The 144,179-nt window shown below is 42.2% G+C and overlaps 1 non-coding gene across 1 annotated transcript; it reads left to right on the forward strand.

Moving 5' to 3' along the window:
• The first annotated feature begins 11,800 nt into the window (after positions 1-11,800).
• Trnas-cga (transfer RNA serine (anticodon CGA)) lies at positions 11,801-11,875 on the forward strand. Its single transcript has one exon. It is a non-coding gene; the product is annotated as a tRNA-Ser (tRNA).
• Positions 11,876-144,179: the final 132,304 nt, after the last annotated feature.

Raw genomic sequence — 144,179 nt, forward strand, 5'->3', positions numbered from 1 at the left:
TCATGCGGAGTCGATGGGCGGCGTTCGTCAACCTCTGCAGATACCGTAAGTGTGTTGGTCAACCCAGGACCGGCGACAGGTGCGCATTCTAACGCTTCCTGTCTTCCGGGGGGGGTTGTCGTCTGTCATGACGGTCGATCGTGTCACCTCTGCGTAATTGAGGGGGAGGGCCGTGAGCGTAGGAGGTGGTGTCGTGTCATGTAATGGAAGTTGTGTAACCCGACGTTGAATACACGCCGAGCGCACGTGACCCTCCTGGCCGCAACCAGAGCAAGTACGAGGTTGTCCGTCGTACATTACTATTGCTCGACAGCCACCTATGACTTGTCGGACGCCGTTGAGGACCTGGTACGTATCGAAGGTGTTCCATTTTTCGGCCACGTGGCTAATTACCGTCCCATAAGGGCGAAAAGCTGAGGTAACGACGTCCGGTGGTGCTTCGAAAGGGAGTTCGAAGACTCTTAGTGTGCGTAATCCCAGTCCAGCATAGTCAACAGTAACGTCTCCGATGTCACCATCGTGCCGGCCGAAGTGGCCGTGCGGTTAAAGGCGCTGCAGTCTGGAACCGCAAGACCGCTACGGTCGCAGGTTCGAATCCTGCCTCGGGCATGGATGTTTGTGATGTCCTTAGGTTTAACTAGTTCTAAGTTCTAGGGGACTAATGACCTCAGAAGTTGAGTCCCATAGTGCTCAGAGCCATTTGAACCATTTGATGTCACCATCGGAGTGTTTGAACTTCAGAGTGTTCGCGCATCTGTTCACAACTGCGTGACATAACTCCTCATCGACCATCTTGACGTAAACGACGCTACTTGTGATGGATAGGTGGATACCGATGATGTGCTGTGTTGGTATTTGAACTTCGTCACGGATGAATCGTTCGACTTCAAAGGCTCGTGGTCGTGCGTAGTCGGGCTGGAAGCTGATGTTGATGGTAGCTTTTCTGTACGAATGAGCCATGGCGACTCAGTGTTAACGGACGCGAGTATTAGCTGCGGCGAGGAAGTAAACAAACTACCCGCGCTTGCGACTCTGCGGGCGGGACGTAAACAAAACGTCCTCGCCGCTCACCGGCCGAAAGCAGACTGTCCCATCTGAGCCACCGACGACATACAGCATAGCGCGATTGCAGGGACTTATCTCTGGCACGCCTCCCTTGAGACCCATATTCCTAACTTATTGTCCCGCGCTATATTCATAGTGCCCCTGCCCATTATACTTATCACTTGCGGCTTTTTGCCGAAAGAACAGATACCATCTTTATATATATATAAGGCTCTCCGGCCATTTCACCATATCCTTCTGTGCGGATGAAACTATGCACAAACATTGCCTGAACTCTTACGGGAATCAGCAAAAAGCCGCGAGTGATAAGTATAAAGGGCAGGGGCACTATGAATATAGTGTGGGAGAATACGCTGGGAATTTGGGTCTCACGGGAGGCGTGACAGAGATACGTCCCTGCAGTCACACTCTGCTGTGTGTCCTCGGTGGCTCAGTTGGATTGAGCGTCTGCCATATAAGCAAGAGATCCCGGGGTCGAGTCCCGGTCGGGTCACATACTTTTAACTTTCATCGTTGACTTACAAAAAAAAAAAATGGCTCTGAGCACTATGCGACTTAACATCTATGGTCATCAGTCCCCTACAACTTAGAACTACTTAAACCTAACTAACCTAAGGACATCACACAACACCCAGTCATCACGAGGCAGAGAAAATCCCTGACCCTGCCGGGAATCAAACCAGGGAACCCGAGCGTGGTGGGCAGCGAGAACGCTTCCGCACGACCACGAGCTGCGGACCGTTGACTTACATCAGCGCCTGTATGCAGCTGGGGGTATTCGTTTCATGGTAAAAGCATGAAGTCCCTTTTCTACTTCGTATCACCTTTCAGATTTTGCCGAATGGTTTTAAGCGGTCCTTAGTCGCTGAAAAGTGTATTTGGAAGCAAAAATTGCGGTCGCACCGTGCTCGAAACCGGTGCGTTTATGTTCGATGGCAATGCAGCCCCTAGAATGTCTTAGAGAAGGGCTGAAATGTATCATGGTTTCAACATTGTCAAAGACGGTGAAGCACGCCTTGCTGTTGCTCAACACAGTCCAAACTGTCGTTATCGACCGTGAAATGTATGCTTTCATTGACGTCCTTTATGCCACTCCCTGTGGCCTTTCTGTGCCGATTCTGAGCAGTGATGTGTGGAATGTTTTCCTCAGCCATCCATTGAAGAACTGCATGATTTCTAAGCTGGGCAACGCGGTTCGTACCTCCATTGCAGAGGCGGTAAAAGAAGGTGAGAAATGTGGGTAAGAGAGGGTGACACGTCCATGATGGCGTTGCAGAACTGTGTTAAAATTTGGTCCTAACGTCACATCATTAAGCTTAAATACGGATGACGTGGACGTCTGACCTGTGGCCTTCTTTTCCGCTTGTGTCGACTCTTTGCTGTCTGAAACGCGTTTGAGCGCTAGGGTGGCGTCGCAGAACGCCATGCTTTTGCACAATTACAGGGGAGATTTGTACGCTCCTTTGAACCAAATTTCAAACTGATGCTTCCAAATAGGTGGGAATTACGGCGTTTCGAAACAATGAACATTTGATTCTGTTGGGCACTGAACATAAGCCAACTTTCGGAGTGTGTGGGGGGAAAATGATGTTCATTTCCCGCGCTGTTCCCTTCGGTGCTGTTATGCAGCCACTGACCAGCAATCTCATTTGTAGAGCGGGAGCGAATGCCTACAGTTAGAACATAATGCGCGGTATTTTAAATCTACTGTTCGACTGCTGCAGGCGCTGACGCAAGGTTGCAATCAGGTGGCGTCAGCACGATTAGGAACGGGCCGCTACCTTCTACTATATGACCATTTTTTATTTCTTGAAGGTCCGTCAGGGATGTTCGGTAGTGACGAAACAGTTTTGGGCCACCGTATTTTAGACTAGTATACCTTGTACCCGAAATAGAACAGCCCTTGGCTTAACAAGTTCCTGGCCGTGTAATTTAGTTTTTGTGCGCCGTATAGCCTCCCTCAGAAGATGCTTTTCTGACTATACTAATTCTAGTTTTAAGTGCGACCTTTACATCTACGTTTTCGTAGGAATCGATTGAAGATGTAGGACTTCCCCATTAAATTCTGGGTGGCAGTAATTAAAGAGCAACACTGCCGCAGTTGCAGGGTGAACTGTAATTATCATGTGGCAGCGAAACTTGGTAGATAAGCTGATGGGTTAACGCGAAAGCGATTTACAACAGAGAAAAATTACTCCTGATTGTGACCAGTAGGTGCAAATCTGGCGCTGTGCCCTATTTATAAGGCAGTGCGACACCCACGCTGTCAGCTGACAAGCCATAACGTGAGTGAATAATGTCCTGTTGAGAAAAGAGACCGTGTGCTGTTAGTGAAACGTTTTTTTTTTTTTTTTTTTTTTTTTTGGTGAACTGCAGCAATTGAACTGCTGCATTGAGAGAGTGCTGCCGGCGAAAGGTCTGAGGAGAGGCTCGATGTCATTAAATGCTCAGAAGAAGACGATTACGAAATTGGGAAACACGGATGACCTTGGTGTGGCACCTGGAAGACGAAGGTGTCCTATCTCGGTGGAAGTTATTGTCTAGGTCGCTTTTGCTGTTACTGACAGTGCAGCAGGTGCCGCGGGCAAAACTAATGCTCGTGCAGTGTCACGAGAATTGGCCATCCCGTGGTCTATTTTACACTTGTACCGATACAAGATCCAGACGGCGCTGAATTTGGTCTCGGTTTCTGGCATGGATCGGCATTGATGACATATGGCCGACAATATGGAGTGACAAGGCACACTTTACACTACAGCCTGCAGTGAATATACAGAGTTGCAGAATCTGAGGCATTTTTAAATGGCGTGTTGTTCATGAAGAGCCATTTCACTATGCCGTATGTCACTGTGCAGTATAAATTCATCAGCACCTTTATTCTAGGTCCGTTCTCCTACTAATCGAGTGCACTCTGAAGACCAGTCAGAGGTACCACGACATCTGTACCTTGCCGACAGCTCTCTCTATTGCATTTGTTTCCTGCTTTGGTAGAGAGCAAATGTGGGGAACCCACTGCTCTCATGCAAATGGGACAGCCGGCCGGGGTGGCCAAGCGGTTAAAGGCGCTACAGTACGGAACCGCGTGACCGCTACGGTCGCAGATTCAAATCCTGCCTCGGGCATGGATGTGTGTGATGTCCTTAATTAGTTAGGTTTAAGTAGTTCTAAGTTCTAGGGGACTGATGACCTTAGAAGTTAAGTCCTATAGTGCTCAGAGCCAAATGGGACAAAACCTCATGTCGCAGGCCCAGTAAAATATCTGCTTGATACAACCTTCCATGAACGTATTATCTCCAGGGGTTTTCCAGTTGCATTGCCTGTTAGATCATTTGCTCTGAATCCACGTGAATTTTGGCTCTGGGGATATGTAAAAAATGGCTGTACCAGGGACACGTTCGTTCTCTACGTAATCTGAAAGCTCGTACATCAACATTTTACGGATGCAACGTCTTGTCGACGTCTCTGTTGCTCATACTGAACAAATTGTGTAAGCGGCGGTTAGTAATAAAATCAGCATTATACACTTCTGGCCATTAAAATTGCTACACCAAGAAGAAATGCAGATGACAAACGGGTATTCATTGGACAAATATATTGTACTAGAACTGACATGTGATTACATTTTCACGCAATTTGGGTGCATAGATCCCGAGAAATCAGTAGCCAGAACAACCACCTCTGGCCGTAATAACGGCTTTGATACGCCTGGGCATTGAGTCAAACAGAGCTTGGATGACGTGTACAGGTACAGCTGCCCATGCACCTTCAACACGATACCACAGTTCATCAAGAGTAGTGACTGGCATATTGTGACGAGCCAGTTGCTCGATCACCATTGAGCAGACGTTTTCAATTGGTGAGAGACCTGGAGAACAGGCTGTCCAGGGCAGCAGTCGAACATTTTCTGTATTCAGAAAGGCCCGTACAGGACCTGCAACATGCGGTCGTGCATTATCCTGCTGAAATGTAGGGTTTGGTAGAGATTGAATGAAGGGTAGAGCCACGGGTCGTAACACATCTGAAATGTAACGTCCACTGTTCGAAGTGCCGTCAGTGCCAACAAGATGTGACCGAGACGTGTAACCAATGGCACCCTACACCATCACGCCGGGTGATACGCCAGTATGGCGATGACGAATATACATTTCCAATGTGCATTCACCGCGATGTCGCCGAACAAGGATGCGACAATCATGATGCTGTAAACAAAGCCTGGATTCATCCGAAAAAAAATGACGTTTTGCCATTCGTGCACCCAGGTTCGTCGTTGAGTACACCATCGCAGGCGCTCCTGTCTGTGATGCAGTGTCAAGGGTAACCGCAGTCATGGTCTCCGAGCAGATGGTTTGTCTTGCAAACGTCCCCAACTGTTGACTCAGGGATCGAGATAGCCATGCGGATAAGATGCATGTCATTTCGACTGCTAGTGATACGAGGCCGTTGGGATCCAGCAGGGCGTTCCGTATTTCCCTCCTGAACTCATCGATTCCATATTTTGCTAACAGTCATTGTATCTCGATCAATGCGAGCAGCAGTGTCGCGATACGATAAACTGCAATCGCGGTAGGCTACTATCCGGCCTTTATGAAAGTCGGAAATGTGATGGTACGCATTTCTCCTCCTTACACGAGGCATTACAACAGCGTTTCACCAAGCAACGCCGGTCAACTGCTGTTTGTGTATGATAAATCGGTTGGAAACTTTCCTCATGTCAGCACGTTGTAGGTGTCGCCACCGGCACCAACCATGTGTGAATTCTCTGAAAAGCTAATCATTTGCATATGACAGCATCTTCTTCCTGTGGGTTAAATTTCGCGTCTGCAGCACGTCATCTTCGTGGTGTAGCAATTTTAATGCCCAGTAGTGTACCTTTCTTACTTGTTTGACCTTTTCTGGCCTCGTCGCTTTCCTAAACCGTTACATATCGAAACATCAGTGTGGATCGGTTCAGCATTAATGCTTTAGAATATGCCTCATGTTTGTTTGCAGTACGACTGTAGAATTCAAGATAGGACCTCTGTGAGTAGCTACCGTTTAATCACTACCACCGGATACTATATCAATTTCTTAGTGAAACTATGACCTGAATTTATGTTTTTAGTTAATTTAACAGTTTATGATACCCAGGTGCCATAAATTTGTCAACATACATCTATAAGATCTCCCTAGCAACGGATTCTCGTTCAAAAAGAGCCTTACACTAAGACAAGTGTCAAATAACATAACTTGCAAGGAAAGGTCTAAAGTTCGAGCCATCATTTTAAATGTATGGACATAGACAACAGTCCATCACCCTGTGCAAGTGTACATGAATAAGTTTTCTTTTTTTACACGCCTGTCAGTAGACTAAGAGATCTTCACATGTCTTTTTTCAAACATTAAAGAGCGGCAGTGTATATCTACTTGATTCTTTCTGTTTTGTCTCATCACGTTCAGTCAGAATGACGTACATAGTTTTCCGCTGCGTTAGCTTTCGTTTAGCACAGTTGTAACAAAAGATAAACAAGTGTACGCTCACGTCTGTTTAGTATGCAGCGAGTGCCTATCTACGAAATTTGTTTTCACAAATATGGAACCTTTATCCCCTCACCGTTATTTTGAACAGTATTCATACGAATAGTAATGAAAACACGTTCACGGAAATTGCAGTTTCCACATCGCTTAGTATGTATGAAGGCGAAGCACATAATAGTTATCTGGCGGCGAAACCTTTGTTACAGTAAATTTAACGGACAAATCATCTCCGAGTGGTTCTTAATAGTCAATCTATACAAAAGTTTAAAATACTAGGGGCTCTGTACGAAACGTTATAGTGAAGAGGAGTCATAGACATGAAATATTGTTCTGCCAGTGGGGCGTATTATTAGGAGATAAATGTCACTAATGGCCATGCGCAAGCTATTCACAGCGCTTTGTATGATAATTCACAGAGTCATCGTTCTTAAATGAACTGCCAGCGCATAAACTTACAAAGTCGTATCTGTTAGGAATGTCTGTTAATAAAGAACTCGACAGAAATAACAAATGAGCTTCAAAACTTCATTGAACTCACAAATTAATAACTTCTTGTTAACTAGGCAGAGATTTTAGTCTTTATACTTCTGGCTGCCTACACAAGATTACTATGTGAGATTACGTGAAACTACCTTATTTGGACTTCCAGTGTGTATAGTTGTGCACGCTTTACACTCTTTCTGTGAACCCTACAAACCTGATCTTAATGGATTACTGTATAACTGCAGTAAATTTATGAGCAAACTCGATATATGAGCTAACACAGTACATGTACATAGATTAATTGTACATCATCGGTATCTGTGTTAAACTAACCGACGTTTACATAGGCAGCTGTACATGATTCTTGCACCATGACAGAACTAATCACTGAATGTAAAATGTACCTATCCATGGCTATAAGTATTGAATAATAGAATAATTTCATAACTCAGTGCAGTAACTCATAGAAATACAGTGCAAACAGATAGTGAAGATGAAGGTAGTCTCAAATTGTTCAAAATCAATGAACCCTCACTGTTCCTTAAACGCCGTAAACAATGAATCTGGTCCTACAATTGATGTTGCTTAACTGTGTAAGAACGGAAATGTACCTCTACTCTGCAGTAGATGTCTACCTTTTCAGTCATCTACAACACGACGATGTGGGAGAAATCTCTCTGCTCTTGATATTACGTAAATGAGTCTCGCTAAGTGCAACGTGATTAAGGCAAGCGCCATTAAACTATTACCTAATACTCGGATCACGCGAGCTGCAATGCATGTCCAGGTAACTGTATTTAAAAACTTTTGAATAGGCTAGTAGGGTATCAAGGCCCAGCAAGAAATCACTTGAAAACTATTGTCATATTCTTGTGTATTAACCATGAACGACTAACAGGAACAGAATTAGAAAGTCTGTACACGTCCGCATTGATGATCAATATTAGTAACAACTAGCTGACAAATTTGGCTTTGCCCATTTTCTATTATGAGCAAGAACAGGAAATAAACTGTGTCTTTAGTGTAATATCGAAAAAATTCATTTACATTCATTAGTAGAAATACCTTCCAAATTATGAGTTGTTCATACAAAATATATGCATAATGTACAAAGGTATAAATGCAGCATCAAAATTAAGAAACGTATGGTAGTTTCTGTACTCTGGGTGTCTCTATGGCGGCGCCTTTTCATACCTCTCTAGACGGCTAATGCTTTCGCTTAAGGCCGCTCGTGATTCGCCGCTGAAAGCTGTCAAAAGTGAAGCAAGATATCAGGTGTTTCCTTAAGCTGACACGAGGAGTTTGTTAGCGCTAAAGAATAATCGTATGAAAACTTCATTTTTGATACGGCATTTTTACACGCGTCTCACAAGGGTAACGCCCCATCTTTCCACCCCCCCCCCTTTCCCTCAGATTTACTGGTAAATAAATGGGTAATGGGTAGTCCGTCAAAAACTGAACACAGATCAAGCATAAAAACAGGAAGAAGGTGTACTGATCGGTGGAAAGAAGAAGAAAAACCGTTTATGCGGCATCTCCCCTGCTCTCACTAGTCATCACATCTACTTGCGCCGGTAACACAATCTTACAAGACTCGTATTCTGTGGTGAATCACATTTACTTGTGAATCTCATTTACTGGAATGTTATTTATTTGCGACATCAGTTCATTCTTACCACATGTCTCATATTCTGTGATGAATAGCGAGAGCAGGGGAGATGCTGATAGACTTCTCACAGAAATGAAAACAACGAATATACGGGTATGAACTATATTACAACGAAGATATTCAAGAGTCATAACTTCCAGAACGGATCTCAAGAGTTATACCATGTGGTACCTTTGTGGAACAAATGGGTGGTACGTACATCTGGATTTCCCTTCGTTACACGTCGCTGTTGCAAACGGATATTACATCACGACAAATACATAAATTTGAATACAGCGAATACAGACATCAATGAAAGGATGGACAGTTCGTAATTTTGCGAAAGGATATTTTTGGTCCGAGAGAGAATTCACCCTAGACCTCGCTCTTATCAGTCCAACACCGTGATCATACGACCACAACACGCAGCATGTTACTATCGCTCGATATTGGGCATGTTACATTCTGGCCATTCAGTGATTCTATTTTGCTTTCTTTTACCACTGTTCAGTACATATTCTTCCTGAATGAGATTTTCACTGTGCAGCAGAGTGTGCACTGTTATGAAACTTTCCTGGCAAATTAAAACTGTGTGCCGGAAAGAGGCTCGAACTCGGAACCTTTTCCTTTCGCGGGCAAGTGAGCACTTCGAGTCTCGGTCCTGCACACAGTTTTATTCTGCCAAGAAAGTTTCATATTCTTCCTGGTTTCATGCTTGATGAGTGTTCAGATTTGACAAGCCTTCCAATGGTCCAACTTACCACTAAATCTGATGGGTAGGAGGGGGGGGGGGGGGGTGGAGGGGAGGAGGGTGCGATGGATTTCCCTTGTAGTGTATATACGTCATATCTCTTGAAGGACAATGACATATTTGTGTAGGTGCATTCAACGGCATATGTGGATACTGCCTTCAAAATATGTTGCGAATGGAGGTTTTAGCATAGGAGTAATAAATTTAAACGTCATGTACAATGCGGCAGTGTTTCACCCATCTCAGTGTTTATGAGGCCACACTTCCAGAAATATGCTTGGTACCATGACATGATTTTGTAGGTGCATTTAGCAGTACATGTGGATACTTTACGTCAAATCTATTGCAAATATATTCAGTGGCACAGAAATAATAAATTTTTAACGTGATGCATGACTTGACAGTTTTTTACGTATCTCATTATTTATGACTTCACAGTTTCTTAACTATAATAGGTAGGTGGTGTTTACTCCCAAAGCGATTTTTGCCTGACAGTAAGGGATACTTGTATCAATATTAGCTGAAATCAGTCCAGCTATTTAGGAGGAGAAGCAGAACATATGTAATTTGGATACAGAACGGGAAGCTCACGAAATGAACAGCTCCTAGAAAACTTTTTCTCCTACTTTCTGTGCTTTAAAAAGAAAATGGTACAGTGAGACATTATGCTCCATGAGTTCATGTAATTATAAAGTGCTTAAAGCGACATTATTCTAATAATCACAGCATAAGTTAAAATATTAAAAAGCTTTAAACCGAAAACATTCCCTAAACGTTCCTGCAATATCAGCGCACGGGAATGCATAGACAGATATTACCTCATTTGATATGTTCCACGTTGATACAACTGCATTCCTAAATGAAACCTCCACACTAGCAGCGTTAGACAAATTGAGGAAGCGGAAACAATATAAACACCGCTAAACGAAGAGTCTCCTCTACACATGTACCCAGGATCTAGGATTAATAAGACTGTGACATTACGGCTCACTAGGACAACCGTTTTCTCATTGAGTGCGGCAACTGCACATTGCACACTGCGAGGAATAACACACAGACATAGGGTTCTTCAGCGCTGTGTTTGCACTCTTCCTCCTTCAAGTGGGTTTTAAGTTATTTCGGATTTATCCTGTTTTCCCGCTCTACTTATATGCACACTTCGAATTTGTTACTCTTTCTAACAGTCTGTTGCAATGTACGGACATAAATGTAGATGTACACGATACTGTAAGGAACAGAAACTATTTTATTGCGTTCACAGCCACACAAACAGTTTAATTATCGATTTAAAATATGTAGCAAGTCATTATTAGACAATTTGCACAAAAACAGAAAAGAGGATAATAAAATGAAATGATACTAAAGAAAAATTCGAACTAAATTATAAATAAAAATAACTTTAGTTCGAGTTGCACAACAGTATAAGAGTTAGTATTTTTCGTGAACAGGTCAGTCTTTGCAGAACCTAAATGAAGGACATATTTCGACCTCGAGAAAATAAATATTTTGTGGCGAGATGTTGCCTCCAGGAAGCGTTATTAAAGAATCACCTGAAATAAGGTTCCCACACAGTCTTGTCAACAGAGCGACGAGTTTCCAGTTGCGTTCGGAGTGGGACCCTGCCCTAGCAGCTATAAGCATGAGTCTGGGCAACACTAACTGCGCAGGGAGTCGAAAGACGGTCTGCCCTCCCCCCTCCCCTCTCACCACCCTCTTCCCTATCCGCCTTCCACTCGAAACTGATGCACCCGCAAGGGAAAGGGGTGAGGAGAGGCGGCTGCCGCTTGAGTATATGTACAGTGATAATGAAAACACTCTGCAGCTTGAAGGGTGGTAGTACAGACGAAAACAAGGCGAAAATGTCGAGTGAACATGGGCTGTATGATTGATACCTTAAACGTTATGAACAGTGAAACTTCCTGGCAGATTAAAACTGTGTGTCCGACAGAGACTCGAACTCGGGACCTTTGCCTTTCGCGGGCAAGTGCTCTACCAACTGAGCTACCGAAGCACGACTCACGCCCGGTACTCACAGCTTTACTTCTGCCAGTACCTCGTCTCCTACCTTCCAAACTTTACAGAAGCTCTCCTGCGAAACTTGCAGAACTAGCACTCCTGAAAGAAAGGATATTGCGGAGACATGGCTTAGCCAGAGCCTGGGGGATGTTTCCAATGTTCTGGAAACATCCCCCAGGCTGTGGCTAAGCCATGTCTCCGCAATATCCTTTCTTTCAGGAGTGCTAGTTCTGCAAGTTTCGCAGGAGAGCTTCTGTAAAGTTTGGAAGGTAGGAGACGAGGTACTGGCAGAAGTAAAGCTGTGAGTACCGGGCGTGAGTCGTGCTTCGGTAGCTCAGTTGGTAGAGCATTTGCCCGCGAAAGGCAAAGGTCCCGAGTTCGAGTCTCGGTCGGACACACAGTTTTAATCTGCCAGGAAGTTTCATATCAGCGCACACTCCGCTGCAGAGTGAAAATCTCATTCTGGAAACATCCCCCAGGCTGTGGCTAAGCCATGTCTCCGCAATATCCTTTCTTTCAGGAGTGCTAGTTCTGCAAGTTTCGCAGGAGAGCTTCTGTAAAGTTTGGAAGGTAGGAGACGAAGTACTGGCAGAAGTAAAGCTGTGAGTACCGGGCGTGAGTCGTGCTTCGGTAGCTCAGTTGGTAGAGCACTTGCCCGCGAAAGGCAAAGGTCCCGAGTCTCGGTGGGGCACACAGCTTTTAATCTGCCAGGAAGTTTCATATCAGCGCACACTCCGCTGCAGAGTGAAAATCTCATTCTGGTTATGAACAGTTATTCATCTTCGGTACTCACACTTCTTCTGTGGCAAGCTCGAAGCTAATAGGTGCCAGTTACAGAGTGTAATTAAAGAGTTAGGACACATTCCTCCGTTATTGCCCTTGGTTACCCTATGCGGTAAACATCTGTTAGTGTTGTTATTGTAAATCGGATTCCCAGCTCTGTGCATGTGCAGTGCAAGCACTAGTTGAAAAGGAACCAGTTTATGTTTCGATATGTTAGTAGAATACTTTTACATAGTAGTTTTATCTTTGCACTTACCAACATAATGCAAGCGTATTATTCCACACAGGAAATCAGGAAATGGCTGACATGATTTTCTTTTTTTTTTAGTTTTTAAAACGATTACTAGCAAATCTGTCACTGTTGCAGTGCATCTGTTTGGCGACTAGTTTCGAAACAACTGGGTCATCCGTAAGCTGCCGTTTCGAGGCCGCACTGGAAGTGCCTTATCTTAATAAAAAATATCACAGTGGCAATGTGTATTAGGATATCATCCTTGTCGCTAAATCTGTTTTCATATGTGGTACTCTAGTGATAAGTTGGTGGTTATCCTGATTGAGATATTTGCTAGCTTTCTTTTAATGGGGGATCCCACTGTCATGGCCTTTGATGTCCTTAATGGTTCGTAATGACTAAGTGCGCTTTCATTACCCTTACTCAGGCAGCAGCAGATAAGTAATATTTTTCTCGACATTAGACAAACTGTTGTAGTAGCTGTTCCACACCCACATACTCATACATTAGACTCCTTTCTCCCCTCGTCGCAACCTGTCCGTCCGCCCTTTTTTCTACCCGTTCATCAGATTCACCTGTTAGTCCACAGAGCAGTAATCAGTGACACTACACACTTATGCGAATTTTTTGACTTATACCTTCCTATTCCTTTAATCTTTGCATATAAGGTAATGTAAGATTTATTTGTTCAGAGATCATTTTGAATTTCACTATGCATGTTGTTTTGTATTAAAACGTAATCGTAAAATGTCACATATCCTTCAGAAGGAGTCTTTGTACAGATATGAACTGTCGTTGATGCTGTGTGGACTATCTGTCAGCATTAAGCTGTCTGAGAGAGGCCTAGAGAGCTGAAAACTGCTTCTTATTACACTACCAGGTAAGTAATTACGTGGAACGTCAATGATATGTCTTCAAATCAAAGAAGAGGGCATCCGAAATGTCAAGACATTATACACTAAATGGCGAGATGGCAGTAAACGAATAGAAAATAAAAACTACATGTATTTCGTGCCAGTGAAAGTGAATTGTAAAAAAAAATCTAACATATATGTGCAGAAGAACGTTAAGAATGACGCAAGAAACAGAAAAACCAGTGAGTAATGCTAATGATTTGATACTTTTTATAGTAACATGGTGAAACGTGAGAAGTGTTCGTGATACTAAGAAACCAAATTGTAAGTAAAAACATATTGTTAGCGCGACCACTGAAAAACTTTAAAATAAAGTGTAGCGCGCTTGATCTTAACAACACTTTTATTAAAGTCGCAAAAGACATGTTCGACCTATATATGCGTAAAATGTGTAATAGCGACTGTAGAGGAAGCGGGTGCACAAAAATAAGACCAAATAAACTTTGATTCATTTAACGCAGCAGATAACAAGATCTGAAAGTAAACTGTACGACCTTTTTTCCCCCAATGTACTTATTTTCGTGGGAAATACATGTTTTCTAACTCTATTGTAGACTCAAGTTGCGCACCAAGGGTGTCAAGTGACACCCAGTATAGTGAATTTTCTCCACGGGTCACTACGCGAGATGTATTAGGGGGGAAAGGGGGGGGGGTAATATGTTGTGCGATTCCTCCTGAAAATTGCTGCTCCGTGATGCACAACGCCTCTCTTGTAACGTCTGCCAGTCACTCGCCAGCTAAACGATCCCGTGACGAAAAGCGCCGATCTTCCTCTATCAGTCCTATCTAATAGGGATCCCACATACATGAACAGCACTCAAGAATAGGGCGAACAAGCGCCTTGTAAGCCACTTCTTTCGTGGATGAGCTACATTTCCTTAAGATTGTTCAGCTGAATGTGAGTCTGGTATCTGCTTTTCCCACTATTTGTTTTAAGTGTTCATTCCACTTCTGGTCGCTCTGGATGGTTACATCTAGATATTTTACGGCGGACACAGTCTCCAGCTGTTTGGCATCAACAGTGTAGCTATACAGTAGTGGATTTCTTTTCCTATGTATGCGCAATATGTTAAATTTATTTACCTTTGGGGTCAACTGTCAGAACCTCCACCATTCATCAATTATCTGCAGGTCGTTCTGCAAATTCTTATTATCTTCTGCCGTTGCTACTTTGATATAGACAACTACATCATCTACGAATAGCCTTAAAGAGCATCCGACGCTTTCTACTATTTACACCCATCAAAAAAATTTTTGCATCACCCCAGTTCCCAGGACTCCTGAAGATAGACGTTGACTGTGGATATTGTATCACAGACACTGTCCCTTTGACTGTACAGAGATGTCACTAAACCCGCCCAAAGATGTAAACAACCACGCGTGAGCAGCGCCTATTAGACGGAGGGGGTCCGACAGCCGACCAGTTCCAGTCATTCCACCAGGAAGGAGGTATACGGTTCCTCGTGTCTATAGTTCAACCATGACTATACGGTCAGTACCGCGGCTGTATCGCGTCCCAATTGTTACTTTGTGCCAGGGAGGGCTCTCAACAAGAGAAGTGTCCAGGCGTCTCGGAGTGAACCAAAACGATGTTGTTTGGACATGGAGGAGATACAGAGAGACAGGGTCGGTGACTTGCCTCGCTCAGGCCGAGTAAGGGCAACTACTGCAGTGGATGACCGCTACCTACGGATTATTGCTCGGAGGAACCCTAATAGCAATGCCACTATGTTGAATAATGCTTTTTGTGCAGCCACAGGACGTAGTATTATCACTCAAACTGTGCGCAATAGGCTGCATGAAGCGCAAAATAACTCCCGACGTCCATGGCGAGGTCAACCTATGCAAACACGACACCATACAGCGCGGTACAGATGGGCCCAACAACATGCCGAATGGACCGCTCATGACTGGCATCACGTTCGCTTCACCGATGAGTGCCGCTTATGCCTTCAAACAGACAATCGATGGAGACGTGTTTGGAGGCAACCCGGTCAAGCTGAGCACCTTAGACACACTGTCCACCGAGTGCATCAAAGGTGGAAGCTCCCTGCTGTTTTGGGGTGGCATTATGTGGGGACGAGTTACGCAGCTGGTGGTTATGGGAGGCTTCGTAACGGCTATACTTTACGTGAGTGCCATCCTCCGACCGAAAGTGTGGCCATATCGGCAGTATACTGGCGAGTAACTCGTCTTCATGGACGACAATTCGCGCCCCCATCGTGAACATCTTGTGAATGACTTCCTTCAGTATAACGACATAGATCCACTAGAGTGGCCAGCGCGTTCTCCAGACATGAATCCTATCGAACAGGCCTGGGTTAGAGTGAAAGGGGCTGTTTATGGACGATGTGACCCACCAACTACTGTGAGGGATCTACGCCGAATCTCCGTTGATGAGTGGGAAAATCTGTACCAACGGGGCCTTGATGCGCTTGAGGATAGTAAGCCACGACGAATATATGCATAGATCAATGCAAGAGGATTTGCTACTGGGAGTTAGAGATACCTGTGTGTGCAACAATCAGGACCACCACCTCTGAAGGTCTCGCCGTGTGGTGGTCCAACATGCAGTGTGTTTCTTTCATGAGTAATAAAAAGGGCGGAAATGATGTTTATGTTGATCTCTATTCCAATTTTCTGTACGGGTTCCGGAACTCTCGGAATCGAGGTGATGCCAACCTATCTTTGATGTGTATATATTATAAGCAGCAACGATACTGTCACACTACCATATGGTAATCCGGTCATTACCTCTACATCTGTCAGTTTTGCTCCGTTAAGAGCGACTTTTTGAGTTCTATGTGCAAGAAAGTCTTGAATCCAATAGAATGTCTGCTTCGATACTTCGTAAGTTCGTATTCTTTCATTAAACAGCAATGCGGGACGGTGTCAAATGCCTTACTGAAATCAAGGAACACGCCATAAACCTGACCGCTGTTGAACTCTGCGCTGTGGATCTCATGGAAGAACAGAGCGAGCTAAGTTACGCTGGATCTCTGTTAGCGTAATTCACGTTCATTTATGTAGAGGAGATTTTAATTTTCCTACAACGTAATAATTCTTGAGCATGAAATATGTTCCATAATTCTGCGACAGACTGACGTGAACTTATCGGTCTATAATTGTGTGGATGTGTCTTATGGCCTTTCTTAAAGACAGGAATGATCTGCGTTCTAGTACTGAGTAATTACTCTACACAGTAATTACCCAGTCTGACACAACACTCAAATATTATTTAACTCTGAACTTCAGTACACTGTTCTGAGTAACGGCTCTATCTCTCTGCTAGAAGAGAACTATGATGAGGCCTCACCCTCGCCCGCATGAAACTGAGGTTTATCTTTTAAATTTTCCACCCATCAGATACATCACTCTCCAGCGCCACTCCGGATTGCAACGACAGTGTGCCTTCCGGCCTGAGTTTCGTAGTTGTTCTGTTTCATAATGCGACCACCAAAGGGCGGCAGATGACTTCAAACTCCGACGAGAAGGCAGAGCCATGCATTCACGTGGTAAATACAGTGTATTTTCCTCCATTTCACATATTTAGGTCAATGTTACATTACTTTCACTGAGAATGTTTCACTTAACGTGTAAAGGTTTTTAAACAAGGTAATGAAGCTCCACTTATATTTTATAAACGGTTATATTTAGATTGGCACAATCGTGCGTGTTAATGATGTCAATGTTTGACGATAAGCACATTTTCGCTTGCAGACAGTACAGTAAATATTCGCACTAAGATCTATGAACAAATAGCACTGCTTCGGTTTTTATACACAAGTAAAATGTCCTTTTGTCTTTTAGCGTTAATAGATGAAGAAATAATACATCTTGTTTTGGAGGATTCCGATTTAAGTGACCTCTGCAGTGACGACAATGACGACGACTTTGAACCAAGTCACGTTGCATCATATGTGACCAATATTTGTGCGTGTCCAAGAGAAAAGCTGTTTTCCTTTATTCCGTATTACAAATTAATGTTTGTGTGTATTTGTGTGAGTGTAGTTTATTTTGCAACATGTGTGTGTTTATATAACTTTTGTCGTACTGTTGTATTCAAAGTCCTTGCAAGAAACATAAATAAAAACACTTCTTGAAGTGCACAGTTCATATTATTTTGACTAACAAACATGATCGTGCCAGTGACATTTAGGAAAAACTATCACCCTGAGAATTTTTTCTACATTTTTACCTGATTTTACAGGTCATAATTCATGGGAATTGGCATATTTCACACAAAGGTTTTAAAAAAGTTTCTCTCAGCATGGGAAGGGATAAGAGTGGGCAAACAGAGCTGCGCTTAGACATGCGTACCGGCATACGGTATTGTTTCAGGACGTGTCTTCGTCGACGTCTCTTAACCGCGGCTACGTCTGGCAGCGACGGTCTTTTGTTTGCAGTTCCGTCGCCACGTACCATCTTTACCCGTGGATAACTATGTTTCATTTACGAACTTCATGTACTGTTTTATTAATTGCATTTGGGATATGTGGATATGCCATGATGCAACTAATCTGGTTACATCAGACTCACATCAGCGGTAATTCGTGAAACAACGTTTAATAATGATGTTCACTGGAACTCAAACTCGATCAGCAGGTATTATAGCCAGGGAAACACTTATGATATCATTCAAGCAGTAACCTCATAAATCTAGGCCATCAGATGACATGTTGTGCCACGAACTAGAATTATTCCTCCGCATAGTGACAGGTGAGCGATTTATCGAAGAAACTAGCTTGAGTAAAACCAAGTTTTTGAATGAAAGTGAACCAAAAAAGTCCAAATAATTATTCCTCCGCATAGTGACAGGTGAGCGATTTATCGAAGAAACTAGCTTGAGTAAAACCAAGTTTTTGAATGAAGGTGAACCAAAAAAGTCCAAATAGACTTTCCGCAGGCTTGTGTCCGTTAGGAAAACAACTTAAGGGGTGGGAGAGGGGGGGGGGGGGGGGTTGGACGTCAAACGGGACGACTTGTAGCAGGAGAGACTCCACAGGAATTTTTAATTTCCACTGTCTACAGTTTTAAAAATAATTTCGTAAAACTTTGTCAGAATGACCAGAAAGGATTCAGGATTTACACCTATAGAGGTGGAAGTTCAAAAATATAAGAAAATAATTTATTTTTTACATTTGTATTTCGCCTTTTTTTTGCTTACCATTGGCTGCATTTGTTGCTATAGGTACACTTTTCTTCATAAGTAAGGGAGATTCTTCGATGAATTTTGCACAGCGTACAAACCATACTTACAGGTGTATGAAACTCTAGAATTTTCAAAATATATTAAAAACTGTGGTAAAAATTGCGATAATTAAATATAAAATTTGAGTTTTTTCTAAACATGAGGTTTAAAATTTAACAGCACATTAATTTTTTCATAAATTAAAGAATTTCTAGAGTTTCATACACCTGTAAGTATGGTTTGTATGCTGTGCAAAATTAATCGAAGAATTTCCTTTACTTATGAAGAAACGTGTACCTACAGGAACAAACGCAGCCAATAGAAGTGAAAAAATGATGAACTTGCACATGTAAAAAAATATTTGGTTATTTTTTTTAACTTCCACTGCTATGAATGTGAATCCTGAATCCTTCCTGGTCATGCGGATAAAGTTTTATGAATTTATTTGTAAAAGTATAGACAGTGGAAATTAAAATGTCCTGTAGTGTCTCTCCTGCTCCAAGACGGCCCGTCTGACGTTCTACCCCCTTAAATTAAACTACACTTGCATTCTCAGTTCCGGTCCGAAACGTGGTATGTTTGCAATTTACATGCTGCTTCTTCTACTGACAGGTTGTGTTTCTGGTTTTTGGACCCAAGACTTGTACGATGCAGCTTTCAATCCAAAGCGAACCTAAGAAGTTCTTCTTCTCTCGTCCTGTAACCACTCTAACCTATAAGTATTTGCGCCTGTTAACAAGAGCAGAGATATAATTTACTTCTACATAGTTACTCTGCAAGCCACTGTACCTATACCAGTCATTTTCTTTCCTTTCCACTCGCGAAGAGAGAAAGGGAAAAACGTCCCTATGCCACCAAGTGCGTCCAGATTTCTCGTTTCTTGTCGTAGTGGTATCTACGCAAAATGTGTGCTAGCGGAAGAAGGATCATTCTGCTGTCAACCTCAAATGTAGGTTCTGTAACTGTTCTCAACAGTGCTCCTCGAAACGAACGTCGCCTTCGTTACTGGTATTCCCATCTGATTTCCCGAAACTTGTCTGTAATACTTGCGTGTTGCTCGAACCTACCGTTAACAAATCTAGCAATCCGCTTTCATGTAATCCTTTAATCCAACCTGGTGCGTATTCCAAACACTCGAGCATTACTCAAGGAGAAGTAGCACAAGCGTTCTATATAGGCGGTCTCCTTTACAGATGATATACGCTTTGCCAAAATTCTTCCAACAAACCAAAGCCGACCATTCGCTTTACCTTCCACAATCCTCACCTACTCATCCCTTCTTCTAATATTTTGCAACGCTACACCAGATATTTCAAAGACGTTGCTGTGGCAAGCAGGAAACTCCTAATGCTGAATCCAAACATTACGGTTTTTTCCATACTCATCCTAGTTAATTTAAAATTTTTATACACTGAAGCACCAAGGAAACTGGTATACGCATGCGTATTGGAATACAGGGATATATAAACAGGCAGAATACGACACTAAGGTCAGCAACGCCTATATAAGACAACACGCGTCTGGCGCGGCGCGGTGGTTATACTGCTGCTACAGTGGCAGATTATCAGCATTTAAGTGAGATTCAACGTGTTGTTATAGACGGCGCACGAGCGATGGAACACGGCATCTCCTTGGTGTTGATGAATTGGGGGTTTCCCGTATGATCATTTCACGAGTGTACCGTGAATATCAGGAATTCGGTAAAACATCAAATCTCCGACACCGCTGCGACCGGAAAAAGATCCCGCATGAAGAGGACCAACGGCGACTGAAGAAAATCGTTCAGAAGTGCAATCCTTCCGCAAACTTCTGCAGATTTCATTGCAGGACTATCAACAACTGTCAGCGTGCGAACTGTTCAACGAAACATCATCGATATGGGCTTTCGGAGCCTAAGGCCCACTCGTGTACGCTTGATGACTGAACGACACAAAGCTTTACGCCTCGCGTCGACCCGTCAACACCGACATTCGACTTTTGATGACTGGAAACATGTTGTATCGTCGAACGAGTCTCGTTTAAGACTGTATCGATTGCATAGACGTGTACAGGTGTGGAGACGACCTCATGAACCCATTGACCCTGCATGTCAGCAGGGGACTGTTCAAGCTGGTGGAGGCTCTGTAATGATGTAGTGTGTGTGCAGTTGGAGTGAAATGGGACCCCTGGTACGCCTAGATACCATTTTGACAGGTGACACATACGCAAGCATCGTGTTCGATCACCTGCATCCATTCATGTCCATTGTGGATTCCGACGGGCTTGTGCAATTCCAGCACGACTGATGGATACACCACACTTTCAGAATTGCTACAGGGTTGCTCCAGAAACACTCTTCTGAGTTTAAACACTTCCACTGGCCACTGAACCCCCAGAGATGAACGTTATTGAGCATATCTCGGATGTCATGCAACGAGCTGTTTAGAAAATATCTCCACCCCTTCCTACTCTTACGGATTTATCGGCAGCCCTGCAGGATTCATGGTGTCAGTGCCATCCAGCACTACTTAAGATGTTAGTGGAGTCGATACACGTCGTGTTGCGCTTCTTCTGCCTGTTCGGCGTGGGGGCTACACTATATTATGGAGGTGTACCAGTTTCTTTGGCTCTTCAGTGCATATTTAAGGGGCTCCGGAACGCCCTATACTTGCAATGTTAAAATAACGCTTATAAATTACATCTTTCCTCACAAAGTATTTGAGGTAGGAAGTTGAACTTTTTACAGATTATTTATTGGAATATGGGCTACAAATTAACACAGGGATTTCACAAAATTTTAGTTCAGTTATTAAAAATGATTTTTTTTTCAATTGTAATGAAAATTCACAACATTTTTTTTGCAATTTTTTATTTATATATTCAAAAATATGCAGTTTTTTGGAAAAAGGCTGTGTTAAATAATGCAGAAGGTACTGTGTAACATTTACTGAAGGTTTGAAACAAATATGTTTGGAAGATCCGTAGAAAACATGTAATTAGTATGAGAAAATAAAAGTTTTGGGAATCGAGCGACAAAGAGTGGATTAACTTTTTAGTGCATTCCAGGTCCATAGGATGGATTATCTTCATCCTCTGCAAACTCCTCCTCCAGCTTCCTCTTGTTCCTCCTCCTGTTTACTCTTGCTTGTATTTCTAGACTCTTTACAGCCCTGTCTGCAGCCCGAAGGCGTTCCTTGTCTAAATCAAGCATCGCTCGTACCATGTTAGAACCTATCTTCATTCCCATATTTCTAAATATCTTTGGCTTTCCAACATTTCTCCTTTTCTTAAAAGCCTTCAGAGGATTTCTAATAACTTTACTTTTACTCATTATTATACTTCAACAAAACAGAGACTCAAGAAACAGAATTAATTATGAATATTTTCGAGATAACGACAGAGTAAATAAACATGAAACAATCGAAAATCACACCAGCGATATATATTGAACCATCACAGGTTAGCCACAACACCTACTTTATCTCACATCACTAAAATGTACCTGATGAACACGGACGTTAATAATAACACCATTTGACAGCAGTTTAACAGCGCCACAGTGCGTCACGCCCATGTAGAACACATTTAAAAAAAAATTTAAAAATAGTTGTAGTCTTCGGAATTGAATAAATTATATATCTATTAAAAGGTAAAAGTCTGCAGATTCAGAAAACGCAAAAAGTAAAAATTGAACTTTTCATGATTTTGAGCCTTTCCGGAGCCCCTTAAAGTTAATTACATCATCTAGAAATTTTGTCTAAGTCTTCTTGAACCCCCCTACAGTAACTCAGCGACGAGAACTTACAATACACCATACCGTCAGCAGCAAACAATCAACCATCCTGTTCGGCAGATCATTTATCTGTGTACGCTTCTGACGACACCCTTGTCTTTGATTAACGTTCGCCATCGAGGACAACATACTGGGTTCTGTTACGAAAGTCGTCTTTGAGCCACTCGCATATCTGGGAACCTATTCGATATCCTCGTACTTTCGCCAACATTTTGCAATGGAGCGCCGTATCAAACGTTTTTCATAAAACTGGATATGTGCAAAGTTTATTAAAACCGTAGTGATTAGTGGAAAGAAGCTTTTGTGTCTCAGCGAAATTTATTATATTCGAACTCAGAATACGTTCATGAATTCTGCCAACCGATATTAAGGATACAGGCCTGTAATTTTGCAGGTCCTTTCTTTTATGCTTCTCAAACGCAGGAGTCACCTGCAGTTTTTTCCAGTCGCTTGGAACTTTGCACTATACCAGACATTGGCGATAAATACAAGCTAAGTAATCGGCCAATGCGGTATTCTTTGGAGAATTAAACTGGGGTTACATACGAACGTGGCAAAATTTTTTTTCCAACTCTTTGAATTTTTTCTCTTCGACCGTATGCTTGTTCGATTCTCCTACATGACCCATTTCTTAAACTGTAAATTTGAAAAGTTGGCTCTCCTCTTGCTCTCTTCTACTGCATCAGACTGGTCAGCGAGTCACTGAATAGGGGCCTTAGACCCCCTTTAACCCGCCCCCTCCTTTCCGCTAACACGTGACTCCATTACCAGGATAAATCCTCTTTGCTCAAACAGAGTGTACCATAATAATCGAATCGTTCTGTTAGTCTGGGAGTGCCATATATTTCTTTTGGCCACATTTCGATTTAGTACCTCCTTACTAGTTATCCGAACCACGTACTAAAGTTCACCGTACTTCCGCAGAACCATACTTCATACGCTTCTATTTGCTTCTTGTTTGATATATTGACAATGTACACTCCGAACAAATACCTTCGGAAAAAATATTAATACTTGAATCTATATTCTGTGTTAAAACATCTTTTACGAAAATTCTTTTCTCCCTATTGGAGGCACCTTTTATATCCTCCAATTTTTGTCGTTTCACCCCCGGAACAGGAATAAATGTAATCTGTTGTCATTGTCTTATTTCTTAATCTAATATCCACAACACCCCTTACTTGCCACTATCCCTTCAATTGAATCGGTCTTCAATGTCCTCTGCGTCTTAGAACTACAATATCATAGGAATATGTGAAAGATTTTATTACTGTAACAGTACCACTTGAGATGCTCCCAATTACGTGACCTAGCGAACCGATGCAGTGGCGAAAACAAATTGTCTCTCATTTGAAAAGACGGACGTCGTGGAAAGCCGGATTTACTAATATCATGTCCCTCGAAAGCAAGAATGGTTCCTTGAAAACGGGCCATATCTGAACTAGTACTCCATCCTTATTCCGTCGTCAATTTGAAAGATCATTTGCAAGCGATATATGCCGAAAGAGCCACTGTCATGGCACCTGATATCCAATTAGTTTGCGGCCTTAATAACTACAAAGGCAAACAGTGTACGATGTAGATTTATAGCGTTCGCAACAACAACAACAAAGTATGAATATCCTCCAATAATAACAATGAATGTAATTTAAGTTATCTGACTCATCTTCACACTGGGCAATTCCGTATGCTGTCTACGCAACCGGGAGCAAACGTTGTTTGCCATAACCGGGGTAGATACGTGTCAAGAAAACTGGAAAAGTCTCGCAAGAAAGTTTTTTATCACGCAGCTGCAAATTGTTGAGGTACACATACTGAGAAACGTATACTTCCTCTCTTCTCCTGGTCACTCATCTCTTTTGGTATACGATTCCACAAGTACTCGATCTCCTTCGTGTGAAATGACGTACCTTCAGAAGATACGAATTCCACTGAATTGTTCTCCAACTCGTGGTCAAATTCTTTTACCTTCAGACTACTGTAAGACTTTTACACTATTACTGCTGGTGTTTATTTATTAATTAGTTTTAGTTCAATACTGGATACTTACAGCCGTAATTTTGACTGATTGTTATTGTCAACTAATTAATTGGGTTTGAAGAAAGGTTAAGTGTTAATAAGAGGCACCAAACTTCGTTTACCCTTAGAACCCAAATCTGTTCAGTTTCATTCCTCAAGAGTCGTTATTTAACCCAGCAAGAAATCAAAATGATTCTCTGCTGTATCGTTGATTTATATGAATCGTACCATGCGTCTTCCTTTATGTAATTCATTTGCGGGGTTTGGGACAATGTAACTGGAATGGGATTTTAAAATCGTCAGTTGTTGTACCCTATGTGACACGCATCTCCCCATTATAATCTACGCAATTCGTAATATCATCAGTCGGCAGCAGATGGTATTCAAAATATAACTGTAAACAGTTCACCACAGTATTCGGTCTTGGAATTAACTCATGCTAGATTAGAATAACACAAGTCGAAACCGTATCGGCTCCAGTCATCTCTACAATACTACAGAAATCAGATGTTCAATTGTCAACAAAGTCCACCAGAAACAATTGAAAAGTTGTCGCTGACGTAATTCATTATATCATTACATCACCTACATCGTATAGGCAGGGTTTCTCCATAACATAACGAAGCTGGGGGGCCTTTCCAATATCGGAGAGCCTTGCCGATCCCGACGATTTATGAAGAGGAAAATAGGCTGAAGTGTGAACCGAAGTACATGTTAGGGAGGGCACGGGACTACGGTAGCGTGCGTAGCTGTGTTACCCACACTGCTACTGTGATGTAATGTATAGCACAGCACAGCTGCCTAGTAAGTGAAAAAACCAGTTTCCATTCACGGCTGTGACATAAATTTTAATTCATTTCTTCAGCTTCTAACACTAACGAAGATTAAATTGAGAATCATAAGTCTCGAGGAAATTGTAATTCATCAGATCAATAGATCACTCTCGCAATTGTTTTGCAACCGCCACTGCAACGCTTCAAAGCAACTGGCTCGTATAAACAAGTACGATATTTGGCTGCGTAACAGTTCCACCTTCGATATATGTCGCTTGCAGGAGATGTTGGAAATTACTTCCCCTTTTATTAACATTTCATTGACTAAGCGGTAAGTTTTAACCTTCAACTAATTTACATGTTTTATCTCCTGTTCCTACCGTTGTGAATTGTTTCTCTGATTATAAATTTCTTCCAGCAACATCACTGTATGAAGTACCTTATATTACTGCTGCAATTTTTTCGGTTGGCTTAGAAATTCGGGTTGTCCCGCTTGTGCATTCAAAGCAAATAATTATGACAAAATCATGACGCGCTTAGTGGAAGTCCCGTTCGTTTTGCCATTTCCTTAATATCTGAAAGCGTCCGCTTAAATCCCGGTACTGACATATCACCTTCAATTTGCGAGAGAAGCCGCGAATTTTCTCGACTCACTGAGATTTATGAGGGTAATTAGGTAGCTAGTCTAATGATTAACGGCGAGATCCTGTTACTGGGGCCAGGGGAATCGCCTAAACCGCACCTCATTCTCTGTCACGCAGTGGTGTACATAGAGTACAGTATTCCGAATAGGAATTTTCAGCGACGATTTATCGTTACCATTCTTCCTTCTGTGTTACTTATTCAATTTTCTTGTGGTGCCACATGAAACGTATTTTCTTGTTACATGTACATCCACAACGGTATCAAAAGCACGCCAAATATAATACCAAGTGCGTTTTTTCACACGTTTGAAGTATTTACAATTACCTTTCTTACCGTTAAAATGACGCGGCTCTTGTCAATGGCAATTGCTGACCATCAGACAGATAATGCTGTCAATTTACAAATTTAAAATACATCGATAGATAATTCAAACTTTATTACCGAATGTAGAGTGCTTCTAAACGAAAATGTGGAGCCAGATTACGACAATATAGGAACATCGATTAACTATGTTAGTACATTTCACTAATGGCTGTATAACGTATTTTACTCTTGACTGCAGTGACACAGGGTGCTTTCTATTTAATTTTGCGCCAGAGGAATAGCGTTGCCAATGACTGTCATAGCGGTTATTGAAAGTGACCTTGGTTTTCAAATTTGCAACTGATATCGGCCACATTTTTAATACAAATATCAGTTAATGAATAGCCCGTTTCTTGCGTCAATGCAATGAGTAAATTCAGGACTCCGACAGTATAACGTGCTTGTACCTTATTTTGAAATTTTGGTAGTAAAATAACAGAAGCTTCTTTGTTTACCGAACTTCTAACATAGTAATAAAATCTTTATAACAATACCTTAGTTACCTAGGTCCACTGATATTCCATGTACGCTGAAATAGGTAGATTCCTTTTGCAACGAACCACCAGATCAAATGTGTATGAAATCTTATGCGACTTAACTGATAAGGTCATCAGTCCCTAAGCTTACACACTACTTATCCTAAATTATCCTAAGGACAAACACACACACCCATGCCCGAGGGAGGACTCGAACCTCCGCCGGGTCCAGCCGCACAGTCCATGACAGCAGCGCCTCAGACCGCTCGGCTAATCCCGCGCGGCCCGAACCACCAGATGAACCATAATAAAGTACAGATCACAAACCATATTATTCATTCAAGTAATAATGGAGCGTAACGTAGTGAATAATGGAGATGATCTTTGTTTGTTTTTTTTTTTTTTTTTGCGTCAGTTCTGATAAATTTGTGGCACTTGTTTGTACCGCATCTTCAGAGGGGAGACATTATTATGAAGACGCAGTGAATATTTAATCCCCTCATCCTAATGAATGCTTCTCCCTATGTGAAACATCTATGGTACTAACATGGGTAGAATCCTTCCTTAGTGGATGCTCGATGCAATGATTCATCGACATGAAGACATAATCGATGTGACTAATAAATGAAGCAAAAGCGCGTGCTTCTTTTCTGTTTATAGGTATATATCTCAGAGGGAAGTGTAACGGAAAAATATGGTGTATTAATGCCAACGCTAAATCATAGGTATTTATTGTATACTAGTACCACTGTAGCGTCTGTCCCTGGTAGCTGAGTGATTGACGGCACGGTAGCTCAGCGTGTTCGGTCAGAGGGTTAGCCGCCTTCTGTAATAAAAAACTGAGTTAGTGGAACGACGATGAACTTAAACAAGTGTCATGGGACGTCCGCCCCGAACAAATAGAACGAACAAAAGAAAAAGAAGAAAAAGTGGTCAGCGCGACGGAATGTCATACCTCACGACCCGGGTTCGATTCCCGGCTGCGTCGGAGATTTTATCCGCTCAGGGACTGGGTGTTATGTTTTCCTTATCATCATCATTTCATCCCCATCGACCTGCAAGTCACCGAAGTGGCATCAACTCGAAAGACTTTCACAAGGCGACCGGTCTACCCAACGGGTGGCCCTAGCCACACGGCATTTCCAATTCCAATATGTATAGCATTAATCTTTGGTCGAAAAACATTGTTCTTATAGCAACAGGTGCGCTGTTGCACTGACCAGCATTGCCTGTATTTTGGCTGTCGATGAGAGGAAAAGGAGAAGCCTGTATTTATTAAAATCCCAGAGATGAGTTATGAAACAACAAAACAATTTTTCTGGCGGAATCACTTTTTGTATACAAAGTTAGTAATGTAAGAAGAAGTTGTGTGTTTCTAAGGGCATGTTCTCCTTTAAGTCCACGAAATTTTATCTGCAAAATACTTGAGATGCAGAAGTAACTTGAAAATGTATGGACACATTCTTTGGATAAGAGAAAATCTCATGTGTTCATGCCGTATGGCTTAATAGGAACTTAGCTTACCAGCAAGTACAAGGAAATGCTTCTCGTTTTTTTGAAAATAACGAGTATAACGTCACACACAAGGAGCTGACGTTTCTTCGGACTGTCTAGTATTTCCGTACAACAGGGAAATTTAATTTTCTAACGTCAGTTAGTTTAGTCTTTCAAGGGGCCCCAAGTAAATTGTTCGATAATCACGACCTTCATGACAATCGTTTTGCTAATGGATTCTACGTAGCACTAAGCTGAATTTAGTTTCATAAATAGTAGAATTGGAAGTCCAACCTTTGGCATGGCGAGGGTTGCAGTGGTAGAGGAACATATATTACAGTACGAAACGGCCATCTAAGTGCAGTGGCGGAATGGAACGTTATATTCTGTATAGGATTACAACCTTGTCAGGATCTGAAATACCAAAACTGCAGTTATAATGCTAAAACCGTTTTCGAGACTCGTGGAAGTAAACGCTATTTGTGACACTACACATTCATAGATATCAAATAGAGTTTAATGCTTGTTTGTGAGACATAGCTCGTCATATTCTCATATTCTTACTAGTCCTAAACTCAAAAGCTAACGTATAGTTAGTAATTCAATTCTGTATTTTCTTTTGAACTTCAAACGTGACCAATGCGCCAAATTTGTCGACATTTAACCCTATAGCCGGCATGTGGAGTGTTTGATCTTTTGACCACTAGACCACAACATCCTGTCGAAGTCAAACTAAATTCATTCCAAATTAAGTGAATGTGTACAGCAGACTCCTTCAACTATCCAACAGATGAACCTCCATTTAGTATTACCACAGACGAATTACTATGCTCAGTCTTGAGGTGCAGATACAAACATGTGCTCTTTGGTTGACACTAACCCGTTAATCCTGCAGCTCATTTTGTGAGACCTCTTGTAACGTGTAGCAAATTATTACGATTTGTCATCTTGCATTGAAAGTATAGCTTGAAGTGGAGCCGGGAGGAGACTAGGTTTTGGTTCTCAGTCTCGCACAGCTGGCGCTGGCTTCTGGACCGGGCGAGCGGTGTACTTGCCCAATGCTGCGTGCAATACCTTACACACACTCTCTATGAATATGGAGAAGTACTATTAAATATTAATTTATCTTTCCCGTACTTAGTGTATCAAATTCTACGGATAATTCAACCATACTGCTAAAATGCCAAATCAATAACTTCAATACTTTTGGAGATACAAATTTTTATCTTAAACACATAATAACCCTGCCAGCATTGAGAAACTTGAGTCAGGCACTATAATATGCTCATCTCTAGTATCAATTGAAGCTAGAACCGGGAGGGTAAGTTCTCATAATCTAATTTTCTGGACTATCCTTTTGTTTCAGTACCACACTTTGTGATGTAATTAAAAATACTTTTAGAAAATTATTATTTCCCTGTGTTTTAGTTGTGTGTGTATGTGTGTTTTGGAGAGACAGAGTGAATGGAAGATGTACATAGGGTGAGAATAAGATATTGTATTAAAACAATGTAAATGTATAAGTGAGAAAGTTGTGCAGACCTGTTGTTTAAGGGTTGCCGGCACGGTAGCTCAGCGTGTTCGGTTAGAGGGTTAGCTACGCTCTTTAATTTAAAAAAAACTGAGTGAACGTATCAACAAAGAACCTGAACGAGGGTCATCGGAATCCACCCCGAACAAGTTCAACGACAATAAAAAGGGGGTAGCGTCGTTGATTATCAAAAGGTTTTTGGCCACGGGTTCGAATCCTGTCACTGCTTACACTTGTTATTAATAATCAGCATTGGCGGCCAAAGACTTCAGGCATAAGAAGTCACCCTCTTTTTACCAATGGCCTTAAAGAGGGCGGAGGAGCGGACTGACGTTCACGGCACTCTCTTCGGGATACCGCCCCTAAAGGCGGAAGAATCTGCAATGATCAACGGCCTGGGAATGCAGATGGCAATGGAAACCACTGCATTAAAGATACGTAACGGTGTATCCACAGGACATATGGTCTGTAATTGAAAATGTATCATGATGCTCTCTCCATTGGCAAAAGATTCCGGAATAGCCCCCCCCCCCCCCAATTCGGATCTCCAGAAGGGGACTGCCAAGGGGAGGTAACCATAGCGAAAAGACTGAATAATCAACAAAAGGATAACGTTCTAAGGTTCCACTAGTAGGGGCGTAGAACGTCCGAAGCTTAAACGTGGTAGGGAAACTAGAAAATCTGAAAAGGGAAATGTAGGGGCTCACTCTTGATACAGTAGGTGGTTGATAACGGAAGCAACACTAAAGAAAAATTAAGACACGTTCATAAAAGTTTTTGACCTGTAAAAAAGAGTTCAACAATGTAAAATGATATAAGATGTTAGAAATTCTGAAAAAACAGGGGTAAACTGTGGGGAAAGACGGGTAATACACAACATGTTCAAGAGCCAAGAGTGGACGACCAAGAACGAAGTACTCGGATTAAAAGGGGTGTAACACAATGATGTAGTCTTTCGCCCCTACTGTTTATCGAAGAAGCACCGATGGAAATAAAAGGAGGGTTCAAGAGTGGCATTAAAGTTGAAAGTGAAAGGATATCAATGATACGATTCGCTGATGACATTGCCATCCTGAGTGAAAGTAGAATTATACGATCTGCTTGATGGAATGAACAATCTAATGAGTACAGAATATTGTTGAGTAAACCGAGAAAAGGCAAAAGTAATGAGAAGTAATAGAGTGAGAACAGCGAGAAACTTTACATAAGGATTGATGGTTACGTAGTAGATTAACGAATACGGATACCTGCACGGTAAAGTAACCAATGATGAACGGAGCAAGAAGGTCATCAAAAGCAGACTATCAATGGGGAAATGGGCGTTCCTGAACAAGAGAAGTTTACTAATATCGAACATAGGCCTTAATTCGAGGAAAGAAATTTGAGAATTTACGTCTGAAAGTACGGTAGTGAAACATGGACAGTGGGACTACCGGAACAGAAGAGAATCGAAGGATTTGAAATGCGGTGCTACAGATGAATGTTGAAAATTAGTTGGACTGATAGGATAAGGAATGAGGAGATTCTGCATATAATCGGTGAAGAAAGGAATACGCGGAGGAAGAGGGAGCAGGATGGTACGGCATCTGTTAAGACATGACACGATAACTTCCGTGCTACTTGAGAGAGCTATAGAGGGTAACAACCGTAGAGGAATACAGAGATTGCAATACATCCAGCAGATAATTGAGGGCATAGGTTGCAAATACTACACTGAGATGAAGGCACAGGAGAGGAATTCGTGGCGGGTCGCATCAAACCAGTTAGAAGACTAATGACCCCAGGAAAAAAAAAGAGCTGCAGATGATCTGATTGGCTGCTTAACATACTAACTATAGGAACTGAGCAATTCCCGTGCGTTTGAGCAGGGCCTATTGCATCGTGTCCATGAGCCGAGAGAGTCGCTCGGGAGCGTCTTCTGGTACAAAAAGCGTTACAGTGTTGAGTATTCTGTGAAGGTTTGACCGTTGTCAATGATTTATTTTAGGAGACACCGCGTGTGAACATTCCAAGACGTACATAAATGCCACATGGCGTGTTTCGTGCAGATTACGAGTCATTATTGTGAGCACTTCATTCCAGGAAGTCTGCTGAACGACTGAATGTGTTAACTCCCAAATAGTCGTGAGGCAGTGACTGTTTAGAACGTACAGAATATCGGTTAGGACCAAATATGTACTGGCTGCTTTTGGATCTGAACAATAAACCCACTAAAAGGGAAATTTTTTACATTTTTTTGCGAACGACTATTGGAAGAATCCCGAACGCTCGATAGGTATCTAACATTCAGCTACTACCCATGGACTGAAAATATGTGGTCTTTGCGTACTGGGTATTTAATCGAATTTTAGTCAACGCTGCTTCTGTCGGCTAAACCAGTATCTACCATGGCAGGGTAGCCTGAAGCCTATCCAGGTAGGTGTTTAATGGATAGTGATAGAGCGACCCCCTCCGCCTCACTCTGTTAAATATCGTATGACCGGTGTTTACAGTAAACTACTGATAATTCGTGAATCGTATAATACGTTAAAAAACATAGTGTCCTGTGAATACCGGTGGCAATTCTACATCGTTATTAAATAAACCGTCACACGTTATCATAGTGAATCGCTTTTTTTCTTGACAATACCGGACATTTCCAACACTTATAACGTTTCACTGTTTTATATATTAAGGCAAACATCAACGAATACTCATGTATGTATTCCAAGATGGGAAATGAAGTTGATATTCATATCGGGTCTCCAGCCGGAACATAACGTCACCTTGACACAGTACGTCGGCGGTCCACCGGGCCATCATCTTCACGTTGAGTAACCCGTCGTACAGCGGTGGCTCCTTCATACATCGTCAGTCGATTCACCACACGTGCGCTTACGTAATGAGTGCCTAGTGCAAAGCACGATCGGTGGTGAAATCTTGCGGAAACGATAGATCGAATATCAAACATTGTTGACACCTTTTGGTGACTGAAATAAAGACGGTTGTTTTTTGACGTCAAACAGAACAGGGTTCCAACATTTACTTAGAGGATACTCCTTATCCCTCTATGTAATATTGTCAGATAGCTGGGTTTCAGTAGCTTCTTTCACTACACAGTCACAATAACGCGGCACAGGGGCAACCACTTGTGTCTCATCATACAACATTTTATGTTCTTCAATAAGACGATGTTCCGCCACTGCAGATTTTTAGGTCTGGAATAAAAGGGTGTGCTGATAATGCTTCACTTCGCCTTACGAATCGTATGTCCAATATGGGCTTTCCAGCAATGGCAGGGAATTCTGTAAACACCGAACTTCCTCAAACCCAAATCATCCTCTACTGAGCCAGGCAACGCTCTAGCTTTAGCTGGTGGATGGAATATAGTTTTAACGTCGAATTTCCTTAAAGTTCTCCCTATTATTCAAGTATGCGTCCCTCGGAAGGTAGGAATACCACCGATACCCTTGTATCTTCCGTTGGTTTCCGTGAAGGTCCAGTCTGTAGAGCGCGATGCATCTGTCGGTATAACCATTCTGCTTGAACACAGCATTTAGATAATCCAGTTCTTATGTCAAACTATCTGCATGATGGGATAAGCTCTTCTTATCATTGTACGTAGGAACCCTTTGAGTTGGTACGATGGATGACACCGTGATGCCTGGAGATATTGGTCCGTGTCCTTGGGATTACGATAAATATTGTGTCCTAATTTCCCATCATCCCTTCCGTAGACCCAGGCATCTAGGAACGGAAGTTTTCCATCCTTTCCAATTTCCATCGTAAGCCCAATACTGTCATGCAGAGTGTTAAAATGATCTAGGAAACGATTCAGAGCATCTCTCCCATATGGTCATAGCGTAAAAGTATCGTCGACGTATCTTCAAAATCAAGTTCGTTTATAAAACACCGTCCTCATTGCCGTGTCCTCAAAATCTTCCATAAAAGAATTGCTGACTATGTAGGATAATCGACTCCTCATAGACACTCCGTCCGTTTGCTCAAAATATTTGTCTTTAACTAAAAAAATATTTCGACGTTAACACATTAAGAAACAACTGTCTTTCTCTAGGTCACCAAAAGGTCTCAACAGTGTTTGATATTCGATTTATCGTTTCCGCGAGTTTTCACGACCTGTGCGCTGTCGTGCTTTGCGCTAGAGGACAGTTACGTTTGCGCATGCGCTGTGGACCTGCAGGTGGTGTATAAAGCAGCCGCCGCTGCAGTTTGATTTCGTGAGTCAGACTGCAGCGCTGACCGCGTTTACTTGCGAGTACGTGCGTGTTGTTCATTACGGTCACAAGTGTCGCTCAGCCTTGTGTAGTCGTAGTGTCTGAGTCGACATTGATATGTCGTTCGCCTTCTATGGTTATAATTTCTTCTTTTTCTTTTCTTTATTGGATTTCGATTACCCCCAGAGGTGGGGTACAGGGTGGGGGGGGGGGGACGTAGGGGTCGGGCTGGCAGCAGTATATTACGTTGCTCAGCAGCCTACAGAAAAGTTAAGAAAGAAACAGAATTAGGAGATATCATAACAATAAAAGCAGGTGATTAAACGGCGACTGTTAAAAACTGAAACATTGCGAGAGATTGCCAAGAAAATATAAAATCAAAGTGTCGGTGATGCTGACTAAAACACTTAGTAGACAGACAGACACAATTAAAAGACACGGCGCCAGTCTGGTTTTTGTTTGCAACGGTTAAAAACGCACATTATGGTGGTTGTTCCCGACACAAAAAGGGGACGCACAACACTGAACACTCATAGAAACGCTGCACTATAGAGTAGGATGGCATATTGGCGTGTGTGTGTGGTGGGGGGGGGGGCGGGAGGACATGGAGTGTTGAGGGCAAAAAAGGGGAGAAAAGAGGAAAGGCAATAAAGGTGGGAGCCGATGGAGGGAGAAACGGATGGGGGAGGGTGGGGGCAAGGCAGGCGCGAGAAGGAGTGCGGAAGGCAGTGGAAAGGAAAGAAAAAGGACTTGTGGGAGAGAAAGGAGTCAAACAGAAGGGAGATGGAAAAAGCAGGATGGAAGGCGCGAAGAGGGAGCCCAGAAAAAGTACAGAGGGTGGGAGGGGGAGGTGAGGATCAGAGTTGATAGGAGGGATAAAGGGAGGGAGAGGGGGAGGTGATGGAAGCCACCTTGGGAAAGAAGATGAAGTGTGTGGAGGTGGAGGTCATATACGTCCTGTTGTATTGGGTGTATGTAGTCGACAGGTGTTCGTACCCATAGTCTGCCAGCGCCCTGACTAAGTCACTCAGGCTGGGGCTTACCATGAGTAGGGACTCTTTCGCCACCCCTTCATGCAGCAATGTGATACTGGCCGCTTGATGGCCGTCCTGCCAAGCTGCTGGCTGCTCATATACTGATGCAACTCAACCGGCTAAGGACCGATCGCATCGTGCTCCTACCGCAAGTCACTGATAGCCACTGAGAATGATACCGATTCACGTGAACCCTGACCACAGTATCGCGTGAGAAATCGATCTTCCTCTTCATCTTCTGACCATTCCCATGGCCACATTGTGATCGACCTCTCACCTAGTGACCGTGAAGTCACATTGGCCGCCATCATTAATATGAGTGACCACCACTCAGACGACCCATCGGATGCTGCTTTGTCTGCGCCATCTCATCAGCCCAACAGGCCTTCTGGTGTTTCCAACTCTGGGCTCCCCCTTCCCCCCCTCCCCCCCCACGTTCAACAATCTAAACGGTCTTTCACTCACACCCATCGCAAGCAGCCAAGATTAAGATTCTGATGCCTCCGCACCTGGAGCAGTGACAGCTGTTGTTGACATGGGCCAGGAAATGGGTCCCCTCCTGACCCCACTTCTAAGAATCCGCCAACACCACGATCAAAGAAGGAGAAGACGCATCCTATCGTTGTTTACAATCCCAAAAAATACATTAAACTGAACACTTAACTACAATGCCTTATTGCGGGCCAACTGCAGGCAGTATACCAGAAAGACCATGTCAAGCACGTGCTTGACACCATGGATGATTATCTGTAACTCCTAAACATTAAGAAGTCCAGGGCTTGGCACTTAAAAGGCTATTGGCGAAACAGGAACAAAAATAATCAATACCTTACTTGGAAAGTTACAGAAACAGACATCAGGTGTGAATTACTCTGTATCAATTTCCAAGACCATTTGGTCCACCAATATATCAAAAGGGACCGTGAGACCCGGAAATAAATCCTTATGCCCACCCATGTTGTCTCCCTTATTTGGAGGGAGGACTTCGAATGCATTTACCAAATCAGGTTTCTCCTGAGCACCAAGGTGCGCATTGAATCATATGAAGCCCACAACAGCCCTCTATCTGCTGTAGGTGCAACATTTGCACCACACCGGCCTGCCTTCTCTCTGCCTTTTCGGTGTGTCAAGTAAACTGGCTCACACCTGTCACAGGACTTCAAACTACTGGCCTCAGAAAAACCCACATGTGACTGCTGTTTGACCACATCTCATGATCCCCAAGTTCTTCCTTCTTGGAAGGGTTGCCGCATATACCAAAAGGATATGAGGTCTTCCTGCCCTCCACGAAGGAAACCAGAACGAATCGGCCACTCCCCCCGTGAACGCAACCATTTCCCCATTCTATGGGGTAAATCTGACGACCATCCCACCACTGATACTCAGGCGTCAGACGCATCTGCAAGCAGGAGCCCTCTGCAGCTCCATCCCCTACGATCACATTCGCTGCTGCAGCTCAGTCTCCTCCAGGTCAACTGTCTTCTGTGACGCATATGAACGCCCACCAAGCTGACAGTCTGTATGCGGTCTCCTCCCGCCATTGTTGTACCTGCTCCACCAGCCACCACTTCCACCCCCGCCTGCAGCAGGGTCAGGCAGCCCACCGATAGTGGAGACAGATACTTGTTTCCAGGATGACATGTGAGAGATCCTCCAGGTCATCTCTTTGTTCACATGGCCCCACATCAGAGGTGTCATTAGTGAAACAGCTCAAAATACCGTTGGTCAGAGGATAGGCTCCCTAAGGCCACAGCCCTTGTTGAAGGGCGGAGCCAGATTTTGTTATAATGGCGGATAGCCCACCACACACCATCAGCGTCCTTGGGATCTAGTGGTCTGTGCTTTTAATGCTAATGGCCTAAAATGAACCAAGAGTGGACTGAACACTTTCCTCTACAATCACCACTTACTTGTCTCAGAAACCCTCCTGAACCCTGCCAAAAATTATCGTCTCCACAACATGGTTTGCTATCTCATTGACCGACTCATTGACCAAGGTGGGAGCACAGCAGTGTTTCTGCACAAGTCACTGGTCCATAATCATGATGTTCTCCAATCACTCAAACATATAGAGGCTACAGTAGTCACAATTTCTACCTGCCTTGGTGCTGTAACTTTCGCTGCTGCATATTTGAGCCCCAACCTACTACTTCCTGAATCTGATCTAGGTACCTTGGCATCATTTGACAAACTCGTTGTTGGAGCAGATCTCAATGCCAACCATCCTACTTGGCATTCTCGTGTTGCTAATCCCAAGGGCAAACTCCTCGTTGACCAAGAAGATCCTCTGGCGCTGTCAGTCTCTGGCCCCCACCCTCCTACCCATATACCAGCCTGTGCAAGCCAGACGTAGAGGATGTGACCATTTTCGAGAACAGTGAAGTGCAGTTTTCATTGGAAACACTTCCAGAACTGGCCTCTGGGACGACCAGATGCTCCCAGATCTTATCAATGTTGCTCTGTCCTTAGATGTCCGTTCTATATTCACCATCATGTACTGGGAGAAATTTTCCACGATCCTTAATAACACCACTTGGAAACATCTCGACCTAACAGTGCCTGCCAATCAGGTTAGTGCTGTTGATTATCTCACCACAAAAATCCAAATGGCAATGAAAGCCTCTACTTCCATTGTCCCGAGGGCTTTAACCCCACTTCCTGAGTTGCCTCCCCTCTTGCATAAACCCAAAATCCAGAAGAACCTCTTTCACAGGTGGTGGAAGAAGTTTCATGATCCTCAGGATAAGCATCACGTGAAACATCTCCAGCATGAATTCTGCCACCGGTTCGCCGATTGGGAAACGGAACAATAGGCGGACAAGGCGTTCGCCTTCGTCCTACAATATAATTTGGAATAGGCTTTTGTCCGAATTGTGTGGCACTCTGCAGTGTAGCCAAACCATCCCATCTGCACTGTCGATAGCTTAACTAATGATGCCCTCTGTGTAGTAGAAACTCTGGCCGATGCATTTGAGGCCCAAAGCCACTTACTCATCCTGGACCTCACGCTTGATGAACTACAAGAGGAGCACGATATTCTAGAGGCCGTTGCTGCTTTTAGAGAAAGACCACCTTTATCTGCCCGTCAACTTACGTCTACAGCGGAAATCCAGCGGATTCTCCGGTGCAAGCGTGGACAGTCAGCTCCAGGTTTGGATAATATTTTAAACGAACACCTCCGCCAGCTCTAATGCAAACTACTGGTCTTATTTACCAGCACCCTGAACCACTGTCTCACAACTGGCGTTTTTCGACCACAGTGGAAGCAGGTCGAATTGATTGCTATTCCCAAGCCCTTGAAGGATCCTATGGTCCCTATTAACAACAGGCCCATTAGATTTCTGAACACTATGTTCAAGGTTTTAGAATCTTTGATCCCCCACCGCATTTCCCAGACTCTGGTGGCGGCTGCGACCATCTGTCTCAACAGTTTGCATTCCCTTTCCACCTGTCAGCTGAACTCCAAGTCCTTCAGATCATGGAGCATGTGGTGGTGGTGGTGGTGGTGGTGGTGGGTAGTGTTTAACGTCCCATCGACAACGAGGTTATTAGAGACGGAGCGCAAGCTCGGGTTAGGGAAGGATTGGGAAGGGAATCGGCCGTGCCCTTTCAAAGGAACCATCCCGGCCATGGAACATGTCAGCAAGGGCTTGGGGACCTCCAAAACGCGTATGACACGATATGGCACGACAATCTAGTGTGCAAAATGCTGACATAGACGACCATCCCCGACATCTGTGTGAAGATCGTGGATAATTTCCTCCACGATAGGATTTTCTTGGTTACTCAGCAACATTGACGATCCAGCGTATGTCACATGTTTGTAGGTAACCCTCAGGTTCCTATGTTGTCTCCCATCCTTTTTAAGATTTATGTTACCGATATGCTAGTCCTCCCACATTGCTACCAGGCGCAACACGCCGATGATACGGCGCTCAATGGCACTGGCCGCAACAGAGACCAGTTCATTGGTTGCTTCCAGAGACATGTGGATGCGACAATGATCTGGTGCCATTCCAACAAGGTTTCCCTCAATCCCTCCATATCCAAGGGAATCAACTTCCTCTGCCACAACGTCATTATAGCAGGCATCCAGGTCCCATGATCCCCTGATACCAAAAACCTAGGTTTCCAGGTGGATAAAAAACTGCTCTTCCATCGTCATGAAGAATATGTGAAAAGGACTCAAGCTGATCAAAGCGTTGTACCCAATGTTCACCTGCAGAGAACTGAACCTCGACAACAAGCTACGGCTGTACCAGTTGGTTGTCCACCCTTCCCTCACCTATGGCTCCACCGTGTGGCCTGCGATTAGTGCGTCGTAGATGCCAACCCTCCTGCGCTTGCTGAATAATATGCTGGAGCCTGCTTGCCCCTTCCCTCACAAGGGTAGTTACCCTCGGAAGTGGACATGGGCTACTCTCAAGACGTCCATGTGGGAGATGGCAAGGCATCTCTATGCCAAAGTGGAAGCCCTACGTCACATGGTCAATGGTTTACAAAAACATTGGCACCACGACACATCACTGGCACTGACACCCAGCTCCTCCCGCCATCCTTGAGGACTCTGATTTCAACCACTGTTAACGTCATCCTTCCTATGGCCACTCATGCGGCGTTAGTGTTGGCTTGTCCACTCCATGGGTGTCGACTATCGTAAACCACCGACGTTGATAGCAATTGTTGTTCATCGTTATGTTACCTCATGCCTGATCCCCTAACTTCCGTCGTCGGAGGGTGGTATGGGACTTCAAGTCCCACCGCCACACCTTCAAAGTGCACTCCATTGATGTCTTTGGAATGGCATCACTGTCAATTGGAACAGTTTTACCATCCACCAACACATTAAGACCGTTAGTAAGCGGTGAAGCTGTACTTAAATGAGAAAAAAAGTTTGATTTCAGTTCCGGCGAGTTGATGCGATGGCTTTATCAACGTGAAAATGATGGACAGGTGGCCCGCCGAAGTATTGTTTCAAGATGACGTTGTTTTCAGGCTGGAGACCTTATATGAATATCAACAATTACTACAGCTGGAAAATTTACCGGAAATGAAGTTCTTTTATTAAAATAAACTTAAATCCTAAATATAGTGCATGGCCTGTGATACCTGTGGACAAGCAAACTTTAATCAATTAAAGTAATCTGTTGGAAATACCATTTCCATTTCCCAGGCCTTATTGTATACTACGAATTTTGAGTGCTAACTTAGGCATAGTTGATGATGAACGTGACGGACCTATGGCAGCGTTAGTATTGACTTGACCACTTACGAGAAAGAGGTAAGGAATTTACATTTATACTCCTAGCAAGTTTTCCAAAGTCGAGAAAGGAAGTTCAGTAATTTATGTCCGGCTGAGAATAAGGCCAAGAGTGATGCATAACAACTTAGGATGAGTCCAGGGTAGGAAAGGACTCAATGGCATGTCCCAGGACCTACATTTTGCTCGCCGCGTAAGTGGTCAGAGATTGGGTCAGTCGGATTTGATGAGTAGATCTTCTGGAGTTAGTCTGAATTGGTCACATTATTGCCCATTGCTTTCTAACGTGGCATGTCCTGTGCTCACTCACGCCAGCTGTACTGACTGCACTCGAAGAGAACATAAATTCCCGTACCTCTGAGGCCGAAGCTGATAAGGCAAATTTTCAGTATTCGTGGATACTTGGAGGATACGTTAAATACCGATTCGGCTGGAACTGTTACCGTTACAACGGGGGAAGCCTTGTGAAGCGATCGTCTGGTGTTTGTTAAGCGTCCGCTTTCTTTCCGTTCTTATAGCTCGCGAGTATAATGTCCCCAGTCACCGTAACTGTGCTTTTGGAATAATTTCTTCATAAATCTGATTTTGGAACCGACACGATATCAGTTGGGTCCCGTAGTATTTACACTGACCAGCTAAAACATTATTAATAGGGTGTTACTCGTACTTCTTAATGTAATACAGCAGCATTTCTGCATGGCGTGGATTCCGCAAGTCCTCGGTGAGTTTCTGGATGTATGTGACACCAGATGTCTACGCACAGTTCACGCAGTTACCATAAATTATAGGCCGATGGTTTCTGTGTTCGGAGCTGGCACACAGTAGAGTCCTCGATATGCCCTGTTGGCTTTAGATCATGTGAAACTTGAGGCCAAGACATAAGGGTTTCACTTCTGTGCTCCTCAGAACACTGTAGCATGATTCTTGCCATATGACACTGACAGTTATCCTGATGGATAACGTGGATAACGTGTTAACGTGCCACAGCAATGCCACTGCGACGTGCATGGCGTCGTCGCTGGCGGCGCAGCGTACCTGTGTATCGCAGTTTGAAGGCGATTGATATTGACTTGGCTGGGCAGTTTAATGAACAGAAATTGATTAGAGGTCCCAATGTTTTTCGTGTACTCCATCTGAACTTCACTTGTGATGTTCAGGCTGTGTTTGGAGGTAGTACATGGCTTACATTGGCTGTTGTATGGGGCAACCAAGCAGATTATGGTGGCCTTGAAGCTTTTCCAGATGCTAACATTTTGGCATGAAAGACATGGAGTATTGCTGAGACTACAGGACTGTTGGCTAAACAGCCTCATGGTACTCTTGTTCCAAGGAAGGAGAAATTAAATGCTGATGAGTAGTTGTTTATATGGGCAAAAGTCGGCAATGGCAATTCTTGCCATATGACACTGACAGTTATCCCGATGGATGACGTCATCTCAATCGTAAGAGTCATCAGGCGTGTAGGGAGCCATCTCGAGGGCAATAATTTTCACATACTCCACAGTTATTACTGGCCTTCAGTAAGCTGAATGGTCAACGTGACGGACTGCCGTACTAAGGGGCCCGGTTCGATTCCCTGCTGGATCAGGGATTTTCTCCGCTCAGGGACTGGGTGTTGTGTTGTCTTCATCATATCATCCCCATCCGGTGCGCAGGTCGCCCAATGTGGCGTCTAATGTAATAAGATCTGGACCAAGGCGTCCAGATCTGCCCCGTAAGGGGCCTTCCGACCAATGACGCCAAACGCTCATTTCCATTTTCCACTGCCACAGACCCCTTGACAGTGCTAGTGTCCACCACAGCATGATGGTTTTTCCAATAGCCTGTGTACGTGGCGTGGTGCATATAGTGAACAGCTGTTCGCCTTGATGGCTGCCCAGAAATGACTACTAACCTTGCATAACAATATTCAGTGTTGATAACACAATCTTTGTTCAAATTCGGTATCAATTTTAACTTCTCGGTTCGAATAGTGTCTGCAGCAGCCAAGGTTCTTAGATCGTCGCTGTGTCTTTGCTTGAAACAAATCTTGTAACCTTTTCCTTACAAGTTCCATCTTTATTTTTGAATCTATGAACCCAGTTGCCAGAAGCTATACTCTGCTTTTCCACAAAGGCACCGGTTCTTCGAATTCACAACGAATATTTAGAGCCTTCCCACAGCTTATAATATTGAATTTTGTAAAACACTGTAATGGCAGTAATTAACGCTTTAATTTACATCAATTAAAAACGCGTTTGAAATTATTCAATTTTTAGAAAAGAAAGTATTGGCGTGAATAATTAACATTATAACTAGCCTGTGACTCGCAATTCATAATCAAAATAGATTTATTTTTTGATTTCATTGATAGTATTTTAGGTCATTACCTTTATTTAAAAGTTGTTATAATTTGTAATACAGTTAAGACAACGAAATAATGTCTAGCCTGCTGATAGGATGGAACATGGACGGTCGGTATGACCTGCTACCACGCTAATGACTCTTTTCCACTGCTCAGCCTTTTCTTCTCTATTCCATAAAAACTAGCTTACAATGAAGTGGCCTAAGTAAAGTGACAGCTAAGTGCAGTCGTAAATTACAGCACTCACAGAACGAGAAGTGATATTCCATCTTTAGCAATAGCACACATTTAGCATCTTCACTGTCACTTCAACTGATGGCTATTCAGCATGAACATTTTCTTCTTCTGCAGGTTGAATTTCTTCTTCATCATTCCCCAGACCTAACTTAATCATACAGTAAATCGTTGATGTATGCTCCTGAGTCACCTTCAGGGTAAATTATTGGACAGAAGAGCAGTCCGTTAGAGAAACATCGCAAAGTCCGTCCCTGTGTTGTCATTTTTGTGAGTTTCAGCCATCTAACATCACCATAAAGAGTCCGAGTTTGTCCTTTGTAATAGGCACCAGATGCTTTTCATTGTATTCTTTTGCCTGCTGTACTACTGACTTGGTTTTCATATGTGTCTTCTGTGGTATGTTAGGGTCGTAAGAGCGCAACAGGCGTAGTGGTGCGCCTCTCCGCGGCACAGATAGTGCTTCGTGGCCCACTCCATTCCCATTCCACGAGGAATCCACATGTCCCTAATCTATACCCATTCTGTTTAAGACAATTCGGAGCATGTTACCGTATTTCTTATTGTGGTTCGAATTCATTTTCCACATATTCAATACGTTCATCGCTCCCAATATTGTTAACAACGTAGCTTTTATATATGTCTATTAAGCAAAACACTGCGTTATTTTTGGCATGAGCGTGGTAACTTCCTTCTGGTCTCAATAAAATGTTAGTCGGTACATTGTTTGCGGAAATTCTTGTTATTTGAGCAGTTATTTCCCTGGTCCACCTGCAGTTGACAATCCGATCTCCACGCGTGTACCAATGAGGCAGAGTATCAATAAGGTTGCGTTTACTGCAGAGGTTAGTGTCGCTTAAACCGGTGGCAAACATTCACTCATTGCTGCTGATCGTGTTATTGCCTTCCTTGTACCACGCAGTTTTCACGTCAGAAGAAATAAAATCACTATTGATATTTTTCCAGACTACAATCTATGCTATCGCAGAATATTTATTTTCTATGTTATTTTTCCTTTCGTGTATCCTTCTTACTGCTAAAATCATCTTTGCTGTAATATTTTGGATTTTAAAAGCTTTCTGCTAAGACAGCTTCTTTAAAGTTTAGTTTAAAAATTATTTTTTGTATATTGATCAGCGGTTCTACACTTGCTGGCCTGACAATGTCGCACAGTTTTGTTAATATGCATTCTGGATTGTTACGCATTATGCTTAATGTTCGTTTGACATACAACGCCTTCGTCATAGAATTGATATCGTTTACTTCTATTCCTCCATTGCTTGGGTTCAGCACTGTTGCCTTCATCGGCACTCGAAACATTTCCCCTTTCCATAAGAACTTTGGTAAGGTGGACATGATCCTCTTCGCCACCAGTGATGGGATAGGAGAAAGTGTGCTATGTAGTAGACCTTGGATAAAATATACATATTGATTAACTGTATTCTCAGGTACCTGTCTTTGCTACATTGAGAATTTTCAGTCAAAACTTGCTTGATTTTCCATGCCACCTCCCGACAGTTTATTGCTGTCATTAAAAGGGAAGCTGTCAGTGCTATTCCAAGAGCCTTGTGTTCACTGACATTGTTCATCCACTCAATGCGTGCGTTAGCAATCCCCTTTACATCCAGAAATGTACTTTTGTTTTCATTTACACTCGCACATGATAAGGAACAATATTTTGCAAGTGCCACCTCTGCCTGTAGCACATCTGTGTGGTCTCTGATGTTTAAACCTATTTCGTCCGCGTAGGGGCCTAACACGGTCATTGTTCCTCTAACGGCATTGCCTATCAGTCTATGCGGTAGCTGTCTCAGGAAAGTTCCAGTCATATAACGAACAGAAGCATTGGTAAGACGATTCCTCGGGTAACACCTCTTCTTATTTCATTCTTTTTTTTCAGTTGCCACTTAACGGAGATTTGTGCAGTATCACCCATTGACACGCTGATCACGATGTCGATGCTTTTTGGCAGCAAGTTCATTCGGCGCATTTTCTCTGTCAGGCATTTGTGATTAATTTGATCAAATGCCTTATGGAAATCTACGAAAAGCAGTCCACAGCTTATATCACTTGCCTGTGTTAGCACAAAGACATCGCGCTACAAAGCCACAGTTTGTAAATTAGTTCTTCTAAAAGCAGAAATCAGCTTTTGGCCTATGATGTCAGCGATGCATGGTATAAAGTGCTTATTAATTCCTCGAGCGATAATTTTATAATCCGAATTTAAAAGCGAGATCACCTCTAGGTTATTTATATTTTTTCAGCCTCTGTTATTCGGGATCAAAACAGTTTTGCGTAGTTTGCAGGCACGGGCTTTCACTGTAAGACTTCACTGAATATTTCGGTGAACTATTCTCTTATTAGGATACAAAATAGTTTATACAATTCAACGGGAAATCCGCCAGATGCTGGTGATTTTCTAGCGGGAGAGCTGCGCACGATTTCCATTACATCTTCCTTGGTGATGTCCGAATAAGTGTTCTCATTGTCAGTTGGCGATATTCATGGAACGTATGTACCAAAGAGTTCATTATATTCTTCTACGTTTGTTTTCCCTGATGGACACATGCGTTCATAATACGTTGAGATTTCTTTAATTATTCCCTCCTGGGTGGAGGTTATGGTACTAACATCGACTTGAAGTTCATCCATGAAAATTCTTCCTCTCTTCTTGCCGTGTCTGACAACATGGTACAACGCAGCAGTCTCATCTTCAGCGGCTGATTTTTCTTTGGGTTTTGAGTCCCTCCAGTTTCTTACGTTTCAGACTTATTAATTTTGCTTTTACTTGCTTGATGTCTTTTAATCTTGTATGAACTCCACCTGTCTGATTCTAAAGGTCGCTTAGCACACTATAGCAGAAGTCTACAGCCTGTTTCCTTTCTCTAGCCTTACGTATGTTAAAAGATATCGCAAATCGGGTCCACAGTTGTACCTCACTTGAAAAGTTGTTCGGTCCACGGAGACACATTGCCAAAGTTTTGTTTAGGTCATTTTCTAAGTCTTCTTCTGATAACAACAATACATTTAGATTTCACTGGAGTCTTACACTTCGGGTAAGTTGTGGTATTCAATTTACACAGGTTAACAACTCACTGTGATCGGAAAAGCTAATGGTAACAGTTTCTGTTCGCAACATTTTTGTCTACTAAAATTTTCCGGTACACAAGTTCTGTCAATCCTACAACATAATTTGCAACAATGTGAGTGAAATTGACCGTTGTTGGGTATTTTATTTTCCACGCATCTTTTAGTTTTAAATCAACAACAAGACCTCTCAAGTCATTTGAGTAATTGGAGTTGGGACTTCGATCTTTACGACCTAATACACAATTAAAATCTCTCCAGATCATAGGTTGTAGTGGCATTTCCTTCGGTAAATAAATCATGCTTTCTTTAAAGAATGTGGCTCTTGCAACTCAATTATTGCTGCCAGAAGGCGCATATTAATTGACAATAGTGGCTCCTGCTATATTTATTCCAACACCTCACCCCCCTTCAAATTTATCAACGTTAAACACGGAAATGCTTTTCTAACTGAAAGGGTTATAGCAACACCCGTTTCCGTAGAACACTATTTCCTGTAGGAGACCAATGTCCGTCACTGACATATTGAAAATGTTTCAAAGCAAATATTTTTACATCAATCTGTATCTTATTAATGTTCATCCCTGCTGCTCTGTTCACTTTTACTATAGAAGTACTGTCCAGGTCAATTTAACCCGACATAATAAAATTATGAAAAGAAACTTCTATTTACACGTATTTTTCGTACAGAGGTAAGCCAACGACGTTGCAGCAATGGACCGAATACAGTGGAGGAGGAAACTTGTAGATGCGTGCGATCCATTGGGCCTGATCACGTAGTAGTAGGAGTAGTAGATGTTGTAGTAATATTACAGTATGATGTGAATTATCATAGCGATAACAATAATACTAATAATAATACACAACTTCAGCAAGGAAAATTTATTATTTTAATATTCAACAACAGATATTTCCACCAAAAAGCCATTCTCAACAACTATCTGTTCGTCTGCCCAATCACTTTCTTTACTTCTTACTCACTGCAGTTTGAACACAAGTAGAAGACGTGTGTTTTGCACACATGTTTATTACACTTTCCACACAACGTGTTAGTTTTATTGTATTTCCTTGAAGATTAGAGCGTGCATGTTTAGTAGAGTTTCTTGTACCAACTGATTTAGTCACACCCGTCACTCCTTCAAGGTCTTGGATGCTCCTCACGGTTCTCAAAAAGTCTTATGTTCTGGGAAAGTCGTTCCTTGATGAAATGTGCTCTGTAATCAGTGAATTTCAAAGTTCTTCCCAAAATATTCTCCTTTTAGTCAATTTACTTGCATTACAGTTATGGTCAATCGAACTCCACAAGACATATGCGTTATAATCACGAACATCAAGAATGATGTAGAAATCTCTGTCATGGGCCATCTATTGGACTTTCGTTGGCATTTATATGTACCTGTTAGCTGATCTAGTATGTCTACGGTCCCTGTGGTTCAATTATAATCTAAAATCATTTTTGGATTCTTATCATCACTCTTATTTTCGCACCATGGTCGAGAGTGATCCTTAGAACAACATTTTTATTTCTCTTAGAAATGTTATTCACCACCGTGTGCCAAATATTAAATATAATGAAAATGTATGAATCTTCTTATCGGTCACATTTTGACGAAGCTCTTGCTTATTTTTACATGTGATTCCTAATATTGTCAGTTTCCTTTTCAGGTGCAGCTGTCACATATTGTGTGTCGGAAAAAATTATCACACGTTATATTCTGACCTCACGAATCACAGATAAGATAAGCAACTACTCTCATTCCCTGATGTTTTCTGGTGCTTCTCCCCTCTTCTCTTCTGTATAAATTTAAACTTTCAGTATATATGAAGATTAGCTGTCACACGGAGTCCATATTTTGATCCCATAGTTTGCCAGGTTACTTGGGATGTTCTGTTACCAGCTGCTCGTCGTCACATTTTCGTCTGGATTATACAGTTAAGGAAGGACTACTAACCACTTCTACCAGATACTGCGAACTGCGGCGAGTTTATCAGTACGTCATTTTTCCGCTAATGTAGATTTCGTATCAAACCGCATGAAACGCGATATTTTACAGAATGTAATGTACATGGTTGATCGAAAAATGTTCCGCCAGTATCCTGATCCTACAAACTTTTTGAGAACAAAAGGCGTAAGTAGGCGTGAAAAAGAGAATCATTAATGTTAGTCCATTGTGTAACATAAACTCGTTGCTCCTCAATATTTGACATCTTTATTATTTCATTGTGAGTGCCGTAGAAAATAACACTTAAAATGAACTTTTTACATCATTGATGCTGCTGCTTGCATACCTGCTAACTCCCTGGATAATCGTGACTACGTTCGAAGCAGATAAGCGGCTGTGTTGTGCTGGTGACTGCAACTGCCAATCTGTGTTCCCGCTCTTAGAAACAGAAGTCTGTACTCTACCTTGAACAGCCTGCGGACTGCCGTCAATGTCATCAGGACACACGAGTTTTCAGATGCATTACTGACACGACCTTCGAACTCGGAAGTGGTCCTTCGTCTTTTGAGCTGTTTACTAGTTCTTCCAACTCGGCGTCAATAAATAATGTAGTCGATATGGCGTCACAATTCAGACTGATCACAAATGTTAGAGAACAGAAACTCAGTAGATACAACGGATAATTCGAACAACTGACAAGTCTTAATGACAAGTCCATTGTTGTAAACGCTGCGCAATTGTTGATTTGTTGAATGCTGAGAGTAAGTATGAATAATGAAAGTCATCACTAGTATAAAATATGAGACAACCAGAGAGTATTTGGGTTAACGGTAATCAAATAAATGTCGAGTCACATTGATCCGAACATTACGTATGTAACTCGTAAGGTTTATCACCAGATGACTTAAAATATTTTCAAAACTTTTTAACTACAGTCGGGTAAGCTCTTGCATTTTCATACAAATTCACCAAATTTTATATTTTGATATTTTAACAATAAGCAAGGAAATTTATAACCGTTTCGGGTCATATAAACCGCAACAGAATTGCAGCATTAACGTGGTAATCCTATATTGTTACTTAAAATCCGTCTTGATTGCAGATTTTTTTATTATTCATATGACCGGTTTCGGTTCATTCAGAACCATCTTCAGATCTGATATTTCAGTTACAGGAGTAACTGATCTGAAGATGGTTCTGAATGAACCGAAACCGGTCATATGAATAATAAAAAAATTAGCAATCAAGACGGATTTTAAGTAACATTATAGAATCACTGATTGCTGTTATCCCTTAAGACGTTATGTCTGTTTTTGCAAAGTAATCCTATATGACTGAAGCGTTTTGCCTTTTTTTTCAAGTCTATAATTTGATGCCATTCCATACCTGATCCTTCATGAGAATCTGACCGGAGAGTACCTTTCCGCTTTGAACTTGAATCTTACCTTTTTACTTTTCTCACGGTTTGCATTGACACTGGCCTTCACCGAATGTCTGCCCCGTCCAGTTCCTGAGCAGTTTTTCATGGAGGACGGCGTCAGTGAATCTGAGAGGCAGTCGTGTGCCACCATCTCGTCTGCCGAAGGTGGTGCATACGCTGTTTGGAAACGTTCTTCCGATGTCCGGTCACTTCTGCGATCACTTTCGTTTGCTGTTCTCGTGTTATTGTTGTAAAACTCTGCTTGTTCGTTGTGGGATTTGGACTGTGACGTCACCTGTTATTGGTAATCACTCGCTAACTCGTCATGTTTGCTTTCAGTTGCATTCGCGGGTGAGTCTGTTAGCATTGGTTGACATACCAGCACTGCAGCGCAGGGTTGTGGCGTACTCTGTTTTTATACTGGTATATTTGACTCAGACTTTGAATCTATGCTAACAAAATTGTCTTAAATTGTAGTTTCCAATATTGTTTTCTTAATGTCACCTACAACATTCAGTGACAAGTTGTTTTTCTCTTCATCTGTGCTACTGCCGTCAAAAGTTCGACGCCTCTTGTTAGTTACGGTACTATACTACTTTTCGCAACTGGATTGTCTACAGTGTCTTACCTAAGTATAGCAAGAAATGCTTCAAGAGTATTTCGTAGCCTCTCCTCCGCATTTTCCGAATACTAGAATCTTCACTCACCCGTCACCTGATTTTCAGTCACAAGATAAGTCAGTATTTTGTTTATTTTGTTGCAAACGGTTCTGCAATACAAATATCTTTTGTGGATAGTTTTGCCGGAGATGCCTACTTTCGTTACTTATGTGACAAGTCAAAGTCTGTGCATTCTAAATAACGTGCCCTTGTAACCACAGATAAAATCACGGGCTGGGATATTTTGTTTTTCATCTCGACAGAAGACCACCACTAAATCATTGCAATCTACGTTGGCTTGACCATCGTTCATTACGAATTCGCTTGATGTCTTCATACTTAGATAAGACTTCTTTTAAGCTGCAGTAACCTACCTCAGGGGGCAAAATAAATACTCAGACATGTTTATAATCAACATCAGCATCTTAAATGGTAATTGTACCCATCGCATTGTCGCAATGGCTGAATTCAGTTTTCCCTTCAAATTCCTGCAAAAAATTCCCAGTGTACTTGGCTGAACATTAGTAGTTGCTTTGTCAAATCCAGATCTAAGAGTAACCTGCCTGGGAAATATGGTAGCCAGGTCAGTATTTAACAACCCGGGAAAAGAAGGAAACTAAAAGGTTTCATCAACGCAATTACAATTTTACACAACACAGTAACGCACAGAATGAACACAAATTCGCGACATCCAAACCGAACAGCACCGCGTCTAAAGTGCCACAGCGTGTTCGCTCAGAACGGCCGCAGAAGCCACTGTTCTGGTCACAGACCAACGAAACTTTTGTGTCAGTTGTTTGTCGAAAGTCTTTGAATGACAATGGACACTGCTTAAAGTTGAACTATCTGTGATATAACCATATTTTATATTATTTCTGAGAGCGAATGAAACTACAATCTTTGTTTACCATGCTGAGCGGGGATACTGCTGAGCTATTTCACCTATTTTATCGTATCCTACTTGTGATCTTATTGGATACTTTTTCTCGGAATTTCCTGGGCTGAAAGCTTTAAGACTTCTGTAAATGGACACACTTGAGGTATACTCCCAACCTGCGAAGTCACATCCACAACTGAATTTCCGAGACCACAAGGTCCTCTTTTAAGAATGATACCTAAGTATGACAGTTAGGAAAACGTTACTTTGTAAGTGTTGCCTCAAAGGACATCGTAAAGAATTTTGAAGGTAATAGTGAAATGGGTCAACAATTCCCGTCTTATAAAACAGTTGTCCGAACAGAATTTCCGGTTGTGCTCACGACGCACAATTCACAACGTACGTTATTTCTTTGAGTCAAAGCAAAGCTTGTGAAGAAAATGTGTTTGATAAAAAATACTATCCAGTATTTCACAAAATAGTTATACGCATAAAAGCAAGGAAAAAATTCTTATAAACATGGATCTTTCAAAGCATACATTCTGTCATACGACCACTTATTCAGAGGAGGCGCTACACATGGTGTCTATTCGTCTCAATGCGTGCCTTTGCCGTTAGGTGTATTGACTCACGCTCTCTTGGAAATCGCCCTGGTTCGTTCTGAATGGGCTGAGACGCATGGTAGACACGATTGTGTAGTGTCTGTACATCGTTTGATGGAGTGGCATACGCCAATTGCTTCATGTGTTCCCATAACCAGAAGTGTAGTGGATTTAGCTCTGGGGAAAGGGCAAGGCAAATTATGGGACCTCCCTGGCCACTTTGACCGTTTATCAAATGTCCGTGTCACATGCCGGCCCACAATACAGAGGGTGACGCCAGTGTCAGAAATGTACCGTTCCAATACAGCGCCGCAGAGCAGGGGTTGGCGGGCAGTGCAGGTAACGGATCGTGCTGCTCCATACTTTCTCTTGTAGACCCTACGTGCAAAACGGCCAGCAGTCAACCACGTAGTCTCCGGGAGCGTGCGTATACGGGTTTGCTATGCTGAGATCGCCTGTTAGATTTTGGAGCCACATATTTTAATGAAAAACCTTAATCTATAATGACGCTCAATTCATCTCTTTCAGCAGTGTTACAAAGTAAAAAATGATCCACGATCATATTTTTAATTACGCATATTCATTTTCGCTTAGAGAGTGCTTTAGCGTGTCGGGCGTTGGTGATTCCAGCCCGCAACCACATTGGACATTAATTATTATGCTTCGACTTTCGTGGACCGTTTAGTTACTGATTCAAATCTGTATTTTCTCTCGATGTTGAAAGGTGATCATTCTGCCAAAATTGTCGTCATTTTAACCACCCAGCCAGTACGTGGAAACTTCAATCATTTCTCCATTAGACTACAGCATTCGTCGAACTCAAATTTAATTCACTCCGAACTAAATCCAAATGGCTCAAATGGCTATGAGCACTATGGGACTTCTGAGGTCATCAGTCCCCCAGAACTTTGAACTACTTAAATCTAACTAACCTAAGGACATCACACACATCCATGCCCGAGGCAGGATTCGAACCTGCGACCGTAGCGGCAGTGCTGTTCCAAACTCTAGCGCCTAGAATCGCTCTGCCATCCCGGCCGGCGAACTAAATCCATTTGAGAGTAAACTCCATTTACGATGCAATTTGTGAACCGTTGATTTCACTGCAGACAAATTACGATCTGTTAGGCGTTAACTCAGTCTTGAGGTGCAGTTTTTGCCCGTTACATCTGGCATCCCTACCTTGGATTTTTTTATTAAGTACCGTGTCATTCCTTATATAAAATAATTCTCATGTAATAGTACCGAGAACTTAAGCTCCCGAAAGTTGGCCAGGATTGTAAGTGATAGATTTTACTGAATTCTTACTAATGCCAGAATGGGAGGATGAAGATTAATGGCCAGCTGAGAAAGAGAGCAGGAATGATGGAAAATTACTCACGGTGAGTCCAGAGTAAGAAAGAAGTCACAGGCATTTCCCAAGGTCTCCGTTTTGTCCGGAGTATAGGTGGTCAGACAGTGTGCCAGTCAAATTTGGTCACTGAAACTTCCGGTATCTTTAGCTTCAGGTAAAAGTTGAAACAAATCTGAGATAGATGACCTGGCAACTCCAAATACCAATCGGAAGTACCGACGTTGGACAGATATATTGTAAATTGCCACCAACTGCTGTCATCATATGTCAAAATTGCACTGCTCGAGTGTTTGTTGTAGACTGGCTGGCTGGCTCTGAGCACTATGGGACTTAACTTCTGAGGCCATCAGTCCCCTAGAACTTATAACTACTTACACCTAACTAACCTAGAGGCATCACACACCTCCATGCCCGAGGCAGGATTCGAACCTGCGACCATAGCGGTCGCGCGGTTCCAGAGTGTAGAACCTAGAACCGCTCGGCCACTCCGGCCGGTGTCTGTTGTAGATGCATACCTGAAAGAATCTGTTTTAAATAATCATCACCTTCTCTTGTTATTTAAGAAATGGTTCAACACTCCTTGGCATACCATATAAGTTGATCAATGCTTTGCCCTTAGAAATACCACTGAATCGTGGGATCCCCTTTGGTTCTTAATGCCAACAACGTTGGTGGATTACATACTAGTAGATAACGGTTTAACGTCCCGTGAGCAGAGGGAAAGGCCTACCAGTACCTTCACACCATATTTAATTGTTTAGCAGATAGGAGTGGCAGGAAATACTAACCACTTCTCCCTGATAGAACACTGTGTTGTTCTAGATGGAATGGGTTACGACTGTTCTGAAAGTACATCACATAGAGCTGAAAAAAGAACAAGTTGACTGTTGACCTGTTCAGATACACAGATCTAGACAATAAACTGACATGTTCTCAAACGATATGGTAACATACCTAATAACATACCTATGACAAATCTTGTTAGCAAACCACTCACCTTCACTGCACCTAGCTACCAGTGCCTAGTACCCCAAACCTCTTACCCATGCCTAATGTCTCACAGATAGCCCTTCACACCTATTCATTTGCACCTTGTCAATTATGTGTAGTCACCATCACCTGGCCATCAATGCCTAACGATCCTCACCTAGTCTACCGTTAGCGATTTAATAAATCATTTTCTCCATAAGCTGATCGCAGAAGAAAATACACTAAAAGCTATCTTAAGTCCGAATATTCCTACTACAACTCCTGAACTTCTCCGTAAAACAAAACAAAATGTTTGAGAAATTAAATCAAATGGTTCAAATGGCTCAGAGCACCAGGGGACTTAACTTCAAAGGTCATCACTCCCCTAGAACTTAGAACTACTTAAACCTAACTGTCCTAAGGACATCACACACATCCATGCCCGAGGCAGGGTTCGAACCTGCGACCGTTTGCGGTCGCGTGGTTCCAGACTGTAACGCCTAGAACCGCTCTGCCACATCGGCCGGCCAGAAATTAAATCTGACAGCTTTCAGCATAAACTGTCCCCTCATTTGACTCATAACTGCTTTCATCTTATCGACAACCATAATCTCTTTCCTTCAAGAAATAAATTATCAAATGCATCCATAGCCTGTACAAGACGAAAATCATCGGCACGACCAATTCTCTGTACTTGCCCGTTGACAATATCCTGTCGCAGATTCCTTTACTTGCACATAACTAATTTTATTTCTGGAACATGTAGCTTTCAGTACATCACCGCGCGGAGTGGCCGCTCGGTTTGAGGCGCCATGTCACGGATTCCGCGTTCCCTCCCGCCGGAACTTCGAGTCCTCCCTTGAGCAAAGGTGTGTGTGTGTGTGTGTTTTGTTCTTAGCATGAGTTAGTTTAAGTAGTGTGTAAATCTAGGGACCGATGACCTCAGCAGTTTGGTCTCTTAGAAAGTCACACAAAACTGGACGTTTTTTTCGGTACATATTCATTCACAGAAACATGAGACATAGGCTCCTCAACCTGAACACAACTTACATCATCAATAATTGGGGGTGATCCCACTCGATCAAATTTAATATCATTCATTTTGCCATTCGCATATTCATTCTACGTGTACTCATTGCAGCGAGCATTTACTTCATCTCGTATCAGAGCTGATTAAGATTCTGAACTTAAACATGACATTAAAGCTGCCAATCCCACTCCTCTAGTTCAGCCTCCATATTACTACTATCTTCCTTATACATTTTTTAATATCAGATTCTTGTTCCTATTTATTAATTTTCTGGAAACCTTACCACTTTTCTTTAATTGTCATGACATCTCTCACGACTGCCTGCATCAGTTTTGCTGATTCTTGCTTTGCTACACACACACACACACACACACACACACACACACACACACGCGCGCGCGCGCGCGCGCGCACACACACACACACACACACACACACACACACACACATATTGGGCTCATAATTTCGCTATCTGTCATATGGTACGTACCGGTGCTCATTTCTGTAGTTACATCCCAGTGGCCATATTGGTTCCCATTCCCTTAGTATACGTTGGTTTTCCAATCCCATCATGATCACTGTTTCATGACTTATTATGTATTTCTAAGTATTACATAGCTCTGAGTTTTGGTTAGCTACACATTATTATCATCCCTCCAGTAACCCGTTAACACGCTTGAGCTACGCTTCATCACTCGTGCGCCTGACAAAAACAATACTTACAAGAAGCCAAAAAAGCTACATGATGTTTTCTATCTACATGATATTTACTGTCACCAGTACAGCTTTTAGTAGTAAGATCATACAGTACTGGCCACATGACAGTTTCAACAATATTACCCAATTATAATCCGTTGCTATCTTCACTAATTTTTTTACTCTCCTTCCTCATATTACAAGCCGGCCCCTGTGGCCGAGCGGTTGTAGGCACTTCAGTCTGGAACCGCGCGACCGCTACGGTCGGAGATTCGAATCCTGCCTCGGGCATGGATGTGTGTGATGTTCTTAGGTTAGTTAGGTTTAAGTAGTTCTAAGTTCTAAGGGACTGATGACCTCAGATGTTAAGTCCCATAATGCTCAGAGCAATTTGAACCTCATATTACAAGCTGAACTCGCTATTTCGCTTCTCAAACAGTGCAGTATTCGTTATTGCCAACTAAAATATTTTCATTCATTCCCACTAGTGTGTCCTTTGTCACCACATCTCTTGCATCACACACAAGTTTCTTCGAATCAATAGCACTCCTCAATAAAGCTGTGACTGCTTCATCACTAAAAAGCAATTTCGGCTCCACTTCGCAAAACCTTTTATCTAAGCACCAAATATATTGTCTGTTCCTGAAATCTTGTTATTTAATTCGTTTTTATTTAATGATATTCAGATTGCCTATTGAATCGTCCATTCCCTTTCTTTTTAAATTACTCATTGAATAGTCCATATCATTTTTCACACCAACTGTAAGATTAGCTATAGTCACATTTGGCAGGATCAACACCAAAATCTTCGTCAGACTTTCGTGGACCCCTCCGATTGCAAGATACTTTCATTAGTCAGCGATTTATGTACTCACTGTTCCATGGCAGCGGGTAATAAGATCACAGCAAACATGAAACGTGCCGCTGTTATATCTAAGTTTAAAACACACACCTCCGCGCATGCGCATCTGTGAGTTGCTTGGTGAAGAGACGAGACACGATGCTCTGTGCGTTCCTAGCTGTTTACTGCCGCTGTTGTTGACTGATCGCTGTTCCGTGAGCTCTAGAGGGTAACAGATGAAAGGAAGCAAATGAATGGAGATTCCACGTCTCAGCGCCAGGGACGGAAGAGGTCGTTCTTGCTTGTATAGCAAAAATAGCAGCATTCTGTTTCTCCACAAGATCTTATATCTATGTCTACAAAGATAATCTCAAGCCACCGTAGGTTCGTGGCGGAGGGTACTCTGTACCCCTACTAGTAATTTCCTTTTCTGTTCCACTAGGAAACACAGCGAGGGAAAGCGACCGTCTACATGCCTCTGTATGGGCCCTAATTTCTCGCATCCTATCTTCGTAGTTCTTACTCGCAATGTATGTTGGTGGAAGTAGAATTATGCGGCAGTCAGATTCAAAGGCCGGTCGTCTAAATTTTCTCAATAGTGTTCTTCTAAAAGAACGTCGCCTAACGTCCAGCGGCTCCCACTTCACTTCCCGAAGCACCTCCGTAACACTTAAGTGTTGTTCAAACCTACCGGTAACAAAACTAGCAGTCCGCTTCTGAATTGCTTCAATGTATTCCTTCAATATTACCTTGTACAGATCCCAAACACTCGAGCAGTACTCAAGAACAGGTCGCATCAGCGTCCTTATGCGGTCTCCTTTAAAGACGAACCACACTTTTCTAAAATTCTTCCAAGAAAAAGAATTCGATCATTCGGCTTCCCTACCACAGTCATCAGATGCTCGTTTCATTTCATATCGCTTTGCAATGTTACCCCAAATATTTAAACGATGTGGCTGTGTCAAGCACCACACCACTCATGCTGTATCTGAATCTGAAAATTACAAGTTTCTTTTTCCTACTGATCTGTATTAACTCACATTTTCACACAATTATAGGCAGCTGCCATTGATCACACCAACTACAAATTTTGTCTAACTCATCTCCTATCTTCCTACAGTTACTCTACTTCGACACCTTAGTTGTACGACATCATCATCAAGAAACAGTTGCAGATTGCTGCCCACCCCGTCCGCCAAATCATTTATGTATGTAGAGAGCAACAGCTGTCCTACCATACATCCCTGGGGCACTGCACACGATACCCTTGTCGCTTATGAACACTTAACGTAAAGAACAACACACTGGTTTCTGTGAACTTTTTCCATACGCTCGTACCTTCGTTAACATACTGCAGTGCAGCACCATGCCAAATGCTTGCCGGAAATCTGGAAATATGGAATCTGCCTGTTGCTCTTCATCCGTGCTTCGCTGCATATCATGTGACGAAAGGGCGATCTGAGTTTCGCAAAGCGATGCATTCTAAAACCATGTTGATTCGTGGACGTAAAACATTTATTAATTAGACTGAGAATGTGTTCATGGATTTTGCAGCAAACGGAAGTTAGAGATATTGGTCTGTAATTTTGCGGGTCGTTTCTTTCACCCTTCTTGTATACAGGAGTCACCTGCACTTTTATCCAGTCGCTCGGGACTTAGAGCTGGGAGATATTCACGATTATTGCAAGATACGAAGCGGTCAGTGATGATTAATACTCTTTGTAAAACCGAATTAGGACTTCATGCAAAGCTGGTGATTTATTCATTTTCAAGAATTTCTGTTGTTTTGAAACTTCCCCTTAGAAAAATTTATAAATGACTGTGCTGGTAAACCTCTTACGTTTTTTGCTATTCAAACAGCTAAGCTAAACGTACTCAGACAATTCTCTATTTACTTATTCTGATCATCACTAAACAGACACACAACATTTTTAGCGCAACGCGATCTGACTTTCAATCATGCCTACAACAGAATGGCCCTGACTAACAATAACCTGTATCTTTCATGAATCACTTACCTTACAAAAATCTTTGTTACTCGAACTACTGCGACACAGCGAGCGCCAATACAGCCAGCTAAATAAAAGATTCTAACTACTGAAGGCAGTAACTACTGATAGGCATACTTAGCAAATGAAAGATTTTGGTAAAGAATGAAAAATGTATTTACCTTAATAGTGGTCTAAAGTCATAATGTATATACCAGTTCATGACATCCAGTCTTACAAATTTCCTTTTGCTGACGGACACACGTCCAGATCGTCCGCTCTCAAAATTCTGCCATCTCTCTCCCAAATCCACCACCGCTGGCGGCTCCCCTCGAGCTGCACAACGCTACGTGCTTTTCACATCCAACTGCCCAACACTACAATAGCAAATATTCCAACAATGCAAACCAGTCACAGACTGCACACCGTACAGTCTATGATTTTCATACAGAGCGCTACGTGGCGTTACCAACATAAAAACCTAAAGAGCCCACTTACAGTTTCTATAGGACAGGGGTGCTTGTTATTATGTCTTCTACATGGGCATCTCTACAATGGTCAGATGAAGGTATGTTTGTACGATTCTCCTGCCGGAGCGGTTTCCTGAATGCAAAATTTAAACTTGGTTTCGCTGACTACAACTGACACACCAGACTGGTCAGCAAGGGACTAAGTGGAAGCCTTAGACCAGCTTAATGATTTTACAAAAAAATGGCTCTGAGCACTATGGGACTCAACTGCTGTGGTCATCAGTCCCCTAGAACTTAGAACTACTTAAACCTAACTAACCTAAGAACATCACACACATCCATGCCCGAGGCAGGATTCGAACCTGCGACCGTAGCAGTCGCACGGTTCCGGACTGCGCGCCTAGAACCGCGAGACCACCGCGGCCGGCAATGATTTTACACAGGACCATGTCCCTGCCAGGTCTTTTGCTAAGGTATCATGGTGGTAGTTGTTCTGTGATTCGGGCGTACATCTTTTCACATACGCACGAACTTCTACTAAACTGTGCTTGTCGTCATTTGTGCATTCTCTCTTGAACCGAGAGTGCAACAGCCTCTGCTTTCTCAGCATGTTCCGAATTTAGTTATTAAACCGTGTTGGATCTGTTCAGTCCTTAAGCGACTTAAGGGACATACCTGTGCAGACCACGATTTTCAAGCTGATTGAACTTTTCACATAATCCATCCACGTCCATGTTGCTGGAACTAAGTGGCGCTAATTCACTCTCTAAGTGCGTTGCTAACAACCTGTATTTTAGTTCTAAGAAAGGCCCCACTTGTGCACGATTTTAAGAATTTAAAACTGTCGATTTTGCTGTCTGTCTGACCACCTCTGAACAATAAACTCCCGTTTTTGCAACAGTTCCGTGTCAGAAACATTTTGCCTTGCGATTTTTACAAGATAAGCGTTAACCTGTTTTCTGAAAGCCCTTTAGTGATGTTACTCACTACTCTATTACAAGCAGTTACATCATTTATTGAACGTTCCAAGTCTTTCACTTTAACACTTGTGTCATGTGCAAAGAGATATACTTTTGAGTCACATGTCATTTTTAGTGGCATATGATTAATGTATTTCTATATGAGAAAAGCACAGAACCCTATGGGATCCCCTACTTTATATAACCCCAATCAGGTTCAAACCTCTTACCTGTTTGTTCAAGTTGGAGGACAGCCTTATGATACCTACTTTCCACGTATGAAGTAAACCAAATTTGGGATTTTTCTTTTCAACTCAGGGATTATTATTACATAGAAGACGAAATCAAAAGTTTTTCACGGTCCAAACATGTCCTAGCAGTGCTGAAGGTCTCGTTTCGATTTAATCCCACCAGCGACAGCGTGAAATATGTTACACGTGGTTATGGCAGGCCAAGTAATTTTTACTGAATACTGTACTACGCTTCAAGGTGACAGAAACGCATGACACAGATCTTCAACACAGTCGCCTAGTCTCGGTAAATAACGTCGAAAAATTGTGCCAAGTCTAACTGGTACACGATGACAAAAATCCGCTCATTGGTCACAGATCCGTTCTAAATCCGCTTCGTGGAAGTCCTCATTGTTGGACAATATGTTTCAGCCGAGATGTTGTTTCAGTTTGCCAAAAATACGGATATCTCATAGTTCATGTCTGTGCTGTCTTGGTCAATTTCTTGGTAGCCCTTCTCTTGGGCTGGAAGAGACGTTACCGTCCATACATTGCCAGAATTTCACTGTGAATCTGTGTGTATTTAGACGTTCGAGAAGACACTTACAGTCCGGCTTACGTCACGTTTGGAGTACATTTACAGTTTTAACGACATTTTACTTGCACACTGTGATGTGCCTGTTATTTGTATCACTGTTGAACCGTCTCTGCAGGAACACCGGAAATATGTACTCTTTTCTGACGATGTTTCACTTTGATTTAGGAATGGCCTTAGCGTGGACGACGTGTGTAACTTAGTTCCTGATATCCCGAGGTACCTCATACACCGCGAGAATAAACTGTGTCTTCTTTGGATAATGCTCTCCGGAAGCAGAGGTTATGTGTACTAAGGTGTGGCGTCACTCTCTTACGTACTGCTTTCTCAAAACCTTTTTAAAACATTGAAAGGAATGCAATGAGCCGGCAGTTGTCTATATTATCTGTCTATTTTGTAAGGTGAATTCTCTAACGACTACTTCAGTGTATCCGGAAACTGTCAACACCTGAAACACATGCCACAGATGACTGATTACCGAAAAAATGTACAGCGCACTGACCTTCACAATCTTACTTGAAATATTGTCGTACCCATGGCAGTCTTTACTGTTTAATGATGCAGTACTTCACACTGTTTCACAGTTGCTTGTTTCAGGTACCTGCATGTTCTTCCTTAAACATTATCTTTAACTCTCTGTATTGCATGCGGATCTTTAAATCGTTGTTCACTACTTTTGGATGTCACTCCACCTTGATTTCTTATTCTACTGTTATCCGTCTGCAAAGATGTGATAGTCAATTAATTATTTTTCTCACTCTGCGCCCATGAACTAACGAGTAGTCTATGATCTCTGTCACTGAGAGTACCATAGCCACGTACTTACTGAATGAATGTGGTGGCTCTTAGTTACTACGATTTTCCATCTTTTAAATAAATAACAACCTTAGTGAGAGGAAATTCCGCAATCACTCAACCATCAATGAAATAATTTTCCATAATCACACTCCTACTTCCCCAAACTCTGCTAGGTGTTATACACTCTGTACCACATTGTAAGACTGAAGAAGATCGAAAAATTCCTTTATCACAGTGTTTGTAAATCCCCACATAAAATTAACCTCACGCGTTTCTTAAGAGTAGAATCCAACATAGCATCACGTCTGAGGAGCAAAAACCTTTAGTCTGAGGTGTATTAATTGAAAAGGCATTGAATGAAGATTTTTCTTGAAAGCTGGAACTCTTGTACAGCTCTCAAGTATTTACTGTCTACGTTGTTGTGAAATGTCAGTTCTTTTGAATCAAACCTGTATAACAAGCATATTATGCCTAATTTCAATATATGTAAATTTGTATTTTGTTCATTAAATTTTTTAAAACATATAAATTTCTAATATTTTCCACCAAATTCGCCTTTACATTTGGCCATGAATCTCTCACGATTTTCGTACCTTGTATAGTGAATGCTTAAAATATTTTGATCTCTTTGGCGCCATTGGAAAGCGAAATTCAGCACTGATACATCGACACATCATTCTACTTATGAAATGCCCTTTCCCAATTTTTCTGAAGTGTGTTATGATCCTCACATCATGATTACTGCTTGTTTTATATTGTTTAGTGTTGCAAATAACAGTTTCCTGTAAGTGACAGATTTATAAACCTTTTCATTTTCTACAATCCTACATAGAAAATAAATGTAGTTATGTAATAACATTACAATAGCTGTTTTTAATGAAATCTTTTCTAGCAGCCATTTCATTTCATACTGACTGTGCCGCACAAGGGAACTACTTTTGTATCTTCGTTCCCTCTTTCATAATAATTATAAGTGAGCAGTACTATAGTGGTGAAGTAATGACTCTCTACCATTACATGATTTTGTAAATAAATTGTAGTTTCCATATTCATAGAACATTGCGTGAATAATAAAAATCGTACATTTGTATTCTTTTCTTTATGCCACATTCCTTTTTTAGCAAACCTCAGTTAGAACACCCCTCAGTAAACTGTGAAAGTTCCAGATCACATACTGGTAATGCTATTAGAAAAATTATCTTTCGTTCCATAGTTCTAAACAGTAATTTATCTCATTAATTCTTCCAGTATGTATCGAAAGTGGCGTTACGTTTCCTGGTCTGTAAAGAACTTAACAGGAGCTGTTTTGTCTCCGAATTTTATCGGAATTGATATTCCAGCAAGTAAAGTGCTACTCGCCGGCCTTGGCGATGTTGAGCCGGCACAAACTGGGAAGTAAAGTCGGGACACACTTATTCAGCCTGTGCAGGAGTCGCCTCAGCGAGCAGCGGAATCTCGTGTGGCGGGAGCAATTTCTTTTAAGCTCTGCCATTGAGAACGTGGTTTGTGGAGTGGGGGATGGGGGGTGTAAGGCACCTCGAACTTTTCCCGTTACTCCCGACGCGACTTGCAAGCGATCCGACCCCGCTTAAAGCATGATCTCTGGGGAAGAAGTCGCCAAAGGATTACGAAAAACATTCTCCGCAGCGTCTAGGTGTATCTCAGACTTTCCCTGGCAAAATAAATAGCAATGTACTCCAACAACTGAGACTCAAAGTGAGAAGCACTTCAGACAAATTACAAGCATAGCTGGATTTCAATGGCCTCAAAGTGTTCACTGAGCAGAAATAAAAGTTAAATAAATACGAAAAATTGAACGCTATCTTTTCTGGATGTCGTGTGTAATTCTTGGCAGATGCCAGAAATGTTTACCTAACTACTCGTATATTGTTTCACATTTTCATTTTCCCCTACGAATCTGTCATCTTTGTTTTCAAAGTATATCTCAAGTAGTGGTACTGACATCTACGTCAAAGAATCACCACCGTCGTGTTTAAGATGCTCGTTGGGTCATACAATCAATAACAGTGTATCTAATGATGTTCTTGCAAGTGGAGCACAATAGTGCACTAAGACGGTAGCAATGTTTAGTAGTTCATCGACATATTCATTCGACATTAGGCCTCACATGAAGAAAGAAGATTTGATCGGTAATATCATCTTCTGACTGATATACAAACTCCAGCTTCTCGATGAAAAGAGTGACTATATTGCACATGTATAAAATACTACAATTTGCAAAAATATAAACAGAGACGTAATCAATCCACACATGGCGGGTTAACATTTAAATAGTTACAGGATCATATTTAAATGTACTATGTACGCTCATTTTCCGTGTAGGTTTCATATCTAAGAGACTTGTGAATTTATACCTGAAATTAATCTTACCTGTAATAGGTGTAGATGGAATATGTAAAATGATATATCAAAATTTTTTGCCACACTGGGACTCGAAGCCGGATTTGCCAATATCGCGAATCCTCACGAGAAGTGGCTATTCGGGTTTGAGTCCCAGTCCTCCGCAAATTTTCGTATGTCGGTTTAGGTGCTACATTTATATCTATTTAAGTGAAGCTAAATTTAATTAATAAATTTAAATATTTTGAACTTTACATTGTAATCAAGTATATATATGTATATAAAACAGAAAGAGAAAGCTCCTTTCGTAGCACAAAAAAGGTGAACACGTCACGTATATAATTAAGAATGCGACTTACCTGGAAGCATCAAACATATTTTAAATCAAAATATCCTGAAACATTCGTGCTTTTTGCGTGTAATTATTAGTAGTCAAGTTTTTACTTGTAATTATTAGCAGACATATTATGTAATAATACGCATCGTGTCAAGTTGCGTGCTCATGGCATATCGTCTCAGTTATGTGATTGGATTCGTGATTTCCTGTAACAGGGGTCACAGCTCGTAGCAACTGACGGAAAGCTATCGAGTAATATGGAACTGTCTTATGGGGATCCCGGAGGTAGTGTTAAAGGCTCTCTGCTGTTCTTTATCTTCATAAACGATTTGGGAGACTGTTTCAACAGCCATATTAGGTTGTTTGTAGAAAATGCCGTTATGTTTTCTAGTAATGTCACCAAAGGATTAAAAAAATGCAAAATGATTTTGTAAAGGTATCTGTAGGGCGCGAAAATTTGAAACTGACCGTAAGTAATAAAAAGTTTGAGGTTATCCACATGAGTGCTAAAAGAAGTCCGTTAAACTTCGATTGTAAGATAAATTAATCAAATTTAAAGGCCATAAATTGGGCTAAAAACCTAGGAATTGCAATAACGAACAACTTAAACTGGAAAGAACACACAGGAATAATGTTATGTAGGTAGGCGAACCATAGACTGCCTTTTATTCACAGAATACCTAGAAAATGCGACTGATCTACTAAAGAGAATGCCTACACTACTCTTTTGGGGTAGTGATGGGCGGTGTCGAGTCCTTACCACATAGGATTAACGGAGTACGTCGAGAAAGTTCAAAACAGTGCAGCACGTTTTGTAATAGCGAGAAATAGAGGAGAGATGTCATTGACATCACACATGAATTGGGGTGGACATCATTAAAACAAGAGCGTTTTTTATTGCGGAGGAGTCTTCCCACGAAATTTCAATCTGCTACTTCCTCCTCAAAATACGAAAATATTTTTGATGCCGACCTGCATGTGGAGAAACGCTCATCATAATAAAATAAGGGAAATCAGAACTCACACGAAAGATATAGGTGTAGGTTTTTTCCGCGCTGTTCGGAATTGGAAAAATTGAGAACCTTTGGGCCCTTTACGTGCAACTGTCATTACCTCCCATTTCTGTTCCAGTCGCGTATGGTTCGCGGGAAGAACGATTGCCGGAAAGCCTTCGTGCGCGCTCGAATCTCTCTAATTTTACATTCGTGATCTCCTCGGGAGGTATAAGTAGGGGGGAGCAATATATTTGATACCTCATCCAGAAACGCACCCTCTCGAAACCTGGCGAGCAAGCTACACCGCGATGCAGAGCGCCTCTCTTGCAGAGTCTGCGACTTGAGTTTGCCAAACATCTCCGTAACGCTATCACGGTTACCAAATAACTCTGTGACGAAACGCGCCGCTACTAAGTATCCATGTAGATGTAGATGTGAATGCAGATGAACGTGATACACGATCTCATCTCGTATAGCATGACACACTCCATCATGTCATTTTACGAGGCAGTTTCCATTTCATGCAATACGACACAACGCGTCATTAAAGTTTAGTGCTAAAACCCACGCAGTAGAGGGCGCCACAAACCACAGGTTATGGTGTGTATATCAAGAGTCTGAGATATTTCGTATTATAGATGCTCCCCATTCTCGAAAACTTTCTATTGTAGAGTCATCTCACTCACTTGAAGGACATAAATTTGCATCTATTTATTCTTAGGTCCCTCATTGCATATTTAACAGTCGGTGGGTTTGGGGCAGAAATGGTCCCCTCTGGGAAAAAAATCAATACCTCCATTCAGATATCAAATAAACATTTTTTTGTAACGGATGAGACCGAATTTGGTCTGGAGAGTGACTGTCGATGGATTCTCATTTGGGGGGTTCGAGGCACACAATTTCGGGAACCAAACATTCTAGAAAGAGGCCGAGATCGAGGAGAATCCCTAACGGTGTGGGCAGGAATTATGTTGACCACTTGAACCACTCTTCATGAAATTGTATGAGTGAATCGGCAATGATTAACGGCTGTCAGGTATCATGACGAGACCTTGGGACCTCATTTGCGATGATGTGCTATTGGCCCAGACGTCGTATTGTTGGACGGTAATGCGCGACCTCACAGAGCACAGGTGGTTGATGTTTTCTTCGAAATGGAAGATATTGCTCGTATGGCGTGGCCTGCTTGCTCTCCCGATTTTAGTTCCATACTGGATGTCTGGGATCCAGTAGGGAAGTGGTCTGCATCACCTCAACATCCACCAACCACTCTACAAGTTCGTGAGTAGCTCTACAGGAAGAACGGTCATTACTGCCTCAACGTGAGACTGCTGACGTCATTCATAGCAGCCCCCGTCGTTATTAGGCCTGTACTGTTTCCAGAGGTGGTCACACCCCATACTGATCACATTAACCAATTTTCTGAATGTGTGAGCAAATCGTGAATTGGAAAAAACCGTTATGAATGTTGCAGCTGTTTGCGTTCTGTATTCTTTAAATTGTTCCTACTTTACTATCAGCCGTTTATAGCGTTTTATGGCAAGATAAATGCAACCTTAAAAAATTTCCTGTTGTTACTTTAATTTTGGACACCAGTGTACATTAAAAAAAAAAGTTGATGTATTTCTTGAGTAACATTACGCTGTGAACGAAGGCTCTGATACCATTACATCGTCATACGAGGGCCGTTCAGAAAGTAACCTCCGGTTGATTTTAAAAAATACACCAAGTTAAATAAAAATATTTTAATATATACATCTTACAACTACATCTTTGCACTATTTTTCTACATAGTCTCCATAGCGATTGAGGCACTTATCGTATCTCTTCACAAGCTTTGAAATTCCTTCTGCATAAAAATCACCCGCTTGTGCCTGGAGCCAGCCTGTGACCGCATCTTTGAGCTCATCGTCGTCATCAAACCGCTGTGACCCGAGCCATTTCGTACAAGAGGGTCTTAGAAATCTGTGGAAAACCAGTAGACAACTCCGACATTGAGAAACGTCGATTTTCACGAACTTTTGCATCAACTGTCTGAACGAGTTCGTCAGTCACCAATGATGGTCTACCACTCCTCTCTTCATCATGAACGTTTTCTCGTCCACTTTTAAATAAACGTACCCATTCACGGACAACTCCTTCACTCATAACTCTTGGTCCGTACACGGCACAAAGCTCACGATGAATAGCTGCTGCAGAATATCCTTTGGCTGTAAAAAACCTTATGACAGCACGCACTTTACATTTGACTGGGTTTTCTATTGCAGCACACATTTCAAACTGCCACAAAAACTAAACTAGCGCAGGTACGACGTTCACTCGACCACGGCTTGATGCCGACTGACCTGTTGAGTGCGTGAACGCACAGATGGCGTCGCTACTCCCCCCACAACCCGCACTGTGACCAATCGGAGGTTACTTTCTGAACCGCCCTCGTATTTATATAGTAATCCCAGAAATAATATATAGTGTATGACATACCGCTGTAAATGATTTTCACGATACATCAGAGATGTAAAAACCTCTGCTTTCTTATTCTCTGCGAGTACGAGACGTGGATACACATTTGGGGAGAGATAGTTAGCAGAAAGGTAATTTGATACTGCTCACAAGGCAGGCATGTTTCGGACTGCAGAGAGCATTTCACGGCAGTGCTCCGGAACGTCTCTGAAACCAGAACGCTAATATCATGGTTTCTTGGTGTATAAAATCGGATATTGCAGCTGATATCGGTTTCGGGATCGAAAAATTAATTCGCGATTGACGCAGTACTTCTCTTCGGCAGAACCTAGAACGTAAATATTCCTGTAATCCGAGGGTCTGGAGATTATCTCAACCCGTTGCAGAAACCAAGCCAGCGAGCAGGCCCTGCCGGAAGCAGTACTGTTAACAAATGCCTTTGTGCTGTAGAGACCAATGGAACCAGCCTAGTCTTCGTAGACCAGTTCGGACAGTCGGCACTGTGTATGAATTGGAAGACGCCCCGATCATCTTGTGGCAGTGCTTGGCGGGGGAGGGGGGGAGGGGAGGCAATACCTCGTGACCGTTAGCCGCGGTTGATGACCGACTGATCGCGCAAGGGATATCTAGCACTGTGACTAGATACAGCACGTGTATTTCTGTTTTTGCAATCTGTTTGTCTTTGCGTTGTATCTAGTACTGCCTAGCGGTCGATAGTGATATGCACGATGGGGAATTGATGATTTTGTATGGTGCAGGATATGAATCGTGGTTACTACAATGACGTAACAACATAGTACAATCATTAGTGCTGGTTAGTGCTGGTATAGCCTGGCTGGAGATCGGTTTCACGCTGAAAAATTTTGACTGCTGTATGTTTTTTTTCTTTTTTTTCTTTTCGACCTCTACAAAAACAGTACTTCGTAGAAATTTTGGTAATTTGTCCATCTGTAGAAAATGGAGGACAGTGCTCCCACACCAGCAGCAGCAGTTTTATCAGGTAAATTCAGTAAGTACCAATCAGAATGATCCATTCGTAGGAAGTTACAACACGTCATCGAGTCACAAGACATCTTTTGTAGGAGGCATACGAGTCCCTACATACTGGTTCAGACAAGACAGTGAATGACCAGCGTATTCACGGAATTCTCTGTGACGTTAGAGTCACGTGATGTCTTCTTTGTTCGAGTGTTCAGAGACAAGTCCAGGCAGCCCATCCTCCTTTTAGGTATGTAATTGTTCTCATATTCATATCTGTTCTTAGACACCACAGTGGGTTTCCTTTGTAGATCTGTGCTTTTGAAAGTGACGACATTGAAAAGTAACTTCCTTAACATCCCTGACTCCAGCAACAAATATAAACTAAGCCCACTCAACCCTTCATTGAAGTCATGAACATCACAGTGGCAGGTATGTGTGTAGTCCAATCTTTTTAACATACCTGCAGTTCTCGTTTTTTAACACTCCGTAATATGTATGTACATATCAGCTTAGAATGTTATCGTTTCAGATTGTGTCTTTTTTTCCTCCTATTCGCAAGTGGTGCAGAGACATTTATGTCGATTTGTAGGTGAAGGGAGCATCCTGTGTAGAGTTTATATTTATTTTGCACCCACCTGCTACTAGTATCGAGTGTTATTATGAAATTTTCCAACAGGATAACACCACTTGTAACTAGGGGCGATCTTTACTTCAGTTTCCCACCGAAAATAAATAAATTACGCTAACCTAACCTTCTTCTCCTGCAGTATAGCACAAACTGACCACTCCTCACCATTTCCGGGAGAGAAATGGTGGTGGGGAGTGGGTGATATCACAGGAGTGGGCTAATTGGAGGAGGGGAGTACTGGATACACCAGCAGCACCCTCTGGTGAATGCAGTGCGAACATAGCTCAGTTGGTCCCTGCAAGACGAGGTGAATACACATGTCCCCAAGTTAGGTTACTGGAGGTAGCGCAATTGCGCTATAAAAAATAAATACAATACCCTGCAGCACAGGATTATCGATTCCCACCAAGGTGCATTGCCCTAATCTTCCTCTCTGGCAGGTCGAAAGAGCGGGACAGCCATTTCCAGGGGTGATGTCATAAGAGTGTCGGGGTTTGGTGACGTAATGGGAGTAGGGGAAGGGGCGGGAGAGTTTGGTTAGGTGAGGTGTACGAATTACCCCATATCCTGCCAAAATTTCCCGCCATTTCCAGGGGGTGGAGGAGGTTGTGACATCATAGGGGTGGTGAAAACCCAGCCACAGTTTTCAATAAATTATTTATTGTTTTACCCCCTTTGCCACAGTGCATATATTACATAGCTTATCTACCTATCTGATTTTCAACATTCCTCTGCAGGACCCCATTTCAGTGCTTCTGTTCTCTCCTGTTCCAGTTTTCCGCAGTCCAGTCTCACTACCATATAATGCTGTTTTCCGGACGTACATCCATACAAATTTCTTCTTCAAATTGAGACGTACGTTTGATACCAGCAGACTTCTCTTGGTCAGGAATGCCCTTTTAGTCAGTGTCGGTTTGCTTTCTATAATCTTCCTGCTTACGTAGGAGGATTCCTTAACTTCGTCTACTTCTTCATCACCAATTCTGATGTTAAGTTTCTCGCTGCTCTCATTTCTGCTATTTCTCATCACTTTCGTCTTTCTTCGATTTACTCTCTATACATATTCTGTGCTCATTAGACGGTACACTACATGCAACAGATCCTGTAAGTCCTCTACACTTTAAATCCGAATAGCGTTGTCCTCAGCGAATCTTATAGGTGACATTCTTTCACCCGGAACTATGATGCCACTGTGCACATTTCTTTATTTTCACCATTGCTTCTTCGGCGTATGGACTGAGGTGTAGGGTCACAAGACTACATCGCTACCTTACACGTTTTTAATCCAAGTACTTATTCCTTTGTCTTCCAGTCTTATTCTTCACCTTTGGTTCTTGTACATATTGTTTATTACCCAGCTTTCCCCATAGATCAGCACAACATTTCTCAGAATTTCGAAGGTCTTGCACCATTTATAATGTCGAATGCTTTTTCAAGGTCGACGTTTCTTGACTTTCAAAAAAATGGCTCTGAGCACTATGGGACTCAACTGCTGAGGTCATTAGTGCCCTAGAACTTAGAACTAGTTAAACCTAACTAACCTAAGGACATCACAAACATCCATGGCCGAGGCAGGATTCGAACCTGCGACCGTAGCGGTCTTGCGGTTCCAGACGGCAGCGCCTTAACCGCACGGCCACTTCGGCCGGCCTCTTGACTTTCCTTTAGCCTTGTTTCCATTATTAACCTTAACCTGAGATTGGCCTCTCTGATCCCTGCAATTAACTAGAATCTTTGCCAAAGTCATCTAACATATCCTCAGTTTTCTTTTCCATTCTTCTATATATTATTTTTGTCAGCAGTTTGAATGCTTGAACAGTTACACTGATCGTGTGACAATTCTCACAGTTGTCATCTCTTCATATCTTCGGAACTGTGTGGATGATGCTTTCCCAGAAATCTGACGATTTATTGACAGTACCAGACACTCTACACACAAATGTGAGTAGTGCTCTTACAAATTTCTGTGAAATCTTATCTATCCCTTTTGCCTTATTTGATCTTAATACTTCCAGAACACTTTTAAATTCTGATACTAATATTTTAACCTACATTTCTTCACTTCCGACTGCTGTTTCTTCTTCTGTCACCTCTACAGACAAGTTCTCCCTCTCACAGAGGTCATAACCGTACACTTTCCATCCATTCGCTCTCTCTTTGCGTCAAACAGTGTAATTCCCATTGCACTCTTAATACTACCGCTCTTGTCTTTAATTTCAATGAAGGTTGTTTTCACTTTTCTATATGCGAGTAAGTCATTCCTACAATCGTTTCTGTTTCCATTTCTTTCCATTTCTTCTGCCTCCACTTTGCGTTTGCCTCCATGCACTTCTTATTAATTCATTTCTAAGTGACTCGTATTTATTTATTCCAGAACTTCCCTGAATATTTTTATACTTCCTTTTTTCGTTCATGAACTTAAGTATTTATTCTGTTACCCACCGTGTCTTCGCAATTACCTCCCTTACGTGGTTCTTTCCCACTTCAGTGTTTGCTCTCTTTAGAGATGCCCATTCCTTTTCAATGACCTGGCTACTCAGGTATTCAGTATCACAACATCTATGAGCCTTAGGGAATTTCAACCATATCTCTTCATTCCATAGTCTTTCCGTATCCCACTTCTTTGCGAACCGATTCTTCCTGACTAGTCTCTTAAACTTCTGCCTAACCTACATCATTAATAAATTGTGATTTGAGTTTATATCAGCTTCCGGGTATATCTTACAATACAACATTTGATGTCGGGGTCCCTGCTTCACCATTATGTAATCATCTCCCGCCCTTTTCCACGTATACCTCTTCCTCTTATGATTCTTGATCATTATTTGCTATTAGTAGCTGAAATTTATTCCACAATACAATGAGGTTTCGTCTTCTCTCATTCCTACTATTAAGACCATATTCTCCGAGAACCTTTCCTTCTACTCCATCCCCTGGAACACAGTTGCAGTCTTCCACAATAAATAGATACTCGTATATTAGTCTCGTTTTACAAATTCAATTATTTGTTCAGTACCTTCTTCTGCCTGTGACATCGGCATTTATACCTGAACTATTGTTGTCGGTGTAGGTTTGCTGTCGATTCTGATGAGAACAACCCTGTCACGGAACAGTTCATTGTGACTCACTCACTGTCCTGCAGTATTTTTCACAAAGGATCTTATTCTCGTTATCATTTTTAATGTTGCTGTTGGCATTATCCTATACTTATCTGACCAAAAATCGTTGTCTTCTTTCGATTTCACTTCACTGATCCCATCTACAAAATTTACTTACTTACATTATTCTGTTCTTCATGGTAAAAATGAGTTTTATCTTTCACATATTTTTCGATGTATCATTTCATGAATCCGTGGTCAGTTTGCATGTCTGTCTTGCATGGTAAAACCTCGCGATGTTAACGAAATGGGCGAGTTCCTTTAACATGTGTTCATGTTCGTGTTAGAAGACGACTCGACAGCGGAATTCCATCAATATGTATCTGTCGAAGATAACATGAGACATGTGGCTGACATGCATTCCAATAGTTATATGTTTGACAGACTACGTATTTAATCATCGACGGTGCACAAAACATTGTCATGTTTTTTCTACCTTCAGCTATCAATCAATGCTATCCTAGCCAGCAGTCTGCTGCATGAGTCTACTCAATTAAAATAATTTTCGTGGCATGAAACTACAGCTTACACATTATACTAACGCTCTTCAATGCTAAAATCAGCGCTCTACATATTCAAAGAAAATATATTTGCAAATCAGAGAAGTGAAATATCCTCATAGTGTGCCTACACTAACTAAGTAAATATGATACCTAAAGTAAATGATGACGTCACGTTAGTCAAAAACTGTGCGTCTTCATTATCTTTGGATTTCGTTAAAAAAAATTATCACTACTATGATAAAAAATTCTGAGTTTATGCATTAAAAAGATGGCTCTGAGCACTATGGGATTTAACGTCTGAGGTCATCAGCCCCATAGAACTTAGAACTACTTAAACCTAAATAACCTAAGGACATTCACACATCCATGTCCGAGGCAGGAACCTGCTACCGTAGCGGTCGTGCGGCTCCAGACTGTAGCTCCTAGAACCGCTCGGCCACTCCGGCTGGCAGCTAATGCATTCCTTGCCAATTCATACCGGTATTGAAGTTGGCTCTCACGCTATACTACCGCTGTTTCATACCCTTCTTGCTAAGAAGACTGGCTTGTGATACCAACACTAAAAAGGAAAAAATACTTCCCCATGAATTATTCTTGCATTACCCCATGGACTAATTCAAATGAATACATACTGACCTACCCCCCATGAACCATGGACCTTGCCGTTGGTCGGGAGGCTTGCGTGCCTCAGCGATACAGATAGCCGTACCGTAGGTGCAACCACACAGGAGGGGTATCTGTTGAGGGGCCAGACAAACGTGTGGTTCCTGAAGATGGGCAGCAGCCTTTTCAGTAGTTGCAGGGGCAACAGTCTGGATGATTGACTGTTCTGGCCCTGTAACACCAACCAAAGTGGCCTTGCTGTGCTGGTACTGCGAACGGCTGAAAGCAAGGGGAAACTACGGCCTTAATTTTTCCTGAGGGCATGCAGCTTTACTGTATGGTTAAATGATGATGGCGTCCTCTTGGGTAAAATATTCCTGAGGTAAAATAGTCCCCCATTCGGATCTCCGGGCGGGGAATACTCAGGAGGACGTTGTTAAAACGAGAAATAGAACTGGCGTTCTACGGATCCGAGTGTAGAATATCGGATCCCTTAATCGGTCAGGTAGGTTAGAAAATTTAAAAAGGGAAGTGGATAGGTTAAAGTTAGATATAGTGGGAATTAGTGAAGTTCGGTGGCAGGAGGAACAAGACTTCTGGTCAGGTGACTACAAGGTTATAAACACAAAATGAAATACGGGTTATGCAGGAGTAGGTTTAATAATGAATAGGAAAATAGGAATGCGGGTAAGCTACTACAAACAGCATAGTGAACGCATTATTGTGGCAAAGATAGATACGAAGCCCACGACTACTACAGTAGTACAAGTTTATATGCCAACTAGCTCTGCAGATGACGAAGAAATTGAAGAAATGCATGATGAAATAAAAGAAATTATTCAGATAGTGCAGGGTGAAGAAAATTTAATAGTCATGGGTGACTGGAATTCGGTAGCAGGAAAAGGGAGAGAAGGAAATGTAGTAGGTGAATATGATTGGGGATAAGAAATGAAAGAGGAAGACGTCTGGTAGAGTTTTGCACAGAGAATAAGTTAATCATAGCTAACACTTGGTTCAAAAATAATAAAAGAAGGTTGTATACATGGAAGAATCCTGGAGATACTAAAAGGTATCAGATAGATTATATAATGGTAAGACAGATATTTAGGGACCAGGTTTTAAATTGTAAGACATTTCCAGGAGCAGATGTGGACTCTGACCACAATCTATTCGTTATGACCGGTAGATTGAAACTGAAGAAACTGCAAAAAGGTGCGAATTTAAGGAGATGAGACCTGGATAAACTGACAAACCAGAGGTTTTACAGAGTTTCAGGCAGAGCATAAGGGGACAATTGACAGGAATGGGGAAGAGAGATACAGTAGAAGAAGAATGGGTTGTTCTGAGGGATGAAGTAGTGAAGGCACCTGAGGATCAAGTAGGTAAAAAGACGAGGGCTAGTAGAAATCGTTGGGTAACAGAAGAAACATTGAATTTTTTGATGAAAGAGAAAATATAAAAATGCAGTAAACAAAGCAGGCTAAAAGGAATACAAACGTCTCAAAAGTGAGATCGACAGGAAGTGCAATATTGCTAAGCAGGGATGGCTAAAGGAAAAATGTAAGGATGTAGAAGCGAGTATCAATAGGGGTAAGATAGATACTGCCTACAGGAAAATTAAAGAGACCTTTGGAGATAAGAGAACCACTTGCATGAACATCAAGAGCTCAGATGGAAACCCAGTTCTAAGCAAAGAAGGGAAAACAGAAAGTAGGAAGGAGTATATCGAGGGTCTATACAAGGGCGATGTACTTGAGGAGAATATTATGGAAATGGAAGAGGATGTAGATGAAGATGAAATGGGAGGTACGATACTGTGTGAATGACAGAGCACTGAAAGACCTGAGTCGAAACAAGGCCCAGGGAGTAGACAATATTCCATTAGAACTACTGATGGCCTTGGGAGAACCAGTCCTGACAAAACTCTATCATCTGGTGAGCAAGATGTATGAAACAGGCGAAATACCCTCAAACTTCAAGAAGAATATAATAATTCCAATCCCAAAGAAAGCAGGTGTTGACAGATGTGAAAACTACCGAACTATCAGTTTAATAAGTCACAGCTGCAAAAGACTAACGCGAATGCTTTACAGAATAATGGAAAAACTAGTAGAAGCCGACCTCGGGGAAGATCAGTTAGGATTCCGTAGAAATGTTGGAACACGTGAGGCAATACTGACCCTACGACTCATCTTAGAAGCTAGATTAAGGAAGGGCAAACCTACGTTTCTACTATTTGTAGACTTAGAGAAAGCTTTTGACAATGTTGACTGGAGTACTCTCTTTCAAATTCTTAAAGTGGCAGGGGTAAAATACAGAGAGCGAAAGGCTATTTACAATTTGTACAGAAACCAGATGGCAGTTATAAAAGTCGATGGGCATGAAAGGGAAGCAGTGGTTGGGAAAGGAGTGAGACAGGGCTGCAGCCTATCCCCGATGTTATTCAATCTGTATATTGAGCAAGCAGTGAAGGAAACAAAAGAAAAAATCGTAGTGGGTATTAAAATCCATGGAGAAGAAATAAAAACTTTGAGGTTCGCCGATGGCATTGTAATTGTATCAGAGACAGCAAAGGACTTGGAAGAGCAGTTGAACGGAATGGATAGTGTCTTGAAAGGAGGATATAAGATGAACATCAACAAAAGCAAAACGAGGATAATGGAATGTAGTCGAATTAAGTCGGGTGATGCTGAGGGAATTAGATTAGGAAATGAGACACTTAAAGTAGTAAAGGGGTTTTGCTATTTGGGGTGCAAAATAACTGATGATGGTCGAGGTAGAGAGGATATAAAATGCAGACTGGCAATGGCAAGGAAAGCGTTTCTGAAGAAGAGAAATTTGTTAACATCGAGTATAGGTTTAAGTGTCAGGAAGTCATTTTTGAAAGTATTTGTATGGAGTGTAGCCATGTACGGATGTGAAACATGGACGATAATTAGTTTGGACAAGAAGAGAATAGAAGCTTTTGAAATGTGGTGCTACAGAAGAATGCTGAAGATTAGATGGGTGGATCACATAACTAATGAGGAAGTATTGAATAGGATTGGGGGGAAGAGAAGTTTGTGGCACAACTTGAGTAGAAGAATGGATCGGTTGTTAGGACGTGTTCTGAGGCATCAAGGGATCACCAATTTAGTATAGGAGGGCAGCGTGGAGGGTAACAATTGTAGAGGGAGACCAAGAGATGAGTACACTAAGCAGATTCAGAAGGATGTGGGTTGCGGTAGGTACTGGGAGATGAAGAAGCTTGCACGGGATAGAGTAGCGTGGAGAGCTGCATCAAACCAGTCTCAGGACTGAAGACCACAACCAACTGACGTAAATACATTTTATTGTTTACTTAATTGTAACGGGAAAGGTGTTGTTTGTTTAGCCTCGGATGGCACAACAACCGTAAATTATTTCTCTTCTAAATATTGAAAATCCTTATTTTACATATCTGGCTAAGACATGCCAAGCAATAAGGTGAGATGTAATGTATTAGTAGTAATCAAGATATGGTTAACTAAAATCCTTGTTGAGTAACACATTAACCACATACATATTAGTCACTGGCAGTTCCTTGAAAATCATTATAAAAAGTTCAGTTTCTTCGTATTATTTATAGTGTAGGTTAGGTAGTTGTATGCGCGAATTATTGAAGTGGAAAGCGCATTTTGTCATGTCTGCATACCTCTTTGAATTGAGAACAGCATTTTCTTTTTTCACTACTTGACGTGTACATTCCTGATTTCCAAATAAACGCACTCGTGCTGTTTTCAGTATACTCTCTGACACTAGATACAGATTAAATTACTTATGCATGCAAATTGGATGCTCTTTCCACTAGAGCCTCTGTTGACATCGCTTGTTTACCGAATTCCAGCGCCTCTTTTGCAGAACGGGTGTTGACGCGATTTTACACGACAAGTAACACATCTGGATTTTTTTGCCTCTCATGCAAATTGTATAATCGCACCCCTGTGCAGTTTAAACACCACACGAAAAACAAGAAACAGCGAATGTAGCGAACTTAATAACGATGAAACGTATACAGTCAGTCCTGAACATAGGTATTACTGTTTACCCGTGTTGCCGAAACCAATGCAAGCTGCTAGATATCGGCGAGTCGCCTACAGCATTGTGCAGTAATTAGCTTTAATATTCACGGACTAATGGCCGATCTAATTGTTACATGGATATTTGTTGTTTCCAGTTACAGCATGTCTGGAACATTTTCCGCTGTCTTCCTCGTTATGTATATATGGTCCAGATAATGGCTACTTTCCGGACATGTTTCACATTTATTTCAATTAAACTAATATTGTAGGCATTAGAATTTCTACAAATTAGCGGGCACTTAAATTTTTTTAATCTCCGATGCAGCCCAAGACTAGATAATCTTTGATACGTATTTCACTCTGTTGTACAGGACGTCTCATAGTTATACAGTGTGTGTCATTGTTAACGGTGTAAAAGCATATACTTGAAGCTACACGAAACTACCTAGTATGAAAATGTCCCAGTAATCATATGTCAGCGAAGAAACTGTTTCAATGATAATTTCGATTTTGCAGTTACTAACCACTACAGTGTGAATCTGTGTAAACGCTGTGTGCCGGTCCATGGTGTGGCATTTGTTTACATTTTACAGACGTTGAGCCAGCCGGTGTGGCCGAGCGGTTCTAGGCACTTCAGTCTTTAACCGCGTGACCGCTACGGTCGCAGGTTCGATTCCTGCCTCGGTCATGGCTGTGTGTGATGTCCTTAGTTAGGTTTAAGTAGTTCTGAGTTCTAGGGGACTGATGACCTCAGATGTTCATTCTCATAATGCTCAGAGCCATTTGAACCATTTGAACAGACGTTGAATTGTGAACTGAATAGATACGATTGTACAGTACACAGTTAGAGTTCCACTCATGTCAGTTCTTTGTGTACTGTCCGCTGCATTGTACCAGTGTTGGTGCTAATATAGAACATTAAAGTAACAAGGAGTACGTGCATATGCATTTCATATACGGAAAGGCAGGACTCTTGAATCAAGAAGCATAACCTGTCCAAAGGACCCCGGAAAGGGAACGTTTACATTGTGCACAAGCACCTCCGAAGAACTGTGAGCCTTGCCCATGCTACAAGAGTGGGTTATCCAGCGCGAACAAAACTTTCGCTGAAATGCATATTGTTGGAAACAGTCGAACACTCTCCAGAAAACTCAGCAAGGAAACTTGCCACACCAGGTCCTGGAATGACCTACAGTAGTGTTTGGAAATAATGCATCGCAGTGGAATGTACTTGCACTACCTTCAGCTAATTCAGCGTCTTACTGGAGTGGACTTTGGTCCCAGACTAACGTTCTGTCAGTGGATGTAACAACACGCTGTAGGAAACCCTACGTTTGACAATAACATTTTATTTTGTGTGTGGTTTAGGGTAGCAGATGATAGTCTTGTTGGGCTGTACAAGATAGCAAAATAACTAAATGGACGGAATTTCCTTCCGTTTCTGCTGCGTCATCTTACGGAAATATTTAAGGCTGTTACCTTAGAACAACGCCACAGGATGTTGTGCATGAATGATGGAGCACGAGAACATTTGTACTACCGTGAGACGACATCTGAGGCGCCTATACGGCCAAAGATGATACCATGAGGAGACATGTACAGTGCCTTAGAAGATCACCTCATCTGAGCCCCATGGATTTAGGGCCACCTTAACGATACAGTGGACGGAACTCGGGTTAACACGGTTGAAGAAATGAAGGGTAGACACGTCACTGCCTGTCAAGAATTTTTGAAAGGTCCGGGCGTTTTTCAAAGGATTTGAAACTCATTGCGGCGATGAACGTAACCCTGCTCCCATGTACATGGATTACAATTTGAACAACTATTTCAATTAAAAATACTTTTGTCGTGTTCATTCAAAAGACATGAGCTTCCGTCAAATACAGTACCGTTACCTTTTCAAAATTAGGATGACGTTTACACAGAATCAAGTCAGTGGTGTCTGGTGACCACAGTTACGTCGCAAACGACTCTTTTACAGACAAATGTTTACTGAGACTTTTTGCTTCTAGTGTAGTGGTGCTTTCAACTGTATGGTTTACGCTATTAATTATGATACACCCCGTATACTTTGAAAGACAACTGTTGTCTTTTCATTTACAGTAAATTACGAATGTTTGTATTTTACTTTAATCCGTTTCCCTATAGGCCTAATTAATTTTTCATCTACAGTCAACTTTCGGAATGTAAGCAGTACGAACGTAGTTTATCAAGCATAAACGAGAAAGATTATTTAATGATTACTGAGCCCAGAATGTGTTTTCTTGAATTTGTGTGACGGAGATTTCCTTGCAGGAAATATGCCGTGACTTGCACATGAAAGTGCAATGTATATAATTCGCAACAACTCTACGCATTTCCTGAGCACACAGATAGTAATTTCCCACAACACAGAACGAAAACTTTTATCTGAGCATATGATGAGACATGATCTAAAGAGATTTCTGACTGTGCTCATGCAGTTACCACTTGCTACCATATTTTTTGTGTCTTTGTGACAATGCATAAAATCACGTAACGTAACAGAATACTCGAAACTTTGTGGGATGTCCAAGTGTTTGTGGATAGTGGTATAGTTAAACAGGGTTTGGGAGCGTAGTAAACCTGCGGCAGCGCGTAAGATCGTTCTACACATGGTTAAGGGCGAAACGAAAATAAATCTCAAAAGAAAATTACGTTGACACATAACTCGTAACATTCTATGTATATTCAAAAGTATTCTTCCTACACGACAAACAAATTCACATCAACGGACATTAGCCAACACCGAAATCTCAGATAAAGTAGAAGACACTTTCTTAGGAGAACAAAAATAATGATTTCTATGTGTCGAACTGTCTATTGAAAGAGGAAATTCGTCCATAGTGTGAACAAGAGCGGAGATGCAATTCGTGGATGCACCCCTGTTCACGAAGAAACACTCAAAGCCATTCACATACCTTTAAGTTCCATTTTCCATCAGAGTGAAAGAGAAGAATAAAATTATCTGTAGTGTGTAACAGCACTAGTGTTAATAGTAATAAGCTCAGTCAATGTCAGTAAAACCAGTTGGAATTGATATGTATTTCTTTAATTAAAGAATATGTAACGATTTCATCACAACTGCTTCAGCATATGTGAATGTATCACAGCGACCAGGTGGCGAAAACAGCGCGATGACCAGAATCCAGCCAGAAGAAAAGACATGAAGAGCCGACGTTCATCTGCTATCAACCGAACTTCAGCGACAAAGCGTCTGGTTGGCTGTGTGTTTCCAAGGGGCTTTGCATGAGACACAGAGTTCGTTTGGCTACCTGTTACTCCAAAGAGCTACAAAAGGTATTCCTGTTACCAACAATCTTTATCATACGAAAGTATGTTCGTCTTTGGAGTTGACAGATTAGTGTCACATTATGGAAGGGGGGGAGGGGCACAGTTAGTGGTACCTGAGGTACCCACCGTCACACACCAAGAGGTGGCTTGTGGAATATGATACAGATGTAGATGTAGTGTGATAATGAAGCCAGGGAAAAAGGAGACTCGTTTCAACTTGTACCGATTACTATGTGCATCTTTCTTGGCAAAATGGACGTTTGGTAGACGATTTAAACTCGATGTCAACAGATTGAAAGGTGTAATAAAGGTTTTCGGTAAAAATGATCCCTTAGCTATCCTTCGGAAACTAAATTTTTGAGAGCTTTTTTGTAACTAACTTACCATTTTAAGCTTACTTTTGCACAAATCGTTCACTTTCACAAGGTACACAATATACACTTATTTTGTTATTCTTGTCGTATGTCAGATTCTACGTGAAGACGCATTAATCTGAACTCATTTGTAATATAAATGTATTTGCAGTTGCATGCATATACGTAGGAACAGTGCGTTGTACTTTCTCAGAACACAGGCACTGCAATATCGCATCTGTAATATGGCTATGTCTAAATTCACATTGACGGGCGTCTCCTTTCATAAAAGTGCAGACCATCCAGCAGACCATTTCCATTTATCTGAGTAAACAATAGAATGTATTCTGTACTTCCAAAATAAGGACACCATAATGAGTTTTACTGCAAGCTGTTTTTCATGTTGAAAAAACATAAATTATATACAGTCAAACAAAAGATTCAGAGGACTGTAATATTTGGAAAAGAAACTGATGGCTGAATCAGGATGTAAACATGTTGACAAAAATAACGCTTATACATTTTTTTCTCTTTCTTTGGTGCCGCAGTCGCATTACATTTTTGAAAGAGTAATTATGCTTTTCTGACCCTGGCGATGTGCATTTCTACTTTTCAAATTCCTCTATACAGCCGTGAGTGTAGTTGATGTCAAATAGTACATTATTTGTACCGTTGATGCCTGTGGTATGCACAACGCACTTCAAGTAATTCTAACAGGTTTCTCGGTATACTGATGGTATCTTACTTTTTTTAGTTAATGGAATAATATGTCTCGTTGTCGTAAAATGGCTGCTGGTTGAAATCTGTAAATATAATACGAGTATCACACCACAGACAACATCCTCATGTAAATGTAATCAGATCATTACTCTAATTTCTTATTCATGTCTTAAATGAGATACAGTGTAGCTATTTTTCTCTTACACCTGACTACAGGAACTCTAACACCACATGATCAGAAGGTGAACCCATTATGTTGTATAAGGATATTTGACTTCTGGAAGTATATTTGAACTTATTAACACAGAAAGACAATTATTAAAAAGAAACATCTTTGTATATAGTTTGACAGTGCCAACAGAGGGCATCTGACAACAGACATTTTCAGACATATGAGGAACTAGAGGATAACCACCCTACTATTTGCAGCCTTTAACGTTACTGCACCAGTCTGAGAATTCTACAAAGAATACCTAATACTGTACAAGATCATAAGGATTAGTAATCTCAAAATTCTACACCTTCACAGAAGTTACACCACGTGGTAATCCTTGAAATCAATACTTTTGACACAGTCAGTTAGTTTAAGCGTCTTGTTTTTTGCAGCTAATTGATCGAAGATGGAGATTTTTGTCTGTTACATACTACCACTGAATTACATGTGAAGACCACATAGAAGAACAGAGAAAATGGAATATAGGCACTGACATAAAACGAAGGATGTAATGGACTATACTATATGGCAGTGAACAGAAGCTAATAATAGGCAAGGATAAAAACGGAAACAGATCAACAGAAATAGAATTCTTCACTTCAGTTCTATGTTTCAGAACGAAATATAAAGTAAAAATGTAGAAAAGGCAGAGGAAAAATCAGTCAAGTTTACAATAAAATTACATTAAAACTTATGTTGTGCTCAAGTGAACCTGACGTTCTCTACCGTTTCTTGCTTGATTTTGGTTGCCATCACCCCAGTATCGAGTTCACAGTGAAGGTCTAAAGAGAGTGAAAACTTTCTTGACAGCCTTCCTCTTCTTCCTCTCCACTTTAACACACCAATACGAGCATACATACACAACAGAAAATTTAGTGAGGAAACACAACACATATCAGACATTAACCACTGGCCAGTGTATCCTGAGCCACAAATCATAAAATTGTAAAAATGTTTCACAGTCTTCTGTTGTTCTCATTGTAAATGAAAATACCAGACTGACCTCAGCACTAAATGCACCCAACAATAATTAAAATTCATTAAAATACATTTTTATTGTCCTACCAGCCAATGTCAAAACAGCTAAATCTATGTACAATATCAGTAAATAACTTCATATAGTTACATTTCGTCTTACACACTCCTCCCCTTTGAGTCACTCCTGCTCCTCCTCTGTATACTAGTTTACATCCTGTTATGCTCTTGACACATGTTATTACTGCACATACATCACTCAGACTAGATCATGATAACCTGTAATAAATAAAAAGCAGAGTGTACATATGTGTGTATGTCTGGAATCTCGTTCAGAGCCCCAAAATGATGTGAACGAAATTTGGCAGAGAAACTGCAGGTCCCACAGGTCCCACATTTATAAGCACTGAGGAGCCTATAGCCCTCTAGCTCCAATAGGAAATGATATATAGGCCAGACGGTGTTTCTTCCACCCCCAGCATGTAGGTTGCCCTGCACAACACGCATGTTGTGTGGGAACGGTATCTGCCTGCGAAATCAACCTGCTTTGCAGGGCCTCCAGCATGTCAGGGGCCTCAAAATGTAGGCTGTCCTGCATGACTGGCATATTGGGTTCGATTGTGTCAGCCTCCTATATCGATCTGCTTTGCATGATGGCCTATACATCAGGGGCAAGTAAAAGATTTTCAGGACCCTGATGTGCAGCCTGCTCTTCCTGACTGGCCTGTTGTGGGGGTAGTATCGGCCTGCTTGATTCAACTGCATTGCAGGATTATGCATGTGGATGAGTGTCGCTGGGACAGGTAGAGCGGAAAACAGAAGGAGAATGACAGAGAGACAGGGACAAGAACAAAGAGCGGGAGGCGGAGAAGAGAGGAATGAGAGAAATGGAAGGTGCACAGGGATGGTGGGCTGATGGAAAACGAAGAGGGGAGGAAGATGTTGTTAGAAGAAGTGAGTCCAAACACATGGTCAGGGAGAGGTGGTGGAGGAGATGGACATGGAGAGAGAGAGAGGAAGAAGTGAAGAGACAGGTGGAGAGGAGAATACAGATAGAAAGAAAGGGGAGAATGAGGTGTAGGACAGAGAAAGGATGAGAGGGGTAGGAGAAGATGTGTTAATATTTATGTGTAGAATGCACGAAGAAGAAGTAGTGAGGGAAAGGCTAATATTTACCAAAAATAGCTTCAAAACTACTTGTCACCTTCAGTTACACACAGTGTTCAAACCACTGGTATTGCCTCAGATTGTTGCAAGTCTGATTCGGGAGACTGTACTGGTGACAAGCAGGACAGGTAGACTCAGTATCGCTCACAATTTGAGTGAGAGATGTTCTAACCACAAGAAAAATTAGCTATTCATTCTACGCCAGTTGATGAAGAAAGACAGTTGCTCCACTGAAATTCCTCTGCTTGTGCAAGATGAACTTTGATGCCAAGTGCAGAAAACTTCGAGAGATTTCTGTCTTATTTGCAGCATTCTAAGGTAATTTTTCACGCTAAGGGCTAGCCATTAACGTTTCCGCGCCTCGGGGCTATGGCGCCAGCTTGCTGGCGAGCCGCGGCTGGCGCCAGCTGGCTGCGCTCGCGCGCACCCGCGCGCACATTGTTCCTCCGTGTTTGGACTGTACACAGGCCATTGTTCCCAAGTTCGCGGCTGTCGCCGGCTTCATTAGGCGGCACTTCATTGTCCCGCAGGGCGTAATACACCGCCCGCCGAGCAGGCATTTGCGAGAAAGTTGTGTCCGCGGCGTCTGCAGCTCACGCACCGAACCAAGCTGGCCATGGCCTCCCGGGCCGCAGTATCAACTCTCGTACACAAACTGCGTTCCTCCGTGCTAACGGAACGGCTATTTTCCTTTTTTGCGGTCACCCGCATTTTACAAGGTATGCTTTCATTGCACAGACTGTTTTGTAACCTCATAATTCGTTTTATGTAATTTTCATTATTGTATTTAGCTATTTTCTATTTGTGTCTCAATTTAGACATGTTTTATTTACAAATGTTATTAACCACGGAATACGCTGGGTCCAAGGTAATTCGGGAGTACGTGGACGAGAAGAACTAATCAAGAAATCTGCACCCAAACAGATAAACTATCTAATGCTTTCAGGAGGAGAATATCTTTTGATGATCACTTGGTTCTAGTGAACCTGAGAAGACCTACCAAAAATCATTTTACCATTCCCACAAAATTCCCAAAACGATTAAAAATCAAGAAATGAAACAAATTAATGACGAAGTTACTTCACATGAGCCGTGGATGGCCTCCATCGAAGAAGAAGTGGTATACATTATTTTGGTTCTCGTCCTAGTATGCAGTCTGCATAGGGAGCCAACTCACAACTCTTATTGGTATTATCATGAACTGCCAGCTTCAGAAACGGCATGGGACAGTCACACGTTAACGTAGGTCGACAATTCCAGAAAAAAGACTATAAAATTAATACTTATAATTTATCGGTTCTGTTACACACCTAGCAGAACAATTATTCATTTGTGCAACAACCATGTGTCATTCACAGCCAGGCAGCCTCAAATGTGCTGAGAATCATGCTACTCAACAACCGCGCTAGATCGGTGCTTGTTGATAAAACATGCATCTGCCTACAACGCTATGCGCTCTGTAAAATACTACCGCACAACACTCGGTGCAGGCTTGCATGCAAAAGCATGCCCATAGTTAAGACCACGAACAAAGAGCAGTGCGCTGCCATAGTCAAACAATAATACATATTTCAGTAAATCTACAAACATGGGTACCACTACATGAATTCTAAATTTTTATGTGCCGGTGCAGCACCTCCTCAACGACACAACCTCCCAACCAACAGGCATAAAAATCACAAGTTTCGACTTTTAGGACCAGACATAATACTTAGAATGAGAACACTTTTTTTTTTTGCAAAATACTGTTCTGAAACAGAGGCTTATGAAAGATAATTTCTTATAATCAAACAAATAAAACCGCAAGATTTTATATAAACTACCAGAGCTTAGAGATATGCGAGCACCTGACTGTAAATAGAGATAGTAATCGTGGCACCTCCCGCCGGAGGCTCGAGTCCTCCCTCGGACATGGGTGTGTGTGTTGTTCTTAGCATAAGTTAGCTTACGTAGTGTGTAAGACTAGGGACCGATGACCTGGTCTGTAGTAAAGATGATGTAACGACGTTGTAACAAAAGGAGATCTCACGGAGTAAGGTGAGAATTTGATTAAGGAACGGTTTAAATGGAACAGGAGAGTAGAATCAGAAGGACAATGTGCGGGAGATACGGAAAAGAGGATGATTGAGCTTATCACTGGCCGTAGCTTCCCAGACGGAGAATGCGTATTGAAGGTTAATTGTTTTCCACCAGATGCAATGTTGCACTATGGTAGGAGCAGAGCTGCTTAATGACTTTTTAGCAGACATGTAGGAATCCTTCAGAGTTCGATTGTTGCAGACGAAAAGGGCGCAACACAACTGGGATTTAGTAGATGCAGAGAAACGCTGCCAGTTGTGTTTGATCTTGTGTGGATGAGTTCTTTTAATTCGATCCGCAAATTTAGGTGGGTATGTCATGACTTGATGAAAGTGTAATGTAATAATTTTATGTATCTGCAGGTACTGTTGATGTAACGGAAGGTTGATCAAAAGACAACCGTGTGAAATAAACTAAAACAGACATGAGGAAAACTGAGGAAGACCATTGTTAGAAAAGAAGAGTCTATAAAACTTTAGGATCGTATACAAGAAATGACGACAGATACTGAATAACGTTTTGAGGTGGTTAAATGTAAAGGAAATACGGAAGCTACGTAAGTAAAAGGACATGTAATCAAACTACGTAAGAGACAAACACACTTGATGTGTAGAAAAAGTTTGGTATTTCTTAAGAATCAAATTACACCTGGGTTTTTTGTTACACAGTGTGGTCCCGGATTGTGTGGGAAGCCAATGAATGAACAATGAAGGATATGAGAGGAAATAGTAAATTTTGTGGACGATATAACGAATGGAAAGGTCAATAGCCAGAACGGATAAATTTCGTGGGTAGAATTAAACATTTCGGAAACTTTAAATGAACACCACGGGGTTCACTTTCATCGTTGAACGTTTGAAACTTCCTATGTTTAATAACATTATCCTCTTTGTGGTACAGTGAATTACCACTGTCCATTTCCATCCTTAGATCCGGCGGTGAACAGTAAGGCATTCCAAACTTTGGATTGCTGTTGTCAGTCTGTGGCATGCGTGTAATCGCTCTCCGTATTGTTTATGTTATTGCTCATGTCCAACCCAGGAACCTGACTGGAGAACGGTCTTCGTCTGTTAGCTTGCTGTTCCAGTTCGATTAGTCTCCGAGTGACATCTCCTTGCCAAACGGGCTACTCCGCTGGTATACGTGACTATATCTGAACTAATGCTGCTTGAATTGCGACAGCCCTGGTGTCGGTCTTCGCGTTCACATCCGGTGTGTCTTTGTGTGGTCACAGTAGTTAGAGGAAGAGGCATTAACAAAAATACGGATAACTGAGCGAAAACTATTAAATGCCAGCGGATCCTTCTGATACGATAAGGGATAAAGGTTAAAGAATAACTGCATAAGAAACGTAAGTATTAACACTCGCTATCCGTTTTCCCAGCCAATTGCAACCCACACTAAGTCTGAAAAATGACTGCAAACAATTTAGTTTTGTGATCATGTGATGCAGTATAGTTTCAATGAATAAGTAGTTAATCTTATTTCATTATATGAGCAGTAGTTATGAAATTGTCAATGACTATTCTTATACTAGAAGATTATATTGTGGCAAGTATAATATATATAGATAAAGGCGGTTGTATCTTTACTTATTCCATGTGTGTTGCAAAGCAATGGTTTGAATATAGACAAATCTTGATTCTACCCGAGAAGAAGTAACATAAAGATGTTGAGAAGGTAATATAAGAAATTTTGATACGTTAATTGCAAGTAAGGCAACGGCCTTGCCGCAGTGGCTACACCGGTTCCCGTGAGATCACCGAAGTTAAGCGCTGTCGGGCGTGGCCGGCGCTTGGATGGGTCACCATCCCGCCGCCATGTGCTGTTGCCATTTTTCGGGGTGCACTCAGCCTCGTGATGCCAATTGAGGAGCTACTCGACCGATTAGTAGCGGCTTCGGTCAAAGAATACCGTCCTAACGGTCGGGAGTGCGGTGTGCTGACCACGCGCCCCTCCTTATCCGCATCCTCCTCGGAAGATGACACGGCGGCCGGACGGTCCCGGAAGGACCACTTGTGGCCTAAAGACGGAGCTTTTTTTTTTTTTTTTAATTGCAAGTAAACATGCGATATACTGATTTTTATAGACCCTTTTTTTTTCAACACTGGTCTTCCTCAATTTTCCTCAAGTCTGTTTTACTTTATTTCACACGGTTCTCTTTTTATCAACCTTCCGTTACATCAACATTACATGTGTGTTGATATGTCATATGTATAATGTACATCTCTAACGTTCGCAGTGTAAACTCATTGGAGGTTTCACAACTGCATGAGAGCCAGAGATCACAGAAGCGCAGACGGATGGTAGTAGATATGTCGACAAGGTGTTGCACCACGAGCAGGCCCAGGCTGCTCTTACAGCGGAACTGGGCTATCGTCGCGACTGCACCACGTGAGAGCTGTTACGACACGTCACTGGAACTGCTACGTCAGTATAACTACTACCTGTAGGCCGGGCCATGTTCTGTGCCGTAAATTGACCAGAACGGGCCGCAAATGAGGGATGCACACCGCCAGCTTTTCATACAGCTGCCAGGGGAACTCAGAACCACTACAGTCACAGAGAGAAGCGTCGCAGCTAGGCCGCCACAACCGGCCCAGTGTCAGCAGTGACTTTCACAAGTTTACATCACTGAGTGGCATTTCCAGTAGTCTGGTGACCACTTTGTGAGATAAAAGGAAACTTCATAACGTCACACCAATAAAATAATAAACTGCTACTGCGTCAGAGAACATGTATGACCACTTCCCTTGAATCAACACTGGTCACAGCCTGCTACATCAAGTATAGAAGTTCATGCCTTCACCTTTAAAAGGTACTACATAGTTCAACACTATAAACTTTCTTGCTTTATGAGTCTTCTGACTGGTTTTATGCTGTCCGCCACGAACTCCTCTGCTGTGACAGTCTGTTCATTTCAGAGTAGCACTTGCAACCTGCGCCCTCAATTATCTGCTGGATGTATTCGACCCTCTGTCTTCGTTTACAGTTTTTATCTTTTACACCTAACTCTGGTAACATGGGAAACGTTTCCTAGAATCTTAACAGATGTCCTACCAACCTCTCGCTACTTCTTGGCAGTATTTTCCACATACTATTTTCCTCTCCGATTTTGAGCAGAAGCTTCTTATTCGTTACCTTATCAGTCCACCTAATTTTAACATTCGTCTGTAGCACTACATCTGAAATGCTTAGATTCTCTTCTGTTCCTGTTCCCCCACAGTCCAACTTTCATTACCATGCAATGTTGTGCTCGAAACGTACATTCTCAGAAATATCTTCTTCATATTAAGGCCTATCTTTGACACTAGTAGATATCTCTTAGCCACGAATGCCTTTTTCGTCAGTGCTAGTCTGCTTTTGATGTCCTACCTCCTCCCTCGGCCATAGGATATTCTGCTGTCCAGATAGTAGAATTCCAAAAACCCATCGACTTCGTGACCACCTATCCTGATGTTATGTTTCTCGCTGTTCTCATATTTGCAGCTTCTCATTATTTTCGTCTTTCCTCGATCCACTCTCAAACCATATTGTATGCTTATTACACTGTTAACCTCGCGGCTACACCTCGCGGTCTTAGGTGCATTGCCACGGTTCGCGCGGCTCGCCCCGTGCGAGGTTTGAATACTCCCACGGACATGGGTGTGTGTGTTGCCCTTAGCCGAAGTTAGCCTAGATTAAGTAATGTGTAAGCCTAGGGACCGATGACGTCAGTAGGTTGATCCCATGGAACATATTGCAAATTTCCGGATTCCAGACTGTCCATTCCATCCAAGAGATCGTGTAATTCTTCTTCCCTTTCACTGAGAATAGCAATGTGAACAACGAAAAGTATCATTGATATGATTTCCCTTGAATTTTAATTCCACTCCTGATCTCTTTTTTTACCGCCCTCATTGCTTATTCGATGAATTGATTGATCAGTTGGGGCAAAAAAACGTTACATTTCTGTCACTGACCCTTTTTTAAAAAAATGGTACAATGGCTCTGAGCACTATTCGACTTAACTTCAGAGGTCATCTGTTGGCTATAACGTAGAACTAACTAAACCTCACTAACCTAAGGACATCACACACATCCATGCCCAAGGCAGGATTCGTACCTGCGACCGTAGCGGTCGCTTGGTTCCAGACCGTAGCGCCTAGAATCACACGGCCACTACGACCGGCGACATTTTTTTTAAATCAGAGCATTTCCTTGCTGGTGTTTCAAACATGGCTCTTGAACATGTTGCATATTACCTATAGTTTATCCCAATTTGCCTCAGAATTTCAAACATCTGGCACCATTTGACATTGTCGAACGCCTTTTCCAGGTCACAGATCCTACGAACGTGTCTTAATTTTTCTTTAGTCTTATTTCCACCATCAACCGCAACGTCATATTGCCTCTCTAGTACTTTTACCGTTCCTAAACCAAACTGATGGTCATCTAACACATCCTCATTTCTCTTTTCCAATCTTCTGTGTATTATTATTATTATTGTTGACAACTGGATGCGTAAGCTAAAAAGATAACTGTGCGATAATTCTAGCAATTGTAAGCTTTTGCAGTCTTCAGAATTACATGGATGATATTTTTTCGAATGTCAGATGGTATATCATAATGTCATATATTCTCCACGTCAACATGAATAGTCGTTTTGGGGACCGATGGCCTTTGTAGTCTGGTCCCTTCAACCTCCCACAAACGAACCAACAGTCGTTTTCTTGCCAGTTTCGCCAATGATGTTAGACATTCTGTGGAATGTAATCTGCCGCTTCTGCCTTCTCTGACCTTCTTTCTTTCAAAGTCGTTTTAAATTCTAATTCTTATACTGGGTCCCCTATCTCTTCTTACTCGACTCCTGTTTCATCTTCTACACCTGAAAAATTTTTGCCCTCATAGAGGACTTCAACGAACTCTTTCCACCTATCCGCTCTCTTCTCTGCAGTTAACAGTGAAACTCCTGTCGCACTATTAATTTTACCACCATTGCTTTCATTCCACCAAAGGTTGTTTTGACCTTCATATATGCTAAGTTCGTCATTCAGAAATCATTTCTTTTTCAATCTCTTCACATTTCTAATGGAGCCATTTTATCTTAGCTTCCCTGCGTTTTCTATTTATTTAGTTCCTCAGCGTCTTGTATTTTTGTATGTCTTAATCTCCCTGAATATTATTGCACTTCCTTCTTTCATCGATTAACGATGTATTTCTTCTGTTACCCAAGGTTTCTTCGCATTTATTTACCTTCTTTTCTTTTCAATTTCTGTGATAGCCCTCTTTAGAGTTGTCTAGTCCTCTCCAACTTTACTGCCTACTGAGATATCTCTTACAGCAGAAACTATAGCCTTACAGAATTTCAGGCAAATCTCTTCATTCCTTAGTAATTTCGTATCCCATTTCTTTGCATATTGATTCTTCCTAACTAATATCTTAACTTCAGCCTACTCTTCATCACTAGTACAATGTGCTCTGAGTGTATATCTCTCCTGGGTACACCTTACAATTCAGTATCTGATTTCGGAATCTCTGTCTGACCATAATGTGATCTAACTGAAATCTTCCCATCTCTCCCGGCCTTTTTGAAAGTATATCTCCTCCTCTTGTGATTCTTGCACAGAAAATTTGCTATTGCTAGCTGAAATTTGTTTTCCTCCTCCAGCATTTCTATCACGAAGCCCATTGTCTCGTAAGTCTTTCATCTACTCCTTCCCCTACAACCACATTCCAGTACCCCATGACTTAGACTTTCATCTCCCTTAACGTGCTGAATTACCCATTTAGTATCCTCATATACTTTATCTATCTCTTCGTCCTCACCTTGCGACGTCTGGAAGTATACCTGAACTATCTTTGTCGGTACTGCCGTCGATTGTGATGAAGACAACGATATCACTGCTCTCAGTAGCACACTCTCTGAACTACCTCCGTTTATGTAACGAATCCTACTCCCGTTGAACCATTTTCTACTGCTGTTGCTATTATACTATTATCATCTGACCTGAAAACTTTGTCTGAACGCCACTATATCTAGATTGAGAGTTTTGATTTCCCGTTTCTGATTTTCAAGCTCTCTCGCCACTTTCAAGCTTCTGATACTCCACGAGACGTCCGCTAGGGGGTTATACTTTAATTGGTTATTCAATCACTTTCTGATGGTCACCTGCCTATTGGCAGTGCCCTCGTGGAGATACGGTTCGGGGAATATTTCGGAATCTTTCGCCAGCGGAGAGATTGCTACGACACTCTTTCAGTTACAGGCAACATGTCCTGTGGCCTCACAGTATGTGTCTGTAATGCAGTGGTTTCGATTGCCTTCTACTTCCTCAAGCCTTTGACCATTTCTGATTCTTCCGTCTTTAGGGGCAGTTATCCACCCTAAGAGCAGGAGAGTGCCCTGAACTATTGTTCGCTCCTCCACCCTCTTTGAAAGGGCCGTTGACAGAATGTGGGTAACTTCTTATGAGGGAAGTCCAGTAATTCAGTCCCACTTTCTCCCTTTCACCGAAGATGTAATCTATTGTCGTTGTATGATATTTGGCGGAAGGGAAGTAGCAGTCATGCGAACGCAGGAGGTTCTGTGAGTCGCCAAACAGCGGACGTCGACACGAACATGAAGCGATGTTCATCAGTGTCCAGGAGGTGACAGTCGAACAAACTGGGGTGTTCGTTAATCTTATGGCGTTGAGCCGGTGCCTCGTCGCATAATGTTTGTTGCCGACTTGATACGACGTCGCACCAAGGGTGGCTGGCAGAAAGTGGTGGTGAATAGTTTCTCATAATCGTAGCCAATTGACAGTTGGGTACCTGGTTTCTACCACGTTACGCGGAACTACCCGTAGAAGGGTGGTGTAAATGTCTTTCGCCTTCTATGGGCGCGCTTTGGGGAGATATGAGGCCACATAGATGTATTCCAGAATTAATGTCAATACATAGGGGAGCTTGAGCGATGTGCACCACCAGCACTAGCGGAATGTGTGAGACCGGCATCGGGACCTCAAATAGACGACCCGTGGGGTAGGCGTGTTGACTGATCTAACACTGTTACTTATAATCCGTCTTGATTGCAAAAATGTTTATTCACATGACTGGTTTCGACTCCCCTAGAACCATCTTCAGATCTGAAGCGACAGTGATACTAATTTACTATTGCACCAATGTAAACCGTTTTAATCCTATCCGATCAGCATGAAATGTACCACAACGGACTTGCAATTTCGGTTACAGGAGTAACCCGTCCACACACAGCAACCTTCACATGCTGCGTCACATTAAATTGGTTGGCAGAATACACGTCATTTATATTAATTATAAAACCATTACCTACAGGTGGCGTCTGGTACATTTGTTACATTACATATGCACATACTGTATTAATTAGATCTTTCTAATTTACTTTTATCTCTCATAATACTTAAATAAAATCTGTGGTTGTCAAGGTTAAAGTCTGTATCTATCAAAATTAAAATACACAATAAAATTATCATTTTTGTACGGTCGAAAACAACGGGCGATTTCTATATCCTTGGTGCAGGTGTAGATTTGTTGTCCTCCATGGTCTGCCTCCGTGGTTCCCGCTACTTTGGTGTTGTGCAACGACCCGATCAGTCGTCTGATATCCATCGCCGTGGATATGAGGGCCGTGCAGGAGGGCCCCGTCAACGACGTTAGGCGCTGGACACATGTTCCATCTTATTCACCGTGCACCATCTCTCATCCTTCGGCTTGGACTTCTATAAGCAACAGTGATCATTTCAGTAACTCGTCATAAATACTAAATATGCGTTATGATTGAACTCGCTTTGCTCGTTAAGGATTAAGGGCTGAGAGTGTCATGGCGGATGCAGTGTAACACGTGTTAAGTTCGGCTCGCGAAATTTAGTCGAATTCGAAGGTGTTCTCGCAGGTGGTGTTGTCTAGTACAAGTGGAAATCGTGTAAACAACAGTGTTCTGTGCAGTAGTGCTATTTTTTTTTCTTTGCTCCGCCAATATCTTCGAGAAAATGGTAAACAGAAGAGTCAACAGCAGCGCGTCCAGCAGCGGGGAAGCAGCAGGTGCGGCGGGCCCGCTCTTGGCGGAAGGTGCGGCCGCGGCTCCCGGCATAGCGGAGCTGGTCCGCTCTGAGGTAAACGCTGCGCTTCGCGATAAAAACAATCTCGATCTAATAGCAGGCACTATATCAGATACTGTAACGGCAGCAGTATTGGCCAAAATGCGTGAAACTGTTGAGGCCAATACTGCCGAAATTACAGCACTAAAAAAGTCTGTGTCTGAATACGAGAAAAAGGCACGAGAGTTGGAAGTGAAACTATCTGCCGCAACTGACGAACTAGAACAATACCAAAGGCGAAATAGTCTACGACTGTTTGGAGTAGTAGAAAATAAAGAAGAAGACACGGACAACCTGCTTATACAGGTTGCGCGTGAAAAATTAGGCGTAGAAGTGACCAAGGCAGACATTGACAGGAGCCATCGGGTGGGACGAAAACTACCAGGTGCCACCAAACCTCGTCCAATAATAATTAAATTTATCTCGTACCGAAAAAGGGCAGAGGTCTTTACCCAGAAGAAGAAGTTAGCAAGGACAGGGCTTACAATAAGGGAAGATCTGACACACGAACGGCTAAAGATTTTAAACAGTGCCATATCCCATTTCGGTCTTCAGAATGTGTGGACTCAGGATGGCAGAGTAATCATTAAGACAGCAGCTGGAAAGAAGACAGTCACAAACATGACAGAACTGAATAGTATTAAGTGAAGCTACTCGAGCCAAAAGTGCAAACTTAACACCATTTGCAAATTGTAACAGCCCTATACTCAGATATAGTCTTGTAATTTTATTAATTTTTTAATTATACCCATATTTGTACCTTCAACTAATTGTTTTTGTAACTGTATTAACTTTTCACTATTTTTTTGTATCTGTAGCTCTAACCATTACTTAATTTTAGTTACTGCTAATACTTTTTTCATTTTCTCAGTTTATTCTCTTCCGTTCTGAATAAGTTCTATTGCAATTATTAGTTTCTCCTTTAGTTCATTAATCACCCATCCCTTCGGTTTAAATTGTTCATAACAAAAATCACTATCAGTATCACTTTAGCAAATTTCAATCTAATTGTAGCTTCCTACGATAATCACTACCAGCACCACTTTAGTAAATTTCAATTTAATTCTAGCTTCCTACGATAATCTATTAATTATTAAGCTTACTTCTCTCTGCTGGCAGCATCGGCCTCTTAAATCACTCCCTTTTCCCCTATTTCCACCCTAAGCTGTTTCAAATACGCTAATTACATTTCTCCTCGTACGACAGAGGATACACAGTGACACACAGCCGTCACTATTTTGGTCATATTCTCCTTGCACCGAATACCACTAATCCATTTTCTATACTCCTGCAACCTCAGGAAATCTCTAGCAGTCGCCTTTCTTTCGGCACTCGCGGTGTCACACACAGGGCGCGCAAAATCTCGGACACCCCTGTGTTATGTCACTTGGCGGAAGCAGCGGCCAGTGCCCCTCGCGGCAGGAAGTGCCTAACAAAGGGACAAACCAGTCTGCCACCCTAGTTCAGGCTGCCCAGCGGAACGCGTCAGAGCTTTTAGCAGCTCACTGCAACATCCAGTCTTTACCTGCACATTACGAAGAACTTAGCCTCCTCTTCAACCAACTAAACTACCACATAATCCTCTTACCCGAAACGTGGTTGAAACCACACATATCCTCTGCATCTATTCATCTCCCAGGGTACACATTTCTTAGGGCAGACAGATCAAAAAAGCGAGGTGGGGGCGTCGGCGCGTATATACGAACAGATCTCAAAGCGAAAGTCTTATGTACGTCAAATCCTGCTGAAGAAAAAGAGGCTGAATTCATGTTCATTGAAATAAATATACAAAGTCGGAAATTCTTGACTGGCGTCGTGTACAAGCCGCCAAAAATAAGCTCAATGAGTTCCTTCCAATCGGAATTACATTCACTTCAGTGTCAATACGAACATGTCATCGTAATGGGTGACTTGAACATAGACCTGCTAAGAGACACTCCCTCCGCAATAAACCTAAGAAGACTGTTTAGTTGCAATAGCATGACATTCTTCCATTACAACCTACACACCATACGGCGCACAGTCATACTCTTATAGACGTAATCGCAACGAAACAGACTGACAAAGTAAGAGATGTTGGTCAAACATCGGCCCCTGGCCTCTCAGCACATGATGTAATTGATGTGTCGGCAGCTGGGCCAACACCTTGTAGATAGAGGTGGCTTAAAAGGCACGCTAGACTAACGCAGACGGGCGTGAAGTACTGGAACAGGATACGTAATTAATGCTATGAAGAAAATTACGTAGCTGGTATAATACTTATCTTTAATCAATCATTGTGGTACATCGCACAAAGGAGACTTTAATTACAATCACTGTAAGGCTAATGGCCACTTGCTAGTTCGTAGCCATTAACTTAGCTGAAGGCTATTCTGTCTCTCGGCTAATGAGAGAGAAAGGCTTCGTACGTCTAGTCGCTAGCTCTGTCGTCCGTACAACTGGGCTGAGTTCGAGTCAGTCTCTCGAGACCTGCCTTGTGGTGGCGCTAGGTTTGCGATCACACAGTGGCGACACGCGGGTCCGACATGTACTACAGGACCGCGGCCGATTTAAGCTACCACCTAGCACGTGTGGTGTCTGGCTGTGACACCACAGTAATATTCCTGGCCTACTCTGTGCAGCCCCCAAGGATCAAATCGCGTTACATAACTTGTAGGAACATGAAACGTATTGACCTTGACGCTCTAACAGCCGATTGCTCAGAAATCTCATGGCATCAAATAATCAGAAAACCCACAATCGACGGCAAAATTAATGAACTTGGTGATAAACTCACTGCCCTCTATGACAAACATGCACCTGTGCGCACAATCCGTGTAAGAAAATCTCCTGCTCCATGGCTGACAGCTGAATTACGTCGAATGATGACTAATAGGGATGCTGCCCACAGGCGTTTCAAGGCAGATCCGAAACCCGAGCGTTTCGAAGAATATAGAAAGCTACGGAACAGAGTGAAACAATGCATTCGCAATGCTAAAATCAGGCACGCTCGCTCCCTTGTATGCAGCGATCTGACGCCCACGACTCTATGGAAGAATCTCCGTAGCTTGGGGGTCGGAAAGGCAAAATCGGAAACCACTTTTCATGTGTCAGCTAACGAATTAAATGAATTCTTCTCTGCACCTCTGAATACCAGCACAGCTGATAATTACCGTCCACAAGAATCCCTAAACAGGATAACTAACAACGATACCTTCCATCTAAAACATGTAACAACAAATACTGCAAGAAAAGCAATAATGAGAATCTCTTCTGATGCAATAGGCAACGACAGTATCGGTATAACCATGATTAAGAATGTTGCCGATATCTTAGTGCCTGTCTTAACTGACATATTTAATTTTTCCCTAGTGAACGGAATATATCCCACTGCATGGAAAAGAAGCCTAATTCGACCCATCCCTAAGATCGAAAACCCGCAACTGCCTAGTGATTACCGACCAATTAGCATACTGCCTGCTGTTTCCAAAGCACTTGAATATATTGTTCATGACCAAATCACTGAACACTTGCATGATTTCAGCCTATATGACAAATTTCAATCCGGTTTCCGTAAACATCACAGCACAAACACTGCTCTAATTAAAGTAACTGATGACCTGAAATATGCCATCGACAATCGAAAGGCAACAATATTGACGCTACTGGACTTCAGCAAAGCTTTTGACACTGTTAACTTTGACATAATGCTCAGAAAAATGCAACAGCTTAATTTCTCTGAAAGTGCAATGAGATGGTTTGAAAGCTACTTAAAAGACAGACAGCAATGTGTTGTCTGCGTAAATGAAAAATCTTCCTGGAAACATGTTTCCTCGGGAGTGCCACAAGGATCAGTCTTAGGACCACTTTTGTTTTCTTTGTATGTCAACGATATTTCATCGGTTCTGTCCTCCTGTAAATATCATTTCTATGCCGGCGACCTCCAGCTCTACCTAAGCGTCAGACCTGAAGATGTAAACACTGCAATCGCTCAGATGAATGATGATCTGTCTTCAGTAGTGACATGGGCGAAAAACCTGGGGCTTAAACTAAGTGCAAAAAAGACGCAAGTAATCTTAATAGCCCATCAGAAATTAATAAGTTCAGATTTCCGCGAACGGCTACCTCCTATTTTGCTCGACGGTACTCCAATACCATATCAGAAAACAGTGAAGAACTTGGGTGTAACTTTGGATGAGCATCTCAACTGGGCGGAGAATACAGTCGCAGTGTGCCGAAAGACGTCTGCTTGTCTCTATGCTCTCAAAAAGTTTCGGAACATATTTCCACAGGACTTGAAACGCCAGCTCGTGCAAGCACTCGTTCTACCGAACCTCCACTATTGTGATGTGATTCAACAAGGCATGAGCAGTGAAAACAAAAGACGGCTAGAGCTAACCATGAATGCCTGTGTGCGTTACACCTGCAACATTCACCGATACGATCATGTTAGTGCTTCATACTCCCAGCTAGGGTGGCTGCGGCCGGACAAATTGCGCGACTACCACACTCTACGTCTACTCCACCGACTCCTCGAGGCGCAAACACCCCAGTACCTTGCTTCAGAGATTAAAAACCTGTCATGTCATCATAATCGAAACACGAGGTCACTCTTATTTGGTATCCTAACTGTGCCCACTCACAAAACAAAAACTTTTGCAAACTCCTTCTCAGTTGCCGCTGTCCGCCTCTGGAACAAACTGCCCCTTACCTTGCGCAAAATTCAATCTCCTGCTGCTTTTAAGAAGAAGTTGAAGCATTTCCTACTATCATCCTTATAAAGTTCTCCACAAAATTAATGTACAAGGACAATCCCCTCATCTGTCAAATAGCAAAGCTAGCGTCTCCTATTTTGCTCCTGAGATGCCTTCCTCTTCATCTATCTCTATTAGCCACGCAATATTCTTTTCCTTTATATTTCCTTAATTATGTTTCATCATGTCTCTCTATTCTTCTCCTCCCTTCACCATGAGTCTCCCTCATACTCCCTGCTGCCAGCACTCCTATCTCAAATCTGTCGGTTCAATAATGTCTAATTATAACAGTACTTGTGATCTAAGAATATAAACTCTATATGTATGTATTTTTCCAGGTGTACCTTTCAAATTGTTTATTTCACTTTTTGTACTAGATGTAGTTTAACATGCCTACTAAAACATATGAATGTAAAATAAGTAGAATGCCTGGTTAGATGTAAGAGAGGGCCTGATGGCCCAAATCTTGCCAGGTTAAATAAATCAATAAATAAAATAAAATAAAAAAAATCCGGATCGTTCTTTCTGTGGGAGTATATTTCAACTTCTACCAAAATGTTAAGAAACCGTCCCTTATGAACTCTATGTTGGATGTCTATGTTCAATTTTCGTGACTGAGACCTTTAAGGCAGCCATATGCGCCCCAAACGCTGTTTTGTTTTGAGAGTAGGTGTGCTCCCTGAATCTGGTTTCGAAGTTCCTACCAGGGTGCCATATGTGTTGTTTACAGCAGTCATCACATTTGATCTTATATACACGTGAATTCTGAAATTTATTCCCACTATTACATATTTTTTGCCGGAGCTGGTCCAACTTTTCCACATATTGCTCGTATAAAGTTCAGCTGTCTGGCAGGGTGATGTCAAATACACTCCCAGACTCCCGGGTGTGGATCGTGCAAGACTGCATCGAGATAAGTAGAAAGGAGTCAACCCTGTCATAGAGATCTCTTGATGGGTATTGGACTTTTGGAAACTGGAAATTTGTGGTAAGGACTATGAACCGTCACAAGACGTCCAAGACCTCACGGATACCCCGCGTGGCATGTAATGGATTCATCGTCCGACTGTCGACCTGTACCTGGGAGCTGGTTGCTGCCACAAGGCGCTGCAGGGTATCGGTGAGCCTGGGAGGCAATCCCATGCGATCCCTCACTTTTAGTAGGAGTTTTGGTGCATTCTGTTGAAGGTCCGATTGAAACCGATGGAGACGATTGCCGCTCCTAGTCGGCATGCCGAGGCGATCACTATTAAGTCCTTGCAGTTGGCAGTGGCGATTTGTGTGCTGTCGTCTCCTTTCCGCGACGTCTGTTCTTGGACGAGAATCATTGGCGAACTTTTCTTAATGTGGCCCGCTAAAAGCCTGGCAAAAATCTTGTAATCGGCGTTCAACACTGTAAGTGGCCGATAGTCACCTACTGATTGCCCCCATGCCCGCTTGTGCACTGGTTTGAGAAGTCCTTCGATGAAGGAAGGCTGCATGATGCAGTCCAGATATGAATTTGGGGAACATTGTAACCCAGTGGGGCATCACGATATCCCAGAAAGTCCGGTAAAGCTCAGCAGGTAATGAGTCTGGCCCTGTAGACTTGTTGATCACGTCGTGGTCCAAGGCATCATCCACCTGCGCAGACGAGTCTTGCTCCAGTAATGCCGTCGCCGTTGCGCTGTCAATAGTGCGTGTCACCTGTTGTAATGCTTCTGCAGTGGCCTCATCGTCTACAGACTTAACATGTCAAATATGACGGAAATGATCCTGCATGGCTTTCACTATCGTTGTTTGGGTCGTACAGGAGTGTGATTAACTGTCGCCGGTGTCCACCATAGTGTAGTGCATAGTGGGGACCTCTGCTGCTCTTCTGTCGTGTCGCCAGCGGACTACGGCGCCTTCTAAGCTACACTTCGTTAACTACAATATTTGAACTTTGATTAGGTGTCGATCTATTTCTCTGTCCGGTGATGGAGGTATAGCGGGGCGTTCCATGAGCGCCGCATAGTAAAATCCCAGGGTCTGTCAGTGCCACGCTGCCGTGTTCTTGCTGAACTGCGTAAGTGTCTTGCGGACTGCCGGTTTGGCGCAGAGGACCCATCACGCCAAAGTCTATTGCTATCGGAAGTGGCGTCGTTCACAGCTGACCCAAGTTGCGGCGACTTGATGACCGCAGTTTTTGTCCAGGAGGTGTGTTCCACTCGTCTACCAAAGGCTATTTTTACGCCAGAATGGCTGAATGTGGTGATACATCGTGCAGATGTAGTCACTATGATAAGAAAACGCCAGAGGCTATTGTTCGGCAGCCACTACTCCCTGTGTAAAATCTTGTAACACCTATATGCAATCCAGATGGATCTCCGAATGACTGGGAAGATGCGAGTGTCTAGCACTTTAGCCGTGTATCTTTTGTGAAGACACTGTGTCCATATCAGCCTAGGAAAAGGGGATAAATGTCGGCGGAGTAGAACCTGGCCCGGTCACCACTTTTGGAGGTGAACAACGGTGCATAAACATTATTGAATCGGGTATCAAGTGCCGTAACCGCTAATCCTCTTGTGGAGGGGAGTTATGTGATGTCGGTGGCATCGATACCGCCACGCACTAACATCGCCACGCCGGTGTCTGTGAGACCAGCATGCGTCACGTGTGTTGTGTCGCCATATAAGTTCGGGAATGCGGTCGCATGAACTTCTTGCAGGAATGCTAACTCGACTCGTGTGGCTAGTATTGTTTCTCTTAGAAGTTGGATCTTTGCAGGAGGGCTCATCATGTTGGTATGTATTGTGGCTAGGCGGTAAGTCTGGCAGTGCGACGGTTGGACAGGGTTATCCGTAGTGATGGTGGAGAGAAGCGGACGCATCGAGTAACGTCACACGCAGCGCACCGTAGCCTTCCCGGTATTTTCCAGTCCTCAGCAGGCCCCGGATCGGTGTCCTTCTGAGTTTCCACGTCCTCGGCCCACGATGTGGGCGCTGAAGTCGGTTCATGTCCCTTGGGAGTGGTTTATGTGGAGGGACCGAACGGTTTCGCAGTCAGCACTGGAACCTGTCTCCATTGTTCGCTACAGAGGACTAGCAGGCTCCTGCAGCCCTGCCATCCGTTCTGCAGGGATGGGGTCAGTGGCAGTGGTGTCAGTCTCATTGTCGGCGTCCTAAAGGACTGGTTCTCCTTCCCCCAGCGAGTGGAAGATGTCTCGTTCGGACGTGGTCTTACAGCGTCGATTTCAGCGTTCCGGGGAAAGCTGTTTCCTTGTGTGGCCTTCCGTGTCGGACGATGGCAAGTACTTATCCATCACCAGTAGAACGGCTTCTGTTGGTACTGTAAGGGGCATCGATTGTCATCCTGCTGTCGGCAGTGTCTCCAGTGTCTGGTGATATCTACGGCACTGGACAGAGTACTACCAATAGCCGATCTGACTGACGTTATCGGTCTGCAGAGAGTGGTTCTGGTACAGCAACGTGGATCTACTGAGTCTGTAAGGACGGAGACGTCCTGGGCGCCGCCGCGTAACATACTGGGAGGATTGTCGACGTCGGTTGAGGTGACCCGTCCCGTGGTGAAAGTTGTATGAACCGACGTCTGTGGCATTCGGAACATAAGTGACCTTCCTTACCGCACCAGGAACACTTTCTAGGCTTTCAGTCATAAATAACTACGTTATAGCAGCCTCGAATTTGGAGGTATGATGGTACGTTCCACCGGACTTCAGTGCGCATCTGGCGTAATCCGTTGAGGACTGGATACATCTTACGTTGGCTCTACTTTTCTGCCGGGTGTTCGTGTACTGTGCCGTAGGGGCGGAGCGTCACCACGGCGTCTACCGCCGGAAGCTCGATGCTTACGGTCCGCAGTACATCTACATCTACATCTACATTCATACTCCGCAAGCCACCCAACGGTGTGTGGCGGAGGGCACTTTACGTGCCGCTGTCATTACCTCCCTTTCCTGTTCCAGTCGCCTATGGTTCGCGGGAAGAACGACTGTCTGAAAGCCTCCGTGCGAGCTCTAATCTCTCTAATTTTACGTTCGTGATCTCCTCGGGAGGTATAAGTAGGGGGAAGCAATATACTCGATACCTCATCCAGAAACGCACCCTCTTGAAACCTGGCGAGCAAGCTACACCGCGATGCAGAGCGCCTCTCTTGCAGAGTCTGCCACTTGAGTTTATTAAATATCTCCGTAACGCTATCACGGTTACCAAATAACCCTGTGACGAAACGCGCCGCTCTTCTTTGTATCTTCTCTATCTCCTCCGTCAACCCGATCTGGTACGTATCCCACACTGATGAGCAATACTCAAGTATAGGTCGAACGAGTGTTTTGTAAGCCACCTCCTTTGTTGATGGACTACATTTTCTAAGCACTCTCCCAATGAACCTCAACCTGGTACCAGCCTTACCAACAATTAATTTTATATGATCATTCCACTTCAAATCGTTCCGCACGCATACTCCCAGATATTTTACAGAAGCAACTGCTACCAGTGTTTGTTCCGCTGAAACTTCCCCTTTAGAAAAATTATACACGACTGTACTTAACCTGATACACAATATTTTTTAGCGCAACGCAATCTGACTTTCAAAATTCCCTGCAAAAGAATGGCCCTGACTAACATTAAACTATACCTTTCACAAATCACTTACCTCACAAAAATCTTCGCTACTCAAGCTACTGCAATACAGCGAGCGCCACTACTACCAGCTAAATAAAAGATTCAAACTACTGAAGGCACTAACTACTGATAGGGATAGTTAGCAAATGAAAGATATTAATAGAGAACAAACAATGTATTTACCTTGATATCATCATATATAAATATAGCAGTTCATGACAAATTTCAACACTCCGCCATCTCTCTCCCCACATCCACCACTGCTGGCGGCTCACCTCCCACTGGGCAACGCTACGCGCTGTTCACAGCCAGCTGCCTAACACTACAATGGCGAGTATTACAACAATGCAAAGCAGCCACAGACTGCACACAGCACAGCCAGTGATTTTCATACAGAGGTGGCATTACCAATAAAAAAACCTAAACAGCCTACTTTCACCGCTATCATATAATCATACAATAAAGGATCCTTCTTTCTATGTATTCGCAATACATTACATTTGTCTATGTTAAGGGACAGTTGCCACTCCCTGCACCAAGTGCCTATCCGGTGCAGATCTTCCTGCATTTCGCTACAATTTTCTAATGCTGCAACTTCTCTGTATACTACAGCATCATCCGCGAAAAGCCGCATGGAACTTCCGATACTATCTACTAGGTCATTTATATATATTGTACCAGTCCGGAATGAGCACGCTCGACGTTGCCAACGTTTCCGTCTGCGTGGTAGAAGCGTAGTCCTTGTGTCATGTCTCGAAGAACACTGTCGCACTTTGCGTCGCCAGTGAGTCTCACATAGACGGTGTTACTTACGATCGAAAAGTGGGTCACGGCGGTGTCGGCAGACGGGCCTCTTCCTTTAAAAAGCGCTCGACATCGTAGCAAAGTCGTTTCCAAAGGCGAATATCAGTATTGTGCTTCGGTATTGATTAACCATGATCTTGCCGTGTTACGGGCTCACGTCAGTGTCGGCCAAAGAAAGTAAAGAAGGCGAGCGGACTCGCACTGCAGGCGAAAACACATAACGCGTCCGCGCTTCTCGGCCGCTAAAGACATAATGGCCGCTGGACCACGGGTGCAACGACTTAAAGACACTACTTAATCCATTCCATACCTGCAGCTTCCAGTCTCAAACTCCCAACTGTGATCTCGGTCATTTACGCTGCGTTATTGAATCTTGAGTATTACATGTGTGAGTCAGATCGAGGCCTAAGTTTGTACTCTCACTGTGCATCGCATCTAGGTTGCCTTGTGTTGAATTCAGTCCCATCCGCCACTACTACATGAACATACCCTCCATTTACAGTGAATGTACAGCGATCATCCACCTTAAGACTGTACCTCTTATACCCAAGCTATGCAGTTCTGCTTTCCGAGTGGCGAACTAACTGTGCCTTGAAACAGTTTAAATATTTTCTTGTCTGTAAAGTTTTCCAAGGACAACAAAGTTTCTTATAGTTTGTCAGTTGTCCTGTAACTTTGGAGGACTGGCTTATGAATGTGGTAATAAGCAGTGGTACTCTGATTCACGTTCAGTGACACAAGTGTATTTTTGTAGAGACTGATGCTCTATCTTGGTGTTAAACATTATAGTCATGGGTTACTGCATGAATATCATTCTGAATGCCAGTTTGGTACCATGACAGTTTTGTAACTATCATGTGTTTCTAATACCAATTCTATATTAACACGTGTATAAGATTTTGGTGAATATTATTTGATATACATGATTATATTGTGGCTCCCATTTTGGTGATTTGTGCTGAATATCCATCTACTTTTCATGCAAATTTTGTCTTACGTGATTTATGTCTCTCTTATGATCTGTGTAATAACTCGGAGTATGTATGGATGTTAATTTTGGTTACTGAGATAGAAACAGTGAACATGCTTCAAACGAACGATGTGTGAGTAGTGGGGCCATAAGTTTAAATGATTTATGAAGTCTTTTGATGTGAATGAGGCATATTTAAGAATTCTGAGAATGCACAAATGAGTACGCTTGACCGATACCGTAAAGTAAGATGGTTCAAATGGCTCTGAGCACTGTGGGACTCAACATCTGAGGTCCTCAGTACCCTAGAACTAAGAACTACTTATACCTAAGTATCCTAGATACATCACACATATCCATGCCCGAGGCTGGATTTGAAGCTGCGACGGTAGCAGTCGCGCGGTTCCAGACTAAAGCGCCTAGAACCGCTCGGCCAACGTTGCCTGCGTAAAGTAAGAATTCAGGATGCCAGCAACTTGACGAATGAATGAATGAGCGATGGTCTGCGATATTAAGCAGTGAAGAGATAAGAAACAAACGAATCATGTTAGCTTGGCTCTATACACACCCACAAAAGTGACTCAATTTAACACAAAATCCCAGTGCCAAATAGACCAAACGTTTCTTGGATGAACTTGAATTTATGTCAATAAAATTGATATAGATAGTGTCAATAGATAACTGACGCAGTCTTGCTGTTCTCTTACCTTTAAGTGATATTTGCATGCGATGTAGCAGTGGGAAATATAGAAAGCTCCACAAGGCAGTGAGCCTGGATGCACACCGGCCGAAGCCCTAAGGAAGTTGCAGCCTAGAGAAGACTTCTTGAAAAGACCACCAGGCGTGGTCCGAGGAGTGACTGCCACTTGGATTGCGGCTTTTGTCGTGCAGAGGCGCTGTAGGACGTAGGGCCCTTGTATGCACATGCAGATAGCGTCTCCCGTGGAGAAACGTCTGGCGAAAACATTTTATGATGTCGAAACGACGCGAGAACTTCCCTTTCTTACCTGGAATCGGCCTTTGTAAGTGAGATGTCGAAATCTGGCTGTTTCCACAGAAAAGCCTGGGCATTTGAGATTGTGGAAAGCCGCCGAATGCTCTGGGTTTCCAAAATGCCAATGTTTTTTGATGTTTTAGTATTCATAAGTTGCCTCATCACAATTTGCGGTATAAAACGACCTCTCACAAGTTCATTTCACAGTAAATATTCTGTTGCTCAGTGTAATTATTTTGACACTTTGTCATGTATATAGCGGCAGTATGTTACTAGGAAAACATTGTTTAAATTGAATGTATATGTGCTTGAGATTGTAATATTCAACACTCATATTACTTACTATGTTTTGCAAAAAATTCTTCTGGAACAAGATATCCAAACACGTTGGGCAAATGTGTCCAGCTCCGCCCTCATCTTCCGTAACCTTCAAAATCGCGCGCAAAGGAGGGCTCTGGTGGATACTCAACCGTACAGTACTTGGAGCTGCAGAATCAGACTCCTAGATTGAAACAGAGGCAGTGACAAATAGCCAGTGCGTGCGGAGGTTTGAAAGTTGTACTTTCAGAAGGTCATAACTGCGTAGTATCAGAATTATGACTCAAATTTACGCGTCGGGTCGATTGCTGACTCCGATATCACGCATGTGTGCTTCATTCCGCTTAAAGTATGGGGTCAAGATGGTGATGTCTCCTTGGTGAGCGGAAATTCCCGGGAGGGACGTAATGTGCCGAACAGAGAAGAATGCCCAACCTAATCGTGCTGTGGTTTAAAAAGAACCAGTATGGAATAAACTGGTACATTGCGAGACTAACAACAAATACGATTCCGTCCAAACTTATGATACCCGCAGAGCTTGCCCAGATATGACTGCTATAGGTAGGCAAGTGTTTAGAAAAACCTTCATTTTTCGTGCATGTCGGCCAAAGTATCAGCCATTTATCTTAGTGTAGGTTCCAAGTAGTGGTAGGCGGAGCTGAAAGAATACAGAATGTTAATGCTAGGTTCGTGGTATCGAATTCTCGTGTGGATTTTTTACACATTTACACATTCGTTCCGCTGCAAATAAACCGAAATATTTAATAATATTTCAGTAAAGGCTTGAAAATGAAAGGAAAGGGAACATTTGCGACCGAATATTCAGAAACCCGTCACTGGACTCACATTCGGCAGGACGACGGTTCAATTCCGCGTCCGGCCATCCTGATTTAGGTTTTCCGTGATTTCCCTAAATCGCTCTAGGCAAATGCCGGGATGGTTCCTTTCAAAGGGCACGGCCAACTTCCTTCCCCGTCATTCCCCAATCCGATGAGACTGATGTCCTCGCTGTCTCGTCTCCTTCCCCAAACAACCCAACCCAACCCTCAGAAACCCGTGGGTGAGTATGCCGCAAAATGTGGGAATGTTGTTATTACTTCATAAATAACTGCGAGACTTACCACTGATTTACAGAAAAATTTTCTGACAGATACATTGAAGCCCTGCGTGCGAGAGGACAAACTTACAGTGATAATATTCTCGTAGTGATGATAAATAAATTCACGATTGAACGACGACATTTCCCAAAATGGTTTGCTATCGTGTAGTATTAAAGCGATTCATTTTAAATGAACTCTGCTACTTCAACTGCCCTATGTTTATTTTTAACGACAGGTAAATAGTTTGAGAAAGCTGCATCAAAACACCTTCCAGCTGTCTTCTGCCAAACTGTGAGATGGGAGAGGACTGCATGTAAATTAAGTTTGTTTTGCTACAGACGCATCGAAAACAAAATTGTAATTTTAAAAACACTGCGTTTCTAGCGTATGCAAGTTACCGTTAGACCTATTTTACGATGAATGTCACTCCAGCAAGTGTAAAACATTAACTGTAAAATAATAAAATTTCTAATTTTATATGCTACACAATCCCTTCCTGAAAATTTATTAGGAAACCAAAATTTTCACTAGGCTTTTCTTTTCAAGCCTTTTATGATAATCCTGGTATGAGGGAACAGCAAATTTTATTATATCTGGGAGTAAAAAGAATATAAAAATATTGATAAAGACAATACACTGCGTATTTTTTCGGTTTATTTGCACTGTAACGTATAAACTGAAAATAAAAACAAGGTTTCCGCATATGATCAGACGCAACGACCTTCGGACTCGTGGTTTGTACTCTTTCCGCTGAGCCAAACGCTGCCTGGAAACTGCATTAAAGTAAATAACTCAGGCCGCATCTGACCAGCGCCAAAAATGTCTCTTTTTCCCTAACGCTTGACCATCTGGAGCTCCCACATCTATCACTTTCCTTTCTATTAAAAAAAGAATTAAAATTAAGAACTTTTAATGCCTAGGCCACAATTTTCCTATCGCAATTGAAGTTCGATAACTAGTTTCAGTTGCTATGAGCAACCATCTCCAGGTCGTTCAAATATGAAAACGCGTTGAATCAGCATTGGAAAGCATATTTAACTGAAGTCATGCAATAACATGCATAGATAAATAGCATCGTTGTGTGCAAGCCAGCTTGTGGAAGGTAATTTCGGAGAATGACACTCATATATAAAATCGAAATTGCTAAGGCTTTCGTGGCAACTAGTTGACAAACTGCCTATTGGGTTCCGTCTCGCATTCTTCGGCAGACGTATGTCTGATGATTTTTCTGATGTTTCACCACCACGAGTGAAAGCGTCGCACTCCATTGTTGGTGGTGGAAAGTGTCCAGTCGTATGAGGAGAAGCTCGATTAAAAGCTTATTCACCACGTTTTCATATCTGAACGACATAAAGATGGTTGCAGATAGCAAACGAAACTGGTTATCGAACTTTAATTATGGAAGGAAAATTGCGGTCTAAGCATTAAAGGCTTTTACCTTCAAAACTTTTTTATTGAATGAACCACATGGAGACCGCCGCCCTCCCAACCCCCCCCCCCCTTTCCACCCCTGCCCCGACCATGTCCGGCTTCGCTTTCTTTTCTCACGAAGTCCCGGGTATACCGTAAAGTTGGACGAAGTCTGTGGTGACGAGTTGGCACTGTTCCCTTGTAAGGCGAGCAGTACGCTGACAAAGTCGATTCCGGAGGTGGCATCAGCAAGAATTTTTCCAACAATTACATTTATTTCTCATGTGAAAGAGTTACCGGAGCGACAACTTTCTCTCGCCGCGAGCGCTCCGATTGTAAATTGAGGAGTAAAAGCGGAAGTGCTACGCTGTTGCCGCCAGCAGTCGCAGCGTTTTGCTTTCTTTGTTCTGAAAGCCAGCCACTGGGAGGCCGTCGAAGCGGTGTATGAGACACGGCGCCGAGATACCACACCACACGCCTCGCGCAGATCCGCGGAACAAAAGCAGAGGCGCCGAGAGCGGTGCGGGCTGTCGATACAGAACAGATGGAGTCGGGCTACTGACGTGAAAAGCGGGGCAGCAGGAGGAGAAGGGGTGGCCTATGCGCATTCAAAGAAACCCCGGCTGTTCCTATAGCTGCAGGCCTCCCGTGGCACACATCCAGCCAGCCACTGTCACTGCTTCACGGAATTCACGACGGCACCCACCACCGAAGTTTACGTGTGCGTTTGTGATTGCTGGTACATATGCTGTTGATCTATCCCTTGCGACTTTGTCCCGAATTTTTGCGCAGGGTTGGTGTGGTTAAATCGGATTTGGCGTGTTAATTTGAAGGGGTGGCCGGATGCCCTTCCTGCCACCATCCCGTACCCCCCGGGACAGAATCAGAGTACCCCATCTGTCTGCGTTTAGTGTAAATCATGGAAAAGTGCGGAAGTGTTTCAAATGTCTGTGAGTCGTGTAAACGAGGCGCGACGTGGAGACCAGCCCGGTAACAGCATATGTACCGTAGGTCTCTAGAAGAGCGTAGCGTTCCAAAGGATTGGTAAAGGGCACAGGTCATCCCCGTTTTCAAGAAGGGACGTCGAACAGATGTGCAGAACTATAAACCTATATCTCTAACGTCTATCAGTTGTATAATTTTGGAACACGTATTATGTTCGAGTATAATGACTTTTCTGGAGACTAGAAATCTACTCTGTAGGAATCAGCATGGGTTTCGAAAAAAACGGTCGTGTGAAACCCGACTCGCGCTATTCGTCCACGAGACTCAGAGGGCCATAGACACGGGTTCAGAGGTAGATGCCGTGTTTCTCGACTTCCGCAAGGCGCTCGATACAGTTCCCCAAAGTCGTTTAATGAACAAAGTAAGAGCATATGGACTATCAGACCAATTGTGTGATTGGATTGAAGAGTTCCTAGATAACAGAACGCCGCATGTCATTCTCAATGGAGAGAAGTCTTCCGAAGCAAGAATGATTTCAGGTGTGCCGCAGGGTAGTGTCGTAATACCGTTGCTATTCACAATATACATAAATGACCCTGTGGATGACATAGGAAGTTCACTGAGGCTTTTTGCGGATGATGCTCTGGTATATCGAGAGGTTGTAACAATGGAAAATTGTACTGAAATGCAGGAGGATCTGCAGCGAATTGACGCATGGTGCAGGGAATGGCAATTGAATCTCAATGTAGACAAGTGTAATTTGCTGCGAATACATAGAACGAAAGATCCCTTATCATTTAGCTACAAATAGTACGTCAGCAACTGGAAGCAGTTAATTCGATAAATTATCTGGGAGTACGCATTAGGAGTGATTTAAAATGGAATGATCATATAAAGATGATCGTCGATAAAGCAGATGCTAGACTGAGATTCATTGGAAGAATCCTAAGGAAATGCAATCCAAAAACAAAGGAAGTATCTTACATTACGCTTGTTCGCCCACTGCTTGAATACTGCTCAGCAGTGTGGGATCCGTACCAGATAGGATTGATAGAAGAGATAGAGGAGATACAACGGAGAGCAGCGCGCTTCGTTACAGGATCATTTAGTAATCGCGAAAGCGTTACGGAGATGATAGATAAACTCCAGTGGAAGACTCTACAGGAGAGACGCTCAGTAGCTCGGTACGGGCTTTTTTTGAAGTTTCGAGAACATTCCTTCACCGAGGAGTCAAACAGTATATTGCTCCCTCCTACGTATATGTCGCGAAGAGACCATGAGGATAAAATCAGAGAGATTAGAGCCCACACAGAGGCATACCGACAATCCTTCTCTCATCGAACAGTACGAGACTGGAATAGAAGGGACAACCGATAGGGTTACTCAAGGTACCCTTCGGCACACACCGTCAGGTGGCTTGCGGAGTATGGATGTAGATGTAGATGTAGATTAAAATTACGTTCATCTGTCAAATTTTCTCCCTCCCTGTTCAGTAACGTAACGTAGCCGGATTTATCTATTCAGTACACTTGTAAATTACCTCTGTGATTTACAGTTTCAGACACGGTCCATCCGGCTACGCGATATCGCTGTACTAGTTCTGTTATTTTCATTCACATTATCTATCCCTAGATACCCTGACCCTACACTAAATATACCTGTACCCTATTTATTTATTTTATTTTACCAAAAAATGCTCACTTGTTTATTAACGCATTTCGTAGTACTAGATGGTTATAATTAAAGTAACTCATTTCGTAGTACCAGATGTTTATAATTAAAGTCCTGCTAATTAAAGAGGGTTATCGTATGGCAGCGAAACATGGTAGATATTCTAACGCGTTACTGCAAAAGCGATTAACCCCGGTAAAGAAATTTGTTCAAGTTTCTGCCACCAGCTGCAAATCAGGCCATGTGAAGGCAAGAAAGACGTATAGAAATGTTTCCATATTTAATGGATTAGGAACGGGACGTTAGCAGGGAAATTCAAAAGAGTGAAAAAGGCGGAGATGGCGATGAGGTGATGCAACCGTAAAACGGCGTGATCAACAGCTACTCGCTGCATTGCGGATGTATTTGAGCTATGTGTGTCCCTGTATTCTGGCCTTCAGATCAAGTAGTGACTGAACGTATCCCCAGCAAAGGCTTTCTTTTAGATATCCCAAGAGCCCAAATTCACGTAGATTCAGATCAAATGATCTTGCAGGTGATGCATCTGGAAAACCTCTCGAGATAACACGTTCGTGGGACGTTGTATTAAGCAGATCTTTCACTGGTCGAACGATATGAGGTGTCGCACCGTCTTGCATTAAAAGAATGGTTTGCAACCTGTTGCACACTCAAAGCAAGAATCATATTCTGTACAAGGAGTACTCGATTACGTGCAGACGTCAAGGTAGACATGTATTCTGTTCAAAAGGAAAACGGACCGAGAATAAAGGTGCTTGTGAATTTACGCCACGCAGTTACATACAGCGAGTGCAATGGCTCTTTGTGCACTGGATTTAACAAGACCCCAAATTCCGCAGTTCTGAGTATTCACTGCACCCTGCAGTGTAAAATGTATTTTGTCACTACATAGCGACATGTCAGCGACTTCGATCCGCAAGAAATCAAAGAGTACACGGTGCAGTGGATCATGAGCTTTCAGTTGCCGCACCGTTGGATTTTGTACGGGAACCAGTGTAAGACATACCACAAAATTTGCCTTACTGTTGACCATGGAATTGGCAATTCTCTTCACACTGCAGGAACATTGGCACTGCGTGAGGCACATGCTGCATTGACAGTTACAGCAACAGGAACCTCGTCAACAGCGATAGCTAACATTTTAAAATTTCATTTTAAAGCTGAGAGCAGAGCGTTATATCTCACCATTCACAAGACATTGGTTTTTATATCTACGGCAGGTTTACACAAATTGGCAACGATATACCTGAGTGGACATACTGACCACTATTAAATACATGTCATTCGATTTTAAGAAATTTACTTGATGAAAAAGATTTATTATTTCGCATCTTAGAATACAATATCTTCACTCGGTAAAGGACTGAATTTCTTTCCGTTGTTCTTCTTAATCACTTTTCTGCATCAAGTCAAATAAAACATTGAATAGAATTTTAAGGTTGTTGCAGAGATAAAGCACATTGCACAGACTTTTGTGTTAAAAACTGAGAGCAGAGTGATATATAACACGGTACTCAAGATATTGGTTTTTACACCGATATGAGGGTTGCGCATAACGCGTCCAGTGTTCTGTTTCTTCAAAGATAAATTATGTGGTGTGTAACACCCGTCATATTTCATAAACGGTTCAAGGTATTGATACGAGATTTTTTGCAAATGATACCATACAATGAAGTGCGTATATTGCCGTACGATTAACACTCGACATTCTTTTATGTAGCGAAATGTAGATGTAAACATAATTTTTTTCGACAAAAAGATGTATTACTTTTAACAGTATTTAACATCTCGTCTAAAATAATATTGTGGCACTACACACATTAATATTTACGATATTCTATGTTGGATACTACGCTTTAATCGCAACTTGTTTGTTGTTATGCCAAGAGATACGATCGCTAAGTAACTGAATGTTTTAATTATTTCAGTTTCCATTAAGTTTTTTTTTTGTTTATTTACTACCTTTAAAATGCATTGGAGCTGCATGTAAAATCAGATTACTAACTAGTCTCTCCATTTATTATTGCAACGGTTTTTATTTGAAGAGATGCCATTCACCCACTCGAAAACGAAGATGAAAACAGCAACACGAATAGGACCACAGCAGTAGTCGGAGACATGTCGAACGATGTGAAGCTTCTGAGCACTCACAGCAGAAATGCTGTTACTTCGCTGCTCTACAAGACCGCTAAGTGGCTCACGCGTTAACGAGTCCAGGCTGCACCTAGACTTGAGAGGCTACCAGTGTTAACACGTCTGGAGCAGCAAGACAGCTGCAACAGCGTTCGCAGCCGGATTTATACCTTAATTTGGCTTGAGCAATCGATCACAACACCTGGCGCTAAATCTTTAAACAGCTTTTCGCTGAAGATGCAACCAAATTCATCACCCTTATGGTATGAAAAGCGAAAAGTAGTCTGCGTATCATACACTAGACTAAAATTATTACTGTCTAACTCAAGTCGTAAATTATCGTACAGGTGATATACAAAGTTCAGGAACATTCTTACATTGATCACTTTACATTTGTTGAATATGCTGCAATCCCTCTTCACATTCGCTTTCATGTCTGTTTGGAGCACCAAATTAATGAATAGAAGATTTCCTGTTTTAAATGTAGTCCGAAGTGCGTAATTCTGTCTTGATACCGTAGGTAAAGATGGATTCACATAAGATTCCCATGCACTGAAACGTGATGTCAGTTGAACGCTGGCATTCACTAACCTTTAAAAGTTTCACATACTACTTATCAAATCAGGCACTTTCCACATCTGTGACCTCAACAGAACAGAAGTTCATCGTCCCCTTCCCCCTCTTCAATGTATGCATTACTGTACATGATACTTCAGACAAGAACCAGATGTTGTTTAATGTTCATAATGACACGTTTATTATCCACTAAGAACCCAATAATATTTTGAATGAGATAGACATGCTAAAGTGATTACTCATTTGTCTGTCCAGGAACCTTCCTATATTTTGTGAAACTTCATGTCCATGTAGAAACGTACGTTATCAGTGTCTATTTCATTCCCATGTTTCTTTTGACCTCAACGCCATTACATTCATGTCGTATTTCTTGAAGCACGAAGACGAGCGCAATGTTGCGACTGTAAGGTTCCATCCTTCGTCGTAAGTTTATCTTCTAAGTGTAGGAAACTGTTGCTTGTAAGTGTTAAAACATCTTGGTGTTGAATCAAAATTTCTATCTCATCATTATTGATATGCATTTCCAAAGCAAAAGGTGTATGTAAGAAATTTTCCTGGTTAGTGACTTGCTCGTCATAGGATACTACGTCTGTTATGCTGAGTGACGTCATTCTGTGATTTCAATGATATCGGTTGGGAAAGTTCGTAATTCCTGTATTTTATCATGCTGTCTTTGCAATTTGGGTTGATTTAATGTCGGTAGTGTGCATTGCTCTTATAGTTTATAACCATTCTGCTTCAAATTAAGGCGTATTATGATCTCCTCTCCTCGAAATTCAACTAAATTCCCATACTACACCATACTGTTCAAGATGGTGTAATGTCTGAACAGTTGCTGGGAATTATATTGGATTGCTCGGAACCTCAAAGAGTTTGCATTCCGGTCCCTCTGCAGAGAAGAAATCGTACATTGTGTGAATTATTAGGTCATTCAGGTGTGACAAATGGTGAAATACATGTGAGTTCCTAAGGGACCATACTGCTGACGTCATCGGTACCTAGACTGACACACTACTTAAACTAACTTAACGCTAAGGACAACACGCACACCCATGCCCGAGGGAGGACTCGAACCTCCGGCAGGAGGGGCCGCACGCTTAGTAACATGGCGCCTCTAACTGGGTGGCCATTCAGGTGTGAATTCATTGCGATATTTGATTCACCACGAAATGTGCTTACTGGGAGTACAATCACAGCTTGCTCGGACCAGGAAGATTTCTCAGAAATGCTCTGCAAAACTCGGCTCCGCAAGAATCCCAGTACTGGTGAAACGTCCCCTAAGAAAAATTATAAGTGACAGTGCTTAAACTGACACACAATATCTTTAGCGCAACGCAATCTGACTTTCAAAAATCCCTACAAAAGAATGGCCCTGACTAACAATAACCTATACCTTTCATAAATCACTTACCTCACAAAAATCTTCGGTACTCAAACTACTGCAATACAGCGAGCGCGAATACTGCCAGCTAAACAAAAGATTCTAACTACTGAAGGCACTAACTACTGATAGGCATAGTTAGCAAATGAAAGATTTTGATGGAGAACAAACAATGTATTTACTTTAAGAGTGTTCAAAAGTAATAATATATATCAGTTCATGACATCCAGTCTTACAAATTTATTCTCTCTGACGGACACAAGTCCAGATCATCCGCTCTCAAAACTCCGCCATCTCACTCACCATATCCACCAATGCTGGCGGCTCACTTCCAACTGCGCAACGCTACGCGCTGTTAACAGCCAACTGCCCAACACTACAGTAGCAATTTCCAACAATGCAAACCAGCCACAGACCGTACACAGCACAGTCAGTGATTTTCATACAGAGCGCTATGTGACGTTACCAACATAAAAACCTAAACAGCCTACTTACACTGGTCCTACTGAATCTTGTTCACAAACGTGTGCTATATGTTATGTCCTTTATATCTCCGTTTTAAACGCCTTAAGTTTAAACAGTAATGAAATACTTTTAAAGGCAATTTAACAATCGAATTTGGACCACCAATGTCGTATGATCCAGAGGATATTTTCACAGTTTCACCCACACCAAGATACAGTTTATTGTTCACTTCAATTATGTTTGGAATGATGTTGCATGTCTCCAGACTGATCAATATTCCACCCCCCCCCCCCTTTGCATTAGATCTATTTTCGGAAAATATTTAGCACTTCATAGCACTTTCTTTTAATGTTATCAAGCCGACATCACATTTAAACTTCACTTGATATGGTGATATGTATGCTGCTTGTCTTTATGCAATTATCAGGAGCAAGTTTAAGCGGAAACGCCCACAGAGGTCCTGGAAGTGTCAAAATTTATATAACAAGTGGTTCTTTTTGAAGTAATGGGGCAATTCTTCTGGCAGCTGTAAATCCCTCTACGAGTCGAAGTAGTACAGATTATTCCAACGTTTTTGCCATGTAATCCATTACTTTCCAGATCTTCCTGCAACATATATATTTACATTCGCACGGTTGTTAGATTTCTACATTGTCTCTGGTAATGTATCCCACAAAAACACCCCAAAAATCTTGCGTTTCTAATTTGGTGGACGAATTTACTTAGATCAGTATTTGAAAGTGTATAGTTACGGTAGCCTTTTTACAGAGAGTTCAAGTCCTTTCTTGTTTGATTTTAAAGCTAGTCTTTTCGCATTGGCGAGAGTACCCATCACACTCTTACGTCTGTTAGATCCCTATAGTTTGTCCTCTGCATTTCCTACATTCTCTGCTGTTTAGGCTGTGGTAGCCATCCTACTAACCAACTGCTGATAGCTCAGCAAGTCCAGGGATTAGGTACCCGATAATTCTACCATTCGTGTTAGGCAGTGGTAGAAATTAAGCCTTTTAACGTGTCTTCTTCTTCATACTCCTTTATCCTTGAGGCTTTTTTTCCGCTCCCAACACCGACTAGATGCAATTTTTTATATCCTACATTTTTTTTTCTATTTATGCTTCTATAATGTAGAAAGAGCCGAATAAGCGTTGCTGAGGGTCCCAGGTTTCACTGCTTCAAGAACTGGAGGTTGTGTTGTTCTCATTGTCACACAAGTCCCTGAAGTGACGTCAATGAACTGTGGGAGAGGGGACTCTCAGCCGAACTAAGCCCCGTGTACGTTTCATTTAGTATACCAAGAGCTGCTGCCATTAAATGTAGGAAACTTAACCCAACACGCATTATCAGTTGTGGATGCCATAATAGGTGGTCCCATGCCTTTGTCACTTCTCGGACGTACACTGCCGGCCAGTTACTAAGGAAAAGAGATTTTGTTGACAGCAATAAACACAGACAATGATGGAGGACGGGCAACGCTCAGTTCACACGAAATGTAGGTGGTGTGGTATATTTATAACGAGAAATGGTGCACATTATACCACATGGAATGCCTAACAACAGCCGTAAACAAGGTTCATGTTTGGTGCAGGTCATATTCCCAACTTATAGGTCAAGATTAGACTCTCAGTAAGGGATATGCCCTCCTTGGACACTAATGCACATTTTCCACATGTGTTTCATGCTTGTTAGCGAAATTTTGAGGAATCCTTAAGGAATATTGCCCACTCCTCTCTCAAGGCGATTTACAGTTCTTACACGATTTGGTGAGAAAGTGTTCATCGGGAAACACCTCTGAGCAGATGATCCTTGGTGTACTCTGTAGGGTTTAGCTCTGGGGAGTATGCAGGCCAGTCTATATGTTCAGCGTCTACAGTTTCCAGTGTGTGTATGATACCTCAGTGGTACTATGTGGGTGGGCAGCCATAACCAGAAGTTGGGATCTACTGTACCCCTAAACAGAATGACATGGTCCACAATAATCTCCTTGGAATACCGTTATGCTGTGACAGTACCTCACTCAAAGATATGCAGCAGTGCTCCGCCATTGTGAGAAGTGCCTGCCCGCAACATAACACCTACGCCACATCAGTGAGGTTCATGTACGTACTGTGGTGTTTAATGTGATCTTCTCTCTCTCCACACCAACTGATGGCCAGAATCCTTTGCTGCAGTGAAGTGGGATTCGTCAGGAATCATATCTAAGGACTATTGCTGCTGACCACAACAAACAGGCTCCCCACACTAGTAAATATTGTTTGACGATGGAAACGGGATACATTTAATAGCCTACCGAGCAAACAGAACAGCCTGATTTAATCGTTACAAAATGGTGACATGTGTAAAAATTGTTGTTGCAAGGTCTAGAGCGATATGGCTAAGAGTGATGCCTATTCCTTTCTACCATTAAAGTTACGTATCAATCCTCATGTCATGTGGTGGTCCATTTATCACCACCGGCATGCTTTCACAAACCAGTTTCAATTTCAGCGGCTTCTTTTGATTGTGAGATGACACTCCTGAACACACCATTTACTGTGGCCACATTAGTGACACACTGACTTCTGTGTAATCCAAAATATCGCTGCCATATCTTCACGATCACTCTCCTTTAATTTCTTGGTTTATATCTCTGTAGTTTGGACTATGTAAGTATCTCTCTTGAGTCATTAGGGAGGTTTTTATGTTGGAATATTCAGAAAACACCCACATTAAACTTCTGCTTGCATTGTTCTGTCATTTACATTTGAGTGTATGCTGTACTTAGAAAACCACTGTCAAGTACATGAATAAGTCGCATCTTAATCGTAATATGTTCAGCTTGAATAACCCCCAGTAATTTGAGAAAAATGTCTAGCCAGGTGTATGCATCGACATATGGGTTTCCGTGATTCTGTTCAGATACTCCACAATATTTGCTTGCATGGGGAAATTGTTGAGTAGTTGTTTATTCCATATTGCTCCACTACTGACATGAAATACTTACTGTAAAATTTTCCCTCATATTCAGTTTGTACGTTGTCACAGCAACAATTCATTCCAGTTTGCAGAAATTGCTCAGACACCTGTGGAACGTCCCTCCCAGTTTTTGCCTTCACAGGAAGGACCAAAGCAGATTTATAATATGGTCAATAATCATAAATATCCTCTCATATCCACAAAATTAGCTGCCATATACTATCCAAACCACTTATTGTGACACATCTATGAGGAAATCTTGGGGAGCTAGCTTGTGGAGTTCACTGACAACTGTCTCCATTATTATTATCCAATAATGCATCTTTCTCAAAGCTTCAGAATGACTGATATAATTTCGTTCATGTGAGATATATCCGCTGTAGTGGCTTGTTCTGTAGTCGGTTTGTCACTTTATTGGGGTTGAAATAGTCATTGTACTCCAGAAGCAGATTCCTTTGTCTTTTATGATGAATTTTAATATCTTTGCCTTCGCTATGTACGTAAGTTAAATTGGATCTAGTAATAGTACCGTATATCCCTCTGTTTGGAGGGTTTTATTCCTCCATTTGGGATGTTGCATGGGCTGTGCATGTTAATCGTATGCAGTATTTCAGCATACACTTGTACCTCATTTTGAAAATTCTTGCAGGGTTCGATCCAAAAATATTAGTTCCTTGAACCAGGTGTTCACTCAAATTCCTTTTCGTCAACTTCTGTTATGTAGTTAGTGAAACATTTATGATGCTTTCCAAATGATTGTGGCTCATCCCGAATCATCTTGTACATGGCTTCTATTTTGCTAGCACTGTGATCTTTAATGTAACTGGTAATAGTACATCATTCTTCTCACATCTCTTTTTCTTCTCCTTATTTCCCTCTCCTATGTCCATCTGCCATGTGTGTGAGAGAGAGAATGACCTCGCTCCAACTATCTTAATTTCAACAGTCGTAATTTCCGTCGAAGAGCATTGTGTGCATCGACAAGTTTGCGATTTGTCAGCATAAGGAGTTTTGAGATGTTATACGACTTATATAACCTGGGACTAAGTGGGCTGACGAGTTGTTCTGCTGTTTAACTCTTTCATCTCAGATACATATCGAGGTTTTCGATCAAATACGTCCCTCATCACAGAGTGGCAGAACTTCACTTTCATTACGGTGCCCTTGGTCCATCCAGTTCCGTTCATGTGCATTGAGACTTCCATCGTTTGCTTCAGTTTTTCCCAAGACATGTGGCTCACATCTATCACTCAAATCTTCCACCCTCTCGCCTGTTGTAGCTGCTTCCCTGGTAAAGCCATTAGAGTCCATTAGCCTGGTGTTGATGCTTCAGTTTACAGACATGGGTTTTGCCTGTGCACCATCCTCTACGAATGATATATTACAGCCTTGTAAATTTGTCCATAGTCTACAGTATACTGACACAGTTAGGTGTCGTTAAACTACCCTTTATACAGAGTCATGCTTGTGATTCCACAAATCCCTTCATATGGCAATAAATTCATTGATGTCTCGTCGGTTCATAAAAATTCTTCGTTAATAATCTTTAAATTCACATTGTCCTATTCAAAAGTGATACGAAGTTCTCTTTGTGCCTTACAAACTGCTTTGGAATATGGGAATACAAAATGTTTCAAATAGCTCTGAGCACTATAGGACTTAACATCTGAGGTCATCAGTCCCCTAGAACTTAGAACTACTTAAACCTAACTAACCTAAGGACATCACATACATCCATTCCCGAGGCTGGATTCTAACCTGCGACCGTAGCAGTCGCGCGGTCCCGAATTGAAGTGCGTAGAACCGCTCGGCCACCGCGGCTGGCTGTGGGAATACACATGGGTCTAGTAGAAGCTATTGATTCTCATATGATGGACGAAATAAAAATACTTTCTTACTTGATCCTCGATTTCCACTGCAATATCGTCAAATATGAAAACATTGTTGGAGTTTACTTCCTCAGGATGCGAAATATCACAGTTTTCACTAAATATCTTGTAGTTTACTCCGTCGATCCCATGCGATATCACCTGTAATAGTTGGAATTATTGATAATTATGGAATGTGTACTATAGGGAAGTAGAGATCTTCTCTTTCTTCATTTCAGTATCATAGCAATACTAGATACTATGACCCCCTTGTGGTGAGAGTGCTTCACCCACTTGGCCATGATGGTGACTATGCATTTACATTAGCTTACAGGGGATTTTACATTTTCTTATTTAAAAACACTACATTACAGGAGGTTGTATGAACATACTTAAATATAAGCATAGTTCTGTACCTAAATATCGCACTGTTGCTTCAATCATGTTACAGTGTATTGACGCATAACATAATCATTAATCTGAACGATCATACACAACACTCTCTGGCATGCTTGCCTAGACACTTTGCGCGACCCAAAAGAAGCTACAGCAAAGACGCTAGGTATGTTACAAGACCTTGTGTTATAATTCTTTCTTAAGATGCTTGTTCTTTGGACTAACTCGGCTGTAAAAGATTTGAAGGAGATATATTTCTTTTACAACTGTATATGATACCACTTATCCCGTTCTACAATATCCTGCAAATAATTTCTTTTTCTGTAGCAATTAAATTACGCCTTAGTCACTATCAGTACTACAGGAGAGTCAACGTACATGGGTAATATTCCTGTATATCCTGTTCTACAAGTTTTCTGCTGATGGAATCAACTGTCATAGACACTGGCCTGGAGGAATACAGGTATTTAGATATGGTTCTGATCTCCTTAGGTATACTCTATGACCACTTAAATAGTGTATAAAATCATAGAACATAGATTTGACGTATGTGCGCCAGCATCACTATTTGTGTGTCGCAGTTACTTATGTACAGTTTAGTTCACACAAACTGGCAACATTGGTGTGTATTGTGAATATGCATGTCTCTCCTATAGTTATTTGAAGCACTGAATCTCCATTCATATCAGCTACAGACAGTATCTTTCGAAACACGTCGATCTCAAGAGTAGTAAGTGATGTGTCGTATTCATTCCTCGTCTTTCTCTCGATGTGTTCCACCGTACTGCACAGGTAGTACTACTCATAGAATGTGTAATTCACTCTAGTACCGAGCCGTTGGACATTGTCTGTTTCATTTAATTTGTGTATCAGGCGTCAGGCCTACGTTCACACGATATGACATGCTACCAGTGAAATTGTCGCTTTAGGCGAACGGCAGTATTTTGAAACTGCTTAACTATGCTTCAAGCAACTGGTGCTGCTGCTATGTCTGTGTTGGTCCAGGATATTCCAGTGAATGTGGAAGCCCACTTGTTGGTTTCTGTAGTGGCGAGAGATAGTATTAAGTTGAACATCTGCGTATCCTGGTCCAATATCTCTGTAAGTACAGCATCAGGGATCCGTTGAGCAGTTGAAACAAAAATTAAATAAATAAATTTTGCACATAGGATATTAATAATAATGATAATAATTCTTTTAATAATACAAATAAGGGATGGAGAATTTCTGACTCTTCTTCTTATCAATAAGTCTTTGCGAACTTAACAGTGAGTGGCGCTGAATTGTTAGCAATGTGTTTACAATAAAGTGTGCGATCATATTTTAATATGAAGTCGCTACAATGTATCATTACGGAACATAGTTGCTGCCACTTGTCTTTTCTAACGTCGAAAAGATTGGGTACTGCGCGCGAAACTGCAAGCCCTGCGGAGCATCGACCCTTTTCTCCCCGTGTCTGCCAAGGCCTTACTGCGAACGGTCCCAGAATTCCTCACGGCATCGAGGGGCCACTCCGTAGTGGACAAGCAACAATACGGCATTAAGCACGGTAACTCAGCTGCTTGTGTAAGGGAATTCCTCTAAGCGAATGACCCTGTATTTAGTAAAAGAAGAGGAAAAAATGTGGATATTGTCCTTGGATGGTTTTGTGGATTGTGCTAGTGATCGGCTTGTCATCAATGTCGCAAGTAACAGCTCCATTGGCGACCCGTATGGCTGTATCCATCGGATTCAGATATCGAGGACTGCCTTCAGTGGCTTCACTTTCTTTGCCCGCCCTTGCCACCTGACCTGTCGGTCGTCGTTTCTACAAATTATCTGCAGGTGTCTACATAACTATGACTTAGCTGGTACGGCTGATCAGCGATAGCAAATGCCCCAGCAACATCTGTGACATTGTGAGATTTTTCGGTCTTATCGGCGACATTACAGCACAGCTTGTCTCATTATCATCTTATTTGGGTGAACTCGAGAGGGTGGCTTTAAACACCACGTAAACAACATGCAAATGAGGTAACAAGAAACGCGGAAGTATACATTGAGCAATGTGTGCATCAGGTTTATTTTTAACGATGTATCAAGTGCTGTGAGTATTCAATTCGGGCATATACGGGCAGCGAAGCATTAGTACTATTGGTCTAATTTGCAAAGTTTTTGTAAAAGTGAACTAAAATCATGGATCAAAGGAAAAAAGAAACCCAGTGGTGCTTTAAGCGAAAACAACGTCCGGAAAAAGAAGAGAGTAAATGAAAATTGCCCAAAATTCACAAATGCTTCAGGCAGCTTTCTACAAGTACATTTGTGTTGATGGTGACTGAGATAGTGTGGTATCTGTTGACAAACCTAGTGAAGACTAGCCGACAATAACTGCAGTTAAAAATACCACCGGCGACGATCATGTCGACGACATCTGCATGGCGAACAAAGCAGGGAAGTAATAGTCGTCCTATACACTCTTCTAATAGGTAAATAAAAGTTCCTATGATATGGGAAACTTCAAGAACAAGACAATGAGTGATAATGAAAAGCGTGTAATTCTTGATATGGGTCCGTTATAGCCTTGAGGACTATTTCCTAAAGATCCCCACCAGAGTAATAGGTGTTTTTCAATATCGTAGTATGTTTCTGTTTCTAAGGATGGACTGGTTAATAATTTTTGACTGTGTTATTCCAAAATTCCACATGTTTACTGTTGTCAGCCTTGTTGGTTGTTTGCTTCGCAAAGAAATAATATGTCGTGTACGGGTAACCGGGACTGGAAGCACTTATCAGAAAGAAATAAAGAGCACAGTTTCTCGAGTGCCCATGTGGAAGCGTGTGCTATGTACAAAGTTTGGAAAAAATTACACTATCGACAAGGAAGAAGAAAATGAAATTAATAAAGAAGCATCATTTTGGAAAATGATTCTTATAACGCTATATGATATCATACTTACTCTAGCAAAAAGTTCATTGAATTTCAGAGGACATCGAGGGAACTTAAGTCAGGAGGGAGGATACCACAGTAATATTCTGCCGTAGAAGAGCTTTCCGCCGTGTTTGATTACATTTTGCGGCAAGTTTTTGGTATGACCCAAGATAATCTTTTCACTGATAAGAAATTGTTTTAGCATTTTATTTCTCGTTTATTTTTTCAGTTACTTGCATTTGAAAACATTTTTAAAATCACACCTTTATGTATTTACAATCAACAGGGTATATCAGTACAACAATTCAAAATGAAATGATTGATTGCTTAGAGAACAAAGTCGAAAGTAAACTGATAGAACAAATTAAAACATCACCGTTTTTCGACGACATAATGGACACTAGATAGGATATGTCGAAGGTGGTTCAGCGAAGAACTATTCTGAGATATGCAGAAATAACCAGATAGAAAAATGGACAACCTATCGATGTAGAAATAAAAGAATTATTTTCTAGGCTTTTATGCAGTCATCAAATATGGCGCAACATATTTAGTCAGCAGGTAACTAAATTATATTCCACTGACAAAAACATTGATTTAAAAAAGTGTGTGGTTCAAGGTTATGCTGGAGTACAGTGCGATGAGAGGTGTTACAATGGTGTAGAAAAACAGATAAAGATTATTCAACTAAGTGTGGAGTATGTACATTTCACCAGCGGTAATTTGAATTTAGTGATGAATGATGTAGTTATCAGTTGTGTGGAAGACCTACACAAGTTTTTCGGTGAGAGCATTAAGCCTTGGGATCTACAGGAGAAATTCACGGACGAATCAGGAGCCCCTGTAAAAAAACATTATATCAGTTTAGATGGTCTGGCCGAGTAGTACGTTATTTGCAAAAAAACTTCGTTTTCATTTTACATACAAACAAGGCATTATCAGAAATAAGACTGAAGTTTGCAGTAAAGGTGAGCGTACAGAAGCAGAAAGTATAGAAACAAAAATGATAAAATTTCGAGGTGGTATTCTTTTGTGAACTCATGTACAGAATATTGAATGACATCAGTCATGCATCCAAAATTTTACAAAAACGAGATACAGATTTGGAAGAAGTAGGCAGAGCTTGAACAGAAGTTGATACCAAATTGATATTTTACAGAATTGTTTAGGATTATTCAAGTGCAAAGCCAGTGAAACTAAAAAAAATATTACTGGGATCCGAATTTTCACGTAAAATATCAAAAGCAAATTAAATTACATATTGATGAACTAGGTTCTGATCACCCATTCTGAAACAGGGAAGAAATATTTAAGCTAACTATTTTCAAAAATGCACAACACACAAAAATAGCTTACTTAAATTCACGTTTTACTGGCGTGAGTGCAGTCTGTCAAATATCTAATTTCATAACACCATCATTTTTGCTCAGTGCAGATGAAGCAACTTTATTGCAAAAACTGTGATCAATTCGAAAGTAAGTATGTTGACGTAATGGGTCCTAATTTTTCACTTACACTTAGTAATATTAATCACTGTGTTCTACATAAACCGACCACTTATAGAACGTTTATCAATTATATAAGGAAATTATAACTAAATATGCAATTTTAAAAAACGACATTACGGACGTATTTACCGCAATTTTGTTATTTTATACAGTACCAGTCACTTCTGCAACAGCCAAAAGGTCATTCTGCAAAATTAAAAATAATTCAAACTTATTTAAGGAACGCTATGGGTCAAGCTTGACTCTGCTATTTGATACTCGTAAGGGATCGAAATAAGGGACTCATCAAGTCTATAATTACCGGAGCTTATTGATTAATTTTGTAAAAACTAAAGCCAGAAATAGGTTGTAGAGTAAGTTGTTAAAATAAAATTGTCTACTTCGTTTTATTGTATAACTATACTATTAATGTAATCTACTATAGCCACAAAAACATGCCCCCTACCTTCGACGCTTACCGACAATTACTGATCGAGTCGGCCCACTGAGCTAATAGCACATTATAGTGCAGCGAGAGTAGGTTGCCGGCACTGACAATAGTCCGCCTCCCAGCACAACTGTGACACAGCGGACGCACCACGTGTTCATTTGACTGTTCCCAGTGTGCTTCGCGGCAAGTGGCCATGTTTTCATGGCTGAGTAATATTTCTTTAGTGTTTATTTTTTACTAGCTTCTGGCATCGGCTTCGTAAGCCTAGTATGGATCAACACTGAAAATTGTCCCACGAAATCCTTTTATAGATATGAAAATATCCTAGATCGTACCCAGGTCAAACTCTATCGATGTGAAAAATTTCATCGAAATCCAGCCAGCAGTTTCTGTGTGAAAGCATAACAAACAAACAATATTTCACATTTATAAGTACTATTAAATACTAAACGCAGCGTTACATCTAGCAATTTACTTACTATTAAGTAGGTTTGCCTTATAATGCCATTCAGTGGGCGATAAGGAGCTGTACAGCATTTAGTTTAGTTTAAATAGGGCTGCAATTTCATTTTTGCCTAGGAAAACAGAAAGGTTGAGGGAGTATATAAAGGGTCTATACAAGGGAGACGTACTTGAGAGCAGTATTATGAAAAAGGAAGAGGACTGAGATGAAGATGAGAAGGGAGATATGATACTGCGAGAAGAATTTGACAAAGCACTGAAAGACTACATGTCGAAACAAGGCTTCGGAAGTAGACAACATTCCGTTAGAGCTACTTACAGCTTTCGGAGAGCAAGCCATGGCAAAACTCCCATCTGGTTAGCAAGATGTATGAGGCAGGCGAAATACCCTGAGACTTGGAAGTGTAATAATTCCATTACCAAAGAAAGCAGGTGCTGACAGATGCAAGAATTACCAAACTGTAAGTTTAATAAGTCGCGGTTGCAAAATGCTAACATGTACCCTTCACAGAAGAATGGAAAAACGCTCAGAATCTGACCTCGGGGAAGATAACATTGTATTCAGGAGACATGTAGGAACATGCGAGGCAGTACTGCCCTAAGCCTTCTCTTAGAAAACAGGTTAAGGAAAGGGAAACCTACGTTCATAGCATTTGTAGACTTAGAGAAAGCTTTTGACAATGTTGACTGGAATGCTCTCTTTCATTTTCTAAAGGTGGCAGGGGTAAAATACAGGGAGCGAAAGGCTATTTACAGTTTGTACCGAAACCTGATGGCAGTTACAAGAATCGAGGGACATGAAAGGGAAGCAGTGGTTTGGAAGGGAGTGAGACAGGGTTCTAGCCTATCCTCGATGTTATTCAATCTGTATTTTTAGCAAGCAGCAAAGGGAAGAAAAGACATATTTGGCGTAGGATTTAATGCCCACGGAGAAGAAATAAAAACTTTGATGTTTTGCAGATGACATTTTAAATCTGCCAGAGACAGCAAAGAAAGGACAGTTGAATGGAATGAACAGTGTCTTGAAAGGAGGATATAAGATGAACATCAACAAACACAAAATGAGGGTAACGGAGTGAAGTCGAATTAAATCAGGTGATGGTGAGGGAATTAGATTAGGAAACGAGACACTTAAAGTAGTAGATGAGTTTTTCTATTTGGGAAACAAAATAACTGATGTTGGTCAAGGCAGGTAGGACATAAAATGTTGACTCTCAATGGCAAGGAAAGCGTTCTGAAGAAGAGCAATTTGTTAACATCGAGTGTAGATTGAAGTGTCAGGAAGTCCTTTCTGTATTGAGTGTAACCATGTATGTAAGTGAAATATGGACAATAAACAGTTCAGACAAGAAGGGAATAGAAACCTAGAAGAATGCTCAAGATTAGATGGGTAGAACACGTAACTAAAGAGGAGATAATAGAATTTCGGGGAAGAGAAATTTGTAGCACAACCTGACTAGAATATGGGATCGGTTTGTAGGACGCATTGTGAGACATCAAGGGATCACCAATTCAGTACTGTAGGCAACGGTGGGAGGCAAAAACCGTAGAGGGAGGCTAAGAGATGAATAAAGTAAGCAGATTTACAAGGATGTCGGTTGCAGTGGCTACTCAGAGATGAAGAGGCTTGCACAGGATACAGTACTGTGGAGAGTTGCATCAAGTCACTCTCTCAAATAAAGATCACAACAACAACAACAACTGCATATTGCTAAACAGAAATTATGCATCTAATGAACTTCGTGTTATGGGCTAAGCGCCGGCCGAAGTGGCCGTGCGGTTAAAGGCGCTGCAGTCTGGAACCGCAAGACCGCTACGGTCGCAGGTTCGCATCGTGCCTCGGGCATGGATGTGTGTGATGTCCTTAGGTTAGTTAGGTTTAACTGGTTCTAAGTTCTAGGGGACTAATGACCTCAGAAGTTGAGTCCCATAGTGCTCAGAGCCATTTGGGCTAAGCTCTTGTAAGCCCACCTGTGGTGAATTCAGTAAAGCTTCTACCCGAAGATCTACGTGCCCCCACCTTATGTGGTTTCTGGAAAATACAGTGTAAATAAGCTCAGACAATATGAGACGACCTAGTAGTAGTGTGATTATCACGTGCTTGTAGGTGTGGGGAAAGGAATTTTTAATGCAATGTTTATGCATACTGAAGATGTTATGAATGAATATTAAAATGTTCGAGAACAGATGTACAGAATGAGTAATCGCACACGGTCAACACTACTAAAATTATATGTGTGATACAACTCTGCAATTTCATGAACAACTGATCAGACTTAAAATTAATTCCGTAACCGGTTTTCCCTATGCTTGAGAGAGAGAGAAGGTCAAGCCATTAATATTCAGCGATGGATCAATTGTGAATGGATGCTCTTACTCACAGGTGCACATGGATTCGTATGGTTCACAAAAGAATATTGAATGCCTCTGCAGATCAAACAAATGCACTACACGACAAGTTATTCCGGCTAAACATAAATAGGCCTCGAGGAAAAATTGGAAATTTGTGGTAAGGACTATGGGACCAAACTGCTAAGGTCCCTAGGCTTACGCACTACTTAATCGAACTTAAACTAACTTACGCTAGGGACAACGCCCACATCGGTGCCCGAGGTACGACTCGAACCTCCGACGGGGGAAGCAGCGCGAACTGTAACAAGGCGCCCTAGATCGTACGGCTATCCCGCGCGACTGGCCGCGCGGAATGGTCGCACGGTTAGAGGTTCCATGTCAAGAAACGGGTGGCCACTCCCACCGGAGGTTCGAGTCCTACCTCGGGCTTGGATGTGTGTGTTGTCTTCAGCGTAGGTTAGTTTAAGTAGGGTGTAAGTCTGATGACCTCAGCAGTATGGTCCCACAGGAATTAACACACATTTGAACATTTGAACAAACATAAACCGAGAATAAATACGAAACTCAAGAATAGTAAGTGAAACGGAGGTGCAATACACAGTTAAGCCTGGAGCAGCAGCGATCTCACCAGTTATACACTGAGGTGGTAAAAGTCGAGGGACAGTGGTTTGCACGTATACTGATGGCGGTAATATCGTGTGGACGAGGTATGAAATTGGAGTACAAAAAATGGTGCAAATGGCTCTGAGCACTATAGCGCTTAACATCTGTGGTCATCAGTCCCATAGAAATTAGAACTACTTAAACCTAACCAACCTAAGGATATCACGCACACATCCATGGCCGAGGCAGAATTCGAACCTGCGACCGTAGCGGTCACGCGGTTCCAGACTGAAGCGCCTAGAACCGAACTGCCACACCGGCCGCCAAATTGCAGTACATTGCCTTAGATGTAATTTCTATTCAGGTGATTCGTACGAAAAGGCGTCCGGCGTGCCTGTGGCCACACCACGGGAATTAAAAAGACTTTGAACGCGGAGAGGCAGTTGAGCCAGACGCATGGGACATTCCATTTCGGATATCTCTAGCGATTTCAGTATTCCGAGATCCACAGTGTCAAAAGTGCACCGAGGATACCAAATTTCGGCCATTACCTCTCACCACGGACAAAGTAGTGGCCGACGACCTTGTCGTAATCAGCGAGAGAAGCAGCGTTTGCATAGAGATGTCAGTGCTGACATAAAAGCAACACTGCGTGCCACAGAGGAGTGTTATGGGACCATTGCTTTTCACAATATATATACATGACCTAGTAGATAGTGTCGGAAGTTCCATGCGGCTTTTCGCGGATGATGCTGTAGTATACAGAGAAGTTGCAGCATTAGAAAATTGAAGCGAAATGCAGGAAGATCTGCAGCGGATAGGCACTTGGTGCAGGGAGTGGCAACTGTCCTTTAACATAGACAAATGTAATGTATTTCGAATACATAGAAAGAAGGATCCTTTATTGTATGATTATATGATAGCGGAACAAACACTGGTAGCAGTTACTTCTGTAAAATATCTGGGAGTATGCGTGCGGAACGATTTGAAGTGGAATGATCATATAAAATTAATTGTTGGTAAGGCGGGTACCAGGTTGAGATTCATTGGGAGAGTGCTTAGAAGATGTTGTCCAGCAACAAAGGAGGTGGCTTACAAAACACTCGTTCGACCTATACTTGAGTATTGCTCATCAGTGTGGGATCCGTACCAGATCGGGTTGACGGAGGAGATAGAGAAGATCCAAAGAAGAGCGGCGCGTTTCGTCACAGGGTTATTTGGTAACCGTGATAGCGTTACGGAGATGTTTAATAAACTCAAGTGGCAGACTCTGCAAGAGAGGCGCTCTGCATCGCGGTGTAGCTTGCTCGCCAGGTTTCGAGAGGGTGCGTTTCTGGATGAGGTATCGAGTATATTGCTTCCCCCTACTTATACCTCCCGAGGAGATCACGAATGTAAAATTAGAGAGATTAGAGCGCGCACGGAGGCTTTCAGACAGTCGTTCTTCCCGCGAACCATACGCGACTGGAACAGGAAAGGGAGGTAATGACAGTGGCACGTAAAGTGCCCTCCGCCACACACCGTTGGGTGGCTAGCGGAGTATGAATGTAGATGTAGATGTAGATGTAGACTGCGTGAAGTAACTGCAGAAATCAATGTGGGACGTAAGACGAACGTTTTCGTAAGGACAGTGCGGCAAATTCTGGCGTTGATGGACTACGACAGCAGACGATCGACGCGAGTGCCTTTTCTAACAGCATGAAAATACCAGCATCGCCTCTCTGAGCTCGCGACCATATCGTTTGGGCACAAGACGACTGGAACACCGCGGCCGGGCCACATGAGTCCCGCTTTCACTTGGTACGGGCTCATGGTAGGAGTCGAGTGTGCAGCAGACCCCACAAAATCATGGACTCATGTTGTCAACAAGACACTGTGCAAGCTGTTGCTGGCTCCATAATGGTGTAGGGTATGTTTACACGGAATGGACTGGATCCTCTTGTCCAGCTCAACCGATCATTGTTTGAAACAGTTATTTTCGGCTTGTTCATTTCCAACAAACAACGACGTAATTCTTTAGGATGACTATGCGCCATCTCATCTGGCCAAAAATGTTCACGTTTGGTTTGAAGAACACTCTAGACAATTCGAGCGAAGAACTTGGCCACACAGATCGCCCGACATGAATTCCAAGCGAACAATTATCACACATAATCGATAGTTCAGTTCGTACGCAAATACTAGCACTGGCAACATTTTCTCAATTACGGACGACTATGGATTCAGCCTGGCTCAGTATTTCTGCAGGGGCTGCCAACGACTTGTGGAGCCCATGCCACGTCGCGCTGCTGCACTACGCTGGGTTCAAATTGCTCTGAGCACTATGAGACTCAACTTCTGAGGTCATTAGTCCGCTAGAACTTAGAACTAGTTGAACCTAACTAACCTAAGGACATCACACACATCCATGCCCGAGGCAGGATTCGAACCTGCGACCGTAGCGGTCTCGCGGTTCCAGACTGCAGCGCCTAGAACCGCACGGCCACTTCGGCCGGCACTACGCTGGACCAAAAGAGGTCCGACACGATATCAGGAGGTATCCCATGACCTGGGTGACAATCTGAGCAGTTCTCTTAGGTTGTTCGCAGATGATGCTGTAATTTACCGTCTAGTAAGGACATTCGAAGACCAGTATCAGTTGCAAAGCGATTTAGAAAAGATTGCTGTATGGTCACCTCATAGCGTTTCTCTGCGGAACCATCGGTTCCTACATCTACAACTACATCTACATCTACATGATTACTCTGCAATTCACATTTAAGTGCTTGGCAGAGGGTTCGTCGAACCACAATCATACTATCTCTTTACCATTCCACTCTCGAACAGCGCGCGGCAAAAACGAACACCTAAACCTTTCTGTTCGAGCTCTGATTTCTCTTATTTTATTTCGATGATCATTCCTACCTATGTAGGTTGGGCTCAACAAAATATTTTCGCATTCGTAAGAGAAATTGGTGACTGAAACTTCGTAAATAGCTCTCGCCACGACGAAAAACGTCTTTGCTTTAATGACTTCCATCCCAATTCGCGTATCATATCTGCCACACTCTCTCCCCTACTACGTGATAATACAAAACGAGCTGCCCTTTTTTGCACCCTTTCGATGTCCTCCGTCAATCCCACCTGGTAAGGATCCCACACCGCGCAGCAATATTCTAACAGAGGACGAACGAGTCTAGTGTAAGCTCTCTCTTTAGTGGACTTGTTGCATCTTCTAAGTGTCCTGCCAATGAAACGCAACCTTTGGCTCGCCTTCCCCACAATATTATCCATGTGGTCTTTCCAACTGAAGTTGTTCGTAATTTCAACACCCAGGTACTTAGTTGAATTGACAGCCTTGAGAATTGTACTATTTATCGAGTAATCGAATTCCAACGGATTTCTTTTGGAACTCATGTGGATCACCTCACACTTTTCGTTATTTAGCGTCAACTGCCACCTGCCACACCATACAGCAATCGTTTCTAAATCGCTTTGCAACTGATACTGGTCTTTGGATGACCTTACTAGACGGTAAATTACAGCATCATCTGCGAACAACCTAAGAGAACTGCTCAGATTGTCACCCAGGTCATTTATATAGATCAGGAACAGCAGAGGTCCCAGGACGCTTCCCTCGGGAACACCTGATATCACTTCAGTTTTACTCGATGGTTTTCCGTCTATTACTACGAACTGCAAACTTCCTGACAGGAAATCACGAATCCAGTCGCACAACTGAGACGATACACCGTAGGCCCGCAGCTTGATTAGAAGTTGCTTGTGAGGAACGGTGTCAAAAGCTTTCCAGAAATCTAGAAATACGGAATCAACTTGAGATCCCCTGTCGATAGCGGCCATTACTTCGTGCGAATAAAGAGCTAGCTGCGTTGCACAAGAACGATGTTTTCTGAAACCATGCTGATTACGTATCAATAGATCGTTCCCTTCGAGGTGATTCATAATGTGTGAATACAGTGTATGCTCCAAAACCCTACTGCAAACCGACATCAATGATATAGGTCTGTAGTTCGATGAATTACTCCTACTACCCTTCTTAAACACTGGTGCGACCTCCGCAATTTTCCAATCCGTAGGTACAGATCTATCGGTGAGCGAGCGGTTGTATATGATTGCTAAGTATGGAGCTATTGTATCAGCGTAATCTGAAAGGAACCTAACCGGTATACAATCTGGACCTGAAGACTTGCCCGTATCAAGCGATTTGAGTTGCTTCGCAACCCCTAAGGTATCTACTTCTAAGAAACTCATGCTAGCAGCGGTTCGTGTTTCAAATTCTGGAATATTCCATTCGTCTTCCCTGGTGAAGGAATTTCGGAAAACTGCGTTCAATAACTCTGCTTTAGCAGCACAGTCGTTGGTAACAGTACCATCGGCACTGCGCAGCGAAGGTATTGACTGCGTCTTGCCGCTTGTGTACTTTACATACGACCAGAATTTCTTCGAATTTTCTACCAAATTTCGAGACAATGTTTCGTTGTGGAACCTATTAAACGCATCTCGCATTGAAGTCCGTGCACAATTTCGCGCGTCTGTATATTTTAGCCAGTCTTCGGGATTTCGTGTTCTTCTGAACTTTGCATGCTTTTTCCGTTGCCTCTGCAACAGCGTTCGGATCGGTTTTGTGTACCATGGGGGATCAGTTCCATCTCTTACCAGTTTATGAGGGATGAATCTCTCAATTGCTGTTGCTACTATATCTCTGAATTTGAGCCACATCTCGTCTACATTTGCATAGTCAGTTCGGAAGGAATGGAGATTGTCTCTTAGGAAGGCTTCTAGTGACACTTTATCCGCTTTTTTAAATAAAATTATTTTGCGTTTGTTTCTGGTGGATTTGGAAGAAACGGTATTGAACCTAGCTACAACGACCTTATGATCACTAATCCCTGTATCAGTCATGATGCTCTCTATCAGCTCTGGATTGTTTGTGGCTAAGAGGTCAAGTGTGTTTTGACAACCAGTTACAATTCGCGTGGGTCCGTGGACTAACTGCTCGAAATAATTTTCGGAGAAAGATGTTTTCTGCCTACCACCGGTTTTTAACAAGTATTTTTGCCAACATATCGAGGAATGGCTGAAGTCCCCACCAACTGTAACCATATGAGTGGGGTATTTATTTGTTACAAGACTCAAATTTTCTCTGAACTGTTCAGTAACTATATCATCGGAGTCTAGGGGTCGGCAGAAGGAGCCAATTACTAACTTAGTTCGGCTGTTAAGTATAACCTCCACCCATTCGCACGGAGTATCTACTTCGACTTCTAGGATGAATTTTGGATGCGCGACCTCTAATTGAGGTAAAAGTCCTAGAAGCAACTGAAGTATTTAACATTACATAGCACAAAGATAACAAGCACTGGACAGTTGAATGCACTGGTTGAACATGACAGCGATATCACGACACGTTGCTATGAAAAACAAAGGGCTCATGCTGTGCGTGATTGCTCGCAACATGAATCAGAGCTGCGAAAATTGCACCGACGAGTTTCAAAGTAACATTTCAACTACATTCAACCTTATACACAGCCCATATGATTTTCTAATTACATTTAAATAACATTGCGGATAATTAAAGAGTGACGAGGAGGAACGGTGAATGACGGGGACAACGCACCACTGAACACACAGTTATTCTCTGACACAATTCCGCTACCAAAATACAAATGTGGCCGCACACAAAGCCCTCGAAAACTAAAAATGTGAAATTCTCGGATTAGTTAATTTAATTTTAATTTACTATTTTTGTTTTAGTGCAGCACGCCACGAATTACTATCGTGTGCCGGCCTCTTCATCTCAGAGCATCATTTGCCCAGAACATCCTCAATTATTCACTGGGTGGATTCCAATCTTAGTGAAGAGCTATTCTATCCACTCTTTGCTGGTCCCTCAAGTAACACCGAGTTTATTCCTTGACATCATAACGCTTGTCCTGTCATCCTAAAACTTCATCTTATCGACGTTTTCCACATATTCCTATCCTCGCCTATTCTATAGAGAAGCTCCCTAGTCGCATCTTATCAGTCACCTAATTTTCTATATCCTTCTACGGCACTATATCGCGAACTCTTACATTTTCTTCTTCTCCAATTTTCCCCTAGCCCGTGATTTACTTCCAACCCTGTGTTCCAAACGAACACACTGTGTGAAATATCTTCCAAAAATTAAAGCTTATGTTTGACATTAGCAGACATATTTTTTTAGCAATGCGCTCTCTGTCTCTGCTAATCTGTTTTCTATGTCCTTCTCTTCGTTCGTAATCCGTTATTTAGTTTTCAAGGCTGCAGAATTCCTTCACTTCGCTATTTCGTAGTCCTTGTTTTAATGTAAAGTTTATCCCTACTTTCATTTATGCTATTTCTCAGTAAATTTGGTTTTCTTCGTTTTATCCTCAACGACACTTTATACGCACTAGACTGTTCATTCCGTTCGATAGATACTGGAATTCAGGCTCACCTTTACTGAGGATAGCTCTGGTTTGAGCGAATCTTTATCATTGGTGGCATTTTGCGCTGAACGTTGACCCACATCCTGAAACTATCTCTTATTTTCGTCATTGCTTTGTCGATGAACAAATTCAACATTTCTGACAAAAGACTATATCCCTCTCTTCTATCCTTTATAATGCGAGCACTTCGTTTCTGGTCTTTTCATTTCCCTGAGCTTCGTGTATGCAGTGAGTATTGCCAACGTTTCCTGCATCCTATTATTTCTATCTTGAGCTTTCGAGCATGTACCAGTTTACATTAGTGATCACTTTTTGTACGAACCCTATAAACGTGTCTTCCGTCTTCTTACGTCTTCCTTCCAATTTCAGGTGCTATTTCCGCATTGTCTCTTTGGTGCCTTTATCTTTCATTTGTTGAATGCTTAGTATCATGCAATAGATTCTTAAATTTCCTTTACTTTCTCCTGTATATTGTTACCACAGCAACTTGGATACATCAGCGGTTAAGCTGAATGCGTAATAATTCTCGTAGCTACCTGTTCCTGCTATCTATGGAACCACATAGATGGCAATTTTTCGAAAAACTGATGGCATTTGTACAGGCTCATAGAATCTAGTCTATCTTGAATAGTCGTTCCGTTGCCTCTTCAATGATTTCAGAAATTTAAGATGAATTTTATCTATGTCTTCCGAATTATTTCATAGGAACTCTTTCAAAGTTCTGCTGAATTAAGACTATAATATTGGAACTCCTGTGTCATCAATATCGATCCCCAAAACTTGTTCAGTAACATGAGAATATCCTCCACCTCGTAGAGGCTTTCAGTATTGTCTACCCACCTATCCACTCCCGGCTTTGTATTTAACAGTGGAATTACTCTTGGACTCATGATGTTGATGGCTTTGCTTTCAATTTTAGCGAAGGCTATTTTGGCTTTACTGTGTTCTGAATGAGACCTCCAGACTACGATATCTCTTTAGTTACCTTCCAATTTATCATGCAGCTATTTTGCCTTGGTATTCTTGCAGTTCCTATCAGTTTCTTTTGTAACGGTCTTATATTGTTGTGTTGTTATCTTTTTCTGAACATTTTTGTACATGCTTCTTTCGTCAATCATCTCAAGTTTCTTTCTTCTATTACCTAAGATTTCATTCCTCCCGCCATGAACCATGGACCTTGCCGTTGGTGGGGAGGCTCATCGATACAGATAGCCGTACCGTAGGTAAAACCACAACGGAGGGGTATCTGTTGAGGGGCCAGACAAACGTGTGGTTCCTGAAGAGGGGCAGCAGCCTCTTCAGTAGTTGCAGGGGCAACAGTCAGGATGACTGACTGACATGGCCTTGTAACACTAAACAAAACGGCCTTGCTGTGTTGATACTGCGAACGGCTGAAAGCAAGGGGAAACTACAGCCGTAATTTCTCCCGAGGGCGTGCAGCTTCACTGTATGGTTATGATGATGGCGTCCTCTTGGGTAAAATATTCCTGAGGTAAAATAGTCCCCCATTCGTATCTCCGGGCGGGGAATACTCAGGAGGACGTTGTTAAAACGAGAAATAAAACTGGCGTTCTACGGATCCGAGTGTAGAATATCGGATCCCTTAATCGGTCAGGTAGGTTAGTAAATTTAAAAAGGGAAATGGATAGGTTAGAGTTAGATATAGAGGGAATTAGTGAATGTCGATGGCGGGAGGAACAGTACTTCTGGTCAGGTGAATACAGGGTTATAAATACAAAATCAAATAGGGGTAATGCAGGAGTAGATTTAATAATGAATTAAAAAATACGAATGCGGGTAATCTACTACAAACAGCATAGTTAACGCATTATTGTGGCCAAGATAGATACGAGGCCCACGCCTACCACAGTAGTACAAGTTTATATGCCAAGTAGCTCCGCAGCTGACGAAGAGATTGATGAAATGTATGATGAGATAAAAGAAATTATTCAGATAGTGGAGGGAGACGAAAATTTAATAGTCATGCGTGACTGGAACTCGACAGTAGGAGATGGAAGACGTGGAAACGTAGTAGGTGAATATGGAATGGGTGTAAGGAATGAAAGAGGAAGCCGACTGGTAGAAATTTGCACTGAGCATAATTTAATCATAGCTAACACATAGTTCAAGAATGATGAAAGAAAGTTGCATACATGGAAGAACCCTGGAGATACTAGAGGTTTCAGATAAATTATATAATGGTAAGACAGAAATTCGGGAACCGGGTTTTAAACTGTAAGATATTTCCAGGGGCAGATGTGGAACCTGACCACAATCTATTGGTTATGAAAAATCCTTGAGGTTCGCCGATTACATTGTAATTCTGTCAGAGACAGCAAAGGACCTGGAAGAGCAGTTGAACGGAATGGACAGTGTCTTGAAAGGAGGATATAAGGTGGACATCAACAAAAGCAAAACGAGGATAATGGAATGTAGTCAAATTAAATCAGGTGATGCTGGAGGAACTAGATTAGGAAATGAGACGCTTAAAGTAGTAAATGAGTTTTGCTATTTGGGGAGCAAAATAAGTGATGATGGTCGAAGTAGAGAGGATATAAAATGTAGAATGGCAATGGCAAGCAAAGCGTTTCCGAAGAAGAGAAATTTGTTAACATCGGGTATAGATTTAAGTGTCAGGAAGTCGTTTCTGAAAGTATTTGCGTGGAGTGAAGCCATGTATGGAAGTGAAACGTGGACGATAAATAGTTTAGACAAGAAGAGAGTAGAAGCTTTCAAAATGTGGTGCTACAGAAGAATGCTGAAGATTAGATCGGTAGATCACATAACTAATGAGGAGGTATTGAATAGAATTGGAGAGAAGAGAAATTTGTGGCACAACTTGAGTAGAAGAGGGGATCGGTTGGTAGGGCACCTTCTGAGGCAGCAAGGGATCACCAATTTAGTATTGAAGGGCAGCGTGGAGGGTAAAAATCGTAGAGGGAGACCAAGAGACGATTACACTAAACAGATTCAAAAGGATATAGGTTGCAGTAGGTACTGGGAGATGAAGAAGCTTGCACACGATAGAGTAGCATGGAGAGCTGCATAAAATTAGTCTCTGACTGAAGACCACAACAACAACAACAACAACATTTCATTCCGATTTTCTTGCTTGTACCTTAATTTGTATGTCAAACGTATGTGATTTGCCATCTAGTACGCTGTTCCGCCGGTTCATTACAGCTGTTGCGTTAGAGAACTATCCCTCGAACCAGTTATATTCACATGCACACTAAGCGCCACTCTCCGCCTCTGCCACTAGTTTCCACTACTGCGGACAGTGTGCAATCTACTGTGATAGTGGAAGTGCTGTCTTTCCACTGTGCTGAGAACCATTAACGTCAAAGATAAACAGGCGATATGCAAAACGTGACCACGTAACTCGTTGATCATTTTACAGCAGGAGACGAACGATCGTAGAATGCCTTATGAAGATCCTGCAGTAAATAAAAATCTTAATATGAAGATCCTAATGAAGGTAATGAGCAAACAATTTTTAAATGCTTTTAAATTTATTTAATATTTTTAACATTTTTTATTTATTCATTTTTTAATTTTTTAATTTTATTTAATTTTATCTTTTTTTTTATTTTGACGTACCAAGTACTGTAACCTACAGACTTTTCTCCCACTTTTGAACACAGTTTCCATTTCTTTGCACATGTATTTCTCACCGTTCTGCAAATTTGAAAGCACCTTCAGATAGAACTATGTTCCTGCTGTATGAAGACACCGATGAACTACTTTCTCACTGTTCTACACAGTCCCGTAGTGTTGTCCTCGCATCTGTTCCTTTGACATACAAATTAAAATATGGCAGTTGGAGGGTGCCAAGTCGGGGTTGTAGGGAGCATGTCAATAAACGTGGAAGCCAACGGGCACAAATTTTTCTATAACCGATGCTTTGGGTCATTTCGTACCATGCACTGTGTACCTCTGCAACCATAGCTTTGCAGGAATGTGATTCACTGCGATACGTCTGTCTTGATCAAATTGTTTCATTTGCGTTATGTGGAGGCATTTCACCGGCGACCGCTAAGAGGCTCATACTGGATACTCATTTGCCATCGTTGAAATGCTTCGGCCATTTCTTAACACTGGTAGCTCCCATGTAGATATCTCCACAGTCACGTAGAATTTTGGAGTCTGAGGTGACTTTCAGCAGAAGATTTCCTCTCCTTAACAATAAATTCAACGAAAAAAACGCTGCGTAATGGGACATCGATGTCTGCCGTTTTTGAAGTACTGTCTGTAGTCACGTGATAGACGCATATCAAATCACAACATGGACACATGTAGTGGAAAGTCTTTAGATTCTCATCCTCCAGTCATTTTGTTACATTGTTGGAATTGGGAAATTTGACAATGGGTTGCTCCCGAGTTTCAGTATGACACTCGTATTTTGTAACACCAGCATTAACACTGTATTCGAACAAACCAAAATATGCTCCAAATGTAGGCAACCCTTTCCACTTGTTTTGTATTATATCTAGGCGCCCCTATTTTCCATTGTACTGGACCACACGATGAATATATCTTGTCCAGCGTGAACACTTTTTTTTTCGTCATGTATCAGCGCTGACAATTTTCTGTTGCCGTCGCTGGCTGATTTCGCGTTAGCTGCAGCCGCCTAGGGATCACGTGAAGTCTGCCTCCGCTGCGAGCTTCCGGATTGGCTCGCGTGCTGTCGGGCCCTTAGCCCTTAGGGCGGGCAGACAGAGCCCGAGGCCTGGAGCGCCTCTCGTGCCTGCCAGGAATAGCGCCCCCCGCTCCCTGCCCTCTCTCTCGCCCCCACCCCCTCCCCTCCACCCCTCTGGCCCTTATCGAACGCCAGCCGTGATGCCATCAAACGAAGCCGCCTCGCTATTTCTGACGTAGCATCCGTCTGCATCACTGTCCACGTGCGTCTGCCAACCTGTGAACCGTTGTCGTACAAGTGAAATTTCACTTTGTTTTCCGTTGTTTTTTCTCATACTATAAATACCGACGACAAAAAATATCAATACGCCAGTGAAAGCATATCACACGCTCTGATTCCGTAGTTCTGAATACAGTATATACTGAATAAAAGACATACATTTTTATATGTGCTGCCGATTGATGTCTGAATTGAGACAGTTCTCCACTGTGGTTCCCCGCTCCCATACGCACATGGAAACCACAAAGACAGTATACTGGAATCCTATGTAGAGAACTGATCAAATACTCTTAAGTCCAACGAAAAGGAAAATATAATTTTTTCAGGAAAGCTGTTAACCTCAATGTGTTTTTGTCAGCAATTCAATATCAACCGTCAGTACACTTTTAGCATGCGTATTTTTATCACCATGTGGTCACGTTATGAAGTAATAACAACTGAGAATCACATGTGACGTAACTTGACTTTTCAAGACGAAAAAAAGTTTTACTGAGATCTTTAAGGTGCAACGAGAAATTACGTTTCGTTACGTACAAATTATGTGTCAATTGGCTTGAATTTCCTTTCACTCTTCTCCTTCAATCATCTAATACAGAATTTTTCCGATGAATTGCCTGTTCGGTGAAGTGAGCACCAGTATTTCACAGTTGTTGTGATATTCCAGCAATTCTGATATAGTCTCCCTATCACTTTTATGGGTCAATGAAGGCGCTGACCTGGCTCCACATGGACTACTAACGTATTTTCAAAGAAAAAGTGAAGGCTACCTTTCAGAAAGTGAACTTTTAGGAGTGTGAAGTAGCGTAACAGCGTGTAAGTATCAATTATTTTCCCCCTAAGTAAGAACCTTCTTCAGCGGTAACCAACTATCCTATTTGATTCCGAGCTGAATGTTTTGAAAATGAAGTCCAACAACATGTGTATAAGTTTTGTTTCAGATACAGGACAAAATGTTTCTCAGAGATAAATTAAAAACGGAACAGAATTAAAGTTGTGTTTTGTGTTAAAGAAAGCTAAGACTAAACGCATAAGTAATGATAATCAGACCTGTAGGCTTCAACCTCCACCAACTGCATTATTCTCATACCCCATAAAAGCAATTTAAAAACGATATCTTTCTCATTAATTTGAAAAGAAATACTCTCTCTCTCTCTCTCTCTCTCTCTCTCTCTCACACACACACACACACACACACACACACACGTACAGAGAGAGAGGGAGGGAGACGTTCTTTCGTAACTGAGCGCAATGGAATAGAAATGCGTTTGCGTAGCTAATACTTGGACACTGCACAGTAAGCACTGACTTGTAGAGGAAGATTTTAGCTATCTGCCTACACCATACAGCAATCTGATTCTGATGTTTCCTAAGTTTTTTGTTACTTAAGAATATAAACAATCTGTAAACTATCTAAGTGGATATGTAATATGTGAATGGAACCTGTATGTAGCAAGATAATAATGTGCAAAATCTGTCGGCACGATTTACACGGAGGTCACAGGCAGTCTGGATAGCTCGTAAGGTTGTTGCTTTTTATGTCGTGCTGAGAAATAATTGTTAACAAAAAAAATTCAATACGTTGCGCCGTTTCCGAGTTACTTAAGACTTCGACATCTACATCCATACTCCACAAGCCACACGACGGTATGTGGCGGAGGGTACTTTGAGTACCTGTATCGGTTCTCCCTTCTATTCCAGTCTCGTGTTGTTCGTGGAAAGAAGTATTGTAGGTATGCTTCTGTGCGGGCTCTAATCTCCCTGATTTTATCATCATGGTCTCTTCGCGAGATATACGTAGGAGGGAGCAATACACTGATAGACTCCTCAGTGAAGGTATGTTCTCGAAACTTCAACAAAAGCCCGTATCGAGCTACTGAGTGTCTCTCTTGCAGAGTCTTCCACCAGAGTTTATCATATCCGTAACGCTTTCGCGATTACTAAATGATCCTATAACGAAGCGCCCTGCTCTCCGTTGGATCTACTCTATATCTTCTACCAACCCTATCCGGTACAGATCCCACACCGGTGAGCAGTATTCAAGAAGTGGGAGAAAAAGTGTACTTTAACCTACTTCCTTTGTTTTCGGATTGCATTTCCTTAGGATTCTTCCTATGAATTTCAGTCTGGCATCTGCTTTACCGACGATTAATTTTATATGGTCATTCCATTTTCAATAGCTCCTAATGCCTGCCTATTCCCAGATAATTTATGGAATTAACTGCTTCCAGTTGCTGACCTGCCATATTGAAGCTAAATGATAAAGGATCTTTCTTTCTATGTATTCGCAGCACATTACACTTGTCTACATTAAGATTCAATTGCCATTTCCTGCACCATGCGTCAATTCGTTGCAGAGCCTCCTGCATTTCTGTACAATTCTCCATTGTTACTACCTCTCGATATACTACAGCATGATCCGCAAAGAGCCTCAGTGAACTTCCGATGTTATCCACAAGGTCGTTTATGTATTCTGTGAATAGAAACGGTGCTACGACACTCCCCTGCGGCACACATGAAATCACTCTTACTTCGAAAGACTTCTCTCGATTGAGAATGACATGCTGCGATCTGCTATCTAGAAACTCTTAAACCCAATCACACAATTGGTCTGATAGTCCATATGCTCTTACTTTCTTCATTAAACTACTGTGGGGAACTGTATCAAACGCCAACACTGTAGTTAGCCATTCAGGCAGTGTCGAGAGCAAATTCCAATTGTCCGCCAGCGGCGGAGTCGCCAAACCTGTCGTTCGATTGGTTTCGTAAAACCGAAGAACACAGCGATACAAAAGTTTGAGATGGGACGGTAGAAAAGGTCGAACCTTAGCCAAAGGCTGAGCACTCTCTTGCCTTATCATCTACGCTATGAGAGCAGCTGATGCTGACAATAGCAGGCCGACGGCTTGAATTCTGGACCGCTACGGCCTGACTGGCTCCTTTCAATGCTTATTA

Source organism: Schistocerca nitens, chromosome 5 (genome assembly GCF_023898315.1).
Source record: "Schistocerca nitens isolate TAMUIC-IGC-003100 chromosome 5, iqSchNite1.1, whole genome shotgun sequence".
Lineage (NCBI taxonomy): Eukaryota > Metazoa > Arthropoda > Insecta > Orthoptera > Acrididae > Schistocerca > Schistocerca nitens.